This window comes from Homalodisca vitripennis, chromosome 5, assembly GCF_021130785.1.
Source record: "Homalodisca vitripennis isolate AUS2020 chromosome 5, UT_GWSS_2.1, whole genome shotgun sequence".
Taxonomy (NCBI): Eukaryota; Metazoa; Arthropoda; class Insecta; order Hemiptera; family Cicadellidae; genus Homalodisca; species Homalodisca vitripennis.
The window spans coordinates 161,889,008-161,992,103 of NC_060211.1; the positions used below are offsets into that span (position 1 = coordinate 161,889,008).

Below are 103,096 nucleotides of genomic sequence, written 5' to 3' on the forward strand. Positions count from 1 at the left end.
ACTGGTTACTGTTCAGTGTCTTAGGCATCTGCCACAGTCAACTTCCTGGCTATAATACATGTAGCTAACACCTTTACTCTATACTGAATCTATTCTGCTATAATACATGTAGACTGTGGCTATACTGAATGAGACTGGTTATCAACGCTAACAGTACTTAGGCATCTGCCACAGTCAACTTCCTGGCTATAATACATGTAGCTAACACCTTTACTGCGGCTATACTGAATGAGACTGGTTACTCTGCCTCCTGTTCAGTGTCTTAGGCATCTGCCACAGTCAACTTCCTGGCTATAATACATGTAGCTAACACCTTTACTGCGGTTATACTGAATGAGACTGGTTACTCTGCCTCCTGTTCAGTGTCTTAGGCATCTGCCAAAGTCAACTTCCTGGCTATAATACATGTAGCTAACACCTTTACTGCGGCTATACTGAATGAGACTGGTTACTCTGCCTCCTGTTTGGCATCAGTGTGTTAAACAGCTCAAACTGGGCAACAATGATGCAAGTCGCAGACATCTTCTAAAGAAAACTGTTTATATCATTAACCACATTACAAGCAACTATTGCATTTTATAATTGAAATTGAATTGCTGAATGTGTTGCTAAGCGCTGATCTCGAGTTCATCTAGAACAATTTGACTAATTATTTTATGTTTGTTGAAATATTATGAATGTTTATATGAAAAGAAAGCGGTTTCCTAGATTCAAACACACATATAATGTATGCTTTCACCATTATATTACATATATATAAAATGATGAAAGCAAATAATTCAAAACAGATTTTTATATTTGGATTCTTACTCTGAGTAGAAATTTGCAAACCGCATTAGCTAATTGCAAAAATATGCCAACTTTAAAAACTAAAATATTCAGGAGGGTTTAGTGTGTAGACAGAATTATTCATGATGAAGTAACCAAAACATTGTACACAATGTGTAGAATCATCCACAACCCTTCACTTTCGGACTAAATTTCAAAATTACTCTTAGCGATGTTGTAGCACAAAAAGTGTTTATTTTTACAAGATAGGAGTACTTCACACAATCAATCGATAATATCTTTATTTGCACATTCATGGTTGCAGAGTCAATATGTACACTAAAATTAATGTAAGATTAAACTGTCTTCAAGCCGTCCAGAAGCAAGATATTTTGTCTTAACAGCATTAAAAACAAGAACAATACCGGTGTGCCACGCTAACTTATATGAAAGTCTGAATGTCCACATCCTTAGACAAATTTTTGCTTGTAACCTGAATAGAGATGGGAAATACAGTTATTTGTCAATAACCTATTACTAAAATAACGTGGTCAGTTGGTATTACGTTTCAGTAACCTGTTACTGACGTGACATCAACCGGCCCACGCTCAGTATTAGCATGATGCTATTACTGAACTGACATTATTAAGTTGCAAATAAACTAAGACTAAATCTACGTGTGTGGGGCTATTCAGACACAGGAGCGGCATTAGGGTAGGGTGCGGTTGAGCGACTGCCCAGGGGCGCTGCAGGCCGTATATAATTGAATTGCAGTTACAGGGCGCAGAAGAAATCTCACCCAGTGGCTAGTAGTGCTAAACAGGCACTGTTCAGACATAGTATACAAAAATTGAACTAGCTCAGTATAATATAATATTTAGATTCATACTTTGAATTATAAACGGGTTATTTAAAATTTTCACTGCACAATACAATTGTTTGGTATAAAAAAATATTAATAACTTACAACAATGCAATATTTATACAAGTAGACTACTTTGAACCAAAAAGTAAATGACGAATAAATTTGGCTTTTTTTTATTCGTCCCCCTCCCGTGCCATCCAGCTCATTCCACTACGTTATTTTCTCAGTAACCCAATACTAGAAAAGCGTTACTAGAAGTGTCCATTCCTAGCCTCATTGCTTGCACGATAATCGCCTCGGCCGTTACTCAGTAGCCAGGTTACTGTGTAACCTAATAGGAGAAGGACATTATGAGACTGCCTCAGCTGTTACTGGTAACATGTTATTCCTCCAGTAATAGGTTACCACTGAATAACCCTGTTACTGACACTAATACTGTATGTACCACCCATCTCTAAACCAGAATCGTGTCTTCACCATACATTATTGGATAACTGATATCACCCAGGTGTTTCGGTAGGTCAGCAGTAAACAAGACACAAAAGAGGACACAGCATGGAACCTTGTGAAATACCCAAGGGTCTAGGACCTTCTCTATCCCATTCATGTTTTGTTTTAATTCAACCACCTGTTCTCTTCCTGTAAGGTACTTTCAAAACCGAGATATTTAATTTTGATAATGATTAAATTATTGTCGTGCCGTACTAGATCACGACGGACGTAGGGTACGTTACCAAAGACACTCAAATTACAAGCAAAACATTTATTGAAATTAGCAAACACAAACTCACAATAATTTCATATTAAACTACAATTCATATTTCATATTTTCTATTTTTGTCAAAATACTCAATCCTTGTGTGAAAGTCTACTCATTTAAGTATTTACTGTAAGAGTAGGAGGAATTAGAATCGAGAAATGAAATTTAGATTTAGTTCAATTATAATTTGGAAGGTTTGGATTCTTGGCAAAACGTTAACAAACGGCTAGCGCATAGTTAAGGGAGAGGGGCCACTTACTGTGTATCTCATCGGTCTGTTGAGCATCAGGACCAGGAACAGACTGAGGAAAAATTCTACAACTGAGGAGTCACTGGATTCTCCCTACTCCACTTGATCTAGTTAATTTCTATTCGTTGTTCCATATCTAATAATGACTTCATTACCATAAATGGTATTGCTCTGAAATGGCGAACCAGGATTGGCTCGTTATATGACCTACATCATTGTGCTACTTTTAGTGTATCGCCAGTGATTACGCATTATCGGCTTCCTGTAGGAAACTTCCAATGTCCTATTTCTCATGGGAAAATAGTTTACAGAAATCTAATAAAATAATTAATGAAGATAAGGGTACCATGGTGCTACAGCATCACATTATGACTGAGACAGCCAAAAATTTTGCTTAAATCAAGGAAAATATTTTTAACTGTGCTTCCTTTATCCAAGTGTCAATTATATGTTCTACTAAGTTAGAAAGGACACTTGTAGTTGACTGCCTCGAATAAATAAATCCATGTTGATCTGGTCAAATGTTGTGAATGAGGTGGTCTAGGATTCTGTTCAAGACTATTTTTTTTATTAATTCTGAAAATGGACCTGAAAATGTGTAATTTCATTTTGTTTCCATTTATCAGGGGTATAAACTTAGTTTGTTTTTAGTTTGCTGGGAAATATCCCCTGATACAAAGACATTTATCACATGCATGAGAGGCTCATATACTTCATCAGTGCAAAACACAGCCTGGCACTCACATAATTTATCCCGGGTAAAGAAGTTGATTTTAGTGAAGTTATTATACTGAAAACTTCATTGCGAAGTGGGGCTCCAATTTATGAGGGGTGTTCTATAAAAGACAGCTTCGTCTCGTCTACAATATTTATCTGTCATGCTGACCCAACATTTTCCTTTTTTGACATTCTCTCACTGTTCATGACCACACCATTTGTTATGCAACAGGCTACGCTATTACATTCAAAATATAAAGTCTATAGCTCATTTTATTCTTGAGATGACCTGCAGACAGACAGACATAAAATAAAATTACACATCCCTGGTAGACAAAAAAGAAATTGTGCTAGTTTACCGAAATAGGCTTCAATGAAATTACGCTTAGCTAAATCCTATGGATGGACAAGTACCATCATAGAACTCATTCTTGTCTATGTAGAAATGAAGTTCCATGCAAAATTAAAAGTCTACAGATGAAATCTTTCTCCATACATCTTACAGAATTAGTAATGGTGGGTCATGAGTAGTTGAAAGTAAAATTACCTTGCACCTGGAGTGGTAACGGAACTGTAACGAAAAAAGCAAGGTTCCACTGGAAATGTCACAACGTGAGGGAATACTGGGACAGTAATTGGAACGACGAAATGACTCCAGAGAAGCTTTATTTATTATTACTACTATCTTTCTTCACCTTCCTCCAATCCCAACTTATGGAGATTTTATTTTATACTCGGTAGTCTTAAAATATGTAACAATGTTTTAATATATTAACTGTATTTATTATTATCAATTATCAATAATGTTAATTTAAATCTTAAACTGTATCAAATATTTTTAAGATACCCTATTTGATGTAGTTTAAAATACTGAACCCAAACCGAACAAATTTTGTATTTCGAAAAATTTAATTTCACGTATTTGTAAAAAGTGGTAAAATTCCAACTACTGATTTGGAGCAAATCTGATATATGCAACTAGACGAGGCGTAACAAAATAAATATGATGTTCTGTTGCAACAGAACTGTCAGCTTCTCTATACCTGAAACCAACTTATTACAAAGATTCCGGGACTGAAACATCTTGGCACATCTCTAAACTTGGATTATATCTGTTACTGTATCACTTGTTAAAATGTCATATTATGATCATATCGTTTGTTACATATTTATTTATTCTGTGACTTTCTCGTTGCCACCATCAAACAACAAGGTAAACATGTTCACTAAAGCTCAGCCAAATCCCATGGAGTGACATGCACCATCATTTAACTTGTATGTTGCTTATATAGAAATTAAGTGTCACACAAAATTTCAAATCTATAGGTCAGTTTGTTCTCGAGATATCGTGCAGAAAGACTGATAGAAATAAAAATTTGTTCCTTCCACTTGATTGGTAAGAGTTACTACAAGCTTAATCTAATATTTTTCAAAGTCTGAAAAAAGTATTTAACACCTTCAAATTTCTTAAGAATCCTTTCTTGAAATTTTCCAATGAATAATTTTTGCTGACATGAATTATTTGCCTATCATTGTAATAATCGCCCAGTAATCTGTTAGTAGAATCACCCAGAGAATGAGTAGAATGGTATTACAGTCACCTTTCTCCAGGGTGGCTTCGAACCTTCTCTCATTAAATAGATCAATGTCTTCTCAGGTTATTGGTCTCATTATGGGGCATGGTCACCTGAGGAAGCATCTTCAGAGTCGGCATCCTTCAGGAGGATCCGCTCTGTAGAGTGTGTGATGAGCAGGAGAAAACTGCTGAGCACCTGCTCTTTGATTGCCCCGCAATAGCAAGGGAGCAGTATGCCATCTTTGGTAGTTTGGACAGGGGTGGTGAATTTTCCCAGGAGGACCAGATAGGATGTTTTCGGCGGTTTGTGGAACTGCTGAAATTGTAGACTGGTGGGCCTCATGGTGTGATTCCGGGGTGCGCAAAAAGCCCTTGAGGCTTAAGTGCATGGCAGTAGGCCGCCCCAAGGGAGAAAGAAAAAAATCTGTTAGTGCTCACCATTTAAAAAAATGTTGTGGTTATTTGTAGAGCAACCATACCACAGACTTTTTCGGCTGTACATGAGAGTTGGTTCAGAGGTGAATAGAATGTAAAAGGAAATTAATCTAACAAAAAAACCAATCCATTGTGTAATAACATTGTATAATTTAGCTTCTCTATGTACAGCAAGAGTTATAAGATAAATTACATACAAAACTCATGAAATTATATTAAAAATAAGTAATACTTCTCTACAAGACTGATCTTACAATAACAAAGACCAGAATCATAATTACATTGAGTAACATAGATTTATATTAAAAAAACAACAGACCATTTGATTTTTTTACATCACAAAACATATATACAAATCACTTTTGACTATAACCATATTATGGTATTTTCGTAATGCCTATGCAATACAATCTAAATCAATGATTTTTATTGATTCAAAACAATAATTATCACATGGATCCCACCTACAACTGCTACAGTTCACTTCTGAAAATCTTCACGTGGTAAAATTAAAAAAAAACTGTTAAAATTAATTTTGTAATGCTAAAAAATTAAAATTTACTCAAAAGAACTGACAAGCTGCCATATAAACAGGAGTTAAACAGAAATATATGGGCTGTATGTTATAAAAATAACTAACGAGAAGGGGAGAAAAGTTAGCCTATGTTACACTGAATTGTACTGTACTTACGAGACGAGTGACAAAAATAAATGACTCTCCTAACTACTATGATACACACAGTGCTGGAATATAAAGTATGTACAATGTACTCAACACTATATTAAACATCTCGCAACACCAAAACCTAACAATCAAATAGTTAGTAAACACTATTTTACATTATGTGACACAGCGCCATCTCTCTGCCGTGACAATTGACCGTTTCCGTAACTCCGAGAGAAGTTACAGTCAATGTACAAGACTGTTAGTTTCAAGTTGGAATTATTTAATTTTACTAACGACGCAACATTTGTGAGAAACAACAAACAGTAAATAACTATTTTGAGTCAAGGGAAAGTAAACTCAGTGAAAATATCAGTGATTTGTTTTCTTTCAAAGATAATTGACTATTTTTGAACGGGATGTTCTTAAAGATAATGAGATTCCATGCAACAATTTTGCTAACGTTTAAGTAGGCTACTTTTTGGTTATGTAACTGTGTTTTTATTTGGTTCTCAACCAGTTTAGCTACTAAGAAAAAAGCATTCATATTATTATTTTAACTAGATTTAAAAATTTGTTAAAGATTCTTTTGCGATTATTTTTTGTATTAAAATGGAAAGTAGGTACAAAACACATTTTTAACCGTACAAACTGCTTTGCTTCAGATGTTGCCAACAAAATATTTATGTACAAATTACTATTTCTATGCAGATATTATAGCTATTGCAACACAAGTCTGTTTAATACAATTATCATTAACATGTACTAAAATAAACATGTACTATCTCAGATGTGTAGGTTATTACGTGATCTTGTGCATAATATTAAAAACAGAGTGCTTAATAATTACTGTGAATCAACATTTCATGTAACAATATAAAAATAACATACTATTGCTATCAACAGAAAACATGCTTTGAGTAAAACGTAAAACTTAACAAAATAATTGTTTTTTTTTCCATCTGTTATTATTAAACATAAGTAAAATACCGCTCTTTCCTGACAAAAAGAACCTAATAAAATAATTTGTACATAAATACAACATACAGAAAGAAAGTCAATATTAAATAAATTAAGGTAAATAACTTTCAGTATACATCAAACAAAGTTTACAAATAAATAAAATAATACATACAAACTAGTATATTTAAACATTATAATTATCAACAAGAACATTCACTAATAATAATAACATTTGAACCCTGTAACAGAGACAAAATGCACCTCGACTTGGGATCAACACCACCCATCAATAAGGCCTTGACACCGATTTATGGAAACATCAAAACACTTATTTTTATAAAAAAGTGTTATCACTTTTCATTACGTTATGAAACTTTGGAGATTACATTTTTGAAAATTATTTTGTCGTTAAAAACATTTTAATTTTGTACTATAATTAGTCTGATGATTGGTCCCGAGGTGACTAACGTCTCAGTGTACTGTTGATGAGGTTGCTGTTGATGTATCCGTACGTGTACATGGGGTTCTGCTGTATCGCGGCAGGGTCCTGGGCGTACTGACTCTGAGCCATGTTCATAACACCCATCTGTACGGGGATCTGTCCCTGGTTGATGAAGCCCGCTGTGTTGGTGATGTATCCTGTAACAGTCGCAGGACTCTGCTGTCCCGCCATCCTGTAGCCGTTGAACTGGTACCCCGCCATCAAGTTAGGATTGAGAGTCACGTTGGGGGTGACACCGGTCCGTGAGGAGCTACTGGTAGGAGGCATCTGTACGCTAGACGAGCGACTCGACGATCGACTGCTGGAAGGAGGCATGTTGCTAGGATAGAACTTGTGATAACTAGCCAGGTTGGATTGTTGTAGCATTTGATGGGCGGATGGTGGGGGAGTCATGGTGGGATGGGAACTAGGTGGCGGGGTGAGATTCATGGGTGGGGGAGGTGTCATGTTAGTACAGTGTCCCGGAGGAATCATATCCAATCCATTAGTTAATTGTTGGAGTTTTGCCAGACTGCAGGATGGAGTCCCTTGAGTGGTTTGAGGCACTCCCGAACATGTAGTGGGACTGGGGGTTGGTGTGTGTGAGTGTGCATGCATCCCGGGTTGAATATTCTGTATATAGAAGTTGGTCGGTGCTGATACTGAACAAGACGGAGATGCACCGACTCTTTGATTCGGTGATGGCTGGGATCCAGGTGTCATGCGGTGTTGGATCACTGTCGTCATGGGAACACCCACTGCGTAGGATCCGGTCTGCATCTGGGGTACAAGGCTGTAGTTGGGCTGATGAGTGTGATGGTGGGGGTACTGTTGATGGTGGCGAGAAGACTGCTGGGGTGGTGTGGAGCGGTGTAAAGCTGGGGAGGGGGCAGGGGGTGTGGACCGGTTCCTGGAATGGTGTTGGCTGACGCTCTGAGAGGATTTACTACGGCTACTGGACTGCTTGGTGGAGGCAGTCTGGTACTGCGGCAGCGACGGTGGGCAGTGCTGCGGGGAGGATGTGACGTGATGGTGATGGAAGATCGTGCTCTGCTGTTGAGCACAGTCAGTGTACGCTTGTGATGATGGGGGTCTTGGAGGCTCAGGTGCTCCCACGGATGGAGGCATATCATTAGACGAAATACTTGTAGGGGACTCCAACCCCAGCTGACTGACATCAAGGTCACACTGACCATAGCCATGGAGGGAATGAACTGAATTAGTTGTTGAGTCTGGAGTGTAAACACCCATGCTGGGGATCTCCGGTTGAGGAGGTGTCTGTTTCACAGATCCAGGATTGACAGGCGTAGCAGGTTGTTGTGCTTCTACACTGTGATCTAATCGTGGAGTGGTGTTACCACTTGAATTGTCAACGTCGATTTTTTTGTCTTCGGAATTGGAGTTACGTTCAGAATCATCAATAACTACAATTGGTGGTGGCGATTTGTCAGGAATTTTGTTCAACGATCCAGGTGATGTTTCATACTCTTTATCTGTCTTGCTCTTTTTGTGTTCTTTTTCTTCAATCTTTGGTAAGTATTTATTTTTAATCGAACTTTCTCTTGATGTACTTTCCCCTTTGATGTCCACTTCCATAACAACAGGCTGTTCGTGTTTTTTCTGATGATCCAATTCGTAACTCTTCTTGTGATGGTCATAATCATGACTTTTCTTTTGATACTCAGCATTATAAATCCTCTTCTGGTATTCTTGATCAGCCATTTTCCTCTGGTATTCTTCGTAGCTCCTTTTCTCAAGATCAATTCTCTTCTGGTACTCCTCATTCATCTTCTTCTGATAGTCCAGTTCATAATTCTTTTTCTGATATTCCAAATCAATACTCTTCTTTTGGTACTCAGATTCATACATCCTTTTCTTATCATTTTTCTCTAGCTTTAAATCAGATTCACAGGTAGATTTCTGATGGTTCTCATAGTGCTTGTGGTATCTATCCGTAATGACAGCTTGGTCAACTAATTTCCGTTCAAACTCATGCATAGACTCCTCACCCTGAGTAAGGTCTACCGTAGGTTCTGACTGTGCACTCTTATCCTCCTTAGTTTTCTGCTTAGTGTCTTCTAACTCTTCCGTCAGAACTGGCATGTCTGGTGCTCGATTACTTGGTTCTGGCTTACTTGGCATGTCCATTGGTCGACTGCTTGGTTCTGGTTTCTTTAGCATGTCTGGAATTTGATCTGGTCTTCTTAATAAATCTGGCTCCCGATTTTGTGGTTCTGCTCTCCTCAACAAGTCAGGTGCCTGGTTGTTTGCTTCTTGTCTCCTTGGCATGTCTGGTGGTCTGATACCTGATTCTTGTCTCCTTGGCATGTCTGGTGGTCTGATACCTGATTCTGGTCTCCTCATTTCATCATCTTTATCAACCACTGTTACCTCCTCGTCCTCTACATTGATCTCTCGACTTTGCTCCTCCACAGCAACCAAAGGACTGCTTGTTCTCTCCTTGTTTTCAGACATCTCAGCACTTGCAGGAGGTTGGACTGCTTCTTTATCTTCCACCTGAACAAAAAATGAGTTCAACTATAATAATTTATATTTTAATACATAATACTTTTTAACACTTTTTTTAAACACTAAAAAAATGTTGTATCCATTTTGAAAATATAGTTTCCAAATGTTTTAAGAATCACCATTTTCAGTCTCCTTATAAGGGATATTGATAAAACTATTATTTACGTGTCTGAGGATTGGTTTAAATGTATCAACCTAAAAATAATTTGACCCATGACTAAATCTACTATTTGGTATTTATAAACATTTAAACCTCTATTACCAAAACTAGCATAGCTAACAATCAATTTCTTATTTTTCTGGTGACACGGAAATCTTGGTTGAACGTGTAACGTAAGACATACATGTTCATTAGATTGTTTTACAGTAAGTTATAAAACTAATTTTAAAACACATTGGCTCTCTCCTTTCCATAATGAAAACCTTCAATTAAATTTACTGCCATGGTGATATGAGGGGCTATCATAATAGACTAATCATATTTTATCTTATCAGGAAATAAAAGATAGTTTAAGCTAAAGTTCTTAAATAGAGACTAACCTGAGACTTGGGTTCTGGTGTATCCTGACGAGGGGGTAGTGGTGATGGAGATTTGGGAGGCGGAGGAGACGGAGACTTGGCTTTTGAAGGCTCAGGGGTGTGAGTGGGGGAAGGTTGAGGGGATGGTACAGGCTGGGATTGGGGTGGGGGTGGACTGGACACAGAAATCTCCCTCTCTTGCTCCTCAGAGATGTTTGTCTTGTCTTTTTCTTGCTGGTCAGATGACCCTTCATCTTTGGACTCCGAAAGCTTGCCATCCTCCTCTGTTGCAGGCACAACCGCCACAGGTACCATCTCACTATCAGTTTCATTGTTGACAGATGCCGCATTCTCTGGACTAGATTTTTTCGCTTCTTCCTCTGCAGGAGAGCTCTCCTCATTTTCTTTCCTATCACTACCAACGTCCTCTTCCTTCTGAAATCAAAGTACAAATTTAACAATTGAACAAGAAAATTCTTTTTTTTGGCATTTTACAAATTAATATTATTTTAATTAACATTTACGTAAGAACTGGACATGTCATGATATATTCCTAAACTGATTGAAGCATGACAATTCATGCCTTTTCCTTCCTTCCTGGTCATCAGTCTACCTTCTTCTATTACTTACTCAACATATCTTCTTGTGCAGCTAAGTTTCCTTATACTCTGCACACACATAACCACCTCAATCAATGTTTCCTATTGATCCTTTATTCTTCCCTAACTCTTCTGGTCAATTAATAATTTTCTAAAATAACACAAATACAATAAACGGTGTTTAAGATCTTTCAAACAGTGGTGAAATTCTATTACTCCATCCCGAATGCTGGTGGCTATATTAATCTTTTATCCAGGGCACAATCTCATTTGGGAGGAAGAAGTGGCAGCACTACAGATGTAAACAGTTTCACAATTATAATAAAATAAACAATGGCCCGTAACTTTCAGATTTTACCTATTTTAAAAGCTACACACCTTTGTTCCTATTCTTCAGAAAGTATTTTAAAAAACTTTTGAAATATTTATTCTAAAACTAGCATAATATAACACCTCATTCACTCTAATTTAGCCTACTAATGCATTTTTTTTCTAATCACATTTAAAATTGACCACCATTTAAAACTTGTAGCTGTGTTGAGTTCAGAATTGGTCCAATTAGTCCATGATTTTAATATTTCTATACACACACATATATATATATATATATATATATATATATATATATATATATATATATATATATATATATAAATCTATCTTATTTTTTTATTGGTGAACACAATAGTTCATCAATGACACAAGCAAGACAATAGTAGTCATTAGTAATTGTGTAAAAAGACATCATGAGTCTAAATCTTAAAATTGAGCCAGTACATAATTTCCATACTTGACATGTTTTACACATTGATAACATAATTTTTAATCTTCTTTGTAATTACACAAATAAATCATACAATGGCAAAGTATTTATAATAAAAATACACACATTTATACTGTGATTTTTAACTTATTATTTATTGTTTTAGTTTAATTTAAAATGTTTGGGAACAAGCCCTTACGTTCTTTCGATGGTAAGATCCTACAATCAAATGAACACCTGATTTCTTTTTAATCTGCAGTATTATAATACAAATAATTTTGTACTAAATATTTTTCCAAATTTGTCAAAACATTCATCATCCCTCCCAAGAGGGTTCACTTCTGGCTGGATTATACCTACACTGAATACAACAAAAACCGATCTGTCATTTCCATCTGGGCAACCGCGTTGGTGACCAGGAGTGGCACATCACTAACCGCAAATGTTGAGATATTGGAGTAAAAGTGTGGATCGATTGGTCTGACCTAATGTGGGGGATGACTGTTGGAGTGGGTAGAGCTCCCTTAGCACTAAAGGCTGAGGCTAGCCTGGACATGAGAGAATGTTCTCCCCAACCTGATTTGACAGAAGAAGCTGGAACAGAGCTATCCTCCTCTTTTACCAAAGTGACCAAACTGACTCCTCATGGGATCTTGACAGGAGCAGCCCTTATCACCAACCTTACTAATTCTGAAAATCTTATCACTCCAGAATCAAGCACAATTGCAATGAAAGGTTTCCTCAGCTTCTGTCTAATGTGTGGGGGGGGGGGAGATAAACATTTGTTACAACTTTCTACAAGATTTCTGCCCATGTTTCCGTCACCTGTAGTGAAACACTTGCCACTATCTATCCCAAAATACGATTGCCATAACCTTCATATTGAGATTATCTATTTGGTCCTGATCTCAACAATTCATCATGTACATTTTCTGGTTCTTTCCAAAAACTCTCACCCACTTATCTAGTTTACGTTACTTTTTACTTTGGATCCCATACACTTCACTTATTTGTTAAATTTTGCTGCTGAAACGTTCCTTTCTGTAAAAATGTATCACTAAACGTAGTTCACACTCAGGCTGATAAACATTCTTACCAGACACTGTATGTACTTACCTCCTCACGCTGCAGGTGCGGTGTGGGTGATGGCAGCTTGCGGGGCCGACCTCTCCCTCGCTTTTTGGGTAATCCTTTGCCCTCCTGCGGCAGAGCAGGAGGTGACAGTGGTGGAGGTGATTGTGGGACTCCATTGTGTACTTCTGGCGACAACTGTGGCATACCCTCCAGACTCTCCGCCGGCCTGTACAGAATACATAATCTTATTTGTTAATCCTAGCCATGGGTTACAACTTAATCAAAGCTCATTTATATTTTAGTAAACTAACAAAGAAAAATGTTTTTTGTCACATGAATGATTAAATTAACCCTCCTTGTGGGAGTTATTTCATTCCTTGTGCAGGCCTTTTTTATTGTTTTGAGTCTATTTATAGAATTACAAAGAATAGAAATGTTAATGTACATTGTTTTGTATAAAACTATTTTTAAAAAATGGAACATTTTACAATGTCAAAATGAATTATTTATAAAAACAATACATATTCATTTTAATGTTCGTTTATAAATTCATATAAAAAAATACAAAAAAAGGGAGGATTGATTTGAAATTGAACTAATTTTGAGAATGAAAGAGCTGAGATAGCCATTAGCACATGTAAAGAGTTAAGTAATCAATAACTACAGGTACCTTAATACTATAGTCTGTTAAAAAGAAAAATCACGTTTAAGGAGAAAATATACAAAATAGGACACAAGCTGTTAATATTCTAACCAATCAATCACTTTATTTGTTCCATGCACAATTAAAGCAAAATATGTCAAATAATTTTTAACTTTTTATTGTTAAAAAACTAAACTTTAATAAATTAAATTAACCCATTGCGGATCCTGATTAAATATCTCATCATGAAGTTGCGGGGCGTAGAAGCATGGTGACAAGCTCAATTTACAAAAACCAATCTACTTTTAATTTTACTTCCTAATAGCTATTCCATTGTCTGCATGAGAGCATGTACTAAATCTATTTAACAACTGTCTTTCTTTAGTTTTCACTTACACGTTTGTTAATATTATATACATCACAGTTGTATATGGAAATCCGATCCATTATTTTCGTCAGCAGTTTTTACAATAGCAACCAGTTTCGCATTTTACAATATCAGTTGCAAGTATTATTATGTCCTGTTAATAATAATACTATAAATAGTAATAATAATGTAAACAAAAGACGGTTCAATGCAGCACAGCATTATTGTTCTGCTGCCTACGCATAAATTAATTTACGCTCACTGGGACAAGCGTGATCAAGAAAATCGATCTGCAATGGTTTAAACCACTTTGAACTGATTAAATGTTAGATAATGTACCAGATTATATCACTTACACAAACAATGCTTTAGCAAAATCAAAAGAATAAAAACATTAATTTAAAAAAAAACTCTTTCAACTTTGTTTTTAAAACAACCAGCTCTCCTCAAGTAGATATTTGTAAACTGTGATGCAGTGATGGTGAGGCCCCCTATCACTGACACTAATAAGAATGTGTGTTTGTTTCGAAATGCCCTTGAGTAACTTTGGTCCTTGATTTTCCATGATCAATGCCTATCTCAGTAAGTAAAAAATGTTTGACTACACAGTTTAGGAAGAAATAAAAGTACAAAGATTTCTACAGCTAACTTAAAGGTAATAGTCACTAACTTGTTGAGAGCAGCCTGTTGTTTCTCCAGAAGTCTGCGAGCGTGGATCTTTTGCCACCGCAACTTGGCGGCAATGGAGGCTCGGTTGGCCAGCTTGGTGGTGGGGGTGGAGGCGGGAGAATTGGTCTCACCCTCTGGCGTTGTAATGGCTGTCAACAACAATTGTGTTACTGTGACAGTTCATCAATTTTGACATTTCACAAACCTTCACTTACTTGGGGTTTATAATTAATACGACATGTAATTCAAGTTATGTACAATCCTCTCACAAATAATATACCAACACAAAATACAGTGCTGTCTCAAACATTCTACCTGTGGATCCTGACAAAAGTTCAATCTTGAATTATGACACATATTGTGGATATTACCACTATTTGAATATTGTATTTTAGTTATGCATTTATAATAATAATATATTTTTTTAACAATTTTTCAGTGAATTATAGATAAAGGAATTGCTTTTACTTACATTCCACAGTAAGTAATATATCGTATTAAGCATGGATAATAAGATTTTTTAACACCTCAACAGAAGTTTACTTTAAAGCCGTTTGGTAAATTGCTGTATTCCACTAATCACACAATGATTGTAACGCACATTTGATATTGGGATGGATTTAAATTTTAGATAATCATGTTTATATTAGGGATGGGTCAATTCCAATACGTGGTACCTTGGCCGCAGCGTCGCTAATTTTGACATTCTAAGTTTCGATCATATTTTATATAGTAAAAGATTATTTTGGCCAAATAACCAGACAGCTGTATTGAATAGGTTCCAAACGATCGACAAGTACGAGTTTTATGTTGTTTCTCTACTATTTTATCTGCGAAACTTATGTTGTTTGGGTACTTACCAAGAGGCCACTATTTTTGGACGAGTTTTCCTTATCAGAGACAAAATAAATTACAGTATTAAAAAAACAGACTTACTTTAACCTATTTTGGAATTTACAAGTTATTAAGACAATCAATGAAAACAAAAACTAAAAGAACAACGTTTTATTATTTGAAAATCATTCGTGCGTCTAGACCTATTTGGGGACGATTTGGCGGTAGGAAGTAAGACTCATAGAGTATTTTTCGATTCATTATGGAAGAGGAATGTATAATGAAGTTTATTTTAGTCTCCGATAAGGACAACTCGTCCAAAAATAGTGGACTGCGATAATACCAAAGTACCTATGAGATGATTTTGTCTTCCAGTCATGCGACGTAGCGGACGAGTACTGTGTTGTGTAATGGCCTTTCTTGTTGTTTATGAGCCGATAATCAAGCATTTGAGTTAATACAAACTAAATTAGTAACTTATACAGTATTTGATCGTATTTCTTTACAAAAGTAATGTAGTGATTTGAGTTGTGTCCAAGCGAAAAACTTGAGTTTTTAGTGTAAATATATTAGGGTTATTATTTAGTAAATGTAAACTGATATGTAAATATGTTAGCAAGTATTTGTCTCTACATTTTCTATATTTATTTTTATTATCTTGATGTTTTATTTGATATTTTGTGAAAACTACATTATTACTATGTAATTTCTAAACTCTAACAAATGAAGTACAATCTAGTATTGTGTTAAAGCTGGATCTCGAATCCATTGAATCTTCAAATATGCCTATTTGCAGGTCAAGAATCAAGAATCAAGAAGTTTATTAGCCATTGGTCACAACAATATGAAATTAGGCATCGTCAAAATATACAGCACTGATATTTACAACAACAAAATTAGTTATTACAATATTGTACTATAATTATACTAATTTTATGACCAAGTGACAGGTTTAATATAATCTATGAGAGTGTGCACATGGTTTGTTTAATTACGTTATAGCTAATACAGTATAGAAAAATCAGAAATCTACAAATCAAAACTAATCAAAAAATGATATTTATGTCAGAATCTAAAAATTCTTTTAAAGAGTAGAATGGATTGCATATGAGCCAGTTACTTATCTTTAGTTTAAAAATATTGAAAGGAGTCATTGTAGCAGATGCAGGCAGCTTATTATAAAAAGTTATTGCAATTGAATTTAAAAGAGTTGCCGGTTTTGACTAGCCTGTGCTGAGGAGATCTAATTTGTTTTTTACCCCTGGTATTGTGTTGATGAAAATCTTGTCTTGGTATTGAAATCTGTAATTTGTAATTTTGTATAGACTAGTATATGAAAAATGTAAAGGTTAATAACTGTCATGAATTTGAGATTGATTTAAAAAGTGGTTTGCAATGTTCTAGAGAGACTGCTTCTACTGATGGTTCTAATACTTTTTTTTGAATGAGAAGAAATATCATTCACAGCATTGGAGTGACCCCACAAAACAATGCCATAGGAAACTGTGTGATTGAAAAAAGGCAAAATATGCCACTCTCAAATATTCACAGCTAACAAAATCCCTCAGTTTCACATTAGATACAAGGACTCTAGATATTTTTCTACATACATGGTCAATGTGTGATTTCCAATTAAGCTTGCTGTCAAGAATGAATCACAACCCAACAATTTTACAGATTGATCTTCATTAATTTTCAGATAAGCTGAGAAGCAGATTTTGCGTTTTCTCCTGATTACATATCAGTCTATTAGAAGTGAACCAATTTAAAGCCAAGCTGTGAGATGCATCCATGTTTTCTTTCAGAGTAATTCAACTGCTTATTAGATGAAAAAAAGAGTGGTGTCATCAGCATAAATAACAATGTTAGACAACACAATTAGAGGGCAGATCATTTATAAAAATGTTGAATAAGAATGGTCCTAAAACTGAACCCTGTGGTACACCTGTGGCCACAGAAAGAGTGGTAGACTGCTGAGCTTGAACAGAACATATTGTACTCTATTCGATAGATATGACTGCAATATATTAATGGAATTTTCTGATATACCATAGATCTTTAAGTTTGTCGAGGAGGATGCCATGTATTCACGCATCGAACGCCTTACTTAAATCAATGAGTGTTAAAGCAACTGACTCCTTTTGTTCCAAAAGCATGAAGTGCTTTAACAACTATTTCTGTAACGGCAGAAGTTGTAGATTTATTGGTACGAAAAGCCATGTTTGGTTATTACTGATTATATTATTGGATCAAAATGTGATTAAGTTTGATGATACATTATAGATTCAAAAACTTTTGATAAGATGGGGACTATAGAAATTGGGCGATAGCTTTGGGGCAGAGATCTGTCCCCTTTTTTGTAGACTGGCAATACCTTGAAAATTTTAGAAGATCAGGAAAATATCCATGTAATAAGCATTGATTGATAGATGAAAGCTAATGGTGAACTGATGTGTTTTATTGTGTTCTTGACAATATAATTAGATATACCATTAAAAAGTCGGAAGTTTTAGAGTTTGACAATTTAGCAGCTACCTTAGTTACATCAGTTGGGGTGATTAATGACCAAGTAAATTGAGGTACACAGTTAGTTAAGTGTTAGCCAGTAGGTTGGTTGCCAATATGTCAGTGTTTATCAATGTTAGTTTGAATGTCTGCCACCGACTGTATGAAATACTGGTTAGTTAGGTGTGGATCAAGTGTTGTTGGTGTCACACCTGTGTTGTTTTGTGTTTCTGAGGAAATTACCTCCCAGGCTCAGCCTTACATTTATTTACTAGCTCCCTCTATATGATTTTCAAAACAAGCCCTTTTTGCTAGGTTGAGCTTTTTTCTATACTCTTTTTTGAAGATTTATAAAGGTTATATGCTGGCTTCCATATGCTGAGACCCAGTTTTTTTAAGATTCTTAAAAACATCAAAAATAACCTAGCATTATTTCTCTACCTCTTTTTTAAATCTTCATTGTACCACAAAAGTTTTCTTTGTCTGCTTGCTTTTAACACCAATTTTAACTAATGGAGATGATAGATACCAAATATTGTTATATGTTTTTAGAAAACTGTTAAATAAAGTTTCAATGTCAATCTCTTTTTCTTTTATAGGTATCAATTATTTCCCACCTTTTCACTCTCCAAACTTTCTGCAAACAATTTAATTTGTGTCTCATTTTGCTTACGCATACATTTTTTTGAGGATGTGACTGGTCTCATTTGGTCTACATGATCTATCAAGTTTTAGATTTAATAGAAGAGGATTATGATCGGAAATGCAGTCATTTCAAAAACTTTTAATTCATAACAATCCCTTGAAAAAATTTTACGATGGATGTTATCGAGACACGATTCATTTCTTGTAGGAGCCTTATTTTATAGCTACCAAGTTAAGAGAGCGTAAGATGTTTACAAAGGTGGTTGTCACTGTGTCAGTGGTTTTATGAATGGTATGTTGAAGTCACCTCCAATGACTAACTTAAGAGGTATGTTGCAAAACCTTTTTTAATAGCTTGTTCAAAGGTTTTCAAAAAATAATTCCATATTACCCACAAGGTGATCTATACAGAGAAACTATTGCTACTTCTATAAATTGGCCAATTTTTATTCCTGAAATTTCTAAATTTTGCTCTAGATTAAATTTGCTTAGGTCTAGTTCACTATATTCAAGCGATTGTGACGATTAGGGATGGATTTTTTTGGAAGCAACGTGTCACCGTTGGCCTCCAAGGGGGGGGGTAGGTGCCGGAATAATTATAGGGTGGTAACAAATTGTAAATTGTTTGTATGTCGGGGCGGGTTTGGTCGATGATTGTAGGTCGGCGTGGTATTGGTGTCGGTATGTGTAAATTGGTGTCGGTATGTGTAAATTGGTGTCGGTAAGTGTGGATTATCTTTGGCGGTTATTGAATTGTTTTACGATTTACTTTTAGTGTTTGGTCCTTAAATTACAACTTAAAATTCTTATCAAAGCTGGCAGGAGAATATTGTGTAATTAGGTCATTATGGTCGCTCCACGGTCTTCATCGTGCAGGCGGGTACAAGCCTAGTCCTGCTCGGTGACACGTTGCTTCCAAAAAAATCCATCCCTAATCGTCACAATTGGTAGCAGAGCGTGGTTACGATCCACGGACCTCTGGGTTATGGGCCCAGCACGCTTCCACTGCGCGTGGAAGGTGACATTCAGCAGTACACAAATGGGAGACAAGTGCATGGCAATAGGCCGCTCATTAGCAGAAGTACGCAAATTATGAATTGCAAAAACATGTTGTTGTAATTTCTGTATATAAAAATACAGATGGATTAAAAATACTGTATTTAAAAATAATATTTTTATCACAATTTGCATTCTATCATTATCACGCATTGACACAACTCTCCTGCATGTATTTTACTAATTGCTAACATCATTGGTAAAAAAGACATTTCAACTGTTGAATTTAAGCCACATATTGGAAAATACCACACTTGTTCGTACTTTATTAGAAATAAACCTGAACACAGTACACCTGCAGAGTCTACTGGAAACAACATTTCAGGAACAAATAGTGGTGCAGACTGAATGGTTAAGTGATGATAGTTGTCAAATTGCCTCTCCAGTGACAATTCAGACTGAGGATATTTCATTCTATATTCACAGCTGTATTCAATATGTTATTTTGTTGGAACATAATTCTTGGAAATTTCATGGAGGAGCCATCTTCAAAAATCAGATGTTTAACCAAAATTTAAGATGCATATATATATATATATATATATATATATATATAGATAAAACTGTCAACTTACATATCCGGGGTGGACGGCCGCCTCTACGGGGTGTGAGAGAGCTGATACTGTGTCTGCTGAGACCTCTGCCTCTTCCCCTGCCGATGCCCCGACCTCTGCCTCTGCCCCTGCCTCGTCCCAGTGACCTCGACTATATAACAGAAGAGGCTCAATTACCACTGAACAATATTTTAATTAGATGCACCTACATAATTTTAAGTTTAAAATGTAAGCTAATTCTTTAATTTTATTCTGAAAACTTACTCACTTAAGTCCATTGTAAAATAAAATAAAACCAAACAAAACCACAGAAGATTTTACTGTATATATACTGAAGTATAAAATAAATATCCATGTACACTGATTTACAATCCTAAATTAACAAATTTTACAAATGGAATATGTACATTTTTCTTATAATTAGTTGAAGCTATCGAACTATGCTTGCCTGAGGTGAAACAACATACCACAGTAAGAGCGGAGAAGGCGCTGCCCGGAGTGGTCCTGGCTCGCTTGCCCTCCGTCTCCGTGTCGGTGAGGGGTAGAGATCTGCGCTTGCGTTTGCGGCCGGCCTCACTAGCCTCCTCCTCTGTATCCTCCTTGTCCAGTGTCATCTCTCGCCGTTTGAAGAAATTGGTGATAAGTCTGTAACATGAACATTGCAACGTGATAGCCACAGCGTAATTTTACCTGTAATTTGCAGTGTTAAATGTGTGTACTATTTATATGAAAGGCTAGACTTAGTCCTAAGACTTTCTTTATCTTCCAACTACCTAAAGGGCCATGAGGCCCTAACTTTGCCTGTTTAAATAAAGGAATTTTCATTTCATTTTTTTCATTTTACCTAACTTATCTATCCTGAATATTCTGTCACTCCAGAGGCTGTGCTAAAGAACTTTAGGACTTAATGCAATGAGAGTTCTCCTCATGAGTAAACAAAAATGTGTACATTTTTAATTTTATATATTATAATACCAAATTAAGTTTGAATATAGATGTTTTTAGTTGACAAAACCAAGTAATTAGTCAAGAAATTAAAAAAAAATAAAAACACTCAATATTTTAAGTAAGCTGTTATCCCTGGTTAGCCAAAAGAACCATAATCAAATTAAGACTTGAGACAGAAATGTAGACATCAAATTGTTGTTAGTACACAACTAATTTATCATATTTAACATCAAAACTAACAAGTAAACTAGATTTTTTTAATGATTCAATTTTCTTTTTTTATACGTTTTGATGGTAGTTTATAAAATGTGACGTACTTAGATTTGCGTTTGCGAGGCAGGGGGCTGCCACTATGGTCAGTGTCAGAGTCCATGAGCACGATGCCGCCTCGTCTCCTGCCACGCCCCCTGCCTCGCCCTCTTCCCTTCACCACTCTTCGTTTGACCCCGCTTCTCTCCACCTCCGTCATCGTTACATCTTCATCAGTCTTGTCTGTGCTCTCTTCTACATCTACATCCACTTTGCCTCCTTCCTCAGACTGCAACAGAGAACAAATACAGGTTCAATTCAACAACATGTCCGAAAATTCTTTATTTTCAAAATTCCTAACCACAGAGTTTTCTACATTACTAATGTATTTACTAATTTGTTATTTTGTATTGTAAGCTAAGCATTGATGCAATTGCTAATTTAAGTATATATTCAACAATGAGTAATAATAGTACTTTGAGCAATTAAAAATGAAAATTGTGTGTGGCTTTATTACACCTAAGAATTTTTGTGTACATCAAAATTTCCTAGAATAAAATAAACTTCTTGGTGGGTGAATGGAAAGGTATTTTATTAAAATCGGTAAAGGACTTGTACAATTTGTCCAAAAAATAGAAGCTGAAGTGGCACAGTTTAATTGCTAAATAACAAAAATTACATTAGTATCTAGCTGCTTTGGCTCTTTATTGGGAACCAGTAGAGCTGGTTTACCAAAAGCATCAGAGGGGGAAAAACAGATCAATCAATACTATATTACCCAGGAGTTATTAATTATTTCATGTTGATACTTTTTTATCCGTCCATGGAAATATTTTTGTTACAAAATGGTGCAAAACTATAGGGATTGAAATTATAACAGTGGCTGAAATATTACAGATCGGTACAGCGGCTTCATTTAGTTGTAAGGGGTAATATAAAAATGAAAGTGAGAAATAGATTGGTTTACAAGGTTTTTCCAACAAATGTGTTTTTTTATATTAATTCTATCATAGATTTATGTTCCTGCAATAATAATAATAAGTTACTAACAAGTGACTTTTATGTAGGTTAGCAACCACAGGGGAAACAGCAAAATCTTATGTGGCAGTGTATGTTAACAATAAATTGGTTACTGAGAGTTGGAAACAATAGACAACATATTACGAGAAAGTTTCTGGGGTGAGCAAAATGTTTTAGGTTGTATCGTAGTAGAATAAAAACCATCCATTAGAATATACAGCAGATACACAAAAATATGTACCTCCGTGATCTTGAAAGGATTGGAGATGTGAGAGATGAGAGGGGTCCAGCGAAGGCACTCTGGGTCTATCTCTATTCTGGTCTTGCTGTTTGCCACCCGCTGCGCGTGAGTGTCTACAACATCCCAGTCCACCACGAGGGCAACGTTGCCATCACCGACCTGCCTCACCATCCCTAGCAGCTGCATCGTGGTCGAGATGTCGTGGGAGAATAACCCTGTACATCACAAACACAGATTACTATGACCGTCCTAGACTTCAAATAACGTAGCTATAACGTGAGAAGGTATGTGAATTGATTCAATGTAAATGTTGAGTTTAGCTCCAGTTCACCTTCCTCTTAGTGCAGTGTCTGGAATCCCAATGCTGTCACATGCCAGACTTCTCCCGGAATCCGAAGTCATGCTCATCAGAAGAGATAAAAAAAAAGTAGGCAACGAAGAAGCGCAAAACAAACTTTTTACATTGTTTCTACATGAGACCTCTATGTAGTCTCTGGTCTACAGAGACAGTAATATTTTGTTGTCTAGGTGTATCTGATGTTGAAAACACGTGAAGAGTTCTTCTTCATCAACTTTTTTCGGATCTCTTCAGACGAGCATATTGCAGGAGTCGGGTCTGTGACAGAATGTAATCTGACTAAGAGGAAGGTGAACTGGAGCTAAATTCATTAATATTCTATACTTGTCATAATTTGCAATTTTAAAGCCATCCAAAGCAACTCAAACCCTACAAAATAAAAGTACGGTGAAAACTGACCTGTCTCTTTGCTGATGGCTGCAATCGAGAATGGGTCATTCCGGTGTTTGTGGAGGTACTCCAGGATGATGGACTTCCAGTAGGCGTGGTACGAGACTCTGCCCAGGTCAGAGAGTGGCTTCTCAGGTGTCCCAGGCTGGCCTTCCTTCCGCGACAGTAGGTAACCTGTAGCACATCAAGTGTGACTACTCAATGCCCTTCATCAAGTCAATTCTGACTGTTAAAATGATCTATTCAACAAAATATCCTATTAATTAAGCTCAACCACTTCTATGGAATGTCATTCATTCAGAAATTAGTGCTAGTTCATAAATTCTACATGTTCAGAAACATAACTGTAATGTTATTCACGTTTAAGAATGAACTCAAACTCACTGAAGTGTATGAGGAACCTGCCGTAGCCCTGGCGTTGGTACTGGGGTAACGTCATGATACAGGATACATTGTATTTCTGGGCACAGTGCTTCTCCTTGGAGAAATACCCCACCAAGTGACAACCCTGCAACACAACGGTATGTATTTACACTCATCTGTTCTAAAAGTAAACACAACAATCTTAAGTTGTCTGGAAAGAATCACTAGAAACATCCAGATTACTACTTACAGTATGAAGTATTGGGTGTGTTAACATGAACTTCAATGTATTATATAACAATAAGTAAGGAGTAAAATTTGTTTTGACATGGAATTAAATATAAATAAATATGGATTTGAATATACAAATATTTGCAAACAAAGCATAAAACTCTTGAAAATTTGTTTTGCTACAATGTAAACTTCAAGTCACAAGATATTATATACAACTTGACGACTTAATAGAACTTAGTAGGACAATAATTTTGTAAAAGATCTAAACTAAATAGAATTTTTAAATAAATTTACTTGACATAAGTTTAAACTGCAATTTGAAAATGCATGACAGTAAATATTGGCTTTTGTAAATAACACAATAATTAATTAACATGCACTTAATTACAAAGAATAAACTACTTACTTTGTGATCATTTTTCGTTAAAACGTAGAATAGAAAAGGCTCGACGTCGTAATAGAGAGTCTTGTGGTCTAGGAACAACTTGGCCAGGAGGCAGAGGTTTTGACAGTAAATTTTATTCACATTTCCATCCACCTGTTGAAAGAAAAATTATTTTTTACCTGTGTATTAAAAGGCAACCCCTAGAATAACGTAATCAAATTGGAAATCCTTAAAACTATTATCAAAGAGTTAATAACACAACATATTTGTGTTGTTGATCATTAATCTTAGAGTGCCCCAAAATCACTTGCTTGATTATTTCAGTTTTGAACATTAATAACGTATAATACAATCACAATTACCTAATATTTTGACATCCAGCATTCCATATTGATGTCAAAACTATGGTGAAAACCTATTTAACAGGTTATAAAGCCCGTGTAGTGTAGTACTGTACACTACTTGGAGTGTGTACAAATACAACCATAAAACAGTACAGTAGCATAAGGGACTTAAAAAATGCTCAGCATGTTGTAAAGGAAAATAATTTTTGTTCTTCCTTATCTGGCCCTTTCTTTTGCCAAGTTGACCGTTCTCACCCATTTCCTCCTACCTATTTCAATGTCTGTCAAGTGAATCATTTGTATTGTATGTTGTGTTGTATGTTATGAATTATTACATCTCATACTGAAATTATAGGACACCGCTAACATTTTTATAAAACAAATACAGGGTGGTCTGTGGAAACTTCCTCTTTTGAACACGTTACAGCGAAGTTCATGGGGAGTGCAAACATACTTTGATCGAGCAGCAGCACACTTTTACTGTGGATGTGTATTTCTCTAACGGTCAGTCAGTGATTGCAATGCACTTTCGTGCCTTTCGCTGTCTCTTAGATATTCCTCCACAAGGTCGTGTTCCTGATCAGAAATGTGTTTTAATGTACGTGGATACCTTCACAGAAATGGGTAGTATCTCCAAAAAATGAAAAGGATCATTGAAAACAGTTACAACACCTAAAAATGCGGAAGAGTTTGTTTATACATTTTGCAGTCACCCAACCTGGTTGCGCTTAAACATGCAATGTCTTTAGGCTGTCATCTTGTTTTCTACGTTAAATTCTTCACAAACAACATATGAGCCGAAATTGACAATATCCTAATCAATATGTTTCCTAATCAATATGTTTGATAGGATGATTCAAAACTTCCAAAATCGACTAAAAAGGTATACTGATAATAGAGGATGAAATTTTGAAGGCATTGTGTTAAACAGTTATAAATTCAAATGTCCAGTGTTGTGTGGTAGGCTGAAAATAATAAAGTAAAATGAAGTGGGTAGTGTGTTTTATTTCATTTTCAAAACAGAAAGTTTTCACGCCTGCCCTGTACAATAACAAATACATCTTACCTAATAAACCTACAAAAATTAAAGAAACTCCAATATTTGTACAACATTGTTATTACTAATATGAGATATAGGTGTATAGCTAACTGAATCATGTTGTTTTAACTAAGCACTTAAGTATAATAAATAAATACAAAAAAATAATATTTTACATGTATACTACAAATTCAATGTCAGTTATTAAACATGCGTTAAACTTACCTCAAACACAGATATATCATCGCGTCTATATATCTCTGTGGCAGGTGGATGTCTCCACGTACATTTCTCTTGGTGTCTCTCCAGCACTGCCTTACTTTTTGTGTACTTGAGGCAGAACTCACAGAGGAAAAGCTTTGGTAATCTGCAACGTCAATTAACATTAGTAATTAATTTTGTTCAATTCAATGATTTATTCTATAGCTTATTTTGTTTTTTTTATGATTTTATATCAAAATAATTAGATTATTCAGTATTGTGGCATAATTTATGAGGTTTGTGGCCAACAAATTACAGTTACCTATTTTTATTTTAGATTTGAGATATAGTAATTGTTTTAATAATATACAAAATTGTTTATGATTATTAATATGTAAATTATTATAATATCGCTGAAAACGACTCGTCACCACGCACAAGCCTCTGTGGCCCATGTGGGACTAATTTTGTGTATATAAAGAGTACTATGTTTGCTTGTAAACTCTGAAATAAATTTGATTTGATGTTTGTCTTAAAACTGCATTATTGTTTTGGTTATCAAATCACAACCCAAACCTCAAATCACAAATATTTCTGACCCAACACTAACTATTCCACTAAAGAACACACACATCAGGTTTTTATACAGTTTTCTAAACTAATTCTAACTTTCTGTACAGATGTGGAGCAGGATTTACCTGGCATACTCCTGGGGGAAAGGTGAGGAGTACCAAGTCTGGACCTCGAAGGAGCCAAACTCGATGGCAGCCGGACACCTCGGCTGGAGCGTACCCCCGGGCGTGGAGGTGGTGGCCACAGGCTCTACAGGAGTGGACTCACTGGCTCTGTCAGCCTGCAACCATAACAATCATATCTAGTAACATGTCACAAAGATATAAAACACTTTAATTTAGATTTTAAAACACACCACAAACAGTTGGGGGAAATATTTGATCTGCTATTCTCAACACTACAGTAAAACTGAAGATATTTATAAAATAAATACACAAGGACGAATTTATTTTAAATCTCTCAAGGTTATCAAATTGTAAACTGTAAGTTTTTTATAACTATAAATATACAAAAATAACAAACACACATTTTTTATTTGAGACAGAATGAACATTACCCAAAATTTTACCAGTCTGATTCAAACCGTGAAACTGCCAGGTATATCAACACTATATTAACGGAACAAATACATCTGGTATCTTAACAATGCATACATATTTTTGTGTATGTGTATTTTAGGTGTGTTAAAATATGTTCTCTATATGCATGTGTTTTTTTGGTTCATTTATATGCCGCTGAAAAAAAATACTTTGAAAAATGTGTTTGTACAAATTATTTCTTACGTGATATAAAATCGTTATTTATTGTCAAAATGCTGTAACAAATTTTAGTGCTTCCAGAAAACAGAGTATAAAAACTTAACATATTTAGCCTGGCCATATAGCATCACATAGCATCCATTTTCTCATAAATGAGCTAGCTCTGAGCATTGCCATCTTATATGGTTTCCTTGGCTTTTGAACATTATTTCAAAATGTGCTTGTCCTCAAAGTTAAAGGGGTTAAGGACCATTTCCTCATCATAACAATCTTGGCCAGATGTGATGGTCAATTTACTTCATCAAGAACAAAACCTAAATATTCAATGACAGGTTTCACTTCAATTCAAACAGTGCTTACAGCAAAATAAGACGAACGGCTGATACATCCTTAAAATTGCAACTGAATTAACACTGAGACCAAACCTATCTTCCTACTATATTAACCCTCTTTCGTACGCATTGAGTGGTGTCAACGGGCCCGTAGTGAAACCTGTTTATCTAGCTGTTCAAGCAAAAAACGTAGTGGTTAACTTCACACCACTTAAAAGTAGTCTTTTAAGCTAAAATTATGTTATTAGTACTGCTTTGAAGCTTAGAAACGTGCCTTCAAAACTACCACAGCCTAAAGTACCACAATGCGTTTTTAAAGGTATTTATTATATTAAGTTGATAAATAAAATATTTTTCGTTTATTCGACTCCATTAGTAAAGTAACTTTTCAAGCTTACGTTGCAAAAAAACAAGGACAAATATAATATTTTTAAAACAGCGTAATTATAACACCTGCTTGTTTCGAAGCTGTCTAATTAGCTAAAAAAGAACAGCAAAATATTCTGCAACTACCAACTGGTCAAAATAGTTCCCAATACCACATCTAGAGTGCAGAACTTGTCAAGGAACTAACGTTTTGTTCAGTTATGAATAGCAGGCCATTTCAGACCACTTATTCAGGAGGCAGCGTTTGGCTAGCAAGTCGATTTGGGCCTCTTGTACAGGAGAGGATTAAGGACTTCATTTCTCCATGACTGTGACGTTTACCAGTCACAAGAAATTACTATGTCATCTGGCTGTCCTTGTGCAAAAACACCACTTTTGGTCACAGAACTTTGAACGTACTCCACTACCAGTTTCCGCAAGGGAGGAGAGAGAGCAACACTCTAGAGGCAAACTCTGGTTGTACTGATCCTTGCCCGCCAAAGATATTATGTCACCACTTGCCTGGCAAGTTGAGTCACATCTGGTGAATACAGGCAATGTTATTGTTTGTGACAAGCAATGACAACAATGGGCGACTGCTCTTATCTCATCCTGATCTTGCAAGCAATTCACCTAACTGACCCAAGGTTAAACAATTCCTACTATACTCTGCATGCTGAAGGTTACGTACGGGAGTGATCCGCTGCTGGATGGCCTGCTTGAACAATTCCACATCCTGTTGTGTGACAAATTCTGGCAAGTCTTGCATGCTGTTGATACGTTGGAACACTGCAACACGACCATCAAAACAACATTAGTGAGATTCATCTATGTTATTGTTTACTTGTTTACAATTACAACAAAATCTGTCATATCTGGACTAATACAGCTCAAAAATTGATTGAGTGCAAAAACTTCTACGCCACCTAGTATTGTGAAAATGCCAACAAATTTAAAAAGTGAAATATACTTTGTACAACAAATCTAACACTATAGCTTTATTAGATTAAAATAAATATATAAGATAACCAGCTTTCACAAATGTGCAAAATGAAAAACACACTTTAACACTTATAACACTTTGTTAATACTTTGGGGATTTAAAAAATTAGACAACTTAGAGAAATTTAAGTGAAGTATCACTTAAATATTTAACACATTTATTTCAGGATTATAGTCAGTGATACTGAATAAAAAGTGAGATGACAAAAAACAAATTGTAGAAAACAACATTTGAGAACTCAACAGATTTTAAAATGTTATCTGTGAAAAATAATTATTATGTTCATTATAAGAAATATACATAAACATTGGACTTTGAATATTAGCTGATGACAAAGAATTAAAAATTTGGCAGTAGAATTACATTTTCACCTGGTATTTTAAAAATAAAATCTAGACAAAATTTTACAAATTCTCTACATATACAACAACAAAAAGTTAATATTGTAATTGAAAACATAAACAACATTATTATACTTAATAAAACTTAACTTAATGTGGGAAATGATCAAACATGGAGAGACATTAAAATAAAGAATTTCCCATGCTGTAGATAGAGTTTAAGATAAAATACAAAATGAATATCCATTATGAATTTTTAACCCCAATAGCGAATATATTGACTCCTTCGTTGGACGATAAAAATACTGAATACGCTTTTGTCCTGTGTTTGCGGCACAAAAGAGCTAGTAAAAATTTTTCTCTCATAATTTGCCAAAATTATAATGTTTAAACTGAACTTATACTTTTACTGTGTTGACGTGAACTTTTGCTATCAATCAAATGACAAATTGTTCCACAATTCTTCATTTTTTGTTCCCCTTTTAATAATGAAGCATCATAAAAATAAGTTGCCATTTACAAATTTTGAGTTGAGTATCTCTCCCAACCTTTTCACAATTCATCTAATCAAGTTTAAACACACTAAAGTATGTATATAAATTACACTAAAAGCTTATTTAGAATTATTTTTAAGGCTTAGTTTTGTATTTGCAAGCATTTAACAATAATGAGCACAAACAATTGACTTTTTGTCAGCTTGTACATGGTTGCCAAACCTTTAAATGTGCAACAAGTCAAATAGGAATATTTATACACACCATCCCCTCTATACAATATGGTACATGCAGTAACAGATAACAAACGTTGCAAAAACAGCTTAAGTCAAATTATTAGTTCTCATTTTATTTAATTATGAATAGATATATTATTTTCAACCTGGAAGTTTCAGGTGATATATATTGGACATATTGGTGATATATGGTGAAATATTAGAACAGTTATTAAATTATTGTGATTACATGAGTTTCCTACACAGTTGTTCTTTATTTCAACTCTTTCGATGAGTGCAAAAAAAATTCAAATTGAAAATTGACAAGAATAGAGATAAAAATAATTGTGTTATTCAGACCAATTATCTTGTAGTCAAGTAGGATCACTGTCGGCGGCTGCGCAACCACAAATATAATCCAAATTTCAGGAAAAGTTTTAAATCATGTACCATTCACAAATTGAAGGATAAAAATTAATCCATTTTCTCAATACAAAATACTGTATACATGAATTCTAAGCTGTAAAATACTCCAGATATGACTGATACTACAAGTACTACTGTAGACTGATAATTTAGGACTAATACAATTCTTAGTGAATCTATAGTTGTAATTTGACATGAAACTAAAATACTTATCACATTTCTCTCCAGAAATAAATTTTGAGATCATTACGTGGTGAATCTCCACTAAACAATTTATTTAAACACCAATCTTGACTCCATTAATTAAAATTATTTTCTTTTCCAATAGGTGGGTAATTTATATAACAGCTTATGTTATCGAAACAACACAGATTTGCTGTCTCGCAATACAATTAATTGGATTGATTAAAAAGGCAGTAATACAAATTTTAACTAACACTGCATCTTGTATTATCTTATTTAGGCACTGAACTTTTTGCCAAGTACGAGGTTTATAATACAAAACCATTTTTGTATTATTCTACTTTATGTTACAGTTTAGCTTACATTTTTTCCAAATTAATTAAAATTTGGGAGCAGATGTAGCCAGAAACAGCATAATACTATTTGCTCTTCAAGATTTAATTATTAAATAATTCCTTTTTGTTTGATAAGAATGGAAACCTATTGTTTACTAAAAACATTGAAAACATGTCCTCAAGTGGCTAAAATAAAAAAAAAATAGTTTTGAATGTAATTCGAATCTACCAGTTTTTAATTTGATTAATTCATGGGTAAACCACCAAATACGAGCAGGAAATACTTTCCTTGCAATTCACCCCACTTAAAAACAACACCAAAAAACAATGATCAGCCTAGCCATGAACAACATATACCACCCACATGAGAATGCAACAAACATCCAATGAAATGAAACTGTTTTCAACTATGAATACCTGTAATTTATTATTAAACGTAATGTTAAAATTATACAAAAATCTACTTTTTATCTATTTTATTCTATTTTTTATATCAGGATGTCAAAAAGCCAAAACTCTGTCAGACAAAAATAAAGATTTTAAGGCGACAGATTTTATTTTGTAAACAATACACATTTGTTTATATTTGTATATTTGTATAATTTTTGTATATTTAAGACCTAAGGTTAAAAAATCTGAATTCAGATTTTAAATTTTTGGTTGGTTATAAAAGTAGATTTTAATTCTTTTCTACTTGAAAAATACCCCTCTATACTGTCCCCATAATTTTAGCTAAGAACTTAAATTTTTTACGTATTAAAATTCATTTTGATGATAATGGCTTAAACCTAAATGAGCAATTCGACAAGAATGTACAGGAATTCTCTCACAGTTGGGGACACTTTGAACTTTATTAAATTCCATATATGTATGAATTTAAACAAATTTCAACATTACTGATATATCCTTGACTAATAATGTCAGACACACTTGTAAGGTGTTTGCTCCCGCTTCAAATTACAGCCATTTAGTATTATGGATAGAATGTGTCAGATTTGTGAATCACTCTGTTCTTGTACATTAAAACTTGAGCAATTCTGATTCCTCAGATTTTTTACTTTATTCTGGTATCAATGTCTAATTATTTTAACCCTATGTTCTCAAAGGCAGTATTTATAATTTGCCCTTGGAGCTTGTATGGCCACTGCCATTTTGTCGTAAGCGCGGATTAATTTTTGACGAAATGTTGTCTCAGCTCATATGTCCAGCTGTACTGGCTAAGATATACGAGTAAGACCAGCACCACTAGCCACTAAACATAGCAGTTATTTTCCAATATTCTCTTCGTTTTATAACGAATGGTGAGTGCTGAAACCTATTGAGCAGCTTTATTTCAAGTACAATGAAATCCTGATACACTAGGGACGCGATTATCTGGAAGGCGGTTATCCAAAGTTCCAGATTATCCGAAGCGCGTAAGCAGAATAATAGTTACTGTGAGATATCTTAACTTTCAAAAAACAACACCAAAACTATTAGACATATTTAGTATTGTTATGCTTGTATTATTTTAAAGAAACACTGTACAACCTTACATATATGTTTCTTTACAATATGATCATCTATCTACCATTAGCAAGACATTAATTAGCATACATAACAATGAGCTGTAGTGTGGATGAGGAAATTACTAGCATTCCTAAATAATATTTACACAAAGCAAAATAATGGCAAGCAAGGGTGAAGGGAGAGGTCCGACCAGGTTAGTGTCCACCCGATGCCCACAGAGCACATTTTATTGAAAAGCTTTAACTCCGCCAAACTTATTTTTTATAACAAATTTTAAAACAATCAAGTTTAAAACTCCCCGGATTCCCTTACAATTCACTACTTCTTTAATTAAATGATACCAATTATTTGAATAATTAAAGTTCTGTACACAGTGGTTTAATGTGGTCTTTTAATGTGAAAAATAAAATAAAAACAAAGTCTAAAGAAAAGAAAACGAGAGAAGCTAATGTGAGATACCACACCACCACAACCAGGTGCAGGGTTAGGCAAGCAGGAAGGGGAGGGAGGGGCGGGTAGTATCTTACCCGAGCGATCGGCCGGACGCACCCGCACCGTCTGAGGTGGTATTGGAGGCACAGGGTGGTGGTTTTGGGGGTGGTGGGCCAGAGTGGCGGCTGCGATCAGTTCTCTCTTTTGTGCTTGTTTCTCATGCAATCTCATCATCGAGTCAGAAACTATGTTTGGACCTTCCTCCTTGAATATACGCCGCTTCTCTGACTCGTGTTTTTTAGCGTTGACGGCAGTTTTGACGAGAAACGATGGACTCAGATAATTCTCAATGGTCGGGGGTGTGTTATTGGGCACGGTCACAGGATGGTGGGCAGGGGGAGGTTTAGTCACTTCTTCTGAGGACGGAGGTGACCCCGCTTTAGGCACTTTTTTCATCGATCTAATCTCGTTCAAGACAGTCTTATGTTTTCTCTTTGGTAACTCTTTACGGGGTTTCCGCCTCCCTGGATTGTAGTTCGGAGTGTTTGCACCGGTCCGGAATCTACTGTGAGCAGGAGTTGTGAACAGGTGACTGAGCCCGTCAAACAGACCCTTCAACTGTCCGAAGCCAGGCCTCGGAACAGTCTTGTTCAACGAGGACACTGACGGGGAGTTCAATAAACTTCCCATCGGAGTGCTCAGAGAAGATCCCAAGGGTGTACTCATTGTGGATCTCAAGGGTTTGTGTAAGGTGGACACTAGAGGAGAGCTCAAGCTCGAAACCAAGGATGAATTTAGAGTAGGTTTGATTGGAGGAACAGGTACAGTTTTCTTGGTATCGATGAAACTACTCAGAGTCGGTGAAGTTCCACTTTTATCCAAACCAAAAATTTCAGTCTTCTTCTGAGCAGCAGCCGCTGCAAATCCCCAGGGCTTCTCCTTCTCTTCAGAAATTACGCTTTGGTTAGTCTTTTCGGTGCGACCCAGAGTTACACTGCTAGACTTGCTCAGATAGCTGTTAGACAAGCTGCTGATTAGGGACGACATGTTGCCCCCGGGCTTGAGTGGGGGTCGCCCTCCTGCATGAGTCTTGGTGGGGCTCACAGTGCGGGGTGTGGGGATTTTACAGGTGGCAGGGAATGGGATTGAATCCAGAGGAGAAGATTTGTACAGGTTAGAAAATACTTGAGTGACCTGCACTGCTGTCACACTTTGGCTTTTTGTCACATCACTTTTACTGGATTGAGTCGGCTCAGGGGTGAGTCGCGATGTCTTACACCGATCATGGTTGGTCGCTGACCTCAGAGGCACCGATTTGCGAGATTCCCCATCATAACTCTTCATGGTAGGTCTCACTTCCTTATTGTCCTTCACTATCTTACTCGATTCACTAACATTAATATCACACTTTTTAAACGTTTTATGCTCACTATTGTTTAACAACCTAAGTCCTAACCTATTGTCCTTTTCTGAAACTTGAGAGGATGTGGGGAGAGAGGAGCGAGGAGAAGGAAGTGAGGGCTCACTGTCACTGCTGGAACTGACGCTGCTGCTGCTACTACTCTTGCGCACTCCCCGAGACACACCACCCTGGCGCATCGCATAGAATGCGCTCGTACGGAAGAACTTTTGTTTCTCTTTGGAGATACGATCGCTGGTCTCCTCTCGGAGGCCACTGGCCGGACTGGGGAGGGAGGGAGAGGATGGGCTGGGGAGGGGACGGAGCCGTGGAGGGGGAGGGGACTCATTACCATCCTCAGAGCTGCTCTCTGCGACTCCCACGCTGACTCGCTTGCCCTTACGTCCCGTCAGCCCTCGAGCCGCTAGCCTGTAACCAAAAACACATAGTAAACAAAAAAAAACAATAAAACTATTTTGAAAACAGCGTATCCTTTAATGTGCGTTTTATACCACAGAATTGTCTAGAGTTTAACACTGTGTCATTACGTAAGCATGATACAATTTTCAAACTGCAAAATTTGCATCAGTATTATACATGGACAACGGAGTACATGTCATGTAACAGTTCAATAATTCTCAGCCAAATCCCATATAGTGACATGACTCATCACCAAACTCAATTTTGAACAGAACAGAAACGAATTTTTCAGTCCCTCGAGTGATAGGCTTTGCTAACGTGGTGTTTCCACGTTATAGAAAATACACCCTCCAAATGACTGTCACCAAATTTATTTAGAACTCGTAATAACCTGTTCAAAAGCTGTTTTAAATTCAAATCTCCCTACTAGTTTTTGAAAACTCTTTAGATTTTTGCCCAAAGAGAACCATTTCATTTTTGTAATCAATTATTTTCCCCTAATGAACATGTGCTCAATGTTGTATTGCATAAAGTACTAAATATAAACTAAACATCAGCAATATTAGGAAAGATTGTGTGCTAAAGTTAAGCATTACCTTTCCTTTTTGTAAACATGCAATGACAGTTGCAGTTGTTGAGAATCAGTTTTGTCATGTTATTATGATGAAATATTTTATGCATTTGGTTATCCTACAAGTGACCTTTTAACAATTTGTTCCCTAACGTCACATTTACTTTAAAATGGATAAAATCGTTAATTTTGTTATTTTTGAAAGAGTCACAAGTTATATAATATGAGTTTTACTGAAAACTAAATATAATAACCACATTTAGCTTTTAGCTACCATCATCTTTCATTAACGATGAATAATAACCCACTGGGAATACGAGCAAATAAAGTAAAGTGACTCAAATACGCCAATTAATAAGAAATTGTACAAGCTCCATATACCACACTAAAGGCTGATTTCCCCACACAATGAAACTACCTTAATTAATGTTTACTTCAATAAAATACAACACAAAACGTACAAACTAAGTGACAAAACAAAATTTAAAATTAGTAACGGAACATAACAAACAACCTGAATGGGAAGACTTGCTTTTTTTGCTCATACTTGAGTTGAAAATAGTTCATGGACATCATCTAAAGTGCAAAAATCAATTCATTGAAGCTTTTGAAACAAAAAGATTATTTTACCAAACAGTATCGTTTATATAACTAGATCCTCACATAACAGTGATGCTGTATCACAAAATGGGTTAAGTTTATTGTACAAGTACATTCTAACAAGAAATGTACAAACCTCTGGTTTCGTAGCTCCTTGCTGCGGCGGGGGTTTTTGTGTGGGCTGAGTATCGAGGCGGCAGAGGGTGACGGCTCCACAGCAGGAGGTGGTGGCGGTGGAGGCTTGTCATGAGGCTCCAGGCAATACGTGCAGCGCCATGGTACCTTAGACTTCCGCTCCGGTGTAGGCAGCAGACAACCCATGTGGTAGACCCTCTCGCAGGTTGAACACGGTACCAGGCAAGCCTGCACAATAATCTTAATCAACTCCCTGAGTCGAAACACCAGTAAGAAGTACAACCAAGTATAAAAAGTGTTATACCTTTTATAACCTATAATGATAGCAAGTGTCCGAAATCCTGTTATTTTTATTGTTAGAAAAATCTTTTACAATACAAACTTATACAATATTTTTAGCAGATAAATCTGGGTTTAATTCTGTCGTACACGGTATGATGTAAATTACAAACCAGTGAAAGACCTTGACGTGAATGTGTGGAGTGTTTGCAAGAGCGGCAACATGAGTTCAAAGACAATTCTGAATCACATGTTATCTGAGACAGGCTCGCTCAATACTGAACATCAAAACATCACTTTGCTCTAGTGGTGCGTTTTCTTGTTGAGATGTAATTGAGTCAATCTCACATGAGGAGAACATAACGCTAACCCTGAATACCAAGAGAAGCAGAGTTCATTGATACAGCTGAGGCAGCCATACGTGGGTTCTCCCTAAGCTCAAAACCACTGTCAAAAACTGTGAAATGTTCTAATCCACACTTTTCTTTAAATTCTTTCCAAAATTCAGTCAAAATCTTCATTTTTTGTCATGTGTACACAGCACAAACATTCAATGTTATCCAATCAAAAAATGTTTCTGTTCAATACTTTATCTATGTACGAGGCGTGTTCAGAAAGTAAGTACTGTTTAAAAAACAAAAATAAAAAGTCAAACAATTTTTTTTCAACATAATTTTATTTTTAAATGAAAGCCCAAACCTCTATTTTTTGACATATTTCCACTGATTTTCAAACACTTGTCACACCGGTTGATCAATGTAGACACTCTTCGTATAAGGTTCCCGCCAATGAATGTAGCCACGACTCCATGGCAGTTTACACTTCATCGTTGGTTTCAAAGCGGTAGCTCGCGCTTCATGTGCAGGAACAAGTGGTAGTCAGACGGTGCCAAGTCCGAGCTGTAGGACGGGTGATCGAACTGCTCCCAACGAAATTGTTTAACTTAACTAATGTTTGAATGTCACCAGCAGCAGTATGGGACCAAGCATTGTCATGGAGCAACACAATTCTGTTATTGAGCATTCCTCTCTGTTTATTTTGAATTGCTCGCCTTAGTTTTCTTAAGGTTTTGCAATACCTTGCCACATTATTGGATTCACCTCTTGGGAGAAAATTAATCAGCAAAACACCTCTCCCATCCCAAAATATAGTGCACACAACTTCTGTGCAGACATTGTCGGCTTGAATATATGTTTCTTCGGGGATTGCGTGTGTCGCCACTCCATTGACTGCTGTTTAGATTCCGGTGTGACATGACGAACCCAAGTTTCATCACCTGTCATAATTTTGTTTAAAAAATACTCACCATCATCACTGTACTGTGTAAGAAAAGTCAAAGCACTTCCAAGTCTCTTCGTTTTGTGCACGTCAGTGGGCATGTTTGGAACCCATCAGGAACACAGCTTGTGTAACCTAACTGGGCCATAACAATTTCGTACAAAAGAGTGCATGAAATTTGTTAGAAGTCATCAGATAGACGTTGTCATAATGAAACATCTGTTATCTTGGATTTTTTCGTCAACTGACCTTACCAGATTATCGGTGATGAGAGAAAACCGACCACTCCGATTCTCATCGTGAAAATTTGCTCGACTGCGATTGAACATTCTAACCGACTTTCTCACCATTCCTTCACTCATCATGTCTTCCCCGTAAGCATCTCGATGTTTACAATAAATTTCAGCCGGTTTCACATTCCTTGCATTCAAAAATCTTATTACAGAACGAATCTCACAATCGGTGGGATCACTAATTGTAATAAACATTTTAAACATTCAAAGAAAACTGAAAACACAACGTAGAATAACTAAAATTACGTGAGTCGATAGCCAGCGAATTAGGGCGACTAGTGCACAAGCGCGGAACACCGGTTACAGCACTACGGCGGCAATAGAATGAAACGGTACCTACTTTTTGAACACACCTCATATGTACACGTAGCTCAAGTTTCTCAACACACTTGGACCAGGATAGCACTGTCTGTAATGACTAGGAATGATGAATTACACAATCCTTGTAACCTGCCATGTATCAAACAGGCATGATAAAAGTTAAAAAGAACATCTACTCCAAACTTGCTGAAGGCAGCATGGAAGGAAACGTAGCCATCAAGCAACATAAACTTTTATATAATTATTTTACCACCAACAAAATTGTCATAAAGGTGACAAATGAGTGCAAAATGTATAAGTGCTGTTACAATTTCAATGGGACCTTTGTAATCCAATCAAGATGAAGTGAATGTCTCCCTCCACTTACGCTCTTCAGTCCTAACTCTGCCTAGAAGTTCACAGGGAGGTAATTTCATTTTCCAAAATCATACACATATACCCTCCCTACCAACCACTCTAAGGATTGAAATTGGTCATTATATTCAGTTTCATTAATGAATGCTTGGTATCAGTGCTACAAGCAGATTATTCTCTTATGTACCTATCCTCTTGCTATACCAGGTGATTCAGATAAACGTGTGCATTTTTTTTAGGACTGATAGAGGATATGAATGCTAACATTTTTGTCCAGATTCTCAAATGTTTTGTTTCCAAGAAAATTGAGAATTTGTGAAACGTCTTCTTGTAGGCAACGCATACTACGTACTTTGGCATTCAGCCGAAATGCCCATAGCAACACCTCTTAATCAGGCCCCTATAAAAACAAAATAATTATGAACTAATCAACTACGTTCAAAACAGTAACGGTAGAACTGTGTCCACTGTCCATACCTGCTCCTGGGCCTTGCCACAACCCGCACAGAGCCGGCAGTCCTCACAGTACCAGCCTGCAGGCCCTAGCAGCCCTTCCAGCTGTGGAACACAGGTCAGGTGCACCCCTGCTCCACAGCCGCCACAGCAGCTCAATGCCTCCTCCTGCCCCTCCCGATTCTTGGCCGCCGTGCCCAGGCACTCGCTGCAGATTGGCAACGCTGTCTTCTGCAACAACAAGGTTATATTGTAAAAAAAATCAAATCAGTTTGGCAGAACTCGGTACATTTTTAAAAATACATCTTTATAAATTATACATAGTTTTTTTTATATCATGTAATGTGACCAGTCAACATAGTTTGAAAAAACTATACGATTACATCACAATGATGCTTGGACAATTTTGAGATGATCCCGCTTGAAGTCAATAAACATTTTAACTACGGTATGAAGCATTATCGAACAACTACATCCCTACAAAACAAACTGTATTGATTAACATAAAAAGTATAAATTACTAGGAAACGTGCATTCCTACTTCACCAGCAAATCCTGAGTCACCGTTTTCGCTTATTCCTCATGTTCAAAATTGTGAATTTCGTTAAACAAATGATGGTGTAAAATATTTTATTTGGAAGTGACAAAACATCTGATATAAGTAGATTCATGTTGAAGGTATTAATTTCATTCTAAGTATGAGAATACATATCAAGAAGCTTTCATAGTTTCGGTAACATTTGAGTTTACGATATAAAAAATTGTATTTTTTACAACAATTGATATCAATTTGATAATTGATATCATTTATATGTTTTTAAATTTTATTTTATTTTTCATTACGTGATTTTTGAAACACTATACACACATGAATAAACATTATATGCCAAGATTACATTTACCAACTACCTCTGATTTAACGGGTGTTCCATTTATCTATTCCAATGATTTTAATATATATCTTTGAAATCAGAACTTCAAGATGAAGTTTTAAATTTACTTATTTTAATGATTGCAAACAGGTCATGTATAACTCTTAAACTGGCATGGATGTTGCATTGTAATGGCAGCACCGAAATCTGTATCTTTGTACATATATATCAAAAAAGAAAGTTTAATCTACACATGTAATAAACTAATTGAACATTTTTATGTTTAACTGGGGCTTACTATTTGTGTGAATTCCTGCACTACAGTTATCAGCTGTGATTCACTCACCAGTTTTACCTCATATCATTACAAAAATGTATTACATTATGTTCTACCACTTTTGTAAATGTGCTTTTTACATAGCATGTGCAGTACCAAAGAAACTCTAAATTACATTTTTTGAAAAGATTCTTTCTAAAGTGATATTCAGTTTTAATTTACAAAGTTTAAAATAAAGACAGTATGTTAATTCAGCAATATTTAATCAAATGCTACATTCTTTAGTTTTTATTGTTCTTATGTATTCAGTAAATGCAAATCCTAATTTCACAGATGTGTCAAGTCTGATAAAAAAGAAAACATAAATGATACCATTATTATTTACTGTCCATACAAATAAGGGTTAAAATTAAATACTGTGTTGCTAGTTCATAATACAAAGATTGGTTTCCTTTTAGTCTATGTATTATTATTAATTCTGAATAAACAAATACTCTAGCCATCATTTTTGTTTACATTGTGATCAAAAATATCTATGGATAATGTGGTGCTTTGATCCACCTAAACCTACACTATAGTATTGAGAATTGTCTGGTGACAAGATTGCAGTATCCCGATTTAGTTGGATAAACACAAATCCTGATCAAAAATACTTATATCTCAAATACCAAAGGAACATCACGTTTTCTGAAAATTTTAAGACAATTTCAATAACAAGAGCGCAAAAAAAAAATTATTTATACAGTAAGTGAAATAATAAATAAAACTTCAGGTGTGAACTGATCTCATAATTTTTTGTTAAATCGCAGCGCAATAAGGTGACAGATGCAGATGACTCCCAGGATTTACCAAACAGAAAAAAGCCAATTGAATAGGGCGGCAAATTTTAAAATGCGAATAGAAAATGTAGGCATATACTTTTTTTATCAGAAAATTTAGGAACAAAACTAGGTTCAGTTCGAGTTCGGTCTCTGATGTATAAACATTTTTTACAATTAACCGTTTCTAACTCATAACAATAACAGATTCGCATCTGTAAAGACTCTAATACTGGTGTATGCTATTTAATTTTCTAAAAACACTACTGGGAGTGAGTTGTCCGAGTTACGCAAGCCGCGTTCACGTGCGGCGAGCGACGTGCGACGCGTGACGTATGCGCTGTCAGTCAATAGCGCGGCGAGGGGTGGCACCGGCGCGATAGGGGAAGCTCAGGAGTGGGAGTCAATGACACACTTCCTCCCTCCTTGTTATGGCTTTTCCCGGGGCATCAACTCCTTTCCAAACATTAGCCCCACTTAACCACAGCACCCCCCCCCTCACACACACCGGGCACACCACACTACTCGGCACGCCGCTACCGTCTCACGCACCTCATGTATTTGCATCGAACCTTTTAACCTATTACCGACTAAGAGCAATTTGCACATACTATAGACAGAACATTTGGGTTACCTCTGAAGCATAATTAGCATGATCTAACGATTCATCGTTACAGGGTGTTATCTTATGTTAGATTTATGAACTGATAATTTTTTACAGCGAATATCCGTTTCAAATTACCTGTAAGCCTATAACAACCGCTTTAGCTCCAGCAGTCCATATTATACTGCAAAAATAAGTTTGTGCCTTCAGCAAAATAATAAACTATTCACAAACCCTCTAAATGTTAAAATCACTATCTCTCTAGACACAGCTTCCGCGTTAGGTTTCACCATTTATAGTTTGGGATACCCGGATGTGTTCTACGCCAGGCCCTTTCGGACGAAATTAAAATTTAAAATATGCTTGTATATCAAACCACCATAAAGTTGTGGTAAACTTATGGTTTCATTCAAAACAGTAAGGTCGTGAAAACAGCACAAATATTGGCACATTGACAACGTCTCAGTTCTCCAAGTCGTGATTATTAGAAGAGGAAAATCTTAATCCCGGTAATATACGAGGGTGATGCATCGTTTTATTTTGATGCTTCGGCCAATTTACAGGATTACGAAGTGTCAGAAATCTTTATTTTATGAATTTTTATTTGAATAAGATATGAGGAGTTTTTAGTGACCACCATAAGAGGCCTCCTGCCGAACCACAAGTGATGTGATTCAGGTCGTGTACAAATGTTCAGATTATAACAGTCTTGTCTCTAGACGAGAGTTATAGCAAGGCCACACTAGTATCGATCGGCTAATGGTAGAAACTAGTTCACGAGTACCTCTGGCTCGCTGCTTTACCGGATACAATTACGGAGAACACATTGTCAGACACAAGCTGTGTTGTGATTCAGGACGTGTACAAATGTACAGATTATAACAGTCTTGACTCTAGACGAGAGTTATATCAAGGCCGCGCTAGTATCGATCGGCTAATGGTAGAAACTAGTTCACGAGTACCTCTGGCTCGCTGCCTCACCGGATACAATTACGGAGAACACATTGCCAGACACAAGCTGTGTTGAGATTCAGGTCGTGTGCAAATGTTCAGATTATAACAGTCTTGTCTCTAGACGAGAGTTATAGCAAGGTCACACTAGTATCGGCTAATGGTAGAAACTAGTTCACGAGTACCTCTGGCTCGCTGCCTCACCGGATACAATTACGGAGAACACATTGTCAGACACAAGCTGTGTTGAGATTCTGGTCGTGTGCAAATGTTCAGATTATAACAGTCTTGTCTCTAGACGAGAGTTATAGCAAGGCCACACTAGTATCGGCTAATGGTAGAAACTAGTTCACGAGTACCAATGGCTCGCAGCCTCACCGGATACAATTACGGAGAACACATTGTCAGACACAAGCTGTGTTGAGATTCTGGTCGTGTGCAAATGTTCAGATTATAACAGTCTTGTCTCTAGACGAGAGTTATAGCAAGGCCACACTAGTATCGGCTAATGGTAGAAACTAGTTCACGAGTACCTCTGGCTCACTGCCTCACCGGATACAATTACGGAGAACACATTGTCAGACACAAGCTGTGTTGAGATTCTGGTCGTGTGCAAATGTTCAGATTATAACAGTCTTGTCTCTAGACGAGAGTTATAGCAAGGCCACACTAGTATCGGCTAATGGTAGAAACTAGTTCACGAGTACCTCTGGCTCACTGCCTCACCGGATACAATTACGGAGAACACATTGTCAGACACAAGCTGTGTTGAGATTCTGGTCGTGTGCAAATGTTCAGATTATAACAGTCTTGTCTCTAGACGAGAGTTATAGCAAGGCCACACTAGTATCGGCTAATGGTAGAAACTAGTTCACGAGTACCTCTGGCTCGCTGCCTCACCGGATACAATTACGGAGACACACATTGTCAGACACAAGTTGTGTTGTGATTCGTGTACAAATGTTCAGATTATAACAGTCTTGTCTCTAGACGAGAGTTATAGCAAGGCCACACTAGTATCGGCTAATGGTAGAAACTAGTTCACGAGTACCTCTGGCTCGCTGCCTCACCGGATACAATTACGGAGAACACATTCTCAGACACAAGTTGTGTTGTGATTCAGGACGTGTACAAGTATTCAGCAATCACGGGACTGAAAAGGAATTGCTGAAAAGGTCAACTTTTTCCTTCCTTCGCCGAGTGGCGTTTATATAGTTTAAACCTCATGCATTTTTCAAAAATATCCACTTTCCAAAAATATAATTGAGGCAGGTCTTTAGAATGAGATATCTCACATAAACCGTAATAATAAAGACGTAAAACTGCACGAGGTATAACAATGTTCACATGTGGTAAAACTGCACGAGGTATAACAATGTTCACACGTGGTAAAACTGCACGAGGTATAACAATGTTCACATGTGGTAAAACTGCACGAGGTATAACAATGTTCACATGTGGTAAAACTGCACGAGGTATAACAATGTTCACATGTGGTAAAACTGCACGAGGTATAACAATGTTCACATGTGGTAAAACTGCACGAGGTATAACAATGTTCACATGTGGTAAAACTGCACGAGGTATAACAATGTTCACACGTGGTAAAAACTGCACGAGGTATAACAATGTTCACATGTGGTAAAACTGCACGAGGTATAACAATGTTCACATGTGGTATAACTCAAGACAGATTCACTACGCTCCCAAGAGAGAAACTAATCCAACATTTTTTAACCGTAAAAACCACAACTTCCATACAATGTCTTAATTCTTCCTGATGTACTACTGTACATCTGTAGTACTGTCTATTTTGCCTAACAAAGGTAGAATTTTCATTGCAAAAAGGGTAAATCTTTAGTGCCTATTCTAGAACAGATTTATCTTGTAACCGCAAAGAGTAAAAACTGTTGGTATACACGGTTGTCCGTTGCTGTGTGGGGTTTAATATCTATCTAATCAACGTTAGCTTATGTGTATTTCGTCACAAAATCAATCCTCATCAGATTATTAATTAACACATTATCTGGCAAAGACAATTTCAATAAAATGGCATTTTCAGGAAGTGTTGACGCAACAAGCAAGTATAACTGAGCAGTCTTCGAGCTTAGTTATTTATTTATTTACTTTGCAATAAAATACTGTATTCCATTTGTATTTTCCTTTAATATAAAAATTAATTTTACTGTAACATTTTTCTTAAATACAACAGGCATATCTACAAGCTGCCTTCAAATTATACTTTCAAGCTAAGCGTACCGTTTCCTAAAATATTCACCAATGGAAAATTAAAACCGAGTTTTTAGTTACACACTAAAGCTGTTTTACAAATCATCACTTGCATATGTCTAGAACTGTTACAGCGAAAAGATAAGATTTAAAACGGTAGTAATTCCCTTGTCATTTCAGATGTCCGGTACTGAACAGGAGAAAATACGATAAACGCGTTTCCCCAGTCACACCTTGAGAAAGACTGATAACACAGTACAGTGAAACTATAACAATTTAACAATTACGCGCGAACTGTGTTACTCAAGAGTGTCAAGTCTCTTGTATGACAAGTGTACACAATATCGACAGAACATGTGCACGAACACATCCGCAAACACGACAAGGTCAAATTGAACTTGTTTAATATTATTGCTACTTTGATTAAATGCAAATATATAGTTTTATCTGTACAACCTTGAGCCGAGACATCGAGCCAGCTGCGCCGAACATTACAAATCACAGCCGTAAATACGTGGCTTTGCGCTGTCTCCTTATGGACACGATTATACACCCACTACGCAATAAAACGTAGTTAATAATTTCACAGTTGATCGCATAAAAAATTACTACTGCACAGGCCATTCCAACTAAGTAATTGATCGTATCTAAATAACAACTAATTGATTGTATCTAAATAACAACTATCACTCGTGGGCTGGAAATGTTTCATTTCTCTCCGTCTGTCTACCTGCCCGCGTGTCTTTTTCCATTGAATATCTGAAGAACAAATTGAGCTACGGACTTATCTTTCAAATAACTTCATGATATGTTTGATGATGTACATATCCCTATGTATAATTTGGCTGAGCGTTTACGGCTAACTACCCGCAGAATATTTCGGAAATCATTTTATCTGTAAACTTTAAATTTTGCACAAAACCTTATTTCTAAATACACAAAAATTAACTTGATGACGCCACATGTCTACCCATGGGATTTGGCTAAGCATTTTTGTGTTTTGCATAATCGTTACCGTTACTTAGTTATTACAATAAAAGCCTGCGCCGAGTTTAAACATTAACCTTTACTTTTTATGACCCCCTGGCCATTCTCAGACGTTCTCAGGCGGACAGTCCATGATAAATCGATTGACTAACCAATATAAGCAAGGGTCATGTTGCATAAGTTCTTGATGAGACAAGAACAATTTGTAAAACAAAATTGACGATCATTAACAAGGAAATTATTTAGTGTTTTTATTTTATTTTATTGTTTGTGAGTGAGTTATTTCATAAGCAATAGAAATTATATACACGAGGTTTTAACAAAGGTCACAAACAATTTAGATATAATTAAGAACAAAAAGGAAAAATCAGTTGGTAGCGTGATCCTGCCACGTGTGGTAAGGCAAAAATCATATTAGTTCAACAGGTCTCGAGGCGGTAGCATTACGAACAGCTCAGACGACAGAATCGAATAAAATATCATGAGAGTTTGAAATAAAACTTCTGTTGCGGGGACGGTTAGCGGGCTACCCGAGTGGCAAGATAACCCGTAACAATGTTCACCTTGAAGAGTAGGAACTCAAGAGATGACTCGGTACATCGGGTTAAAAATAAGTTTATTGAAAATAGTCACTTGGCACAACTCTGTTCACAACATGTAAAATGAAAACACCTGTATAAAATTACTACTGAGAATAAACTATGAACACCATACTTTGTGGTACTTATGTTTCACAATTCCAACATCTAATCAGTAGATAAATTAATTGTGGGCGTTGAAATGAAATTGTCAACCTCGTGCCACAGAAATAGCTCCTACAGCAACATTCAGCTTGTGTGGCAACGTACAATTGCAAAAAGTATGACCTAATGACCACCACCAACCAAATCAAATACTTTATTGCCATTGATCACATTTACATGTTGAAATAGGCATTGTCAATAAAGTAAGAACTTTAAACTTTAACGAGTTTTTATTACAGTAAAACCTTGCAGAACAACGTAAAATACCGATTGGTACAAATAATTTGATGGAGTATGGTAAACGATTTTTATCACCGAAAATATTTTCGAGACCATAAAAGCTCGAAGGGCAATGTAAATGGTCGCTGGGCACAGATAAGCTGAATGACTGTTGTGAACGATCATTTATTACAACGAAATTTTATAGGGCAACGAGAAAAGTTGCTAGATATAGGTATGTATCGTGAACGATCGTTTATTACAGCAAAATCTTGCAGGGCAACGAGAAAAGTTGCTAGATATAGGTATGTATCGTGAACGATCGTTTATTACAGCAAATTCTTGCAGGGCAACGTGATAAGTCGCTAGATATAGGTATGTATCGGAACGCTCGTTTATTACAGCAAATTCTTGCAGGGCAACGTGATAAGTCGCTAGATATATATATGTATCGGGAACGATCGTTTATTACAGCAAAATCTTGCAGGGCAACGTGATAAGTCGCTAGATATAGATATGTATCGGGAACGATCGTTTATTACAGCAAAATCTTGCAGGGCAACGTGATAAGTCGCTAGATATAGGATATTTATCGTGAACGATCGTTTATTACAGCAAATTCTTGCAGGGCAACGTGATAAGTCAGATATAGACATGTATCGTGAACGATCGTTTATTACAGCAAAATCTTGTAGGGCAACGTGATAAGTCGCTAGATATAGATATGTATCGGAAACGATCGTTTATTACAGCAAAATCTTGCAGGGCAACGTGATAAGTCGCTAGATATAGATATGTATCGTGAACGATCGTTTATTACAGCAAAATCTTGCAGGGCAACGTGATAAGTCGCTAGATATAGACATGTATCGTGAACGATCGTTCATTGCCGCAAAATCTTGTAGGGCAACGTGAACACTTAAATTTAAATACGTGAATTAACTGTGGAAAAGTATAACAGTTATTTTTACGCAATGGTTATTTAATAGCTCCGCACGTTTAATTTTAATCGTTCAGAAAGGGACGTTGGAGGGAGCGGCAGAAGTGTGCGTGGTGACGTGTAGCCTGAGTGCATGCACAAACACAGTAGAAGAGCAGGAGACAAGGTATGTGCTATTGATCACGTGTGAGGGGGTGGGGGTAGCTCAAGGGGTCGATAACACCCCACACCCCCACAACCCTCACAGGCGATGTTTACATCTGTCAATCAGCCACGCTGACCGGGCTCTATCCCCAGATTCTTACAGCATTACAACCAATATGTTTCTGTTGTCACCCGATGTTCATTATGAATTAAGTTAGTATCCACTTTATTTTTTATTATTAAACATAAATTGTTGAAGTAAAAATAAATGTAATCATTCTCAAATTAAACTTGTTTGTATTGTTGTATTCCAGTGAATTTAGTATAATTTAATGGTTTCATGAATAAATATATTCACCATTTATAAATTTCAATACCAAATAATAAATAGTACAATACACGGTCACGTAAAAAACTAAAACAGTTTGTGAATGATGAGTTAATCTATCTTCTGGCGTTTGTGCACCTGATGAGACAATGAAAATACCTATTCACCTAGATTACACTTGATTTTGTACTCTATGTGCCACTGATGTCGAAACGATGCAAAGAGTTCGTTTAGAGCTTCTAAGTCGTTGACTTTTTGAATCTCTTCAGGCGGACGTTGATTCCAGGAGTTAAACCTCTGACGTCAGATTTCAGACTTTGCACTAAGCGGTAGGTATAAACAGGAGCATAATTAACTCATAATTCGCACTCAATCGACCCTCCTCACCACAGCTAGTTGTGTAAAACAGTTTGTTTATAAGCTATGTGTGTAATAGTTGTACGCGTAGTAGTGCGGTGATTTAATGTTACACCAACCATAATGTTATCAACCATTTCACTTGGTGTATTTTTTAATCTTAATTTTTACAGAAGGAAATAAACATTAAGTTATCGCAGCACCATATTATAATTACACAGTGGTCTGACCTCGGACACCATTTAAAATTTAAAAACAATGATTTACTATTTAAAACTAGTGAAAATTCTTTTATATATATTCTCTAGCTCTATTACGTCAAATAATAAGTAAAAACTCTTTTATTGCATGGTTGTGTGAAGGGTATTTATTTCTATTATACTACTCAGATGGTTGGTAAACCTGGCCGATATTTCTTTTATATATGTACAACCAACCACCCGAATAGTATAATAAAAATTCCCTTCACACTACCATACAATAAAAGGGGTTTACGATTTATTTCGTGTAATACACAAGGAAGGTATATAACATAAATTGTATTTTTGAAATCAGTAGAATATATACAATTTCTTTAAATTAAGTGATAGATGGGTCGTTGCATTTATAAAAAACTAGCGGACCCGGCGCGCTTTGCTGCGCATTTCAATAATTTTTTGCAAAAGTTGCCCGCGGCTTCGCACGCAATTTCCCGTTGAAAACAGTACACTATATTCACTTATTCTTTTTCTATCACATTCTAAACATTGCTGAGATAATTGATAGTCGTTCCATCGTGAGCCTCTTGGGCGTATTATGAAGGTATGTACCATATTCCTGCCTCTATCTAGCTGTTACCCACGGCTTCGCACGCAAATCTTAAGAACCGAAGTCCTTATATTACTTAGTAAATTTTTTTTTTTTACTATAATAAATTTTAGATTAAATTAGTTATATCTCCGATGCCACGATTGAGCTTGCTTTGTTGTCTCGATCGAGAGAATATGTACACACGGAGTTTTGAGAACCATACTTCTGTAAAAAAAAACAACTAAGGTTGATTTTATAACATTCTTTATATTTGTAGCCAACGTAAGATAGTAATTATGATATCTGCATTACTCTTCTGATCAAGCATGAGCATGGTTTATATTAAATAAATATTGCAGTTAAAGGTGAATTTTTACGTCAAATTTGAATTGTATTATCTGGATAGTAAAGTCTATGTTTAACAGTGATTGCAAAAACAGTTTAAACAAAATTTGTCGTTTCTCTTAAGCTTACTCTATGCTTTAAAACTATAAGTGTAATATATGTTTACAAAGAACAGCTGATTAAAAATTTGAAAAGACGTTAACATATGTTTGCTGCAATGCATTTCTTATGGGTATTTCTGTAACCAGTGGGGCGGAATCCTGAATCGGGAAAGGGATGGGCATAGCTTATAAACCTTCTCCGTGGAAAAATACATATACGTACAAATTTTCATCATGATCGGTCCAATAGTTCACGATTCCATAAAGGACAAACATACAAACATTCATTTTTATATATATAGATTACGAACCCCTAGCTACATCACCTGCTTGCTGGTCTTGAATAATTTTTCATTTTATATTTTAAAACTAGAAAAAATGTAATGCAGATTTCGTGTAAAACGTTACAATATAGCTACCAATAAGAGAGGTTTGACAGTTTGAAAATGTTGACCTAAAACAGTTTTTTGGTCTATACCTGCTACAGTTTCCAAAACACCTACAGTGGACACAAAATTTGGAACACACTGTATGTATGTATATAGAAGGTTTTATTTTTATTGAAATTACTAAGCTTGGAACGAAAACTCAATGCATACAAGGTCAAACGTTGTTTGTATTTCACCGAGCAAGACGAAGATATCACGCTGCATTTTGTGTGGTGTCGTCAAAAACAAAAAAGTGACAATTTATAACTGAAATAAAGTGTGATCAAAGTACATATTATTAGTTGTAGATAAATGTTTGCTAGAGAAGCGATAACAGCCGGCTCTTCACTGTGTTGTGTTGGCCTACATCTGAAGCGGCCAGGCGCGTTGTATACGCCAGGGTAGGTCAAATCCACAAACGGTCTCTTCAATAAACAAACCTTTGGGCTCCTTACCCACGTACAAGAGATCTTATATTTGTCTGAGCCACAGCGAATATAGTTGGAAGGCGTATTCTGGTTAACAATGAAGACTGTTATATGGATACCACCACACACACACGCTCTCCACTTCTCTCTAATAAGAGGTTTGTCTGCTATAATGAAACGACCTTGGTTTTCACTTCAGAAAGTGTATTTTTACTCGTTGTAAAAATAATAATCAACACGCATTCGCGCATGTTTTTCAGTTCTCTCTTCTTAAGTGTGTTGTACTTTTTTAACATTTAAATTATAAAGTACAAAAGTGTTTAAATGTTTTTCTGAGTGTCAAAAAAGTTTTCATATACTAGTCGTAGAATTGTGTGGTAAACTATTTGTTTAAAAAAATGTACCATTACTACATTATGCATCCAAACGTGTTTATTAGTTTTTAATGCAATAAATATTTAGATAGTACCGGAGCCCATCTGTAATTATATGAGTATATAATAATGTACACAACCATAACAGATAACGCAACTGCGTAACACGTCATAACATGACAGGTGCGTAACACACTGTTACTAACCAATGTTGTGACAACATTTCATCAGTCAACATTATTTGCAATGAATATTGTTTAACATGAAATTAATGTAATCGGTAATTTCGAACCTCTGTACATGTTTTCTAATGTAGAATACTGTGCTGTTAAATTGACGGATAACTGAGGAGGAAGAGACCTCTGCACGAGAGATATTCCCGAATATTCCTACCAGAAGTACACGCCAAGAAATCTTGGCACAGCGGCCAAATATATTGTTCACAAATCGCTGTACGTCAGACCTAGTGATGGTAACAACTTCACAAGCTTCACTAGGACATTCATTTACAGTACTCCTCAACATAATCACATGTTAGATATTCACTCGCGTATCAGCTTTTACAACATTTCCGTTTCACCGAGAACTGCACTCAACGAGATGTCTCAATGAGACCAGCAACCAAAATCCATTAGTGTCCTATCACCAGTCCCATCTATAGTATTACCTACATTTGTACATTTGAATCGCGTTGTGAACAATTTTTCTGTGATACTACCTCTCTTTCTGCACAAAGACTATGCGTCACTTCACGCATCACTGAAGGTGCGCGGTAAACAGCTGTCACTCACACTATTATATCAGTTCATTAATTAACCATTCTTGAACTTGCATATGACATCAGTATTGAAACTTTTGAGCGCCGCCATTTTGTTTAGGATTAACCTTATGAGGTCTAATTTGCGGCATGATACTGTACTAATCAAGACCTTTAAAATGGTATGCACATCTACCTATGATTATATTTAAGATTGTCCACCGACTCCTTACGGGCCATCGCTTGAGGTGGTGAAGAGATACTGATTGCATCAAAAAGTTCAATTTTATGCACTTATCACTGTACAAAATTTTACGTTTGTATGTTTAAGAGTACAGAAGATGTCAGGCCGTTTGACGACCTTTCAGCACCCCTGTATATTGTTCATATTTTATACTCTATTGTTTTAAAGAACTAGGTAGTACTTAAATTGTGATTTATAAAAATGAGTCTTATAAAACTATTACTACATTCATGAATTTAAAATATACATTGCCGTTACAAAAAGTCTTTATTCCTTTAAAAGAACATTAAATAAATAAAAAACGAACAAATTAAAATGGGTATAATAGACCTATTGAGTTTGCTTTAGTATTAAAATAAATGTGTACTAAAATCATTTCTATATAAACATTCCAAGTTCAGTCAAACCTGACCCAAAACAATCGATTTCGTTCTATCAATTCTACAGGCAGCTTCGTTTCGCTTCGAAATGGGTGGCATCACGGTGGGGACACGTCACGTCCTGATTGAATCATCTCGAGAGCTCCCGATTCCATGACGTTCCGTGACGTGACGTTACGTTACTGTGTGGACAGTCGCTTCCACTTGATTCAATCAGGATAAAGCACTCAATGACGATTCTGACGCGACCTTCCGCTACTGAGTCAAACCTTTAATCAGTTCAGTAAAAATCATATTCAATCTCGTACACTGAAGATTGGGAAGGGAAGATTCAGCATTAATACGTCACATTTTTAAGAGAAATTACGTTATAAAATAAACAAACCATTGTGTTTTCACCAGAATTATATTGGATCTGTTACCTTTAACATTAATTTTGTTTATGTACAAATAGAAGATATGTATATGATCCACGAGCAGTTCAACGCGCCTATCCCGTGGCTTTTAAGGTGACGTCACGTTCATACGCCACAGATACTTATCTAACAGGTTATACAATGACTTGTAAGACAGTAAGAGGGGAAAGTTACGCAGAGACCAAGCCCAGTTTCCCGAGTGCTGGACGGAAGTTTAAATCGTGTGTTCGTTGGAATATTCTAAAAATTTCACTTCTAGATTCTTCCAAATTTTAAGCACTACTACTTTATTGAATGATTGGAGTTTTGTTAACAAGGTATGTGTTGATCAGTGGACGACTTACTGATCAATAAGTAAGGAAACCAAATGATCAGTGCAAAACCTACCGGTTGATGGTTTGTTGATACACGCTCATTTGTATTCTTTGGGTTCCGCATGATAATTTTTATAATTTTCTTCATAAGGTTTACTTGCTCGCAATTAAAATGTCTATAATAGTTCTAGCTGACCCGGTGACGCTTCCCAGTGGCTTGGTTATTATCAGATTAATGTTATGTACAAATTATGCTAAACAGGAGTTGCAGAAAAGGTTATGCTATTACCAACCTTACTCGATGATTTCGGTTATTAATCGAGATGAAACAGTTTGAAACAAACAATACATATCTACAAAATTTCATTGAAATCAGCTCAGTGGTTTCGGAGATTAACGTGAACGAATATCTTGACATGAGACTTTTAAGTATAAAAATGAAAATTAGTTTATTGAAGCGTAAAATAATATAGAAACTGCTAGTGCTTATTGCAGTTTCACTGTGGTAATAAAAGTAACATTTCTTGATAATTAAAATGCAAGATTAACATGTTGAGTAAGTTAAATAAATTGCATACAACTGTGATATGCAAAGCTCAATAAGGCTGCAGTTTGACTCCGGGGGGGAAGGGGTTCTGTACAAAATCACCCATACAAAAAGTCACTACTTACGTAAGACTAAAGCGAGCTTACAATATATAAAATTATTAATCACATTTTTAATTTCCATAAGGAGAAATATTTTAAGGACTACCGTACAAAATTAGAGTATTTACGAGAGAGCAGGATGCCGATTGACGGCCGGGTGGTATCAATTAGGGGTATCACTGGTAGTGGAGGGGTGGGTGGGTCGATAAAGCGATGGGCGGGGGTGGACCCTTGGCGACTAAACGCTTGTTACCCCTGTTGGCGGGACCGCCGCCGCGCCGCGCCCCGCACCTTTAACTGCCGAGTGGGGTATATCGGACCGTTGACCACCCTTCCCTACTTCCTGGACTCGTGATCCGACCCTTTCTTTTCCTTCTGCACAACAATTTGACTACAACGCGTACATTGTTTTATATTTAGGCCTAAAATGTATGTGCATTTTACACAGTTTTCTCTGTTTGAGTGTTATGCCACACATCTTATGTTGATAATCTCAAATCCAAATTATAATAATTTTATTACGCTATAAATATCAATTCGCGTAACTAACAATACAAATCAGGGAAGGCGTGTAAAGAAAAGAACTGGACGCCAGGCGTCATATGCCAACAAGTCCATGAGCACTCATCCAACTTACAGAAGAACTAAAACACAGTAAAGATCTACAGGACTAGCTCTAAACCCTGACGATTTAAACATCGAAAAGGAAAAGCATGAGACAAAAAAGGCAACAATTATAACTTTTCTGGAGAAAAAGGCGCGAAGCACTTATTAGAAAAATATTCACTAAAAATCAATCAATGAACGGTCCACCAAAAATGCCTGAAAAAAATATACAAGCCAGGAACAAAATTAGGGTAGAACGACACAGTGCAGGTTATGCCTTCTGAAGAAACTATGGTTGTGTACATTACAGAAATCTGAGAATACCACTGCAGATGAAAGAGATGAACACTACAAATGGGCAAAGGTATGAATGGATCTAAAACGCGTTAGTTTAGCCCGAGTAAAGCCTGCGGATATAATATGAGCATTTACGAGTAGTACTCGTAGTATAGCCAACCTTGACCGCCGATGCAGTGGCGTGCGCTAAGTAGACACAGACGACTGACCACCCAACGCCCGCCCAGGGCCTCTCGTCCCACTGCAATGACCTCAACACGCTCCTCCGAGTTGTCTTCGGCACCGGCACCGACAGATTCGGGTCTGCGGACCGTCCGGCTAGTGCCGTACTCAACTGTGACAACTCCAAGTGTACGTATCACAAGCTTTACAAACGGGGACTGTCAGAGATACACCACAGGTTGGAAGATAAGTAATGAAGTAAATATCCGTTACGACGACGTCAAGAAAACGACGATATACTCGGCTACTCGCGTTACTACTGAGTATTTGTTGACAAACAATACGGTGCCTACAACAGTACTTCCAGCATGCTTGTACTTTCTGTAATCATGGATACTGATAAGTGTTATATACAACATGAAATGAATCAGACAACAAAGTAACAACTATGAAATGTGTTAATATGTTTGAAAAGTCTGCGGAATAGCGTATGATACCGGGGCATCATTAATACATTCCAAGACCCTTTTTAAAACTGAGATTATTCTTTACACTTAAGATATCGCTTTACAGGGAAGTTAATGCAATTGACTATGAAACTGAGACTTGTAATTTTAGAAACTAGAATAAATAAGACAACACGACAATTTTAATTGTATGATCATTTATTATAAATTACAAAATTAGTAAATGACAGAGGGTGGTTATGAACGATGACGGACTACGGTAGTTATTCTTACAGTCCTCGCCGCAGCTTATGACATAACGAATCATAACCGCCTTGTATGCAAGTCACATATTTACTGACTAAGACTACAACCTAAAAAAACTTCATTGAGTACAACGTGCAAAACAAGCGGCTTTATGTCACCCTCCAACAAAAACACATAGTGGCTGGCGGACTCAGAAGATTGGCCTACCCCAAGGAAGCGTACTTGCCCCCTTACACTATAAAATCTTTGATAATGACTTACCGACGTAATATGCAGATGATAGCCTACAGCGGTTGTAGCTCAGGAAATACGATTAAGAAGTGAAAGCCTTACTAATCAGATATATTGAACAACTTGCTGTATTTATGATCAGACCCAAATTAATCATAATGCAATAATAGAATACACAGGTGTGCGCTTTCCACTGTAGGAACAGAAAAAAAAACAAATATGACATGCTTGGTTACAATGACAGTCACCTATGCATTCCTTTATGTGAAGCAGACATAAATCTGACCTGTTATTGGCTGTCCTAAGAACACAAGCTCTTGGCACTTAGGTTATCTGCAACTAAATATGCAGCGTATTATGGCAAACTCTGCAGACACCTCCATAAATAAAAAGGGAAGTATTGTAACAGATTGTTTCAAATCCCGTGTAGAAGATATCCACTCATTGGAATTTGCCAAAGCAAAGATGCCTAGATGTGCCAACTGCAGAGCAAAGCCAAAAAAACAAATGTCAGCCAATATCCAATCGGCACTCTGGTCAACAAAAAGCATTCTCCTAACCACAAACCATCCAAATAAATATCTAAAAATTTATATCACCTTGAGTGACAGGACACACCACTATCCCACAGTGGCACTCAGGAGAGAAAATATCCTTGCCATACTTGTAAGTCGGTAAATCGGCTGAGAAGTGGCGTTTCGAGGTGAAAAACAAACCCCGTTAAATGAGGAAAACGCAAATCGCAATTGTGAAATACCTCAAGACAACGCACCTTTATTTGCAGGTTTGTCCTAACGAGGCAAACTCGTGGTCAAGGCAAGGTACTGACTACTTACTACTGAGTACTTAATTATTGCATGTACTGAGTACACGTATCTCGAAACCATGCACATTTATATGCTGGTCTGTCTTAACGTGGTATACATATAAATTACAAATTTAATAAACTGGTAAAAATGTATAACATTTTATAAAAAAATAGCTGGGGCCGTTTCGAATTATTTTCGACGATTTTATTTATTTCGGGATAAAAAGCTTAACATGTTTCATCTTTAAAAATAATCAATTCGCGAATTTTGTTTGGTCTTTAAAGAAATCGAACAGAAGTACGAACCCCACTGAAAGGTCATTGGAATCCTAAAATATAGTAAAAAAAACTTTCGAGATCGTTTAAAAATCCATAAACTCGATTAAAACAGTTTAATTCATAAAGCGCACTAATATTCACCTAATAATACTATTCGGAGATATTCCCCCCCCCCCCACAAAGAAAACTACTTAAATCAACACACAAACCTGACATTACTAATGTTTTGAGAGAATTTATTTTTCAACCTTTTTTTAACGCTTTGCTCTAAACGCGAGTTGTTTAGATTACTAAACCAATATAAACAGCGATGCTAAATGTTACTTATCTAAAATATTATTTTTGAGATGACTATTTGAGGATCATAACTATTGCTTAAATAGTTCTAGACATTAATTTTTTTATAAAAAATACAAAATGGCGGCTAGCGGCTAAACAACACATTTTTCGATCTATATTTATAGCACTTTTTTGCTTGAAATCATGAATACTAATCAACCTCAGAAGTGTCACACACCGTATATATGCACTAAGAGGAAAGAAAACTGGAGCTAAACATAACATTCACATTGATTTAAACATTTTTACCAAAGCTACTTTAAGTGTAAAAATATTAAAATTGTTTCTAAACACACTACGTTATATTAATTTGAATGAAACTGATAACCAATCAAACACAACACCAAACACCAATCTACTTAGTGTTCTTGTTATTAACTAGAACATACAAATACGAAACCAACAAAACGAATTAATTATACATTAGTTATTTAATTAATCCATAACATATATACATAAAAGTTTAATAGATAGAAATAAAAATGCATTTTGTACATAATGTTTTCGATTTATAATACTTATTAATAACAGTTGTCTGTCTTATCATTGTCGGTAACACCTTATAATATGTTAGTCCCCACTGTGTATGATGCAACAACTAGTCCCTTTTTCTAAACTAAATTGCATTTTATCGATGGATACCTGATTTTATCTTTTCAAAATGAATACACTTCTAGAAAAATGCTTCTTCCTCTCTTTTATGGCCAACATGTACGTGTATATAAGACATACACTTAATAAGCGTTAATTAATTACAGGATATAACCTTAGTGCACCATCTATATACGTGCTGTGTTAATGGTAACAGGAGTTAATTAGCAGTACACCTTCCGTCAATACAGACATGTTATTTATTACAATATAACGAGGCTGGAAAGAGAATGATTTATAAACCAAATTTTATAATATCGTACATGTTAAATATATTTCTTTCGTACAAGCAGCGCCTGTGGCGCTGCTACTAACTACTTCATGACAATATACCAGTGACTACAATTACGCTTTCGTTTGCAAAGGAAAACATATTTTGCGTAGTGTACAAACTATTGCGACATAAACAACTAGCATTGTAATGCCGGGTCCACACCAAACCAACAAAAGAAAAACAAAACAGCAACTCAATGTTTCCCAACATTTTTGAAACAAAAGCGAAGCGAAAACATTTCGGCAACAATTTTGTTTTGTTCGTGTTTTCAACAAAACTTTTTGTTTTCCCGTCGCCTGGCGGTAAAGATCAAACTGTTGGCTGTTTTGTTTGTGTTTCTGGCAACTTTGTTGGTCTAGTGTGTACGCTTTCCACAGGAAGAAAAACAAAACTTAAAATTTGTGGTTCAGTTTGTCTCGTGCTGTGTGCAAAATGACTTCATCGGGAAAAGCAATAAAATGGAGTGTTGAAAATACATGTAAATTAATCGAAACTTTATAGAGAAAGTAAATTGTTATGGGATGCCCGACACCCTGATTATAAAATCGTTATAAAAAGGCAGACGCCTTAAAGGAAATAGGAATATTGTGTAATGTTTTTTCAGAGGAAGTAGACAGAAAGATAAAAAACATCAATACCCAGTACCAAAGAGAATACAGAAATTATCAGTTATTGAAAAAATCCGGAGCTGGTAAAACTTTCGTTTCGAAGTGGTTTGGTTATTCACTATTAAGTTTCTTAAAAGATAAAAACAAGCCAAGACCAAGTGGGAATATAGGCGGATTATCGAATACACAGGTAGATATTTTATTTATTTATTTTTATTTATTAGATATAAAAATTTTACATATATTTATGCATTATTTTTATTTACTTATATTTATTCATTATACATTCTATCATTTTATCCTTAAAAATCAGTACTTTTTGCTCAATAGATTAACAAAATTTTAACTGCCATGGAACTTGTTATTAGTTATTAATAATTAGAATAATAAATTCATTAAATCAATTTAAAAAATCATTTTCCCCTAAAAAATCAGTACTTTTGCTCAATAGATTAACAAAATTTTTAACTGCCATGGAACTTGACCTTGCTCAGACATAAAATATTCAGCAAATTCTTTTCTTATTTCCATAGCTTCTACAGATGATTTTCTTGCAGTCTGTTGTAGATTAAAAAACGACTGTAAAGTTTGTTGATCTTTTCTCCATGCGCCATCTTCTAGTGTACTCACTATCAATATGTTCTTACATTCAAAGCTGTTTGGTGGATTATATTTATTTTTCGACAAGGACACACCTTAGATAATTATGCAAACAAATGCATGCCAAAGTCACTTTTTCTACCTTTTCTGGTTGTAACAGCATTGGTTTGCGAAACACTCGAAACACAGACGCTAAAATGCCAAACACATTTTCAACTATTCTTCGAGCACGTGAAATTCGGTAATTGAAGACACGTTCTATTGACCCCTTATCTTGATGGCCGCTATATGGTTTCATAATGCATGGTTTAAGGGGGAAAGCATCATCTGCGACTAAAACATAAGGACTTTCTTTGTCCCTTCCAAGAAGAACACGTTTTTGTGGCAAATTTAGTTTTCCTTCAACCAATAGTTTTGTAAAATGGCGTATTTTTTAAAAACACCTCCGTCAGAGATTCGTCCTTGACAACCAACGTTTGCATACAGAAAATTATAATTTGCGTCAACAACAGCAAAAAGAACTACACTGAATGTTCCTTTATAGTTAAAAAATTCACTGCCACTGAATGTAGGTGCCTCGATTACAATGTGCTTTCCGTCCATTGCGCCTATGCAATGTGGAAAGTGCCAAATCTTGTTGAAATCATCGCTAACTTTTTCCCATTCCTCTTCACTTTTAGGAGTCTGAAATAAAATACAAATTAAATTTAATTGAAAGTTCTTATTATATATATTTTTTTTAATATACATTTTTTTAATATATTTTTATGCAGTTTTTAATAACATACATTCTTTACTTTACAGGAAAGTGATGATTCAGACAGTGATGGAAGAGGCAAAAGAATCCGAAACAAATGACGATGATACCGCTAGCGTCAGCCAGAGTACAAAGTAATATGGGAGAATTACAAGAAAGCTACGAAGATTTGCAGGCCTCAAAAGGAAATTACTGATAAAAAACACCAAAAGCTTAAAAGCAAAATCTACCACACCAAAGAAAAGAGTTCTAACCACTAGTGAGAAGCAAAATGCAGAAGTTTATGGAATGCTACAAGAAGTATATAAAAAAATCAGCAAGGAACATCTGTACAACCCGATGATTTTGATATATTTGGTGAGCTAGTTGCTAGAAAAGTGCGAAAACTTCGTACTCCTTATGCGCAAGCTACTGTGCAGCATTTGATCAATGATCTTCTCTACAAAGCAGAAATAGGAGAATATGACCAACCAAAAAACACAGAAACTCAAGAGCAATTGACACCGTTCTTCATTTTCGATCTCCAATTGCAGTTCACACTAGTTCTACAGATACAAACAACCACAATTATATGAGTCCAGATAGCATTCGGTCTTTGCGCAAGTACCCTTAGCGTTGGAACCTACTCAAATCCAGGCGGCATACAACCTTATTCAAACCCACCAGCGTTCAAACCTACGAGATTACTGACTAGTCCGTCTTGCTCATCGAATCAACATACCACCCAGATTGATGAATCCTGGCCAGCTACGCGGATAACAACAATGAATCAGCTCAGTCATACATGTAATTTTCAGATACATTCCAAATAAAAGTTATTTTAAAAAAAATCAGTTTATTTTTTAACAGCTACCTATTAATAATGTTAAAATTTTACCTTGACATATGTATTTAGGGCACTTATGAGAGCATCGCAGGTTTCTGGAATTATTACTGATATTGCCTGTTTGGATACTTTGAAAAAGATACATCAGACTCTGGTAATACTCCCCAGTTGCCAAAAATCTTAAAGTAATCACTAAACGTTCTGTTACCCACTAATGGCATTTCGAAATTTGTATTTTTCTTCTGTATCGAGGGTCCAATGATTTCTATTAGATTTTCAAGATCAGTACTGGTCATTCTTAAAAGTTTTTTGAAGCTGCATTCGCATTTCTCCACTAATACCTCTATCGTCTTTTCTTAAATCTTCCAATAGTTCCTCAACATAGTTTTTTTGTCGGTTCTTCAAGCTCGGCCTAACCAAAAACGTTTTTTCTTTTTTTGGTTTAGGAATAGAAAACCAGCTGCCATAATAAATAATTCATTGTTCCTTTGTAATTCCAAAATTTCGAGCTCGCCACATTTTCTATCGGGATCACAAAGTTGATGATTTTTGTTTTCATAATGTGGGGACAGCAGTTGACAATTAGTTCCTGTTTTCGAAAACTTGCAGTTTTGTTGTGTTGCTGATTTGTTGGAGTTTTTGTTTTGTTGGTTTGGTTGTGGACCCGGCATAACCTAGACAGGTGGAAGGAGGTGAGGTGGGAGGGGGGGGGCTACTGAGAATACCCCGCCGCGCAGCCGACAATCGTATATATGTACTGGCAAGGTGATAATATCACTTCCTTTGTTTGGCGTGGGCACTTGCAGGGGCGTACATACGGAGGGGGGAGGGGGTGACTCGGGACGAAACCATTTCCTTAAAAAAAAAATACTAAATCGTTCAAGTTTAAAAGTAAAACAAACAGAAACGTCTGCTCAATTATTATAATTCGCCAGTACCCACCCCTCGCCCGTTTTCACCCCTCCCCCCCCACGACAACAGCACAGACTAGCAGGTTAGTGTACGCCCCTGAAGCCTTACGCCGGCACAGCGTAGTAGTCTCAACTATCCACTTATATCTGTTTCTTCACACCATCCACAAACAAATCACACATATCTGCCTTCAAAGGCAACCTGCAACCGAGTATAAATCTTGTATTGAAACGCAAAAGAACCAAGTTCGCAGTATTTAAATCACAGGTTAAAAAAGTAATCGCACGAAAACCAACCGTCTTTAAAAACGAGCAAACTGCACATGTTTAAAGCGCCAATAAAAAAAAATATTTTTGCTGTTTTCAGCTTATTATTTATAATTTAAAAGTTCCTGAATATTCAATTTATGCTACTTTGAAGATAATATGATACAGATAATACATATACAGTACACTGATTGTTAACATTTTTCAGATACATAGCCTAAATAAGCTAAATTTTGGTATAAGAGATTCTCGGCAAAGTATGTTGTTTCCTGTTTGACATTTTGTTTTTCACGATGTAGGTTTTGAACACCGGGTAAAACATCGATACGGATCGCACATTTTTGTGTTGTAAATCCAGCTAGATCCTACATAGCAACTGAGTTATGTTGTGCCAATCGTTAGTTTTAGTGCGGATATTTTGGTGGACTTGACACAACACTTAGTTGTGCTTCCGGGTTCGGGCTTTGGTATAATTTGTTTACTTGACCTGCAGTTTCTATATCTTACGTTAAATTATTTATTCACCTGAGGAAGACGCTAGACCTCAAGCCTAGAAACGTTGTGCTTTCGTTTTGTCAAACATCAAAAAAAGGAAGACAAATATTCGTAATTATCCTTTTACCCGAAGTAACTCAGAGAGAAGAGTACTTTAGAGTCTTTGTTGACGCTATATAGGCTAAAATATTATAAAATATCTGCCTAGTTTAAACATTATTCCGTGTTTAAAATAAGCTTATATATTTGTGCAATAATTTCAGTCCGTCAGTTGAAATTTAAAATAAACTATATTACCTATGTACCCAAATGTTGCACTCTACTAAATACCGGGGAGCTAAGTAGTTTTTAAGAAGCCCAAACTAAGCTATACATACACACAACGGACACATAAACCTTCGTAAAACCTTTACTCCTGGGCTGTAAACCATCATTGTTCAGTAATACTATTAGCTTTCATGGGCAACAAGGCTCCAAATCCTCCGATGCCCCTATTTGGAGGTTTATTTTTAGACGGGACCGAGAAGAATAACTACGAGCTAAATCTGTACCGTGGGGGGTGACAGGTTGAGTTACTCGAAACCCCACTCCCGCATCAGGGCACCCTGCGCAACACGAGACTGGTGGGGACTGGAGCGTCGTCCTGACGCGTGAAAACTGTAGCCACCACTTTCCTGGGTATGGTTCTTTGTTTCGAACGTTCGTGGTAGTAGATCCCATACGTTACCACTGCCTGGATTACTGCTCAATTTCTCGGTTCCACTAATAAAGCCATGTTTTATTTTCTGTCAGCAGTCGGACCAAAAGGATAAAATGGTATTTTAGGTCGAATTCATGTTGATATTACAAAGGAGAAACCACAAAACATATTGTCCCGGGAAAAGTGTATGTAATGCGGGGGGGGGGGGGGAGCATCGAGTTAGTCAAAGTTTTGTTTAACAATGTCTCACAGAAATTCTACAAATATTAGCTGTCAGAAACAGTTCACTAACGGGAATCTGGAGTAGAATTTGTATTCGGTGGGGATTAACTAGTTGGGAGTACATACAGAGATACTGTGGCCTAAGACAGAGCAAGAAAGACAGTGGCCGCGTCATATAAAAGATAAGGACTTGTGGCGGTACCGTAAATTGTGAAGGCTTAGTGCAATCTCGGAGTGGACTTGAAGACAAGTTAACATCTACATTAAAGTAACATTGACACTTTGGATCTATGATTCGAGCAAGGAAGACTACACTGTTAAGGTCATCTGGAAAACCGGGAGCAGGAGGACGAGGCCGACGACAACAGCGATGGAATCACGGTGACCTGGCCACACTTGGTCCCAGATGAAGTCACCTGGATAAGCGGTTAATGCAGAAAATCAATTATTCGCAAAGCATAATGCAGCCGTAATGCAATAACTCCATAAACTACTTTAAAGAATCAATTTAATATTTGGATTAAGAAAAATAAAAGCGACCAAAAAATGGATTTAAATATGACTCACTTCCTTTAATGTTTTAATATAGTTAAAATAGATAAATTCAACTGTTATCGTTTCTTGATTTCTGACGTTGATGCCATAACTACAGTTTGCTGGCCCATCTACCTCTAACTCATGAGTGATGGAAATAGCTATCCTTGCCCCACCCCAGAAAATTTAAGAATTTGTAAACTAATTGTTTCTGAGCAATTGTCGTGCCCTTGTTACAATAGGGAATGATTAGTACCAACAGGTAAGATGTTATAGTGTTCATATTATTGAACAAAAAGTATTAAAATGACAGTTTGTCGTTATAACAGTACTAACTTCTGAACGAAGGCAACACTTACATGTAACAATAGTTACAGTACAGAAAAGTCTTATAAAACTAGTACCATAACAGCCCTAAAAATAGACAAGACCTGAAAATCCCGTTACACTTTTAATCGAGTTTAATCGTTTACAAGAAAAGTAATTGTCTCTAGGATCAATAAGAAGTAAAATTCCGCCTCCTATTGAAATGTTATTCTTATATCCTCGCCAGACGATCCTCTTTGCAATCTAAACACAATGCCGTTTCCGAGTAGTCTCCTCGATGGCCTGAATGAACGTGGATGGTAGTAACAGGTAACGAGTTTCCTCGATAGTGTGCAATGAACAAGGGTAGTAGTAGGAGGTAACGAGACTCCTCGATAGTATGCAATGAACGTGGATGGTAGTAGTGGCAGGTAACGAGTCTCCTCGATAGTCTGTAATGAACGTGGATGGTAATAGTAGCAGGTAACGAGTCTCCTCGATAGTCTGCAATGAACGTGGATGGTAGTAGCAAGTAACTAGTCTCTTCAATAGTCTGCAACGAACGTGGGTATTGGTAGTAGCATCAGCAGGTAACGAGTGTCCTCGTTGGTCTACAATGAACGTAGGTAGTAGTAGTAGCAGGTAACGAGGTTTCTCGATAGTCTGCAATGAACGTGGATAGTAGTAGTGGCAGGTAACGAGTCTCCTCGATAGTCTGCAATGAACGTGGATGGTAGTAGTAGCAGGTAACGAGTCTCCTCGATAGTGTGCAATGAACGTGGATAGTAGTAGTAGCAGGTAACGAGTCTCCTCGATAGTCTGCATTGAACGTGGATAGTAGTAGTGGCAGGTAACGAGTCTCCTCGATAGTGTGCAATGAACGTGGATAGTAGTAGTGGCAGGTAACGAGTCTCCTCGATAGTCTGCAATGAACGTGGATAGTAGTAGTGGCAGGTAACGAGTCTCCTCGATAGTCTGCAATGAACGTGGATAGTAGTAGTGGCAGGTAACGAGTCTCCTCGATAGTCTGCAATGAACGTGGATAGTAGTAGTGGCAGGTAACGAGTCTCCTCGATAGTCTGCAATGAACGTGGATAGTAGTAGTGGCAGGTAACGAGTCTCCTCGATAGTCTGCATTGAACGTGGATAGTAGTAGTGGCAGGTAACGAGTCTCCTCGATAGTCTGCAATGAACGTGGATAGTAGTAGTGGCAGGTAACGAGTCTCCTCGATAGTCTGCAATGAACGTGGATAGTAGTAGTGGCAGGTAACGAGTCTCCTCGATATTCTGCAATGTACGTGGGTAGTAGTAGTAGCAGAAAACGAGTCACCTCGATAGTCTGCAATGAACGTGGGTAGTAGTAGCAGTTGTCTCACACAACTCTGACAAGGAAGACTGTAGAGTAGTGTAGAGAGCAAGACACGGACACGGACACGTATGACAAAGGTACGAGTGTGTGAAAGCGGTGGCCGGGCGGGCGGGCCCAGCCGCTCCGTCACGAAGTTGACCTTCTCGCGGTACACTATGTCTCGGGCCTTGTTCCGCCACCCTCGTCTCGTGCTCATCCACGCGGTTCTGCGCGTTATTTTCGTGCATTTCACTACTGCTAAACACAGAGAAGAGTCGCTAGTGTCAGGTCCGCGTAAACCGGAGGTGTTCAGATAGCGCGACCTTTTTTTAGTCATTAGTTTCTCAAAGTAAATGCCTATTTTCATATTTATCTAAACCTACCATTGTCTCTAGACTACATACAACATATGTCGACGATTTGATACGATCAATTAATTGTACTTGGGAGTTTAACAATTAATTAATTACGCGTAATTCTTCTATAACATGCTATAGTGGAGTTTTCGCAAATATCTTTGTCATTCCACATTTTAGATCGGTACCGTATATTAGTTCGGGAACCGAAAGCCAATTTACATTTTGTGAAGACGCAACCTAGTTTTCCGTGAAATCAATAGATTTTTTCCCATAATAAGAAATAAATCTTCAGCTCCACTAATATTTAGCTTGAAATTCTCCATTTCCGGTCTCTTTATCGCTACATTAAAGTTATTTACGTGTCCGACGATTAGATTTAACTGCATCCAACTAAAAACTTTAAATTGTAAAAAAAATACATATGTTGTAATTTTTTACCATTTTACTGTCGGCTTATACTGAGCTCCACCACAATTGACGAGGCTGGCGATCTATTTCTTTCTACGCGAAATTCCTTTGCCGAGGAAAATTGGATTGTGATTACATAATGTGCAAATTGGTTCTCGCCTACTGAGCTATATATTACGGTAGTGTTTAAGGGGCGGCCTAATAAATTAACACGCTATCGACTGTTTAGTCCGCGTTTTTCTTTACGTAAGAGAAACGGCTGGTCACCTTTTCAGACTCAAAACTACTTAAGACTTAAAACCCGACTTCTTGCAACAAAATCCCCTCCCCAAACAACTTAGACTCAAAATCCCGACTTTTTGTAACACCCCCCTCCACCCCCCCACAACAACAACACACTATCGCTATTGCTGTGGTAACCACAAACTTTCCGACTTCTGGAATTCATCGTGGACTGTATATACGGAGTGGACGAAGCGTGATCTCTGGCGAATTGGTTTATCTCGATGAATCAATATCGCGCTGGTGTCGGTCTGACAGGTTATTGTTGCAACTACAGTAGTAACTGTTGCAACTACAGTAGTAACTGTTGCAACTACAGTAGTAACTGTTGCAACTACAGTAGTAACTGTTGCAGTAACTCTGTGTCACCAGAATTGCGTCACACCGGATACCATTGCGTATCTTCTCTGGAGAATGTATCCTCTGCAGTAGAGCGAGTTATGAGCGTTGTATTAGTCAAATTGCGTATACGACTGGGAAAACTGGACGTTTATTAAAGAGAGAATTGAGAGATTGAAGTACCCCTTGAAGGTTCACAGACCTGTCAGAATTACTCCCAACAATCCATGATGACCAAACCTCAGTGTTTTAAACCTTCTTATTTCGCTCTTATAATTGTTTTACAGCTGTTGTACTGCACATTGCCTACACATACTGGTCCTTTGTCAAACCTGTTCCGAGTGCCGTCGACATAACAAATGCTTCCACAGCTACTATAACTCTAGTTCGTTAAGACATTTTTAATGCTACATCTCGAACGAACACAATTCTATAATGTTTAAAAACCCATAAAGCAAGCTCAAGATTTACGCTACTCCAGTCAGACCAACACAATCGAAACTGTAGCTTAAGACTCGGTTCGGCAAAACTTGTGACTTGAAAATCTAGCCGTCTTCAAAACGAAATACTACGGCTTCTTTACATTACATTACATCGTCGTGCGAAGCTGAGAAGAATATTTAATATAGCACAGCTACTCCACTTAAGCCGTCATGGCCACTTGTGTTCTCAGATAGTTTTACTACCGTACTTCGAGGGCAACAAAAAACGTCCAGTAGCCTATTAACTCTCCGCCTGCCTACCCTCCGTATCACTCTGCCACTAACCCATCGTAAACAAAACTTGACAAACGTTGTAAAAAAAGGTCTACAACACACTGAGGTTTCTGTACACATAGTTAAGGATTTGGCCAATGACCTGTTTCCATGTGGCACCATTATTTCATAAGTAATGTATTAACTGCACCATTAGAGACATACCTCACCGTTAATAACAGACATTACGATGACAATATGTTCGTTATTCACCAATAGTGGATGACAAAATTACAAGATTTTAGGTTGCTAATAGTTAGTTATCTGGTAACAAATTTAATATTTTCAGAGACGATGGTAAAATCCTGAGTTAATTAACGTATTTGATATTCCATATACGTTTGCTTGCTTGTAACAAATTAAACTTTTTCCACGAAACGGATGCTGGTCAAATACCAGTAAACTATTAGCATCGTTGGTTGTTGAGCTTCAAAGATTTTTCTGGGAACAAATCCAATTTTTACCCGAAACGGATGCTGGTCAGATACTAGTAAACTATTTCGCATGGTTGGTTGTTGAGCTTCAAACATTTTTCTGAGACCAAATTAATTTTTTTCTTGAAACGGATATTAATCAGATACTAGTAAACTATTTGCATTATTAGTTGTTGGGCTTTCAACAATTTTCTGGGAACAAATTCAATTTCCCCCAGAAACGGATGCTGGTCAGATACTTGTAAACTATTTGCATTGTTGGTTGCTGGGCTACAACAGTTTTTTCCGGGAACAAATCAAATTTTTACCCGAAACGGGTGCTAGTCAGATACTAGTAAATTATTTGCATTATTGGTTGTTGGGCTTCAACTGTTTTACTAAGAACACATCCAATTTTTACCCGAAACGAATGCTAGTCAGATATAAATAAACTATTTGCGGTTTTTGTTAAAAACAAATTTGAGAACAAATTCAATTTTTCTCGAAACGGATGCTGGTCAGATACTAAAAAAACAATTAACATTGTTGGTTGCTGGGCTTCACACAATTTTCTAGGAACACATCCAACTGTTCCTAGAAAATTCCTAACGAACGCAGCCACAGACGAGTGTCGCGTCAACTGGACCAAATAGAAAGTGAGGGACGCTGGTGTATCCGTATCACCGAGGAGAGGGCAAGCACAAGCGCTGACGTGATGAGATAGTTAAAGCACTCGTAATGTTTCCTGGCGGCCAAGTAAGAAGGCAGCGGTGTGCACCTCCCCCCCCCCCCCCGCCTATAATGCAAGGTGTGCCGGTGTCTGCCGTCTGCCGACAATTAGACAGCTGTTTTGGCAGCAGCTGCCCCTCCCCCACCCCCTCTTGTGCGACAGCAGATCTGACCGGTCAGAGCCAACAATAAAATATTGTCTTCATTGTCTCAACTCACTACTGTAGATTTCTTTTATTCATTATATATTTCACTTAGACAGAAATAAGTTAACCAGGATGACAAGACAATTCGAAAAAAGAAGGGAGCCATTTAGTAGAGAAAAGATTGGACAAACGTTGAATTTCAATTTTCAACAGAGAAACAGTTCAAAATCAAAAACTATAACAGCATACGACTTGCACAATGTTTCTTCGACTTATAAATTGCTTATGTGGTAGTAAAGTTTTACAACGCTTTGCTACCTACATGTTTAATGCCCTATCTGCACGATTGATTTGAGATCTTTCTTCGAGTATCATCTGAAATTAAACAACACAAAGGAAGATCTCCAAGGGTAAGTATCATAAAGAAACATTTATCTTAAAAATGTAAAACACACAAACTGAGAAATGTTTTTTGTTATGACAACCTGTAACTAATATTTACTTTATCTTTTTTATGAAAAGGGCTAGTAGATGTTAGAACAAGTACACTATATACATTGTGGATGTATTTATTTATGTCACATACATTAAACAGTACTTTACACGTTATAACAAATTAACTGAGTACAGAATAATCAATAAATCTAGCAGGCCGTGACAAAAAGCTAATAAAATTTACAACACATATATAACTAATCTGACTCATATACTGTAATCGTAAAAATATATTTCTAGGTTCAGTAGAGTTTAAAAAAATAGTATTACTATTAAGTATTAGACATTATAGGTCACATTGTCTGATAAGAGAAACTTTTTTTAATTTTTCGTATATTCCTCACATATAATATTTTTACAACCGTAATGTTCCAATCAATGCTTCATTTTATTTGATATTACCTATGATTGTATTTGTTACAAAGGAGATAAATCACTCATACGGACTTTGTGTGCTGAGTTCCTGAGGTCCGGGGAATTATGTCAGTTAGTTCTGGGATTCGACGCTAGTGCTACTAGGGCTGAGCCACGTTTACTTTTTATCGTTACCAGTCAAGTATTACCTGCCTCACCTCTCTGTCTCGCTCCACAGATCGCAGTCCTAGCGCTCGGTTTTTATGAGCCTCATTGGATGAGTTATCTCTTGTGTAACTAACACAATCAAATTAATTACCAACTGTACTCAAGGGTGATTATAATTAGGTTACAATCTATTTCAACTTTTAAAATTAATTATTTTAAGTAGCTGTTACTGTTCCTTTGTGGATTTTGTTCCTAAATTTATTCAAACTTCATTTCAGGAGGAAGACCTTTTTCCAGAAAAAAACCCATGGGACAAATCATATAATTAATTAGATAATTTGATATTTAATAGAAAATCAATGGATTTAAAAGTTACATAAATAGGTGAGGTAAGATAACTGAATACAAGAATAATGATGTGATCAAAGTACATAGACGGTTTTCTTGAGTTTCCTTGTTTCTTATCCTCGCTCCTCACTACTTTCTTAACTAGATGTCGGCGAAAATAGTGAAGTCTACTGGAGTCTAACTACTAGGTTAAGTTGAATTAATTACACCACAAAACGACGAGTTTCGCGGGAAACGGATCACAACTTTTGACCACTAGCCTAGCTATAAAGATCAACACGAATCCTAAAACTATTAGAAGATAATAGTTAAATCTAAACCGCCCATACGGTTTCCTTATCAAGTAAATTGTCCAGAGAAGCTCCATAAATTTATAAATTCCCGTAACTGTACATTAGGCTTACCAAGGCCTTTTCCCAAATTATCCAGAAATTAAAAAAGTGTATAAAAAGGGATTTTTGGTAAATATGATTTACATGGTTTAGTGCAGTGTACAAGAGCATTAACGCAATGCCCGCCGGCGGTTGAAACCGAAATGCCAAGGACAGTCCCTAATCAGGGTTCACACTGCACGCTTCTCAGCCACACACCGAGGCTGTTAACCTGTGCTCTTTACCCGCAGTGCACACACATCACCGTGACAGGACACCATTGCAACCTAGCCACTGCGATATAAACCCATTGCTGTCCAATCAACAGTCGCCTTTCACCTAGCGCTGACAACCGCCTCATTAACTTTTCATTTGACATTGGACTTCGATCGTAACACGGCTCATAGACTAGATAACACTGACAGTCCACTCAATTCTCTTGCCCCTGACCGTCTCACAACCTTTTCACCTGACATAGGACATCGATCGTAACACGGCTCATAGACTAGATAACACTGACAGTCCACTCAATTCTCTTGCCCCTGACCGTCTCACAACCTTTTCACCTGACATAGGACATCGATCGTAACACGGCTCATAGACTAGATAAACACTGACAGTCCACTCAATTCTCTTGCCCCTGACCGTCTCACAACCTTTTCACCTGACATAGGACATCGATCGTAACATGGCAGATATCATGTAGACTCATAGACTGTAGGCAGATACGATAACTGACAGTCCACTCAATTCTCTTGCCCCTGACCGTCTCACAACCTTTTCACCTGACATTGGACATCGATCGTAACACGGCTCATAGACTAGATAACACTGACAGTCCACTCAATTCTCTTGCCCCTGACCGTCTCACAACCTTTTCACCTGACATTGGACATCGATCGTAACACGGCTCATAGACTAGATAACACTGACAGTCCACTCAATTCCTCTTGCCCCTGACCGTCTCACAACCTTTTCACCTGACATAGGACATCGATCGTAACACGGCTCATAGACTAGATAAACACTGACAGTCCACTCAATTCTCTTGCCCCTGACCGTCTCACAACCTTTTCATTTTCATTTTACATAGATCGTAACATGGCGATCGCATGTAATATAGACTGTCAGATAGATAACAACTGACAGTCCACTCAATTCTCGCGCTTGACCGTCTCACAACCTTTTCATTTGACATTGGACGGCGATCGTAACACGACCCACGCACTCAATACCACTGATAAAGAATACTCAATTCTCGCGCACGTTACCGTTTTACGACCTTTTCATTTTACATTGGACTACTATCATAACGCGGCTGAAATGCGATAACAGGGACATAAAACTACTCAATTCTAGCGCAGACCGCCGTCGGTTCATATTATCTGACTAAGAAGTTTAATAATATGAAGTTAATGTAAAATGTATTTATCCCATCAAAGTAAAATGAGACGCTACGTTGATCGCCACTTTAGCATCACACAAACATTGACTCAGACGGCCATTAAGACGTGACGCAGATCATTTATTTTCTGTGTTCACATATGATGTTAATTTGACGAATATTTCCACATTAAGTGTATTTACGAAATTGTAGCTTTAGATGTTGTTAATCAAAACCATCCGTTCGATTGTTACGAATTTGCAACGGAAGGACAAAACCTGTAAATACACTGTCTACATCAATTCGTTAGTGAAGTAATATGTATTTCTATATTAATATTTCAGGGAACTAGAAGTTTTGACAGTATTAATGAGGCTATAAACTCATAATTGGACTAATCCGAGTTATTAAATTGACCAATATTGTCAATGTTAATGTAATAAACAATTAAATACGCGGAAAGAGGTCTGAACGCTCTGAAAATGAATTTGTGTTAATTATTGTACAGGCAATATACAAAGGTAAACTTTGTTGATATTTGTAATTTTGCTTCGCCGTTGTAAAAATCCTTGCTCCTACGCTGTAAAGACCTTAGCGCTTTTGCAATATTTATAAAAAAACAAAGTTAGTTCAAGATTTCTGAAGATTGTTGTTTTTTTTTGGGGGGGGGGGAGGGACTTTACATTTATAAGGTAAGATTGTATCGCATTGACATTTATTTTTATAAACCTTTATTTCCCCTAATTTAACAGTCGAATTAACACACAAGCATCAATGTATACACTAAACAATTATTAGGTCGCCAATTTGAGATGGCTTGTAAACACACGAGATGGAAAGAATTTAAACACACCTAACAAAACGGTAACCGTAATCACAAGTTTGCGCGTAGAGGTAAATCGGTAAAGCGACGCACAATGGGAAAATTACAGTTGGGCATCGGCAGTTAGTATATAGTAGGTGAGGCGAATCACAAAGGGGGGGGGGCTGTAAATTAATCACAAGGGTGCATAAATCAGCCTCCCTCGGCATCGAGACCGGTGGGCGGTTACCGCTCGCTAATAGTTGGGGCAGTGTTACAACAGTTGTACTGTAGACTACTAAGGGAGTAGAGGGCTCACTCTATTACGTTAGCGGACTCATGAATGCAACCACCCTCTCCACACCACTTAAGTGGTTAACACACGTGGTCTATCACTTGGCATTGTTACACTGCATTATTTTGACATTCGATGTAGCACGCGAACGAGCTGCTGTACACGATTTGTAATCTCATAAGGGTGATCCAATATAAATTTGTTGATTACACATCTACGAAAAGAATGGAACAATGAAAAAAAACCAATTCCGGATTTAAACACCTCTTTCGAGAAATTGAATCTTGTATAATATGGAAGCACAGATATTTTAATTTCAACGTCGAAATAATTATAATGTTACATTTGGGGGGCATTTTTTTAATCCTTAGCCATTTGCACACATATTACATGACTTCCTTAAATGTTTCTTTTTAAATACGAAACGTGTTTCAAATATTGCGTGGTATGTAAAAAGTAACGTTTTGTAAAAACAATAACACCCTATTACATAATATAATATTTTTGAAACACTCATTACTTTGTGTTAAAAAAATGAAATATTGCTCTCTGAAAGATTTAGAAAACAATTCTAACTAATATTTTCTTAGTGCTTGAGTTAATTAAAAAATTAACTAATCAGATATTGAAAATATGCTAGTTACTTCAAAATAATTCTTGAATAGGAAAAATGTCGCTTATCGCATTTAGGATAAGGAGAAAACAATAGCCATGTCCAATTAGCAACAATTAGTAAAGAACAATGTTTTAAGTAGAACCTGGACATTGGAATTTATTTCAAATAAGCTAAACATAAACAAACTGAAGCTATATACATCTGTTAAAATGCGAAATAAATTATACCATACAGCAAAAAAACTGGATCAGCTGATTATTATCACTACAACTTTTAACCTCTAAACTATTGTACTTCCAGTCTTGTCAGGGAACATATTGATATTTCCGAAGTATTTTTGTTAACAAACTACGAATTTATTGAATTAACCGTTCGGCCGTAATTTGGCGATACCAACAAATCACAGTCCGATTATTAGCACTTGCGATAGATAATTAATTCCGAAATACATCATATTAAATTAGAACACTTGAACATTGAATTGACCTCAATTAATCAGAAACGGAACCTCAACCCGTTATCTGATGTTTGCGCCACGGCTCTTATCTTATCTCTCCGGCGCGGCGCAGGTTATGTTTTCAATACGGTTTATTTGTTTTGTATGAACTAAAACAAACGTAATCATTAACAACGTAAACTATTTCTTAAATATCCTGTACGAATAAACATCAGATATGACAGATAACGTGGACGTCACTGAATCTGGAACGGCCATGTAAAGAGAACGCTCGAACGCACATGATCTATCTGGTGCGGACCAAGTCATTTGCAAATTCCTTGTAAAACATATTTTCATATGTTTGTAATGTTCTTACTATAGTGTTCGTTGAAAAACCACACAATAACAATGGTTGGATTCTTCAACAAAAGACTTGTAAATTGTGAGCTTTTCAGTAAATGTAATGAAACAAAATTAGGATTCTGATGTTGACCTCTTGGCGGGGAGGAGTTTCGTTTCAAGAGGTGTCAATATAAAACGTAAATATGACAAGATACGTTTTTTAACTATCAGAACTAAAGATCTGGCTATGGGAAAACTGGAATACGGGAAAATGACACAGACTACACTCGTAAGAGTATGTTGTTTTTTTCAGCCCAGACTATTTTATTTAAATACTGCTATTTACTATCAACCAGCAAGTATGGGCCTCAAGAAACCCTTTGAAAATAATACACTGTTTAAATATGCTCAAAACCAGCCATATTTGTGGCACAATCAGCTTTGGAACAAAAATAATAAGACCAGAGTAAATTAAAATGACCATCTCTGTACACTTTCTAACACATTTTCTTGGTCATGGGAAGAAGGCAAACTGAACATTGGCGTTGGAAATATAATTAAATCGAACCAGAAATGCTCATTCAGGTGGCCAAACCTACGAAATTGTACGCGAAACCGCGGGTAACTACTAGTTTATATATAACCACCGGATCAATATATCTTAACCCCCTCCTCCCCGTAAACGTATTATAATTTGATTTGATTGATCAAATGTAATAGTTTCATTCGAAACCAACAGCTGGCACGAGGACGTTAGGGATAGAGAGCACAAGGTTATTCGCAAACGGATCCGCATAACAGATTGATGATAAACGAATCTTATCTGATACGACACAACTTCATGCAGGATATGATGACGACAGTCGCGATAACAGTAATGGTAAAAACAGATTCTATGCCATTAATGTCAGGGTAAGAATTACATAGTAGCTTGGAATTTACTTAAATTTGTGTTCCAAATATTTCCGTATTCCTTACATAACAATTGTTGGCTTTAACAATATAAATTTATTTGAAAAAAAAAAATCAAATAGAACAGAATAAAATCGGAGACGTGCTTTTTGATAAGCCGTACCAAATAATTTGTGCCGTAATAGGAAACCTACAAAACACGGCAGGCACCTATTTTATTTCTTTAATTTTACTCTTACCGTAAAGCCTGAGGTGGGCAGGACAACTTCTATTTGGGTCTCTCAGTTTAATCTTTAAACTTTAAAATGAAAGAGCCATCAAAAGCGTTGTGTAGCTGCCTAGTTAAGGATTATTTACTTTACTCAGTCATAAGTATGATGTTTAATTGAGTTGTTCTGTAAACAAACAAAATAACCGAGAAATGCTCGCAATAAAAAGGCATTTTTATTTACGTTACTCCAAGGTGTCTTAATAGTTTGAGGTAATTTCCTCCTCGATATCCATCACAGCTTCAGATTTGATTTTACTTGATCATATAATATCATCAACAATTCTTATCTGATTTAATCTCTCATCAGCACTACGCCTCTTTCACACTCCCAAGGCTTGTTAAAGAGACACATTGAATCACTCGTCTAATGTATCGATTTTCGAATGGCCTGACCGTGTTTTTCGATTGATTTGACCGACTTAAGCCCAATCGAAGCAGAAAGCTTCGTTCAATACACCTAATACTAAACAACCTCTTCGCATATTATCGTGTTTCCTATTGATAACACCCCCCCCCCCCACCCACATCAACCTACTTGAGACTGTACCTACTGAAAGTGATTGAAGGAAAGAGTTCTCGCCGACACAATGTTAACTATAGTGCATTAGGAGTTTATCACAAGATCCCCTGAAGGGATCAATCGTTTATAGGACACCAACTGATACATATTACAGCTGTTGAATAGAAACAAGTATGCAACTATCTAGAGGTCGACATGAACTCGCTTACGATACGGCGGAGGATCTCCTCCAAGCAATGTGCCTCCATCTCACTACGGCCATTTTGGTAAGAAACAGTCCCCCAACTCTTACGGATAACTGCATTTCTGCGCACTAAAACTTTCAACAATTTGTAGGGCGTCGTCTCTGATTCTACGTCGTGTACGCGAACGAGTGGTTGCAGAAGACTCGAAAGTTGATGTCAACCAGTGATACGAGAAGTACCCAACTCAATCTCTCCACTTGGTCCACAGACGTGGTATCGAGTACAATTCTCTACTACCGTACCTTCCCTTTTCTCGGACATCTAGACATGAACAAGAACATCACCGCGAATGCAATGAGCTACGATTTAATACCGTAGTTCACCACTCGTGTCGATTTCAATTACCCAAGCTTTCAACATACAGCCCGTTTAAGCTGGTAAGATAAAATCAACTTCAGCCTAGTCGAAACTGACGATTTACTTACACAGAACGGCTTTGCGGGTCCGCATGTTATCAGCATGGCTGGTAAGAGCACATACACATCACATCACGTTACATCACACGACACACGGCACTGTAGCACTGTGACACTGTAGCACTGTGGCACCAGCACTGTAACAAGTGTAGGACACGACAACGGGACCCGGACTCGGCGTTGGTCCGATGGAACTGATGACGAATCCTCGTTATCTATAGCAATGGCCGCTTATCACACGTGCCCGACGACGCGCGCACTCGCGCCGCCACACGCACTACTCCAGGTCTGGCCCTACGCGTCCGTACGCGCCGTATGTTCTAGTGATCACCGTTTTACAACGTCACCGATTTAATTAACTGAACCGTTATCTCTTCTCCCATTACTTGGCGTCTTTAACAAATGTAGATTACAATGGATCAAGTTACGCTGAGATTAGGGGAACGTATGTTTTTGAATTCATCGTTCTATTATGTAATGACCACTTCAGATGGAGCGGCTTATCATTTATCATTAGTATTGGACCTGTGATAGCGGAACACACACAGTTCCACTTAAAAACTTGCTACAGCTGACATAATTGGATGCTACAGAATTGGATACTCTTAATTTTCTAAGTCTTAATTCAAACCAGCCATAACATGTAAGGAATTTAAAGGATGCACTTAATTAACTTTTACTAGTAAAGGTAAATTATAAAAATAGTGATATTTAGCAAACAAATATTAGTCTATATTATATAATATCTACAGTGTCCCAGAACTCTCTAACAATAATTTAATGCATTATTTCTGCACCAAATACAAAACAAAATACCACATCCATACTTGCTAAAACTCAATAATTACCCGAATAGCCACCATTCTGTGTTTTTCATTTAACTGTTTTTTATTTGAGAAGCTTGTTGTAATAAGTTCAAGTTTGGTATATAGCTTTATAATATAAAAGCCTAATTACAGAATAAATTTCAATTTTTAGAAGCCTTATTTCCAAAATGGAGGCTTCCTTAAAATGTTTGAGCGTCAATATTTTTAAACGGCAAATGATAAAAAGTCACATTCAATTAAGAAAATCGGATGATAATTAAGGGGGCTAATGCACTTTAAAAATGCCGAGTACTAAACAGTATCCACTGTCATTTTTTGACAGCACTCTTTGAGCCACAACAATCAACTGTTTTAATTTTAGTATAATAATACGCTGATTATAACATTACATTGTTGAACTGTGATCACAATATCCTTACCTACTGCAGCATTTGGGTTTCTTTTGATGAAAACATAGAATTTTTATAATGCATTCTAAAATTAAAAATTTCAACACATCAGTCAGCCTCAGATAACAAACAATACGTTTCGTACAGTCACAATAATTCTCTTCCAGACCGTGCCATCAATTATTTAGCATTTCACAATACATTTAGCGTTATTTTATCAAGTTTGGTCGATGATTATCTATCTTATAGACATAAATTATCAACTGCAATGGTTTAGTGTGTAAATGCTCCTGTATGGTAGGGACGGATTCTTCTCAACACCGTTGCGTCGAAGGGGAGAGAGACCGGCCCCTCCCTGTTTATTCTTACCTCTTCCCCTCTCGGAAAGGGTCGAGATTGTTGCTTCCGGATTCTGATCCGATTACCGACCCATTTTCACCGTTTTGTGCAATCGACCTGCTGCAAACTGCTTTGTACAAGTAATAGTTCCCACAATTGATATTCTTTCGATTCCACCCACGCATTTAATGCCCTGTAACTAAGTGTGTTACGAATTATATAATGTTTATGCCGTTGGATGTATGCAGGCGTAATAATTAATTATATAAAAATCAATGATTTTGTTGTGGATGATTTTATTGATATGTTTACCAAACGTAAGAAATACATTACTAAACCATTCAACTACCACGTAAGCTGATAAAAAGTGGTGCAATTAATGGAGACGATATGAAGCTCTTGGCCGCTTCGAATGTAATCAGTTCATTATCTCCAATAACATTAGTTTGGTAAATGCTACCTACGCTCCCAGCAACAAACCTAACCTAAAAGCTCAAAAAGAGTGGTACAATTAATAGAGACAGTATGAAGCTCTTTGAATCACGTAGTCTAATATTCATTATCTCCAATAACGATTTGGTAAATGCTACGCTCCCAGCAACAAACCTAACCTAAAAGCTCAAAAAGAGTGGTACAATTAATAGAGACAGATAAAGCTCTTTGAATCACGTAGTCTAATTCATTATCTCCAATAACGATTTGGTAAATGATACGCTCAGCTCAAAAAGAGTGGTTGCAATTAATAGAGACAGTATGAAGCTCTTTCAATCACGTAGACTAATTCATTACCTCCGATAACATTAGCTTGGTAAATGCTGCTCTGCCAGCAACAAACCTAACCTCAAAAACGGATGCAGAAAGGGGCGGCGCGGCTACGCGTGACGGGCGCGCGTATATCTGAAGTAATTGGTCAGGCAGTGAGGCTACCGGCTGTGAATGGCGATGCGACGTTGCCGCTTGGTGCAAGGACAGCTGCTGCCGCTGCCACCGCCACAACGAGTTTCTAACGAGCGTCTCGGTCCTCGCGACCCGGCCCGGCACCACACTATATCGCTCACTCGAGCCCACCTATTAATTAATAGCCCTGTCTACATACGTCGTGTCCGAGTCGCTTAGCGCTCGCTTTCCCCCGCCTCGTCACAACGCTGTCCTACAGTGAGGGCATCCCACTTCATACTGGCTCCGTCAATGTCAACCCGCAATACACTTGTCATTGGAGAAACATTTAAAATACAACGTCAATTATTTCATAAGACATCCAATTATACTATAACATATTACAAAGATACTCCTTTCACATTCTTATAGTCTTTTTATTCCTATTAAGTCATGGAAAACCAAGCCATTTATAGATGCATGATCAATATAGAATGAGTGAGGGTGCCCTGTGTAGTATTGTTAATATCCAATACTAATACTACCTTCCGATCAAAAAGGATTGATACACGACAAACACATATACACTGAGAGTTACAATAAAAACTGAGCTTGTTAGAGTTACATTAAAACTGAGCTTGTTTACTTCTATGTTTGCACATATCAAGCAAATAATTACCTAATAATAACCCAGTTTTTATTTATATGCCGATGATGGTACCCAGTTTTTGGCATTTCCCAAATCAATTCGAACTTTAAAAATTAATAACTCTGTGATTTGTGATCCGATTAAGGCCAAATATTTATACAATATATTTACAAGTGTGTTTTTGGGGTACAGTATCTAATTTTAGAATTATATAAAAAATTGTCATGAAATCATCATTTTATAAAGTAGGCCTAAGCAACTCCATAACATGTGTTATTACATCATATGATTTTACTCAATTTGTTTATTCAACAGTTTTTCGTTGCCCTTATGGTTTCTTAAAAAATTAAAATTTTATTTTTACAGGTTTAAAATTTTGACCTTTTGACCCCAAAATCAATACAGTAAGTTGAGTTCTTTGAACCTAGTTTCAAGTCTTAAAGATGTTTCTTCCAAGAGTTATTAAATGGAAGGACAGTCACACAATAAGATTGTAGAATTCTCTGTTGGGCCCATACATAAATAAGGTGGAGAGAATAATTAAGCATTAGAAAAAACGGTGCTTCTTTCACTAAAGAAACAATGTTCATGTATGCACATTTTTTTCAGAAATTAGGAAAATATTTTATGGAAAATTCAAAGCAATTGTAACCTTTCTAAACAAATATAAAATATTGGTAACAAAGGCTAATAACTCTAGTTAGACATTGTTTTTGTGCAACCGTAACTGACCACATGACCCACTATGACTAAAAAAAACGTCGCTCAGTTCCACTTTTAGAGAAACCTTTTATACTGTGATTTATGACTCCACCCAAGAACCTTAAACAGTTATTTACAGAATAATGAGCATAATAAAGTAATATCAGGAAACCACTTTTCTTACTAAACATACACCATCCTTACTTAAGTCTTCCAGTTATTAGTTAATTTACTATTTACTTTGTACATAATGTATTCATGCTGTAATATACTTTATACTAGTGCGTTTTGTGACTGGATGGTTGCAGACTTGTTCAAGGTTAGGCCATTGCACCTCTCGACAACAATGGGTCACATTATTATTGCTGCTGTCTGACACTGTAACTAAGTTTCTCTTTACATACACTCTCTGTTCTTCATTTGAAAGCACCCGTTAGATCTGAGTTGGATTTCAATTAAATATTGCTACAGCAGTAAAAATAGTCAGTTTGTACACTATGATCACCCCGAATCATTGAGCAGTTAATACAAACATTAGATTAAGCATTGATATTGAATAGACAAATCACTTTGTATTATATTAAGCATTACAAATCACCGTTTTTGATTGGAACTTCTTCATTTTTTTAAATGAATTTATTTCAGAAGTTCACAATTCTTACACATATTACATCAGCTTCTCTTGCAGAAATTCTGGCATTGCAGTACAAAGACTACTACATATATTTCTGCGCACAGTTTTAACCCCATAAAAGGCAAGTTACAATGGTGATCCAGTGTGTAGTTGCAATGGATTTTATTAAAATAAGCTTCCAATAATTTGCTTTTCAGATCGCTCCAGCTTTTTTTGTAACTCAGCATGCACGAAAATAAATTCAAATTTTACCACTATATATGATGTATGCTTCACATTATCTGAATATACAGTTTTTGACAGCCCCAATTAATTTCACTGCACCTTAATAGAATATCCATAGTTTATCCATCTTTTCTGAAAATACAGACCCACCATTGTCTAAAAGCAATTTCACTAATAATTATTGACTCTGAATTGTTTCTTTGAGCAGCAGTTTTTTGAGTCTTCATACACAGCATTACGCTCAAGCGTATGTTTTCATTTTATATAATCAAATTATCATTTTATGTGAGATAATAAGAATTTCAATTATTAAAAATGTCAATCCTTAGAAATAAACAAAAAAAAATAAAAAAAAACAAAATTACAAACAAAATTGTTTATGTTTCTGATTCAAATTAAAATTTGGTAATAACAATTCCATTCTAAGGAAAAGATACTCTTAATTCAATACTGAAAAACATCCAAAAAATTGAGAGGTTTATAAAATGCTTTGTACAGTGATTAAAAATAAAATATATTCATTATAAAAAATAAAAAAAACTTCAATGGCCAAGTATTCAGTAAAATGTATCAATTATTGTAATTTTTCAAAACTTAATTTTATTACAATTTCTGAAAAAATGTCTTATTTTACTAAAAACAATTGATCTACTTTTAAATTGCAATCCATTGTAAATTAATTCACTCAAGAGTATCCACCATTAACATGCAAGCAAAGAAACATAAAATTACACAAACTGTTACAGGACAGTATCTGAATGAGGCGTCTAGCAACAAAATGTGTACTGCTGATAAAGTACATAAAAGATAATGTTAACAACTTAGTTTGCCTATTAGGAACGTAAAACAAATATTTAAAATTTGTTTTCTAGTTAAATATTACCATAAATTGAATATTCCTCTTTTCATATGTATTAATATCGATATTATAAATATTTTAATGACATATTAATTCAACATGTTAGATACGCAGACAACCCTTATACCAGTTGCTGTCATCAACAATGTGACATAAACGTGCAATATCAGGTCTCTTCTAGGTCTCTTAGGCTATATGAATAGGGCCTATATAAACAATACATTTCTGCAGCATCCACATTTTCGGTTAACTAAAATAGAGAGTAGCCTTTCTAACACGTTCATGCCTGATGATGCCACGGTGGTGTTATGCTCATGATACACTGTGTACATTTAAGACACCGCCTGTACCAAGGATGCGGTATTAGCATTTAACACCAAATATTCACTATATAAAAATTAATATTTGATTCATATTATATTACTTTAACTTGTCATGAAATATGTGATTTAAACTTTTAAGAATTCCAACTACCTATAGTGTTCAATACTAGTTCTTAAATGATTGTAGATTTTGTTTTTTCTTTCTGCACTTAAGTTATACATTAGCCGCGTTAATCCACTGTCTCTATTCTGGTCGGTTTCGAATGTTTCATTAATTATTAAGTGAGATACGTTGAGTCGGCATTTGTAACGTGTATTTTACTGTATTAACATTAGCAATCTTGGTCAAGTGACAATATTATTATGTTTCCTATAAATATGAACCCTTCAATGATAAGAGAACCTGAACTGTGTTATGATCTTTAGAAGTCGATTTTTGACTATACTTTATACCCTGTCAAATAAACCAACAGCTGATCATGGTGCACTCATGATGAAACCATTGTGGATGACCTTGACATTGAGTTGCCAGACAAGCTGTGGTGTAAACCAACACCAGTGACGTGTGGCAGAGAATCAAGAGTATTTATTATCCATTAAAAAATCGTATTGATAGAAGATACTTATCAAATTATTCTATCAGAAGATACTTATCAATTATTCTATACACATTTAGTGTGGTAATTCTAAGCAATATATGGGTCAACCTCGATTTTTCTCATATTACAATATATTGTTCCAATAGTCAATTAGAGAAGGAAATGACTAGAATTTCTTGCCGGAAAGCAGTTATAGGGAGCAGGCAACTGCCAGACGGTCATATATTGCTTAGAGTTACCTATTAGTGATCAGGGGCACTGACGTGATCTGGGCTTCAAATTTGGAACTACTCGAGTTAATTTTTTTTCTAAAAGAGCAAGCAGCGCGAAGCGCTGCGCAGCGGGCAGGCATCGTGCGTGATCCTTTTTTTATTAAAAATTTTTGATAAATTGTTATTACATATTACAATATAATGTAGGTAATGTATGTAAAACAATTTTAAACACATAATTACATTCTAGAAAGCAAAGTAAACCAATATAATCCGCCCAATACAAAATCTCCGTAAAAATCTGGTAAAGTAATCTGTGTCATTCCTTTGGCCTGAATCAATTCAGTATAGACGAAGATCACGCACGATGCTTGCCCGCTGCGCAGCGCTTCGCGCTGCTTGCTCTTTTAGAAAAAAAATTAACTCGAGTAGTTCCAAATTTGAAGCCCAGATCACGTCAGTGCCCCTGATCACTAATAGGTAATTCTCGCAGTTGCCTGCTCCCTATAACTGCTTTCCAGCAAGAAATTCTAGTCATTTCCTTTTCTAATTGACTATTGGAACATTATAATGTAATATGAGTTGCCTGCTCCCTATAACTGCTTTCCGGCAAGAAATTCTAGTCATTTCCTTTTCTAATTGACTATTGGAACATTATAATGTAATATGAGTTGCCTGCTCCCTATAACTGCTTTCCGGCAAGAAATTCTAGTCATTTCCTTTTCTAATTGACTATTGGAACATTATATTGTAATATGAGAAAAATCGAGGTTGACCCATATATTGCTTAGAATTACCTTTAGTGTTACTGTAATTTACGCGTTTCTGTTATTTATTTCATAACTCTTTATTATTGATTAGTTTAAATTAAGGAATTGTTATATTGTGACATCCAAAAATAGCCTTTGTCTTTTACATTTAATCCTACTAAGTTAACAGTTCTAATCTACATATTACAAACTTAGCAGATGCAGATGTAGAAAATTTCATCGCATATTGCTAAAACAACTGTACTTTGTATCCAATAGACCTGTTTCCACTCTCTGTAGCCAGGAAACTTACAAGAAGCCAAAGATGTACAGTTTACCTTTTAACATTCTTCATAATTACATGCATTTAGTTACTGTAGTATTTTGAGACTTTGGCTTTGCTACTGTGGTAAGAACAGTTATGTTATGATTAAATCAAAACATGCACCTCCACAAAACTAAAAACAACTACAACTACAAAAAAAACAAAGATTTCTTCATTTACCTTGGCAGATCCATGACTTTTGTCCAAAGATCTCTTCTTTCTTGTAGATTTTGGTGTCTTGACTTGCTTATCTACTTTTTCGGCTTTTTCAGTCTTTTCTGACTTGCCTGGTTTATCACTTGTGCTGTCCGGTTTAGTTGGCTCGTCAGACGAATCGGTTTTTACCTTTTCTTTTTTTGGTTTTAGTTTATCGACATTCTTGTCTTCCACAGCCTTATATAATTTCCCGTCAAGAACAATTAATCCTTTATCAACGGCACGTTTGGCAGATTGTCTTATCACAGTGGACAGATCTACATCAGGTTCAGACAGTTCCACAGAATGTGACTGTTGAATGTATTTTTCTATACTTTTTAAAGTAGACCCATCCTTTTCACGTAGTTCACGCGTTGCTCTACAAATTACTTTGGTCAGATCAGACTCTTTGGTTAGTTTCAACTGCCGTGAATTTTGCACTCCACCAGGATCTTTGTAAGTGTTCTGACCTTTATTAAAGACTTTAAGAACTGTACCAGCAGACACTAGTTGTTCTAAGTAATCCTTTATTACCTCCTCACTATGCGGATGGTGTTGACGCACCGCGTGGCAGATTCTTTCAGAGGATGGCCTTTGTTTTTGGGCACGGATTTTTCGGATAGCATCCAAAATCCATTTTTCCCAATCAGATATACTGAAAGTCACCTGTTCTCTCATTGTAATTGGTTTAACCTACATTAAAACAAAACTAGCTCTACCCGGGAGCGAGGGAAGTTGAATTACGCGTAAAGAGAGTTGGCAGCATTGCTACCATTAACCACTACACTTTACACTTGTCACATGATGCACGCACAAACTTCACCACAATATTGCCAGCCATCAGTTGGAAGTGGGTGTAAATCCAAACACTAGCACCTGAAAAAAATACAATTTTATTAGTGTCTTTTTTTGAAGACTTACAAACTCTAAATCTGTACACTTTGCCCTTAGAGTTCGACAAGCATCTATGTGTGGCCATAACAAACTTCTGACATAGCTAACAGGAAAATGTCATGTGAACGCATCTGATTACACGTAATGGCCAATAATTGTGTTTTCATTCTCTACTCTCTGATTCGTAACCGCATATATCACTGAGACTCAGATTTTAAAAATAGCAATATTTTAACTCCAACCCAGTGAATTACTAACATTTAAATGCAATTAATTGTAAAATACTTGAACAGGTTTTAAGTTTTTTTTTATTGGTTTCTTTCTAGTTAAAGGCCAAGTGACATGACCTAACACTCTAAAAAAATAAATAATTTAAGCCATCTCTAACAAATGTAAACAAGTTTTTATACATAGCCTGATATAAGATTACATAACATATATTTAAGAGTGACTTCAACTAAATAAAAAATTACAGTTAACTTAGAAAACTAAACAAAATAGTCAATTTTTATCCTTTTATTATTTAAATCATATTTTCCCATTTTATTTAAATTGGACACTTTGGTATTATCTGGAGGTCACTATTTTTGAAGTTTTTCTTACCAGGGACCTAAAAAAACTACTATTATTAGAAAGAACAGACTTGATTTGACTTACTGTGAAAATTACGTATGTCATTATGACAATTGGTTTTTGTTTTCTGCCTCCCAAAAGGAAGCGTATCGGCAAGGTCACCATTTCCCTATCTACTATTCGTTATTAGGCTACATAAGTAGATTTATCATAAATATGTTATAGTAGTACCAAAGACAAATATAACCTTTATCTGAGCTTCAATTTAGGTAAAATATGGAAGGATATTTTCTTTTTTTTTTTGCCAGATCGTCCAACGTGAACTGGCGTCGGAAAAGGTTGACGATCTGAGATCGAGAAAGTACCCCTGGCCATCAGTGCAGGCTTTGGTTACGCCAGGCGCTACCCAGTACTTTTTTTGGGAAAATAAGAAAAATAACCCTCAAGACATTACTTAAATTGAAGCTCATATCACTTGACCGCTTGTTAACTTTTTATATTTATAATATGTAGGCTACATATTTATTTACATACTTATATTGTAGTCTAATAACAAATAATAGAGATAGTTAAGTGATGTTAGTTGTGGTTTTGAGGTTATATTGTATGGTACATCTTCACCTATATTTTTGATGTATTTTTACTGACTTAACGATTAAAAAAATGTCATTCATTATTAGTAAATGAAATATGATAAGGTAAGTTAGGCTAATAAACATTAACGTCAAAAAAATAGAATTGTTACGTAGTTACCATATCTACATAAATTTAAGAAAGGCCATGGAAATCTTAACAAGATAGCAGAAATTTTAACAAGATACTCCTTGGCCCCGAGATACATATGTAGCCTATATATATATATATATTGCACTGTAAAAAAAACACGAGGGCTGCAGTATAGTAACTAGCTACGATAATCTAATCAAATTATCAATAAAAATTACTGAAAACAAAAACATTCTTACTAAAGTTAACCTATTTACCATGAATTATTACCAACTATTTTTAATGTGTTAAAAACAATATCGTTTTTTAAATTAATTCAGATTTTTAAGTTTTTAATTAATCATTAATTTTCTATATAAAAACATATCTGAACTAAATTTATTATTCATAGTTTGAAATACCTAAGTGCGATAGATATAAAGTAATTCGGTTTGACATTTTGTTTTTAAATTTGTTGGCAGTTTACATAATCAGAAATATAGATGATTTGATTGTCATGGTGGCCATTTACTATACTGCAGTCATCATGATAAGTGTAATTAAAATAAATCACTTCAATTAATAACCAAAGTACATATAAACATTATACAATAGAGTGTATAAGACACATTGTTGCTTAATAACACTAATTGTTTTAACAGGGATAAAATATACTCATCACTCATATTTATCCAGGTTAGTATATAAAAAAACAACTCATCACTTTATATAAAAAGTATTTTTTTATAATAGGGCCTATTGGGAAATTTAGAAATAACACAACACATCACAAATTGATTAGAGTAGCAACGTGTTTTCGTTAAAACACACATATACAGATAAGTTAGGTAAAAACAAAACTAATTACTCTGTTATGTTTGATATTTAAAGTGGTTACTGCTCATTCAAAATAACATGGAACCAGAAAACCAATCACTAATTTATTTTAAATGCTTGAACATTTTGAGAAATTTTCTCAGCACATTTAATGACGTTTGTTTCACTTTTGAACCTTGTCTTATAGAATTTAATAAGCAGCCTACACTCGTCATTCGGTCGTTTTTATCGAATAGTTTGATGCTTTTTATTCGAAGGAATAATTCTATATTACAATTTATTTAACTTAGCAAATAGTTTCAACTTACTAGTTATAGTAATTATAATGTAAACAATAAACAGCAAGAAGTAACTAATATTTTGAGTCTCTGAATGGCAATGAATATCAGAAATATACGCGAGTTATTTCTCACACGTGACGAGATTTATGTAAGTGGCTTCAACATGTGGTTTTGGCTCCTGGTAACCCATTTCACAAAAGCAGTTACTCAATGGTATCAATCTGGGCAATAAATATTATACAAATTATATTAGGCTATATATTATTATAAATATTGTGAGGTTTCTTCGATATGTTAGTGTTAAATTTATGCTTTTGCACGGATTTTATGCTAAATTGTGATGTACGAGAATCTTCTTGTTACAGTAATTTATTATAACTCTTATTGTGTAAAATTTTTACATATCAAAGTTGGATAATATATTGAATTATTCGATAAAAACAACCGAAGAATGTAGGCCACTTATTACTCTTCCCAAATTTATTTGTGACTGAGTACGAAATTGGCATCCATGTGCAGCAATGTTTGTAATTTACTCCAATATAAAATTTTAACAAAACAAAAATTTGTATTTCATGCCAATACGGTGCCATATAGGCTACTTGTCTTACATGCAACAATAAAAGGGTAAAACTCACACAAAAAAAAACATTGATCAGGCCTAATTATAACTGGTTAAAAAACTGGACTCTCATTTCCTTAGGTTATCTTAGTCTGTACATATATGATTAATAATTTTGTTTTATATAAGTACACTTTCAAAAGTTGCAGTATAATAAGCAGCCACCATAAAATAAGATTCAATAAGATCATAGATCATCTAAACTACCAAACAATAAATAATAAAAAATATCCTTGTATAGTTATGTAATTACATTTTGTTATTTAAGAAACTATCACTGAGGCCTGGTTATGAATTTAAAATATCTATGTTAATTTGTTTAACGTGACAATAACAAATAAAGCAGAGTTTATATTCTAAATAAAGGTCACAATGAATAAGTGCCTAACCAATGAATACATTTTTTTAGATTGTTTTGGTGGTCATTTAATATGGGCACTGCAGCCTTAGGTCTACCTAATAATTATACCTATCCTAAATGGTGGCAACATAACCTTTAGGTTATAACTGAAAACTTAAAAGGGGTCTTCTCTACTATTAGAATGAATTACATTATGGTAGGCTAGTTATTCAAAAACTATTTATTTTCCCATCTAAAACTAGAAATATTGTTTCACTAAAATATATGCTGTTTTCATTGTAACCAAAGAAGTTAACATTGATCCTTTAACTTACTTACTAACTTGGTGCTTTATGATAGATCTACTAACCTTGTCAACATGAACATGGTTATTAGAAATTATACTCAAAAATAACATGATAATAAAATTTACAGGTACAAAACTGTGTCATTAATATTTTCCTTGATTAATATAACATACTGGTTAATTGTGACTCACGTATTTTACCCGCCAATCTTCCCGCGACACTGGTCAATAGCCAGGAACGATACCAGTCGGCATTCCTCTCCCCACCATTTGATATAGTTTATTAGAAACAGATGGTGTACGATTGAGTTTTATATAAAAAATAAATTAAAAATACAATTAAATTTCCTATTCGACTAAAGCATTGTCTTCAAAATGCCTAGAAACTACGATTATTGGTTTTATTTAATAACATATATGTACGTTAGTGATGTTAATTCACTGGAAAGCTGAGCATATTAGTCGCCATTTTAGTTAATAATTCACTAAAAGAGGATAAAACTGATGATATAATTACGAGGAACTTGAAACTAATACCGTTTATTAAGTAGTTAAACGACATGATCATTAATTAAAAGTAATCTATCCGTCGTGAAAACAAAGACAATTAGGTGAAAAGGTATCCACCATCTTAATTCTCTGCGCAACGGAATACAGCGATTTGTTCTAAGAAAACTAAAACATTTTCCCGCTACTTACTTGATTAATAGATTGTAGAAAAAATATCATTCTTCTACCATGAAGTTCCTAAACACATTTCAATTTTAACTTTTTGGAACGGTACACATCACACTAATCAATTTTGATATATTGATGAACACAACTTCACTAAACAACACCACTTTGTTTCAAAACATTCTACTGACAAGATGGCGACCAATAGCGCCAGACTACCGCGCATCCTACGGCAGTGTACCAATAGGAGAATGTGAAATTCAATCACATCAAACACTCCCGAGTCCCGGAGTCCGTCATCTACCGAGAATTAGATCAGTCAACATTTACCAAAATGATATTTTTTATTTTCTATATTAATGGCTTAGCATAATTTTATTTATCGTTTATTAAACTGAACTCTGCTGACGGATACATGTAAGTTGTGGTTTTTCTGGATTAAAAGAATTACGTTTTATCATAGTAAAAATAATTGTGAATAAATAAACAAAAATTTACCTCAACAAAATTAATTTTTCTTATTATATTCATTTGCTTATTTGTCCTATATTATCATAGGCTATTACTATTTTTTTATATGTAAATGTATTTATAGATTCTAAACGTATTTAATAAAGAAAAATTATCACATTCTTGTTTAAATAATTTTTAAGCTGTCGCTAAAAATAATAATAATAATAACTGATATTGATTTAGGATAAGTAAAACGTAATAGTAAAGATCATTAAACAATTTATTTATAAAAAAATCAGTTATAAAATAAATTCTATTTATTTAGCTGTATACATAAAATAAACTAGTGCGTAATTTTGAAATATATGGAAATAGTTTTATAGTTTGGCTGTATCCTATAGAATCTGCGATATAAAACTTTATTTATTAAAAATAAATACAAATAGCTACTAGATATTATTTTTCAAACAGTTCTAATCAAAAGTAATAATTTATCCAATTAGTTCAAGGGGCTAGGATTATGAGTGAGTTTGGGGTATTGAGGGTACAGCTGAATTAACAACGCATATGGAATATGTGTATATCGATGGATCTGTCTTGAATAAAATTGAAATGAGCTCTTGTATTACGTTATTTATTACACAGATAATAAATATTGCTAATATACTTTTAAGTAACTGCCTTTAAATAATAAAAATGTTGATTGTCTCCCTATATTGATTAACTAAAGTTACCTATATCTTGGTTAAACAATAAATAAAACCTTGGTGAAATCTATAACTTGTTCAAGGCATAGTTTGGAACTCGTAATGTTCCAAAAATGAAATCTTTATATCAAGCAATTAAGCTACATAATGAGTAAAAAGTTAAATTTTTACATGTGAAAATTTTCAGCTGCATCATTACTGCTTTATTGGATACTAAGTAGCCAAACTTTGAAGCTGTTTGTAGTTTACCTATAATAAAGCTTATAAAGAAATTAAAGCTGTTAAATTTTATAATTTCTGTAAAATATTATGATATTTTGGTTAGCTAAAACTAAAATACTAACAATATAATTAAACAAGTAACAGAATTGGATCACATTGATATTTTAACTTGTGGGCATAAGCCAGCATTGAGTATTTGCCTTGATTACATGAATATATCAGACTATATTCGTATATAATTGATTTAATAGTTTTGATAATATGTTATTTAAACAATACAGTAAACATTAATTAATTCTCTCACCTGTAACTTAATATTTGATTATGTTAATACAATGTATCTGACCCCAAAGTTTATTAAAATCCATCTTTAGGTACGGTGCTTTATTTAGCAGTTTTATTTTATTACAATTTAATAAACTTTTTACTAGTCATGGAAAAACATCTTAAACCTAATAAATTTTATGTTGAGCCTGAACATGAATCTGCAGAAGAACAATGGCTGCATTGACATCAAACACTTTATAACTTCTTGGAGGAATTTGATGCTTATGCAACAAATGAGAAGGTAAAACTATATTTACTTGTTAATCATGTCAGTTCATCTGTTTACAAATACATTTCTGGGACTTTAACATTCCATAAAGCCATTTAAACATTAAAAAAACTTTATTTCCGTCCTAAAAATGAAATATATTTCAGACATCTTCTAGCTACTCATTGTCAGAAATCAGGAGAATCAATAGATCAGTAATTACAAACTTTAAAAGATTTGAATAACCCATGCAGTTTGTTTTCAAGTAACTGTTAAACAAAATAAAAATGATTATATTCAGGATGCATTTATTCGGGGTTTACTTTCTTCTATCAGAAGGCAAAAACTTCTAGAAAACTAAACATTATCTTTGCATGAAGAATTTGAGAAAGGTTCTGTTTTGGAATTAGCTCAATGTCAATTAGAATCCTATGTTAATCAACACTCTGTATTAAACTCCATTCATAATTCTAAAGTGACCAATCAAATACCGGTCTAAAGTAATCAATCCTCGAATAATGATAAGGAAACCGTTTTATTAAGTACATCTTGGAAGTGTTATTTCTGTGGTTCAAGCAAAAAGCATACACAGAGTCAATATCCAGTAGCCAATCATTTTTGCCATACTTGTGGTGAAAAGGGACATTTTATGAAAGTTTCTAGATCAGGAAATAAACCTTTATCTTTGACTAAACTAAATTCTCAAAAGTCTCCACGTATTAAACTAGATAGTTGTGCTGTTTCTCCTAAATCTTTTATCAAAATCAACCATAACAATTGAAATTAATGGGATCCAAACTTATGCACTAGTTGATAATGACAATTTAGAAACATTTATTAGTAAATCATTTGTATAGTAGGAGAGGAATAACAGTTTTTCCATCAAAAGTTAGTGTAACAATGACATCCAAATCTTATCAGCCTACCACTGCAGGCTTTTGTCTGTTATATGTGAAAATTTAAGGCTACGTGTACCATAAAGTTAAAATTCTTACTCTTCCTAGATTATGTGTGAATGTCGTCTCAGGGCATGAGATATTCAAAAAATGAGTTTTGAAGTTTCATTTGGTGTTAGGAAACCTCCACTGAAAGTGTGTGGACTTTCAGCTGCTAAAATTAAATCAGTAAGCTTTTTTAAGAACATAACTCTTGATTTTAGACCTATTGCTATAAAATCAAGGTTTTTTTCAGAAGAAGATTCAATGTTCATAAAAGAAGATGTTGAACATCTACTAAAAGAGGGTATCATTGAGCCAAGCTCCTCACTTTGGAGTCCAAGTATAAGTAGGGAAACAAAGAAGAAGCAGATGTGCATATATTACTCTCAGACATTCAATTGAGCAGCTTGATGCTTACCCAATGCTAGTGTTGAGGATGTTGTTAACAAGGTTTCAAAGTATAAAATGCTTAGTACTATAGACCTTAGAAGTGCAAACCATCAAGTACCTATTGAAAAGGAAGAGCGTGCTTATACTGTTTTTGAGCGCCTTTATCAATTTTGCAGAATACCTTTCGGAGTTACAAATGCGTCTCCTGTTTTCAAAGAAAAGTTGATTCTATAATACAAGATGGAGGATTTGAGTGTACTATAGCTTATTTAGATAATGTAACTATTGGAAGAAAGGCCAAAACTGAGCATAATAAAAACTTGAAAAGATTTTTTGGCACAACTAAAATGTAGAGTTTAGCCTTGAAATTGGAAAAATGCACATTTGCACATGATAAGATTAATCTACTTAGATATGTAATTACCAATAATGAAATTTGACCTGATCCAGATCATCTTCAGCCTCTTATTAACCTGCCTCTTCCTCATGTTCAATCATTGTGTCAAACTCAAGGCATTGTTTGTCTCATTATTCGGATTTCATAAAGAACTTCACAGAAAAATACAGCCCCTTTCATTCTCCAATTGTTTTCCACTATTTCATGAAGCAATCAACTCATGCCATCAATTAAAAAACTAGTCTCTGCTACTAAAGCACCTAAACATACCATAGACTGGAACTGATGTATCTAACTTTGTGATCAGATCGACTCTTTCACAAGCAGGTCGACAGGTCGCCTTTTATTCTATAACCTTATCTAATTCTTCAAGGAATCATTTATCTGTTGAAAAGGAAGCCCTAGCAATAGTCGAATCTTTAAGGAAGTGGAGGAACTACGTCATTGGTTAGCCATTCCATCTCATTACCGATCAAACATCAGTTTCCTTTATGTTTGACAACAAGAAATTTGGAAAAGTAAAAATTCCTTTTGAACATTTAAACATGAATTTTAAAGGCCCTATCCCCAGTGCAAGTCATAACAAGTATATATTAACTATAGTAGATGAATATTCGTGGTATCTGTTTGCTTTTCCTGTCGCAATATGACTTCAGCTACTGTGCTTGAAAAACTTCAGAAACTTTTGCACTTTTTGGTATCCCTTAATTTATTTATTCAGATTGGAGAACATCACTGATTCCAGAGGATTTAGGGTCTTCTGCATCTAATCCTAGAGGAAATGGTCCAGTTGAAAAATTCAACAAAACTATTTGGAAGAGCATTTTTACTTATTAAGTACTGGGAAACTGTTTTTTTTTTTTTTTTTTCTGAAGCGTTTCATTCAATCAGATCCTTATTATGCACTTTAACTAATTCAACACCACATAAACCTACATATGTTTAAACATCCCAGAAGATCACATTTCCATTCCAAGCTGGCTGTCTCAAACAGGACTTTTACTCCAACAGAACAAGTCAAGCCCCCTGTAGAAATTCAGTTAATGCAGGCAAATCCTGGTTATTGCTCATGTCAGACTCCCAGATGGACGGGAGAAAACCGTATTCATAAGGGATCTTACCCTAGCACCTGAAGCAGTTGTAACCGTGAAGAAACAAGACCAGTGTGTTAGTGTGTTTGGCTCTTAAAACAATGGTCAAAGCAAATTGTGAGACCATTAAACCAATTACTAAATTTGACCCTCACTCCACACACAATTGCCAGCCATGAGCAAAGTATTTGAAAAACTATTGCTAATGACAAGTCTTCAGTTTCCAAACAAGTACAACCAGTTTCCTGATGACCAATTTGGTTTCATAAATGGCAGTTTGATGATAAGGCACTGTAATGAGTCTAGTCGATAAACTTGTAGAGGTGCTAGAACGCTAAAATTCTACATTAAGTGTTTCTTAACTTATTGAAACCATTTGACTAAGTTGACCATTTACCACTCTTTGATAAATAGAATTCCTTGTTATCCAAGATTTTCATTTCTAGTGGCTTAGATAATTTCTAAACCATACAACACGAGCTATTCAAATTTCAAGCAAATACTCTGAACCAATTTAGCTGAGCTAATGTGGCTCACAGGGTGCAATCCTAAGTCCAGTTCTCTTTTTATGTATATCAATGACATATAGGGTCATCACTTCTGCATGGAGGACTTGTGCAGTATGCTGATGACACAATTCTGTTTTCCTAGCAAATCAAAATCACATCTGGAACAGCAGAGTTCATTGAGACCAATAACTGCACTCAGCAGTTAAACAACAGTGTTAAACAAGAAAAATGGTTCTAAATCTATTTTTTTGAATTTTGCTTAGAGACCAGTAGACAGGAATAAATAGTCCTAACAGTCTTAGTAGAAGATACCATACTAGAAAAACTAAACTGTTCAGATTTCTGGAATATACCTTGATCATGGATTGACCAAATTTGTTCCAAACTGTTCTCAAGCATTTATGTTTTGAGATCCATAGCCAAACACTGCCCTATTCAGGTTATGATGACAGCGTATTATGGCTTGATTTATCCTTACCTCACCTACGGCTGGTTTTATGGGCAGCTTGAGCAATGAATCAATTCATAAGAGCATTGTTCTAATATGAATAAATCAGTGTGCACTTTGAACGGTTTTCCCACAACGCCTCAAAGATTCTACTATATCATACACTTCCTTTTCAACAGATGAATGTAGCTGCTCAGTTTGATTTAAAGTCCTTTAAAGGAACATAAAGGGTCAACCTAACTGGTTAAGTGTAGCTCCAATAGAAAATTTGAGGCATCTGTTTTAAAAGTGAAGGGCATGCATCATCTACAATTGCACATGTATAAGTTAAATATATTTATTATTTCAGAGATTTGAATGTCTCAGCAGTCTTTCTAATAAGTTAAAAATCCATCTGCTATAGTAAGTTAACATTCCTAAAGCCTGCTGCAGCGTAGGCGAATCTGTCTGGAAGGTACAGGTTATTCCAGGAATGGTATGAGTCTCTCAGGGCTTTTCAAATTGAATAATGATTTGTATTTATTCAGTGTCAAGTTGTATTTCTCTACAGTGATAAAGAACGTTTCCAGGTTCTTCTCATGTTCCTCTTCATTCTTACCATGTATAGTTACATTGTCTAAACAAGGATATATTTTTTCCTAGAGACTCCTCAATTTGATATGTAGTTCTTTGAAATGCACCCACATTTTAGTGACACCAAAAGGAGTGTGACAGAAGTGGTAAGTATTCCATTCAGTTTCAAAAGTTGTGAAGTACTTTTTGAGTCTATAATTGAGACTTCATGATAGGCATTTTCCAAATTAATTACTTTGTACACATTATTTTGAAACTATAATGGGAGGCAGTGGGTAATCATTTATTAGGGTAAATTGATTTATTATTCTTTAGTAATCAAATACCACATGTGTGGTTTGTGTTTTCCACTATTTGTTACAAAAGCTTGTGTCTGCCAAGGAGAGGAGCAGGGCTCTATTATTCCTTATCAAGCAACTATTCACTTCATAAGCAATATACAAAGAATCTTCTTGTGCATATTTTCTGGACTTCGTGACATTGGTTTACTATCTTCAGTCAAATTTTAAAACAAGGATACTGTTTTTTGTTTAAAGTTTATTATTGATGACGGAGGGTTTTATAGGATAAAAGGATTTTCGGACATTTGCCATCGTTATATGTTACAAAAGGTATAACACAACGTTTCAAGGACTGGAATCTATCTGCTTCGTCAGGTGGGGGCAGGTACTAGTACATAAAAAAATAAAGAACAGAAAGAAGAAAGGAAGGGAAAGAAAAAGGTTCAAACACACCCACTAGCTGCTTGGAGTCTAGTCCAGGCATTGTCACTGCAGAGAAATGTAAGTCCCAGAGTACGAGAAATGCAATCAATCACACCAGCACGTATGAAAGTGGGATACTAACACGAAAATCGATGTCGACGCTTTCTTAGCACCACGTCGTGTCATCTGAAACAATGAGACAGGAATGCAATGGTCAGGAGGAGGAAGGGATAAAGGCAAGTCGCTTCCGGCCCTATGTTTTGGTCCTAGAACTTAGTGTCATGGTGTGTGTACGAATTTCTTTTGGTTGAAGTTTCTTTAATTGGTATAATTGTTTAGGTTTCATAGTTAGTTCTTTTTTTAATAATGGTACCCAAAGTGGTCTAACCTGAACCAAAGGTTGACTTAGTGGTTGGTCTGCTAATTTTATGTATGAAGCCTCAATAAATTTTCATTAAAAAAATTCTCCTTGCAGTGTATAATGTTGACATCATCTCATTTTATTTGATGATTTTTAGACTAGCAAAGATGAGCAATTTTAGACTTTTTCACTAGTCCATCTTTTATATTTTCTTTATATTCTTAATTCTCACATTTAGTGGTCTTTTTGTGTCGCTTATGTATTCCCTATTACAAGAACATGATATACTGTAAACACAGTTTTTTTGAATCCTGTGTGCCATTTTTTGGTTTTGTTTTTACGAGAATTTTTCTATGAGCATTTTGTGTTCTAAAAGTAGTTCTAATATTATATTTTCTGCCTTCTTTTCTAATTTTCTCTGATAATTCTGGCACATAAGGGATTGACATGTACTTACATTTTTATTTCTTTTCATTCTCTGACTCGGTTTTTTTTCTATTGTTTCTTTTGCACTTATTTATAATAGACTGAGGGTATCTGATGTTTAAAAGACTCGATTCAACATTTTGGATTTCTTCTTTTAACCTGTCTTTGTCTGAGCACAAGCTCTGTGTTCTGTCAAACAATGAGTATGCTATTCCTTCTTTAACAGATTTTTGATGGTATGATTGAAAATTTAGATATTGGCCGGTGTGTGTTTTCTTATGATGAACTGTTGTCTTAAGGACGTCCATATCTCTTACTACACACACATTCAGAAAGGGTAGTTTGTTTTGGACTTCTGCCTCCATGTTAAGGCGAATGAAGGGAGAAATGTCGTCAATGTGGGACAGAAACGTGTTAAGTTCTGCTTGGAGTCTAGTCTACACGTTGTCACTGCAAAGAAAGCAGGTGCCGAATATGACAGATTGCTACTAAGTCTCGTAGACATTTAGTAAATGATTACATATTCATTCAGAATGAAGTTGAAAAATAATTAGCAGATGGAGTTGATCACCATGACGAGCTCAAACTCTTGTTACTACTAATGAAAATCATAAAATACAAGTGGTGATAGACTGTTCTCAAACTAACAACCGATTTACTCTCTTAGATCCTTATCCTCTACCTAGCATAGAGCATGTTTCTCAAGTATCGAAATACTTTGTTTTTAGCAGCATCAATTTGTCTAGTGCTTATCATCCAATTCCCATACAAGAAGATGAAAAGAAGTACACTGCTTTTGAAGCGGGTGGTAGGCTTTATCAATTTACCAGTTCATTGAGGGAACAAATGATGTAGCTTGTTTTCAGAGGGTGATCAATGGCATTATTCAATCTGAAAATCTAGATGGAACCTTTGCATATTTGGATAATCATAATCATAAATCTTTATTACATATTCATTGAGAACAGTAATGAGTCAATCTTAACCTAATCATTTTTGTTTGTCATTAAGTGAAATTATACATTAAAAAGAACAATAATAATTAAAGAATTCAACAAATTAGGTCAATTTAAACTAATCAAGTTCATTGCTGCCAGATTCAAACTCCTCCAGACTGTATAAGGGGCGTTTCAGCAGCCACTTGTAGACGCTCTTCCTTAGTTGATGGTTAGTGTGTGCCTTGACTTCATCTGGGAGAATGTTCCAGTATTTTGCACCTATGTAGGATGGTTGTTTCTCATAGATGTTTAGCCGATGGACAGGCAAAGCATAATTGTTGGCTCTTCTTGTTGCAAAGTTGTGGGTGTCAGCTCCTCTTGCCAGCTTTTGATTACTTGCATAGGTAACTGCCTCCATGATAAAGAGTCCGACTACCGTAAGGATGTTAAGATTTCTAAATGAGTTCCTGCAGGAATCCTGTGGTCCAAGATTGCAGAGAATACGTATAGCCTTCTTCTGGAGTACCAAAACTCTTTTAAGATTTCCTTTGGAGGAGCTTCCCCAAACAGCCAGACCATATCGCAGATGGCTCTCAAACAGAGCATAGTATGCTGTTTTAGCCGTGTTGGCAAGACATATATTGAAGAGCTTAATTTTATGCAAAGTTGGTCGACATGAGAGTTCCATGACAGTTTATCATCTATGATCACTCCAAGGTATTTAGCCTGTTGCACTCTGTTTAGCTCTGGTATTTTAGCTACCTCATTTCTTTTTCTTCCTAGGAAGATCTGCTGACTCTTACTCTCATTGAGGACCAGATCATTAGCATAGCAGTACTCTTGGGCCATGCTGATTGCGATGTAAGATTCTATCTCCAGGGTTTCAGGTGTTTGGTTCTGGAGGAGGAGTACTGTATCATCTGCATACATAAGTGACCCGCAGTAACCACAAAGGTAGCTAGGCAGATCACTAACATATATAATGAAGAGTATCGGTCCTAGGATAGATCCTTGTGGGACTCCTCTTGACATGGCCTTCTTGTTAGATGTGATGTTTAGAATTCTGCAGTTTGTGGTAGTTGTTATTTCCACGGCTTGGGTCCGGTTGAATAGATAGCTCTTAAACCATTTTAATGCATTTGCTCTAATGCCAATATTTTCCATCTTATGTAATAATATATCATGGTTTAAACTGTCAAAAGCCTTACTGTAATCCAAAAAGATGGCAGAAGCTGTATCTCCTCGTTCTGTTTTTATGAGGGATTCAGTGATGCTTGTGATAGCAGTTAATGTGGAGCGTCCTGCTATAAATCCATGCTGTTCTTCCATAACATTACAGTGTGTGGCAAGGATCAACATGAACATGATATTAACCTAAAGAAGTTCCTTGCTGCTGTCAAGAAATTTGGACTTACCATAAATGATAAGAAAAGCAGCTATTCTCCCTCCAGTCAATAAAACTATTAGGCTATGAGATAAATAACAGAACTATTAACCCTGATCAGGACAGACTTACACCACTAGAAAATCAACCACTGCCTACAGACACAGCTTCGTTCAGAACTATCGGTATGCTATCGCATTATTCTAAGTGGATATCGCACTATTCAAAGTTCAAAACAAATAAAAACATTTCCAGTTTAATGTCAGACTTTGAAAACTTGAAACAAGAAATAATGAAATCAACCATTTTTGCTATAGATGAAAATATTTTGCTTGACGTTGAAACTGATGCATATGAGCATTCCATTGCTGCTGTCCTCTCACAGAATGGACACCCATAGTGTTTTTCTCAAGAACCTTGATGTCAAGTGAGCGGTCACTCTGCACGAGGTTAAGTGGTAGAGAGGACTTTATAGTCCTAACTTCACCTCTAATAAAGACATTTTTCATTTCACTACTCCCACACTATTCTATGTGACAAAATGTCTCCTCCCAAATTTTCATAATCCTAGAATTTGGTGCTTAGATGAATTAAAACACTGTATAACTTCCCTTCATGTTGCTATAGTGGTTTTAATGTGTTGAAAATTGATTGATTTTAGTCAAAATGCCCTTATTTGTGTCTCTGAGGAGTAGTCATTTACAAAATACATCTGAAAAAAATACCGGACTGAATACAAGAAGATTGGACGTGAATGCCTCAACTGCTTGGATAGACCACAGTTCCCTTGGAATTCCAGATTAAAATTAAGTTCAGTTCATTCATGTTTGCCTTCCAACAACAATATGCACACCAAGGGAGAAGCATTTACATGTTCAGTTCTAAGCCAGTTGACACATATCAAAGAATACTGTACAGTTTCTACAGAACTCGCAGTCGCATTTAATGCCTTAATGCAATGTTCGACATGGTGATTGTGGCCTTTTCTCAGTTGGATTGTCGCATAGCTACAGTTTATAAACAATGGAGGTGATAAAAATCTGACATGGTCTGTAAATCCGACATTCTGTTCATTCTTACTGGAAACTGGAGATTTAACTTTACTATTTATGGTTTTCTGCACTTCACAAAGTTTCTTGCTATACATTGAACTAGTGCTGAGAGTTTCCAAAGAATCAGCTCGTGTTCTAACCAATCGAAAGCTTAACTATAATTAAAAAGGACTGCTAATATATAATTATTGTGCAAGTTGGACGATGAAATATTCAATCAAAGCTGTAATGGCATTTATTTTCCCTTGAGGAACCTGTGCTGACTTTTGGCTATGAGGTATTAGTATTCAGGATGGAACAACATTCTTGAAAGTACAACTCCTCATTGATTCCTAAAAAGGATCCTCTTTGTATCTTGAACCATCTGCCTGTTTAGGAGTAATGCTGAGGCCAGAAACATTATTTCCTCCTGAATAATTTATTTGACTAAATAACTGAAATATGTTTTTTTGGGTTTTCAGTTTTTTTTTTTTTTTTTTTTTTTTTAATTGCTTTCTTTACTAAATTAGATTCTATATTTTCGTTGATTATTTTGCTATTTTATGGGTGATTTTATTGCATTTTCCTTGATCTATGTTTTATAATGCTGCTTCAATCATGAATATATTCTTTAATAGTGATTTGTATTTAATTTTTACTCATGAGTTGTATTTGAGGTTGATTTGAGAATCATTATCTCTTCTTGCAAAACTCAACTTTTATTACATTGGTAGTTTTGGAATAAAATTAGTTATAGTCTATTGTTTTATTTACTGTCTGTTCTGGGATTAGTTTTGAGAATTTATTTCACTGGATTTCCTCTTTGAATTATTTAGTTGTTTACTCTTTGTCTTGTAATTTCCAATATTTCTGATATGAGGCGTATTTCTGATTAGTAAGTGTCGTTTTGAAATTCTACAGCTGCAGTGCTATGGTCGGTGTCTCACACTTGCACGCTGCCTAGCGTCATCTGTTAGCAAGCCATACATGAAATTGGGACAAAAATCGATTGTTTTTATATCTTTTAATGCATATTTCAAATACCCCTAATTTATAATCCCACCGACTGTGAAGTACAAGCTGCTATTTGTTTTCTTGGTGCTAAAGGTGTGAAATCAATTGAAATTCACTACCTAAATTGTGAAATGACAAATATTGGGAGTGCCGATGGCCGAGCGGTCGAAGTCATTAAATTTTGGGTCTGAGTTAGAGATAGCGCAGGTTAAAATCCTGTCTGTGACCACTGCACTTTTAATCAGTACCATCAACTCGTACCCTATCGACTCTCTCCCTTATTCTGTTTGATAAGATCCTCGCAAAGGCCAGTAGCCCATAAGGACGGACAGAATAAGGCTTAAAAGGGGATCGGCCTCTCCTTAAAAAAAAATTCAGAATTCACCGACAAACATTATTAGTGATGGAATGGCATTCAAATGGGAAAGAACTGTCATGTTTTGCTGCATGACAATGTCCGTCCACATGCGACAAAACAAACTCAAGATCTCATCAGAGCATTTTGCTAGGAACAATTTGAAAATCCCCATAACAGCCCCCTTTTAGCGCTCATTTGTGTTTTTACATTAGAAGAAGCATCTGAAGGCCATCACCACACCAACGACAATAGGGTCAAAATGATCACGTTCAGTCACTGTTTACAATTCAGCTGGAAATCTTCTATGACATTATATAAAATGTTTTTTTTGGGTATGATATGTGCCTTAATATTGATGGCAATTAG

The 103,096-nt window shown here is 35.9% G+C and overlaps 1 protein-coding gene across 4 annotated transcripts; it reads right to left on the minus strand.

The window, feature by feature from the left end:
• Positions 1–5,501: 5,501 nt before the first annotated feature.
• LOC124363065 (histone acetyltransferase KAT6A) lies at positions 5,502–90,456 on the minus strand. Of its 4 annotated transcripts, none has more exons than XM_046818149.1 (19): positions 90,276–90,456; positions 85,003–85,893; positions 39,103–39,309; positions 36,102–36,328; positions 34,727–34,803; positions 28,729–28,826; positions 26,707–26,861; positions 26,033–26,174; positions 24,446–24,577; positions 23,827–23,950; positions 23,452–23,616; positions 22,695–22,909; positions 21,502–21,722; positions 20,704–20,881; positions 20,258–20,387; positions 14,644–14,791; positions 13,006–13,189; positions 10,549–10,962; positions 5,502–9,996 (listed from the first exon to the last, which is right to left on the minus strand). In XM_046818149.1, the coding sequence occupies exons 2-19, from the start codon at positions 85,693–85,695 to the stop codon at positions 7,462–7,464; spliced, it is 6,045 nt and encodes a 2,014-aa protein (XP_046674105.1). In that variant the 5' UTR covers positions 85,696–85,893; positions 90,276–90,456; the 3' UTR covers positions 5,502–7,461. The 4 variants fall into 4 exon arrangements, with proteins under 4 accessions (XP_046674105.1, XP_046674102.1, XP_046674103.1 ...); XM_046818146.1 differs by having other exon boundaries at positions 33,071–34,803; XM_046818147.1 differs by lacking the exon at positions 90,276–90,456 and adding an exon at positions 89,640–89,805 and having other exon boundaries at positions 33,071–34,803.
• Between the last annotated feature and the right edge of the window lie 12,640 nt (positions 90,457–103,096).

What these genes read in the sequence shown, in the direction of transcription:
- LOC124363065 (XM_046818146.1), bottom strand. Translation starts at nt 85,695, where the DNA reads ATGAGAGAACAGGTGACTTTCAGTATATCTGATTGGGAAAAATGGATT. An exon ending in AAAGTCATGGATCTGCCAAG is followed by an intron (nt 39,310 to 85,002) that starts GTAAATGAAGAA and finishes TTGTTGTTGCAG; the next exon opens with AAGACAGCGTTGCCAATCTG. An exon ending in GCGTCCGGCCGATCGCTCGG is followed by an intron (nt 28,827 to 33,070) that starts GTAAGATACTAC and finishes GTCGTGTTGCAG; the next exon opens with TGTTCCAACGTATCAACAGC.